The 121,896-nt window shown below is 38.0% G+C and overlaps 2 protein-coding genes across 4 annotated transcripts; both read right to left on the bottom strand.

Moving 5' to 3' along the window:
- Nucleotides 1-267: 267 nt before the first annotated feature.
- On the bottom strand, nt 268-24,066 carry DSG2 (desmoglein 2). 2 transcript variants are annotated; one of them, XM_068933779.1, is made up of 15 exons: nt 23,748-24,066; nt 17,411-17,446; nt 16,279-16,413; nt 14,781-14,939; nt 14,459-14,603; nt 13,005-13,165; nt 12,076-12,210; nt 11,754-11,939; nt 10,584-10,843; nt 9,541-9,683; nt 8,372-8,596; nt 6,779-7,006; nt 5,600-5,724; nt 4,071-4,400; nt 268-2,305 (listed from the first exon to the last, which is right to left on the bottom strand). In XM_068933779.1, exons 1-15 carry the CDS (start codon nt 23,790-23,792, stop codon nt 1,283-1,285), a joined length of 3,336 nt encoding a protein of 1,111 aa, XP_068789880.1. In that variant the 5' UTR covers nt 23,793-24,066; the 3' UTR covers nt 268-1,282. The 2 variants fall into 2 exon arrangements, with proteins under 2 accessions (XP_068789880.1, XP_068789882.1); XM_068933781.1 differs by having other exon boundaries at nt 4,071-4,396; nt 5,596-5,724; nt 23,748-23,906.
- Nucleotides 24,067-36,695: 12,629 nt separating this feature from the next.
- LOC104153504 (desmoglein-4-like) lies at nt 36,696-60,629 on the bottom strand. Of its 2 annotated transcripts, none has more exons than XM_068933777.1 (16): nt 60,539-60,629; nt 53,716-53,751; nt 53,209-53,337; nt 52,356-52,511; nt 52,056-52,203; nt 51,042-51,205; nt 50,666-50,800; nt 49,985-50,170; nt 49,541-49,800; nt 48,398-48,540; nt 48,026-48,244; nt 46,204-46,782; nt 44,094-44,242; nt 43,531-43,591; nt 41,678-41,886; nt 36,696-40,115 (listed from the first exon to the last, which is right to left on the bottom strand). In XM_068933777.1, exons 1-16 carry the CDS (start codon nt 60,584-60,586, stop codon nt 39,159-39,161), a joined length of 3,579 nt encoding a protein of 1,192 aa, XP_068789878.1. In that variant the 5' UTR covers nt 60,587-60,629; the 3' UTR covers nt 36,696-39,158. The 2 variants fall into 2 exon arrangements, with proteins under 2 accessions (XP_068789878.1, XP_068789879.1); XM_068933778.1 differs by having other exon boundaries at nt 46,633-46,782.
- Between the last annotated feature and the right edge of the window lie 61,267 nt (nt 60,630-121,896).

Raw genomic sequence — 121,896 nt, 5'->3', positions numbered from 1 at the left:
ATATATTTTTATAAAAAACTCACTTTAAATGTTTCAACTGCATAAAAATAAATATTTACATGTGCATATATACATAGTGCCAAATATTACAGTACTCTTTTCCCCTTTTACCACATAAGTTTCAAGGAAAAAAAAATTCTAAGTTGTTGCAGAACTATAGTGAGATTTCTATTTTCTTGTCAGAGCTAATAGAGGCTACCATTACACAACGCTAGACAGGCCACAGGACTTCTGATAATGGAGTCAGCAGAGCTTCAAAAATGCGTGTTAGGCTGCACTGTCATTTCTGTGCTTGACAGTTCACAGATGTAAATAAAATCACTTAACTGCCCTTGTAAATCAGACCCAATAGACATCTAAGGACCATAAACTTTGCTAACAGAAGCCACCGAACCCCTGGTTCTAACGCTAAAGTAAGTTTTGGCTGTTTCTCATGCATTATTAAATGATGAATTAGCAGTGAGCTAAAACCTGTATGATACAAATGCTTATTTTTCTATATTCTGTCAGTCTAGACCTAGGCCAAACAAAGAAATTTTTTATCTCAGGAGGCAGTGAACAATTTAAGTTCTCTGCATTTTTGCTACTCGCTCTCTACGAGTGGGTGCTACTCACCCATGTGCCAGCATGCAGTTGATGACTCAGAAGACACAAATGCTGACAACCTGAAGTTGTGCCATCCCGCCAGGAGAGGGGCACACTGCTGCCCTAAGGACACAAGAACTTTGGGGAGCGGCCTTCTCAGGAAGGAGAGACTTCATTGTAAATTCACTAAAGCCTGGAGCTATGGAGCTGCAGCTGCAGGGTGGAGCTGCCCTGGCCCACAAGGGAAAAAATGGGAAATCACCCAATGAGAAACTGATGCCTCTTTTGGGGAGACCTTATCAGGCAGACTAAGCCACAGTTCAGAAACTTACCTTCTGCTTTGTACCCTACTATCTGTCACGAGTTTTAGATTTTTTTCTGCTTTTCCATGATTACACAGCTGTAGTTATGTGTTATTATGCTAACTGAATAATAAAAGCAATTACAAACCTAACAAACAAGGAAAAAATATTTCGTGCACCTTTCCACTTTGAAAGCACCATCCCAAGTGTTACATAACAACATCAGATTTCTTTTTTAGCCTCTTGGTCATAATCCTTATTTATAGAAACTACCACAAGACAGTCCGTGCCATTTTTAAAGCTTCAAAAAAGTACAGAGCTCAAGAAAGAGCTCAAAAGCAAAGTGTGTACTGAAATAAAGGAAGCCAAACACAGCCGCCTGGGAGAGGCCCTGTTTATGAGCGACTGTACTGTACAGTGTTGTATTTTGTGACTCGCGAAGACTTGCTCAGAGTGGACCCAGCAAGAGGAGTCCCCTCTGAGGCTGGGCCTGGCTGGTTGAGCAGGGAGTCTGTGATTAATACCTGCTCTTGCCTTCCAGGTCCAGCATCTGCTGTCTGCTCGCTTCTGCTTTGCATCCCCGAGATCTGGGCTGGTGTGACTACCCGCTCAGTCACCACCATGTTCTGCCCTTCAGATAAACGGGGGAAGCTCAGTGAGCCCTGATTGGAAGTGGGCACAAGCACCCTCTCCCGCTCTCTCACGACAACGTACTGCGAGTCTGGGAGATCTTGGGCTGTTAAGACCCCTGGCCTGGTGCCCTCTGCTTTAATCATCCTTTCTGTAACCACCACATTATTTCCACTTGGCAAATCGGGAATTTCCACCATGTCCTGCAAGCCTGAAGCAGGTGCAAACACTCTCTCTGTCACCACTACGTTCTCCTTAAACTGGGGATCTACAAAAACAGCGGCAGGGGGGTCCACAGAATAGGACGTTTCTGTCACAGTAACATTGCTGTCAGAGTACGGTTTGGCAACAGGCCTGGCCTCATGCTGCCCAGACCTTGACACAAAGGTGGTTTCCGTGACCACCTCCTGAGACACAGTGTTTGTTCCTACAGCATTATCCCTGAGCGCTGCCAGGGCTGGCTGCGAGCAGCTGCCTGAGGCAGAGGCTTGTTCGGAAATGAAAGTACCTGGCTTATCCAAGAACCGCGGCTTTGCATCATTATGACTGAAACCGGATTCACTTCTGGAGTTACTGTCTTTCATGTCTATATGCCTACCCATGCATATTTCTGCTAGAGTCTTAAATTTATCTCCTAAATCATCAAGGAAACGGTCATCAAGATCACTCTCAATAAAGCTGCAGCAGCCGACGGACCCATGGGGAGAGCTTGACTCTCCCTGAGAATAAACCAGGAGACAATCCTTTGCAGCTTGGGCTTCATCTTCATCCGCGAAAGAGACAGCTTTCTAAAGACAAAAAACAAAAGCAAGCATGAAGTTCATTAATGGCAGTTCCAGACATTATCAACTTTGAAGATCAGGAATGCTTTGTCAAAAAAAGGTTAAAATAAGAATTTAACTGACTCCAAAAAAACTGCCAACCAACCAAGGGTAGTGTCTAGCACTGCTTTTCACCTACCTGAAATTAATCTGAACTTGACAGTGCGCTAAATGAGAGAAAAAAAAGCATAATTCACTCTGAGATTAAACGACAAACCTTAAGTACTATCACCATCTGCTGTTAAAATTGCCAGATGCTCTATCCTCACAAACATGCCAATATCGCTTTTGTTTTGGTTCAGTGAATGTTACTTCACATGTAAGCCTCTGTGGGAGAGTGTCAAAACCATACCTGAGAGTATCCTAATTCTTAAACATATGTTTAATGAGTACAGGCTGACATGTCATCACCTGCCATGGCCCCTTGCACCAGCATAGTCTGCAGAATCTGGCCAAAGGCGCAAGAGAGTGAACAAACTGCAAAGTTAAATACCTAGGTTTCCATATGCATTAAACGATTTAAGTCCAACATGTAAGTTGGTGCTAAACAAGCCATTTTGGAAGAAGCAGGGCTCATGGGTCATGAATACACTGCTTCCAGGACCAGCTCAGTCTGGAAACAACATCTACAACAAAATTAGCTGCCAGTACTAGATTGAATATCCTTGTACGTGCTTGTACCAGCTTTGCTTCCATGAGCAAAGACAGCCAAATATCCTGGGCCTGCTGAACCAGCTTTACCTAATGTGTTTGTTGGCTTGTGTTCAGAGCCACTCTGCTGCCATATTCAAGGTTTTGGAGTCCATGTTAGCTTAGGCACCTGGACAACATGGTATATATTCAGATCCAAATTCCCTCTATATGTTGATCTGTGTTTGATCCTGTAAGTAGGCACATTCTCCGAGATGCTTCTACACACACATACCAAAAAAACAAAAACAAAAAAAACCCACCAAACCACCACAGCATACATCTGAAACTACCTGGATTGGTTATTTGTCTGTTTGTTGTTGTTGTTTTTGTTTGTTTGTCTCATTTCCCCCCCATAATCTGAGATATTTTAGCCTCCCAAAAGTTGTAAAGTTGACTGTAGTCACTTCACTAAGCCCTCCTGCAGGACCTGAGCAGCTAGTTATGCTCAGATTATGTACAACGCTACAAAGCACAATGTGCTGAGGAACATCTGCTGTGTTGGGCAAAAAGACAACACCAGCACCACTTTGTCAGCTGTTTTGACTAAACAGACCTCACCCTCTACCCTTTGCCATCTATAGCTTATCTTCCAAGCACTTGCTCCACGATAAAGTTCTTAGCTGTGACTCATGAAGAGTCATGAAGGTACCTCCCTACAGACTAGCGCAAAGTGTTTAAGCCCCTGAGGTTTATATCACATCATCTCCCTCACGACTTCTCCTCGTGAACAAGGGGCTCCTTGGTTGCTGCCAAATATCCTGGATTCCATTCCCCAGTCTCTCTCAAGGAGGGTCTCATCAGGGTCATCTTGTAAATACTCAGTGTTTACAAGACCAAGCATTGTCATGCTTTAAGTCCCACATGTGAACCTGAACCCATAAGCTGCCCCCACCGCATATACACACAGCATAGAACACTGTATCCAGGTCAAGATCTGTAATAACATGAATGGCATTTCACCACTCGCTTTCCCGAGAATCACATACTAGTATCTCTAAGCATCAATATCAAGACACTATTACTCAGGTCATATGCTTACATCACTAAAGTAGTCTCTTAGAAATTCTTCATTCATGGCTCCTCCAGCTCCCACCATCACACCTCCTCCGGCCACCAGTGTCTTGCCTTCTCCAGCTGTCACACCTTCAGCCCCTCCAGCTGCCATGGCTCCATAATCAGCACCAGAAAAGAGAGGCTTTTGCTCTTCCCATCTTTCACTGGTCCTGGTCACAGTGTTGTAATGCTCTCTTACATTAGATGCAGAATTGCTGCCTCCTGCTGCAGCTTCCTCTGCACTCATTGCTCCTGCTCTGCTGTCTGCTTCTCTTGACTTCCCCGCTGCAGTGGATGCGATGAGGTTTAGCACTGGCTACATAAAACAACACAAATTAAGATTTGACATGAAAGCTGCGTTGTCAAGCACACTGAACTCACCAAACCAGCAGTAGGGTTGGGTGGGACCTGGAAGGGTGCCATTTGATGACTTGTTCAAATTTGCGCTTACAACATGTAGCTGCAAAGAGTAAAGTGCCTCATGAAATAGGGTGTAGCTTCCATGACTGTGTTCTCAAGAAAGATAGGAGTGTTTCTGTTGATGCATTGTTTTCTTAAAACTCAAAGAGTTGGGAATCAAAAAGAGGGGAAGAGGAGGAAAAAAAAAAAGGAAAAAGAGAGAGAGAAACTTGTGAAACTCTAAAGAGCTCAACCGTTCCAAGAAAATTTTGGTAGTCCCTTCAGCCAGAGAGGCATCATGTGATACTGCCCAGCTTTCCCCAAGCAAAAAAGTGGAGAGCATATACTACCTACTGTCTCTTCCGTGGTAACACCTGGACCTTTCCTCTTTCCAGGAAGTCTGGCTTCCCTATTAAGTTTACTGTCTTTCGTTAACAACTAGTGGGGGTATTGGCCCCCCAAAAAAAAATCAAAGTTTATTACCTTACTCCTGCTTCTTTGTTAGTACCCAAAAGCGTGCCAATGTCATGCCCATTTTTTGAAAATTGGGTTTTGTAAGACAACAAGAAAGAGCAAACTTCTCTTGAACTCACTGTTATTCTTTCCCTTTACATATTTCAAGTAATTTCTGCTCTTTTTTTTTTTTTTTTTAGAATTTCTTCTGTTCAAGAAGGAAGAATATGAGGAAGTCAATTATAATGCAACCTGAAACTTTAAATTAGTGATGGGAAGCTAAGCTTTATAACCCATTCTTTTGCTGCTTTAACATGCTCCCAAATGATCACAGAACACTCCAGGCTTGCAAATGCAAATACTTTACAGCATCAATGCTTTTCCCACATTATCTTCTGCTGAGATACTATCAACACTTGCTTGATTACTTTCCCTTTACTCTGGAATTTAATCATCATGGTTGGTATTCCCAGAGCTGTTGATGGAATTCATGCTTCACATATCTTCCACTGAGCCTAACAGAGTTAATTTTAATTAATGTTCATGTGTGGTTTAGCTGCTCTGCAGCTTTGAAACACCAACCCATAACGTGGAAGAGATGACAAGTGTGAAACTGAAATACTTGGATGAAAATCAAAGTGAAATGTTATTAGGTAAACATGCCTTCTCTTCGGGAGCTGCTCCCTCACTGTTCCATTTACGTAACATCTCCTCACTGTAGTCTGGTATTGCAGCAAATCCCTTAGCTCTCGATCGACATGGACACAACAGCAATAATAGTGGAATAACTGCAAGGAAACACAGATTGTCATCAACTATGTGATGATTAGGGCCAAAGCATGGTAACAGCAAATACTGAAAAACCTGGGCAGCTCCTATACAGAAATGCATCTTTAATGAGTTAATGAATGATCAGCATAAGGACTGATAAGGGCTGCAGACAAGTTACTAAATATTCAAGATATTTCCAAGACCCATATGCCAGGATGGTTTCCTAGAGAGTAAACTGATCATTAACCTGTGTCAAGGTCTTAGTCTTACAAGTGATCGTGTATATATTTAGCTGCATTTCTACTGAAAATATCACATTGCAAAAATCAAGCCCCAAATACCACTCTACAACCTTAAAATTTAAGTCTGCCTGTTCTTTTACTACTAGACAAATAAATGACTTTATATAGATTACACCTCACCACACCTATGATATGTTTACAGTATTACTTGGGGAACTGAACAGTCTTGCTTCAGGAGCAGAACATACTTGCCTGGAAGGAACTCTGTTTTGCTACAGCTAGATTGACACTAGCATAAGCAATAAATTTTTTTCCGGTTTAAATATAGCATTGGTATACATGGCCATACCCTAACCCCAAGTGATGTTCTTTTTATCTTTTTATCCTTTGACTTTCCATTTTGTCTTACTAAAGATCATCATCACGTGCTATTCGCAACAGTAACCATATCCAAGCTGTCCGTGACTGAGAAGAGCATGGAGAGCAACCACAGCACTGTGGCTTGAGTGGGAAGAGCTAGGATTCACATAGGGAAGTGTGGGAAATGCTGAGAAGATTTCTTATTGCTTCTCCACATGGTATTTATGGCAAGATAAACACATATGCAAGCCACACATATTAATTTTAAAATGTACAGCTTGAATTTTTTGAGGGTGAAATGCTGATGTTACCAAATTAGCTGGAAATTTTCCATGACGTCATAAAGACTAGGAATTTATTCACAAAGTAAATAGAGATGATAAGCTCTGAGAGCAGGGACTGTTTCTTCTCAGGTGCCTTGCAGACCCTACTCTTAGCGCTTCTGAGATAATATAAAACAATTACTTACGCAGCAAAAGTAAAAATGCCAAGATGATTAGTGCAACTGCTCCAGGTCCCAGACCTGCTGACTGACTTTCGGCGCATGCGGGTATAGAGCTGTCACGTGGACACGTACAAACAGTCAACTGCAGAGACTGTTTCTGGGTACAGCTGAACCCTTGGTAATCTTGTATTAAGATTGGAACTTCAGTTTTACCAACTTTTAGGTTCTGTGGGATCAGCTGTATGCTAGTGTCTGAGGCAGAAGGGTGGGGTTAAAGAAAAGGAAAATAACAAGTGAGTGAAGAGAAAGTTAGCTCCTGTAAACTAAAGGATATTAAGTTTTCCCAGCCTCCCATCCCAGCCCCCAGTTAAGTCACACCAGTGCAGTGGAATTAACTTCAATTAGCTGCTGCTACAGCTTATACACTGCTATTTTTATCAAATCATTCATGCTGGTAACAAAGCAGCTGTCCTCATTTGCAGTCTTAGATAATTGTGGAAGAGTTTCAAGCTAGCAGAGACTATTACATAATACAGTCTGATCACCTGTCTAGCCCTAACCTTTACGTCATCCCAATAACTAAAGGCTGAATTCACAAAAACAGTTTCAGCCTGTAGGAGAATAATCCTGCAGGCCACAGGCAGAGACCAGGGGAGTTAAAATACCACCTATTTTTGTGGCCGTGTGATGTCAAAGACACAGTTAGGTGAGAGATACCCAAATGATCCCAGGTGGGAAACACCACCCTATTCTGAAAAGCAATAATCCCTACAATTACTGCTAGCCTAACTTCTGTACAATTACTGCTAGACTGACCTCTAGTCTCTGGGGTGAGAAAAAGAAAGAATTCTTTCTTGGTCCTAAACCTGGTGATCAGGATGACTGTCTTCTGCTTTGTAGTGTTATCCTGTCATGTTACAGATGACAAAATAAGGATTTTGGGAAGAAAAAGTATTTTCTGGTGCCTTCCAATTACCTGAAGCATTTATTTTAAGTACTTCCTAGATGTGTATGAACGTGAATGTGAAAAGAAAATGCTTATCTCATTTCACCGCACTCATTCAAATGATTTAAGAAAGAGTGCCGCAATTGCGGAGGCCTGCAGTTGCCTGCAGTTCCCCTAGTGTATCTAGGGGAAGTAGAATCTTGGACAGGTTGCACAGCATTTTCCTTTTTCAGGGCCCACACTATGAAGACTTTTTTTTTTTTTCCTCTTTCTCTTTTTTAAAGACTAAAGCAACCGCAGCCCAGTAACACAGTCAAGCTTAGTTTTAATAGATAGCATCTTGCATCCCTTTGCTTGCTTTCAGTGGCAAGATGGGATGCGGTTTAATCCCAGTGTCATCCACAAACTCCTGGATGCCACATAGAGGTCGTCAAGCTAGACAAAGATGGTCCATCTGAGGGAAGGGGGTAGGTCTCAGAATACGTAATTGTGCTTTTACATGCACTAGAGAGAAGGGAGTAGGATGCAAATGATGTGTCTTCATGCATGACTCCATATATGTGGGAATTTTTTGTCTGGATTGGTTAAGCTATCAGTTTGACCAGAATTAAAATGCAACACCCTTGCAGAACTCTAAAGAACTGAAAGTAACTTACAATATATTTTCTTACCATTTCTGGATCCAATCATCCAATTTTTTGTTGTCCCCTCTGGCTCAAGGAGAGTAAAGCTGAAGGGAGCACTGTTTGGGTAACTATCCAAATCAACAGCTGTAACATCAATTAATTTTGTATCTGAACACACAGTCCGTACAGGGTCCACAATAACCGGACAGTTATCATTCACATCCTCAACTTGAATAAGGATTGTGCCGGTGACTGTTTTCTTTGGGAAATCTAAGAATATAGAATTTGATAAGTTATATTCATTAAATATGTACAAAAGTCTTACCTAAAACAGTTTAATACTTTAATAATCTTTGCTTTAGAAAGAGCAAGTTGAAAGAGTAATGTTGATGTCACTGAACTTGATGGGTGCAATATTTCATCCCTAGTATTTATAAACATATTGAGAAGGTTCTTTTGAAGAAAAGTTCTTTCACTATTTTAATTTTAAAAAGCATTTCCTACATACAGTTGTACAGTAGCACGCAGACTACAAAACGAGAATTCTAATTATATGCACCAGAAGTTTCAAATGCCTCTCTTGCTTAGCATTCAAAAAAACTTAGGACTCTGAAACCTGCTGATTATCGAGAGATTGACCCAGTTTCCGTCTTTATAAGGGACGTTCTTGTCCAGCTTCACAAAAACTTTCATAATTTCGTTTCAGTAGGTAATACCCCTGCAGCAAAACAGATTCCACCTTCTCACCAAGACTTCTCAGTAAGAGTGTGTATCATTTTTAACAGCTTCAGTGCCAAGACAGTTAAGGCAAAGCAGTCCCCCCTCACTGAAAAGAGGAAGACATGCAACACTTACTTAGCAGCTGTTTTATACCTGTAGGTGTTGTTAAAAGTAGCATCAGAAAAACATTCAGGTGTGTTTTCAGAATGCAGTAAGAGACAGCTATAGCCTAAAGAGGTGTTACAAAAAGTATCTCTACTTCCAGAAATAGAGGAGTTGGCCTTCAATCATCTGTTTAGTTGAACGTCTGCACTGACTTTGACGGCAGCTTTCACGTGAGAAAGTGCTTGTCAGTAGCATAGCCGAGCGTTGGCAGTTTCTCTTAGAGCGCGTTAACTTTACCATCTGAATATTACACACATTTTAACCATGTGTTTAACTTTGTCTAGTCAAAGAAGAGAGAAATGGACACCTCAGAAACCCTTTCAATTTACCTTTAGTTACGCCCAACACGGTGATAGTGTAGGTGCCGTTTACTACATGAGCCGATTCATAATCAAGGTCTTTTGCAAGTTTGATTTCACCTGTAACTGCGTCTATTGTAATCCAGTTTGCAGAATCTCTTCCTTTGATGTACCTGATAAAAAGTGCATATAAAAGTACACATATTTATAACGCACAAAGTCTTCAGTGGAAAAGGCAGCTTACTCCTCACGCAAAGCTGAGACCAGATGCCCAGGTATGAAGCCCGACTCTCCTGCTGTTGTAACTGGTTTCAACTATAAGCCTAAGATTATAAACATACCCCAAGTTTGAAACTTCCTTCTCCCTCTCTAGCGTCAGCCAGGATTTGAGCGTAGAGGCATTATAAAAAGGTAGACTGAGGGCAAGAAAAGAACAGGAGAGTGAACTCTGCTTCTGGCTGTGGTTCCCTTCTTCCCTTCTATCCTTATCCCCCCCAAAATCTGAGCAGCAGCAACAGAGACCATATTACAGGAGCGGAAGACAGGGCTCCACAGCTGGTTGCAACTGTGTCTGCGAACGCCATGGCAATGCTTCAATCAAAATTCGGCTGGAAAACAGTGAGACACACACACACAAAAACGAATGCAGCCACATATATGCACATGCAAACTTATCTATCTTACACCCTTTTGTCCGATTTCTATAAATGTCTGTATATTTCTTCCTAATATTTCCACAGACAAAGTCAAATGAGTAAGCTTACTCTGAAAAGTGTAGAGGCATGACAAATAGCATACAAGCACAGACAGTTTCAGCAGAAACACTCAGCTCTTGCCATATACATCAAAACAAGTAGGATTTTTGAGCCAGCAGTTTTCTACATAACAGAATATTGATGGTTATGATGTTTTCTTTTTAGGTCTCAATTACACATAGTAGCAAACAGATTGCCTTTGAAGTTATTTCAGTCCACTATATATATATATATATATATATATTTTTTTTTTTAAGGAAAATTTAATTTGACATACTCTATAAATAGTTAGGATGGTTATAAAAAGAAGATTCTTACATAATACGCTCTGCTACTTTTCCAGTGTCTTCATCATAGGCTTGATATTGTCCAATAATCTGGTTTTTCCGCATGGTCTCACTCGCTTCAATAATTTTTATGCCAGCTGGGAATTTAGGGCCTTCTTGGACATTAATCACATTAATTTTGATTGGAATTGCTTGTGCTTTATAGCTCTTTCTAATGGACTCATGGAATTCTGCTTTATTTGTAACAACAATGCCCAAGTTTAGACTTTGCATTTCTTCATAATTTAGTTCCTAGAGCAATCACAGAAAAAGAGAGATCACTCAGAATTTGATATCTAGACAACAGTCATTCAGTTAGTATTTAAATAACATTGGTGAAAGATACTATAGTGTGAAGAACTGTCAGCTAACATGTTACTCTCAATATATAATGCTTTGCCTCTTAAGAGTGTATAATAGATTTTCTTTTTATTTTCCCATGGTTGGCATCATAGTTATATCTTTTATGTTACTGAACTTAAACTAATTCAAGGATAGCTGCAATGAGTCTTACCCGTATATTCCATCTTTACTTTCAATGCATCAGTACTCAGTATAACTTGGCTCTTCAAATATTTCTTACCAAATCCTTAGTGCTTACCAATTTTTACAATTAGTCAAGGAAACCAGAAGGCATGCATGCGCGCACACACAGACACACACAAACAAAAACCAAAAAATGGAGTTCTTAGGGTACTATGTATCTTCAGTTCTTATGGTCTGAAAGGGAGTGGAAGCTAAATGGAAGCTTACAAAAATAAATAGTCTGTAGCCTATGGCTCATGGAGCAAGCATTGCCTGCAATGTTATCTTTGGCCACGGGAAATAAAAATTAAACTGAGACCACCAAGGAGAGCAAAAATAAGGTAAAGGTTAGAGTGTACATGTTCATCTTGCTGACAAATAGAAAAGTTTGGGGACTTCTGCCCATAGAGATACATCTGAGTTTCACATAGAATGCAAATGGAAATGCTGGACAAAATAGTTACTTTGCATGATATTGTTTTATATATTAAGGAACATTGAAAAGGAGCAATGTTCACCAGAAAAGTTATTTACAGTTTACAAACCAACTGAATGTAAATAATCTATATGTCAGTTTATACTAAAAAGACTAAATTATTCTGATATTTAAAGGAGATTCTGTAAAGAATATACTAACCTTCACAAGAGTCAAAATCCCTTCATTTGTTTGGGTATCTGTCTCTATATGAAAATAGCCACCTTCATTACCAGAAGCAAATGCAAATTTTGCCAGCCAGTTATCGGAAAACTCTTCATCTTTGTCAAATACTTTTATTCGCATAATTTCCACATTTGCTCTATTTTCTTCAATGCTTCCTTCAAGCTGCAATCAAACAATACTCTTTAAAAAGATGTGATGATTTACCTCATTTCTTCAGTACAGGAAAGTCTGCATAACGAAGCTGCAAACAATGTGATACTGGCAGGTATGAGAATAAGAATATTGTAAGCATACTTACCATACTGCTTTCCACAACAGGAAAATTGTCATTGACATCTAAAATCTTGATTTCTAAAGAACATTTTGCAGTATTCCCACCTGATTCACCACCTCTGTCTTTTGCTTCTACCGTCAAAGAATAGCTACTGTGTGTCTGTCACAATAAAAAGAATTAAACATTTAAAAGCAAAGCAAAGTTTTTTAGCATAGATTATTATCCTTATTATATTTTGTAGCTCTCTCTCATGGAAAGGACAGTTATAACACCCCCTCTCTCTAACTAGTATTAAATCTCACATACAACTACCTTGATTGCCTCCGCTGGAGTCCTGGACTTAGGAAAGGATTTGGATTTTTACATTTCCCTACAAAGAGTTAGACTTCATCTAAAAAGAACGGAAGGTCAGTGGACATGAGCAGGGACAGAAGCAGAGACACCTGCATGCTATGACAAGGGTAGATGCAGAGACACTGCCAACCATCACCATCTGCTGGCTAGCAAAAATACATGCAAGCAGAGGTGAAGCTGCTGACAACACACAGCTTTCAAAACTGTCTCATAGCAGTAGGTGTCATAACTCTTTGCACCCTGCTTTACATAACAGGCTACAAAAACCACAGTACAGCCAGCAGCTCTGCAGAGGGTGACGCTGGCCATCCTTGCTGTTTGCTCTGCAGCAGGGCAAAGCGACCCCTCGCTCCGTGCGATTGCGGCTTGGGCTGCAGTAAGCTGGCAGCACAGGAGGTGACCAGGCAACACAAACTTTATCCCGTCTCCCCCCTCCCAGTCCCTGAAAAAAATATGCATCAAGCAGGCAAGGGATCATCCTTTAATCCCAAAAGGGGCAAAGGAAGAAGAGAGCACCAGCTCTCTGCCTGGGCAGGTGGTGCCAAAGCAAGAGGCATTAGAAGCATGCTGTTACGAGATACCAGTGGGAGTTATTTTACCTCTCTGTCAAGGTTTATTGCTGCTACTTGAACTTCACCAGTATCCTTACTTATATGGAACGCAGAACTAGGATTTTGGGAAACGATTCTGAAAGCAATTTTGGAATTTAGATTATTTGGTTCATCTGCATCTGTTGCATTTATCCTCATTACAATTGTACCTGAAAAAGCAAACAAAACATAGTATTGGTTTACACTGCCATGCATTGGCAAGTATTTTTACTGCAGCATTCCAGGTAAGGGAGTGCTGTCAGACGTGCTGCACAATTTTCTGTTGTTCTTGCCTTTACTTATTTAATGAATTGAGCTGAAGAAGTGATCCTAAGATCCAAGTAATACTTGCTAAGAGTATAGCCTCTAATAAACAAAAACAAATTATCAACACACATCTCCAATTTACAGAATTCAGTGCCCCAGAGTTATTTGATAGATTAAGTAATGAGAACTCTGATAAAAATTCTGACAGAAAATTCCAGATATAAACAAAAGAAAACTAGAAAGCTATGTTAGACACAACCTGTATTCCACCACACATCACACTAAAGGGAGCAGTACTAACTTTTCTATCTGAACATTAACAAAATAATTGCTCTTTGCTAATATCCTCCAACAGCTTAACTCAAAATACATGGTAGACCCCAGGATGCAATGCTCTTCTAAGCCATGCCACAGGATCCTGCCCTCTTGGCAAGGGCATACCTTCATTTCTAGTACCCATATTGAGTTTAAACATTAGCTGGGATGCAGGTGACTACAGGTGACTACCATATGGCTCCTACTGACTTCAGAGAGGAAGGAGAGAACTCAATACCTCACAGAACTGGATCTTCAATAATTTATTTCTTCAGATTACTGTAACATTGAAACAGACACCATGAAGGATTTATCAACTTGCTTTACCCAAGCTTTCCTTTTCTTACCTCCTGGGAAACTATGTGTTGCCCCAAGATCTGATCGAATGACCCCGATATGTTGCCGCCTGCTAATAGGAAAACTACTGCTAACTTCTCTGTTGGAGTTTGGGTCAAGGTCAAACGCTCTAACAGCCAAGTACTTGTCCAGCCCACAGGAAAATTAGGGCTTCTCCTCAGCATGGCAGGCTGGAATCGACTCCCACAGAGAGCAGGATTGCTAGCCCAGAAAGTGGACCACATTTCCCACACGGTTCTTAAGGACTCTGGTCCTTGGAATTGTGGTAGCTTTGACATCAAGTTACCGTACAAGAAAGTGTTGCTCTGGTCTGCTGCCTCTGTGTGGATGGATACTTTCTCTTCATCACATCGGACAGCTTAGCCATGAATGGAAAATTTGCATGCAAACTCAGACAAATAATCTCCACACAAGTAAGAGAACCATGTTACTGCAAATATGTTATAGCAAAGATTATGTTCATTTGCATCCTTGCGTGGGTTGGGAAAAGATAAGCAAATAAACAATTGTAAAAATACTGTTACCTGCTTTACTTAATTCTTCAATTGAACCAACAAAAAATTCATGTGAAAAAACTGGGGAGTTGTCATTTATATCCACAATTTTAATTGGGAGGTCTATTGGCTCTTCCAGTTTTGCTCCATTTTTATCCAGCGCATGACCTCTGACCTGAAATACAGAAAGCAAATAACTTGAATATATATGCCTATACCTTACTTTGTCATGGAGATTAAAAATCCAGAAACATTAAAAGTAACTGAAGTCAACACATTCGAACAAAAAATAAAAATAAAAAAAATCCCATAGAATGACATTTGCAAGAAAAAACATAGCTATTCAACTTACAAGCAGCATTGGAGTCTTTTCTCGGTCAACCTTTCCTGTTATGTTCAGGTCCCCAGTCTTTCCATTGATAATAAACAATCCATAAGGGGGTTCTGTTACTCCTTGACCAGATATAGTATAAGTTACCACTATCCCTGTCTCTTCAAGATCAGAATGTATCTAGCAGGAATACAACAGATTAAATTGCATTTAGTAAATAAAAACACATTACGAACGCAGAGAAAATGTTTCTGGTCTTTTTGTAATCAACAACAAAAACATTAAACAACACTTTCCTGGGCTTGTTTGGGTATGGAGATCTTGAGGAGATTGCCGTAAGTGTTACATGCTCATTTGAGGATGCAGTGCAGGGAGATAAGGAACATGATGGGACAGTGCAACAGTTGGGATGGGGAACCAGCCCTCAAAACCAGAATGGAGAGGTCTGTGTGAGAAGGAAGTTGGAACTGCTTGGACAAAGAGTGCAACAGGATGCAAGCACAAGCAAGAGCCTGACTGGAAGGGTTGGAAAAGCACTGGAATGAGATGAAAAGCTAGAGTCAGAGGGAGGATACTGGCTACTTGAATGGACAGGAACAAATAAAACGGGAAGAAAGATCAAGGAGGGGGATAAAAGAAGAAAAGAAAAGAAAAAGTCTGGAACAGTGAGTGGAGCAGAGGAGATTAAATCTACTCAAGCAAAACTTGAAACTAAGTTGTAGCATCTTTTTTAACGGAGACTAGACCTAAGCTAGTGAGGGGGACCAGGAACGAGGAAATGCTAAAACGGAGGGAAAAGGTCAGACCTGGGAGGAATAGGTAGAAGGGGTTGCACAGACTAGAGATTACTCCCTGACAGATCCACTGTAATCACACCCTTCCTCTGCTGTCAGCAATTATCTGAAATTCCCTGGAAAAGTAGGTGTCCCACTGCACAAGCATCACCACCAGGGTGATCCTGATCAAGCCCAAGCAGGGCATAACAGCCTACCACTATAAAAAGTTACTTTATAAGCTGAAGCAACAGATGTGACGAGTTCACGTTTCAGCAGTGGGGCTGAACTATATGCATATCAATCTTTCATGACAGGATAACACCTTGGTTATTTTCAACTTAATTTCCTAAAAAAAAAAAAAAAAATAGACATACATAATCATGTTTCAGGCACATCTTACTGTCCAATCACTGTTGTTAATTTTTGAACACACTTGCTAAGTTCAACTACACCTGAGTTGGGGCAGGAGAGTGAAAAAACCCTCAAACGTATTGCAGTCCCACAAATTTTATGAAAATTGGTGGCTGGAAAAAGATGAGACACCCAAATCAGGTTGCAAGAGTAACTCATTTACTGAAGGAAGGAAACAGAAGGCAAGTGTGTCAATCTTTTACTGACATTCAATAGATCTTTAAAATTCAAGAAACAGTTGTACATATGATTAAGGCAGCCACACCCTTATTTTACATTTTCATCTCTCTATTTTTATGTATATTCTATATTTATCTATTTTCCGGGCTTACTTTAGCAATTGGATTCTTGTAAGAGTTGTCCTCCTCCTCCCGTATGAAAGCAGGGGGGACCGTCCATTCACGCTTCTGTCTGAGCAGACTGTGGTTATGAGACACCATATCAGTCCTGTACTTTCGACCGTAAACCTGTGGAAAAATAAGTTTAAATTTCAGCATTACATTCGGCCATTTAAGATGAATGTTTCTTTGCTGTTGTAGCCCAAACTTCTGAATACCCTTTGCTGTAACCTGGGCTTTCTGGCTGCCCAAACTGCATGCTGATCTCTCCATTCATTTTCCTCCAGGGAAAATACGGACTCTTAATGGCTAATGACTTTAGAAACCATGTAGCAGCAGTGGCCTTCTGAGCCACAATTTGAGCGCTGTATATTCCTCAAAACTTGTCTGAGGAGAAAAACACCACTGATCTCTATCAGGATGGAAGTATGCAGGCGCTAAATACATAAATACACGAGGAAGTTACCATGACTCGGGGCTGGTGAAAGTCAACCAAAATAGTTGCATTTAAGTGATTGTCATCAGATGTGGGAAGAAATCTGACATTACAGGCTGTTTTTTAAACCCTAATTTCAGACCTTGTTATCCTGTTCACCCTCTCCTCCATATTCCCTAATACTCACCCTCCTCTCTGATACAGGACCTGTCCTAGAAGTGAAAGACCTCTACTTAACCCACCCACTGCCTTAGCTATCCCTGCTCAACTGCATGACACCTTTCTCTTTCCCCTCTGCCCAGCATAGTCCTACTGTGGCTCTGGGTTTCCAGATTCAGAATTAACATCTTCTAGAAAATTACGGTCTACTTCGTTTATGGAGAGCAGTTCAAAGAAAACAGCAACAAACTTAATGTTTTAGGGAATATTTCCCAAAGTTGAATGCCACTCAGTTTGATGGATGTAGCACTGATCCTATTCACTTCCATGCCTGCTTACATCTCACCATCCATTGCATAGTTTCAAATTTCACAAAATAGTACAACTCAAGCTATTTATCAGCTGAAGAAAAGCATGCCTTTGCCCCATGCTTTGTGCTCAGAGAACCCCTCTTCAGGCACTGATAAAAACAAACAAACAAACCCCCTACACAAAACACACAACAACAAGCAATTTTCCATCATTTCCTACCTCCAGATGGAGTCCATTTCCATAATTCAAACAGATCTGTAAAGCAAATTATATGATTATTAATCCTATGTCACTTGAGCAGTACTAAAACTAAACTTATATAACTTCCCATGTAAGAGCTGCAAAAACATGCAGAAGAAGGAATCTTACATATATAAGTTAATATTTACTACTTAATATTTACTGTTGAATAATTTACTGAAACCACATTAAAAATATGTTATAATTGTAACATTCAGCACAACGAAAGGTTTACACTTCCTTTTTCTAGCAGGGCAGGAAGCAGATAAGAAACAATTCATCTTTTCTCAGTAAATACTAACTTTACAGCTGTTTTAACAAATGATGAGAAATTGCCATTACTAGGAATAGGTGTTGATTGCCAGCAGCACCCTGGAGCTGCTCACTCTCTTCTGGGCAAATCATGGATTTTGCATGTTGTGGTGGTTTACTGACCACTTACGAGAACAAAAGGTTTTAAACAATACCCAAGAGCAAGAATACACCAAAAAAAGCTTCTGCTGAAGTATGAATGGAAAAAGTAGATGTTTACCTTGAATTTGTCTTACTGTCATGCTCTGTATTCTAAAGCACGTTATGCAGTTTTTTTGCACATGTAGCTATGTTACAAAGATCAAGAAACAAGATATGTCTGAGAGACGCTTTCTTCTTTCTCAGCTATACAACTGGTTGCACACTCTCCCAAGAGTATGACTCCAGCAGCGGTATAACGTAGTTCCTAACCAAGTTTTAAGTTCCTCTGTTTGCCTGGAAGCTCTGTATAAAATATCGCAGCAGGATGCACACTTTGCAACCACATTGAAACAGCTAGAACAGAGCAGTGGCTTGGCTTTACTCCCTCTTGCTCTGCTCGTTTCAGCTTACTGATTGCCTCAGAGTCCACTGAAAGGGAGAGAACAAGAGAATTTCTGGTGGCTGGTGAGCAGAAGTTAGATCTTCACCACCCCTCTTGTATCCTCTTTCTTTTCACATCTGAAAGCTGATCATTCTTCCAGTGATAACTTCCCTGATAAGATTGTGGTCTAGATTCATCCCACTTACCTTTAAGCACCTAACTTAGTAGGATAAATGACATGCATTCCTCACAGAAATAAGATAGGGAAAGATGGATGCTAGGAAACAAATCATCCTTGTCCTAACGTGTCAAAATTCAGTATCAGAAATGCCCAGTTCATCATGCATTCAGAGCCTACGATAACTATGTCCTTTGCTTAAACACTTTAGCTAGGTATCTTGTGCTAGCTGTAACAAAGTGGAGCCTTGGCAAATTATCATAGAGCCTGTGTTTCTGCAGGCAGCAAAAACAAACAAATAAATAAACAAACAGTGCAAAAACACAGGCATTTAGCAACAAAAAAGTAGGTTATTATAACCTGTAAAATCAACAAGTGAAGCTTTGTATAGGCAGATAAGAGAATACTTTTATTGTTCCCAGCACTTTTATATCTCCTTACATTTTGCACCTTACATGATTTTTACTCATATTAATGCCTAAGACAAAAGCAGGCTCAGAAGAAGTGATTTCCGCCTGAAATAATTAGTCAATAGTTCTTTACATTCGCTTTGGCTTGTTATCTAAATTGTGGACTGGGCTCTCCCTGTTCACTCCTTCCTCTGACTCAGTCTTAATTGCTTCATCTTACGATAGTCTTTTTTTCGGTCTTTTCTTTTCAGAAGACCTTATTTCTCCCACACAATACAGTGGATAGAGTTGGGAAATGCAGCAGACTGTTTCAACTTGCACAGCAAAACCCTGTTTTTCAAGTGGCAATTTTCCCAATGTATGAACCCTGAAGACAGAAATCCGTGAGCAATAAGTTCCCTGTAAAGGCTAGGCACTGTAAGAGCTACAGGATCTTGGACTGCATATCAAGTTGTTTTCATAAAAATTCTCAGTCTCATTAATTGTTTGTATTAGCTTTAAGAATTTTTATTTCTTTAATAAAAATTTTGTATTGTACCAATGAGACATTAATGAGTGCATGAGATAAGCGCCAGGAAAATTGTTTGATAGTCAGTTTTTCAGCAGGGGCTGCAACTCTTTTGGAAGGTGAAGAGGTGCCAAGAGCTCATCTTGACCATCCTTGCTTGTCCTTACTGGTAAACTGAAGGGAAAAATATTTCTGTCCAAATGTTTAATGGAGATGAGAGGCACAAAACAAGAAGTTTCCTGGGAACCACAGGATAAACAAAAATATCTGAAGTCTGTGAATGGGCAGGTCTTCTACCGAGATGAACTCAAGCATATCAAGAAAGGAGGGAAGCATCCCATTGGTAATTATAAATAGAAAGTGAAATATGATGGTATGATGGAAGTGCAAGGTGAAACAGTTGAATCAATCTGAGAGTGATTTGTCTGTCTAGTAACAAAATAACCTCAAAATTTTCTGTTTTATTGATAAGATAATAAAAAACACTGCTGCCTCTGTAGGTTTCAATTTATATTCTACGGTTCACAGGGGATCTCAGAAGGGACTTCTAAAAGATCTACAAAAAGTGTTCAATAACAGCAATTTCATTTACAACATGCCTAAATCCACGTGGAAGAAACATATAAAGGGGTCCCGCATCTTCATTGAACATTTTTAAGAATCACAAATTTAAAAATGTGGAAAGATCTCTTCAGTTAAACTTTTTGGAAGCAAAAGTGAAAAGTCACGTATCCAACAGGTGTTGGATTCTGAGTTCCCTCTTTATGTAATATAGAGCTGCTTTTTATTAAATGGCTCAGTATAAGAGCCTATCATGTGGTGTAGATTAAAGCCTTGGCACAAAAAAAAGGCACCTATGATGAAATCTACTGATGACTCAAAGCTGGGAGGCATTGTCAGAAGACACTTGGATTGTTACAGAAAAGAGCTGGAAAATCTGAGGCTTGAAGAAAATGCTTCCTGAAGACGGCTGGAATAGGTGAGAGGCCAAGAAAAGGAGGGAGTGACATGTACAGGGACAAGCAGGCTCTTCTAGCACAAATGAGAGTTCATGCGATAATCAGGAAGCGACTAAATGGATAGACTTTGAACATAGCTAAATTTTATACTGTAAAGATGCAGGCTGAGTAAGAAAGAAGGTGTGTGTGTCTACATTCGCTTCATTATAAAGCAAGATGCCCTAAAAATGTGGTCCTCTCATGCACAGGCAAAGAGAGCAGCGAGCAGTTCAAGGCACCCTAAAGGCAGCTCACAGTTGCTGTTTCTGTCTGGCTGCCACCGACTGTGGCTGTATCTACTTTGCAAAGCCCAGTGCAAGAGAATTTGTACAGCAAAACACTTACTGCCAAGAACCAGCACCGCACTACACACTCTGTGGTTTTTACTTCAGACTAGAATGAGTTTGATCCCATGGACCAGACACCCATGAGTGGATGAATGCATCTTTCAATTTACTTTCATCCAGAAAGAATCACGCACTCTAGAGGTTTGCTTCAAAAGCGCAATTTCATCCAAACTAAAACACTAGCATAGGTGACCTCTGTATCAACTACATCTCCATCTACCATAATAGAAACTCAAACACTTAAGTTTAGAGATCCTAAACATAATCTCACTCTTTGTCATGCAAACGGGCTCAGCAAACAGTATAATCCCTCTTTCTTCACAACTACCTTTTATTAATATTACCAGGTGTCTTATCTACTTTATTTTCTCTAGATTAAATAATCCTAATTCTCTAAGCTCACTCCAAGAATCACAGAATATGATTCTTAAACTTAGATTTAGGAAGCCTGATTCAGAAAGGCATTTTTTTTTGCTTTCCTGTAGTCTCTCCTGAACTGATCTACTTTCTTCTGGAGCATGGTGCCTAAAATAATATATTCATTGAGTTCAGTAGGATGGATAAAATACTAGACCTTAGAATTTCACACCTGCTTTCATAATCTCATCATAATGCCTTATTTTTAAATTTTTGGAATAGTATTAGATTATTAAATCACTGCATAGATGCTTGGAAATTTTTACCATATTTCAGCATGTTATTGGGAATACAAGCTGAGATGCTTAAATTTTCCTCACCTTCGATCTTTTTAAAGTTAAGTATTATATTTGTTGCCCTCCCCCCGCCGCCACACACGCATACAGTTTTCTATGTATTTTAAAAGGTAATAACTACTGGCTCTGAAATTACAGTAGTAATCTGATGTATACTGGACTGCATTTCATCATACCTAGACTAAGCAGAGTTAGGGATCACCGATATCAAGGAAATACAGTCTGAGAAGATGTTTAAAGAAAAAAGAAATTTTGCTACTCGCATAATAAAATCCATACATTTCTCAGCTCTTCTTTGACTCAACTACGGATAGTGTTTCCAAGATCTTCTCTTCTAAAAAGCATGACATCGACCTGCCTAAGAAATCATAAGAAAAATCCCGTTCTAATTCTCAGTACCTGTGCCTGCGCCGCAGGTCCGCGGCTCTGGGCGTGCACCCTGGACACGCGCCAGGCCAGGACCCAACCTAGGCGCACACTCTACCATCCTGCAGGCGCCAGTCTGTTACAGGAAAAGCTGGAGGCAGGGACACAGGCATGAACAAAGCTGCAGGGAGCTCCACGAGGTGCCCAGGCCCAACCCTAAGGGGACCCAGACTGCAGAGCAGCGTGCAAACCGCCACCAGACACTTCTAGAAAAAATAAGAAAAGGAAGAATTTGATATTTTTGATGCTTCTACAGTAGAAGACAAGTTGGGAAGACTTTTTTTTATGGCTTTTGCTTTTTTAGTAGTTTCTTACTGGTTTTGAAGTTTTCAGTGCCTTCTTTGCATACCATGAAATACAAACAACCCTATTCTGATACTGTTAAGTAAGCCACTAGATTTTCACCCAGGTTAATGGCTTTGTCCAGATTAGCAAAAAAGAGCTAAAAAAACCTGCACCACTCTTATCTTAATATCAATGAACTAAGGTAGCTCTTTGCTATAATATTCAATCTAAGGCACACTAAGGTGTTTAGCAACCAAACTTTGTTCAATTTTATTATTTGGCACCTTGCACAGGTTTTAACTGAAGGGACTGAGAACATAATTTTCCTCTTTTCTTCAGGCAAAGCCAATGGAATCCCGAGCAAGTACAAGCTCACTAAAATGGATGCTGGCACTGGTTCAGGAATTACAGAAAGAATTAGTGAAAAATTTTGTACAAGCAGCACATTTCTCATTGTGCTTTTGGATAAAAACAGAATAATATATTTTTTCAACCAAAGCACAACTCCCAGCCTGATTCTACGAATACTGTTAACTGTTACTGGCTGACTCTTAGCCAACTATAAATCCACATTACAGCTACCAAACAAGTTTCCAGTTAAGAAAGCTGATTTTGCTGGATCTCAAGCTCGGGAAACAAAGCCGCTGTCTATACCTCCTGACCCTGGCAGCCCTGCAATCTGTCCAAAAGCCTAACACGGCCCAGCTCTTTGGCTCTCCGACATTACGTACAGCCTGGCTTCCCCGCTCAGGTCCACCAGGTGAACTGCTGCCCAACTTCCGAAGGCATTTGCCAGCCTGGGAAGGTGAACAGCTAAGGAACAAGGCGTTAGACAGGAGGGAACGCTTCCTGGGTAGCTAGAGAACATCTGTCCAACTCAAACAACTCAAACTTTTTTTATTTTGGTCTCAGTTCTCTGTGAAACACCGCTTTAAGACTAAAAAGACTATCTCATAGAATGGAAGATCTAAAAGTTGATAGCTAAGAGTGAGGGCAGAGGAGGAAAAAACCTGAAAAGTATTTTGGATTTTTTAAGAAACCTGTATGATTTATACAGGGCAATAAAGATTGCCACTAGATATTTTATTATCCATTTTCCCTCCTGACACTCCTCCTTCAACAAGATAGCTCAGAAACACAGAAAACATTTCAAATAAGAAAAGGAAACGCGTTCTTCCCCACCTTCCAGTTCCTACTAGACTCGGGGGGGGGGGGGGGGCGGAGGAACGAAGCCATTTGAGATGCAGCGCTCATTTTTATCAACTTTTTCTACCTTTACCTACTTTCACACAGAAAACAGTGGTTACTTTTACCTACTTTCCAGCTGCAAGAACGACAGCAAAAACGCGTTTTAAAGGCGCCAGCGGGGGCCGGGAGAAGAGCTCCTCCCGCCGCCGGAGGCGCCGCTGCACAGCAGCGCCGGCGGTGCCACCCGCCGCGCCGCTCCGCGGGGCGCAGCCCGGGCTTTCCCCTCATCGCCGCGCGGCGGAAAGCGGTCCGGCCGCCGCTCCCCTCCCTGGGGGGGAGCCTTTCCCCCCTTTACCCAGATAGCAGGGCAGGGTGGAAAACAGCCCTTTTCCTGCTCTGCGTCGCTGGGATTCCCCTCCTCGACTCACCAGCAGCGCCAGGAGCCGCAGCGCCGCAGCGGAGCTCCGTGCCATGACCGCCGGCCCCGCGCAGCGCACCCGGGAAGGGGGGCAGCTCCACCGCCCGCTGCACCACCCCGCCTGGATACTTAGCCTCTGCGGAGGGGGTCGCCCAAGTAGGCGACGGTGGGTGGAGTGTCCGGGCTGGCTGGGAGGCGCATCGGCCTTGGGCAGGTGAGGTCCGCCCTCCCCCGAGGCTGGGGGCACGGCACGGCCCAGCACGGGAATGGGGAGGGAGCGCCGCCACCCCGGCTCGCTCTCGCCCGCGGGCGCCGGCTCGGGGCGGCCGCGCCCTGGCGCACACGCGCGGCGGTGGCGGCGGCCCGGGGCCGCTCCGTGCGGTCGCGGCCGCCCGGCGCAGGCTCCGCGCTCGGGAGCCGGCGGAGTTTGCTCGTCGGCAGCCGGAGCGCCTTTAATGCTGGCTGGCTGGGACGCGGCCGCGCTTCCTGTGTGGCTTTCAAATTTGGGGGGATTTTCCTCCCCCTTTCCTCTCCTCCCCCGCCCCCCCCCCCGCCAAAAAGAGCGAGTCGGAGCACGTCGCAGGTGTGCAAAGTAACTGTAAGAACAAACGAGAAATTAATGAGTAGTTTATACGGAGAAAATAACTGGCTCGCGGGAAAATAAGTTGAAGAGCTGCTTTAGCATAGCTACTTTTTAGAATGCTTCAAACCATATCCTTCAACTCTTACCTAGCAGAGATCTTTCCTCCACGCACCTGATGAATTAAGGCTTGACAAGGGCAGAACGGATTCTCTGTGGTGACCAAACAGTCAGAGGTACTTCCCGTACCTCCTCTGTTTTCCTAGGCGCTTACGTAGTTAATGTGCTTAAGATCACGCTCAAATGTTGCAGTTTCTAAAGTAACCAGTTTTAATATCGTGTATGATTATGTTAGGGCTCTACCAGAGAATCAGCCTCATGGGAGTCTTTCCTATTACAAGGTGTAACAGTGTGCAATAAGTAATTTCACATTGTCTTTTATGTCAGTTGCAAAGATTGTAATTTATGTGGAGTTTACGGTAAGGACAGGGAAGCCGCTTTACCACACAAACAAAGCAGTCGATATGCACAAAATCTACAGTATTAAGGGTTTCTATATTCTTTCGTGGTTCTGTCACTGAGTCACTGCACCGGACTGATCACTTTGTAGCACAACAGAAATGTATAAATTTGTACCAGCACCCTAAGATCCACTGATCTTCAAGATGTCAAGAGGAGGAATGTGGTTTTGTACAGATTAAACGGCAAATGTAGCTAGTGCAGCTACTGTTAGTAAAAGTACTGCAAAATTCTGTTTTAGTAATACTTTTTTGAGAGAAATGAGGTAGAGCATGTCTTGGAGAGACTTAGTATAACAGTATTTTTAATATGATGCTTTATAAGTGGATTACAATTCTAGCTGTATGTTATATTTGCTAACCTGATGATTAAACATTACTTGAAAGTATTTCATTGCATCAAAAGGTTATAAAAGAAGAGCACTGATTTGCAATTTTTTTCTTGATCTGGAAATTAGCTCTACGGAATTCTGATGCAGTTTTTTGGTTGCTTATCCAATGAGATGTTAATGAGATGTTAATAAAAATATATATTTACAATTTCTTGCAGAAGTTTTTATGCTAATGTAAATGATATAGTAAAAAGCTCATTTAATTTCTTTCAAAAAATTTCCTTCAAAAATTCCTTAGCATTGATTTCTCTTCCTGTGTTTACAGGATAAATTAAGTAGAATCATCTTCTCTTCACAGTGCTCAATAGCCACAGAGACCAGAAGCTCTTCTACAAATTACTTTCCTGATGCTTAGAAGAGCTATTCTTATGATGTTTATAACTTTCATATGGGTCAGCTACATGTCCCACAAAGGCCTTCAGTCATCATAAAAAGGTTTTGACTTTTTTTTTTTTTTTTTGGCTTCTTGTTTAACATCTGTGTTGGCATTGAGTGACATTCATAGTGGGAACAATTTAAAAATTATGGAGTTTTCCTTGTAGGGAAAAATACTATAATTCATATTTTGCAGAACTAATTTGTCCACATTTATGTCTGTCAAATGTCTGTCAAATACAGAATCAATTTGTTTCTAATGCAGCTTCTAGCTGTGTCACCGTCCACTGAAGTCTAATTTCCTTCTGCCTTTTCTCCATTTTAAACTGGCAGTTGGTAAACACTTCTCCTCCCACAGCTGATCTGCAGTTCTGACCCTAAAATCGGTTTACACAGGAGGATCCAGGGAGTATTACGTCTTTGTTTTCCCTCTGGAGATAGCAGCGGTTCAAAGTTCACTAACACTACAGAACAAAGAGGAATTTCATCTTTGTTTTTAAAATTTTAAAAGCAGTTGAGCCCTTCTTCAGTGCCTGGTGAGGAAAGAGGCTTTTGAAGGCTTGCAGCATATGTCAGATTGTTATTTTTTCAAAGTGCAAACATCTGTCTAAACTCCCATGGTAAGCATTTAACAGCAAGTAAATTAGCTTCTAAAACAGCACGACTTTTATCTGGAGGGAGAGCATTTATCCTAGTGAGTTACGAAGCAACAGTGTGGCCTCCAGGTGAGGGGACATTACTTGGCCCGTGATACTTGCTCTGAAGCACCGTGTGTTCCCGGCTGAGCCCCGCTGCTCCTTGCGGTGCTGAGTAATGCTCGGCAGCAGCGCGAGGCAACGGCAGTGTGCTGCGGGATGCAGAGCAGGGCACGCTCTCGAGTCGGGTGGTAGAATCCAATCCACCCACTCCTTGCCAAAGCAAAGGTAACTTTACCATAATTGTGTGTGTGTGTGTGTGTGTGTGTTTGTTTGCTACAAAAATACCATTGCTTTCTTTAGTCAAGTGATTCAATCTGACAAGGCAGGGGCACTATTTATAGCAAATGGTGTCAAGATGGAAAATCCGTATATATTCTTTCTAATGAAAGGCTAGAATCTCATTGTGATTCATATTAGGCTGTAGTGCAAATATTTTTCATTGTTTGAAATTCATTAATCTCTTCCGCTTTGTTTCAAGGTTCTTGCTGCACAGTAGCTCCAACTGTCACTCAGCTCTTTGGAAACAGCAATTAAAGGGTCCTGTACAGATGCCAGAGCTTTGCACAGGAATATGCTCTGAGTATTTCCTCTGAATATATGATTCAAAGTACAGGAATGTTGTCTTGAAACATGTTATCCTACATGTATCACAAGAGTAACAATACTCAATATCTGGAGTAACGATTCTCAAATATCAGCCTCCATTTTACTCCAGAGACACCCGTAGAAAGTAAGATACGCACGCTACGCGTAAATTAATCAGAATTGCATTTAGTTACCCAAAATACGTAACATGTACATTTTTTCACAGAATCTACACTACGGACCACGTTCCCAAACCCATGGACCTTTCTTATCAGATGAGTAATTCCATTAGTTAACAGTTGTCTGCTTTTAAGCGCTTGCAGGACCAGGGCCCCTGAGAAAGAAAATACTGGCTAAGAAGGGAAATGTGTTTGTGATGGGGCTTGCTACATGTAGTAAATGGTTCATGTTCCTAGGGTATGCACTTTGTTTTATCTGTATGCATTAACTGTGTTTTTGACCCTCCGTGCCTTCTGTCCGGCTCTTTAAACAAATTGAAGCTGTTTATCCCCTTGTAATCATCAGGAATAATCCCACCCTTTCTTTTGTTTTGCCTCCTTTCTCTCACTCAGCTGCTTTGTCTCTCTTCATTCCCCTATTTTCTGCCACCCTGTTGCTTATTCTCTTTTACAAGAAAGCTGTTTAACTTTCTAGGTAGGAGTCCCAGCTGTAGCAAGGGGTGAGCCTGTTGAACTAGGAGCTGTTTGATTAGCAGAGATGTAGGAGCCAGGCCAGATTCTTGCCTTTTAACACAGGCTTTTTGTTACTGTCTGACAGCACGAAATACAAAGTCCTCTCCCTGTGTGAAACAAGGAGTGGCAGAACAATCCTGTGTTGTTGTTTCCAGCCGTGTAGCAACGGCGGCTGCTCTGGAGCAGCCTGTAGTCTGGCATTTTCAGGGGAGTGCAGCTATGTGTCTGAGCAAACCTGGGTAACAGAAAGAGTTCAGCTAGGTAAAACCTCGTGCTCGAGATTCTGCAGTACAGCTAGTAGGAATATCGGCCTTTTGGGGGAGTTCATGAATGTTCTTTAACGCTTTATTAAGGACAGGAAGATTATTTTGTAAAGTTGCATCCTGGGCGATGAAAGCAATCTCTGCTGTTCTTGCTGTAATTCACTAGGTCCAGTGTCAGCTGCAACACTGCGGTGCTGTGCGAGTTTTCAGGGACCTTAGATACAGAAATGTGACATTCCCTATCTCAGGAAAAAGGAGTATTAATCAGTGGAATTTTTCTGTCATGATTCAGGAACATGAGCTGGTATACTTTAAAGCTCTTGTATATACCTTTATACTATACTAGGTCAGCAAATAACCTCAGAAGCTGTTGACTTAGCAAAAAATCTTTTTTTTTTTTAAAGACGTGTTTTTAAAGTGAAGAACAACAGAAGTACAAAACCAAATATAAATTGATCTGCAGTTTAGGCTGCAAATTAGAACAACAGTGCACTGTCAAAATAGCAGGGTTTGGGGTGACTTTCAGTTGGATCTATAGTCTAGAAAACAAGAACTCAGCTGATTTTGAACTTGCAGAATTCTGTCCAAAAAATTTGATTCTGTTATGTGGTTGCCTTTTAACAAGAACTGCATGTGATAACAGAGGAAGTTCCTTTGAATTTTACTTCTTAAAGACAAAGTTATACTATTGTGTAATACACATCAGAATGCTAACTAAAATTTCACCTGTAGTTGTGTCATCAAAGTACTTTGCACTTTTACTTTGTGAAAATACACTCTTTGCAAGTGTTTCTAGCTTTCTGGAGAATATATGGCTGTCAAATCCATAAGCCTGGGAGCTGGCTGATCTCTTAAGATATATTCACTACATTGTATTTCACTACATTGAACTTTGGATCTTAGTTGGGAGTCACCACAGTATCCATCCATGTATGAAAAGCTCTCATTAAATTATGTTAATGATTATGTAGTAGAGAGGATAGCTTTAACTTCTGACTGCTTTTATTTGGCCTAGTAATTTATCTGCATTGCGTTGAGGTAACAGGCTAAATTGTTCGGTGCTGGTAGTCTTCCAATGCCTACCCTAAATCTGTGACATGAGTCCAAAAACCACCACACAGCTAACCAAGGAAAAAAAGTCATTCAGCAATTCAGCTCATGTCAGCTGCAAAGAGCTGTCTAAGATCACCTGAGAAACTCTGAAGCAAAAATAATTGCTCTCACCTTACACATGAACATTACCTCACATAGGTGTATAGTGTGGGTCACCAAAGTTAATTTGGTGGGGTATTTACTGAAGTGTTTCCCGCTGGAGATGAGGAAGTGCCAAAGCCTGTGCCTGTGGACTGGCCGTATTTCGTAGTATGAAAGAACCGGCCTTAAAGTCCACCTTTCATTTTTCTGTTCTTGTTTGAAGACAGTCCTTAAATAACACAATCCTCTACTCTTTGGATAAATATGATTTGAAGAGATGAAAGGACAATGGACTTGATCTTTATATATATATGTTGTATTACTTGGCATTATATTTCTATAATAGCTGAGATTTCACTGATGAGAAATAAATTACAACATTGGTTCATGCCAAAATATTGGAATAAGTATTTGTGTTTAAACTCTAAAAACTGCTTGAACATCTCCTGGTATTTCCACATCAGAAGGAAAACAAGAAGTAAGGACATCATTGCATCAGTGCCTTTGAACATAAGGAAAAGAGTAGTAGTATTCGGTATTGTGCCCTCAGCTCAAAAATTCCTCCTTCCTCATCTTTCATACTTTCTTTTGAGGGTCTCAGAGTGCAGATGGGCAAGAGAGTCAGTAGACGTGAGAAATTCATTATTATTCAGCCAGGGAAAATATAACCATAATAAGAATTTTGCCACAGAAAATTGGGAGTTATGAATCCGAATCACTGGAAAATACGTACTTTGAGATGGAGAATATGTAGGCTGGGGAAGCACACACATCTCTCCTTCAGCCCTATAAACATTTCCTGAGAGAGGGAATACAGCTAAGTCTGCCTTCCTTTTTTGGCTGATAGGCCTTAGGGAAGAACCTTTGGTCTTGTGGAGTGACTTTTTTCTGAAAACATCTGATTATGGGGCATTGCTGGGAGCTAGACAGAGCCACCAAGAGGCAGTATAGAGGAATAGAGTCAGCCAGGGTGTAGTAGGTGTGTGTCGGCCTCCTGTGGATCCTCAAGACACATGCAGCCCTTTGGGAACCATCCTCTTGCTGGAACAGTGGGAATGCCTTTCCCTGGTGGAGAGATGTGGGAGGCACACAGTCTCTTTTAGGAAGGGGAGAATGAGATGATACAGCCATTGAACTTTTTAAGATAACTAAATTACACTGAAATGTGAATGACAAAAGCAGCGTGACCAATAATTTTGCTTACTTTCTTACTAAACTCAAAGTGCAACAAACTGCACCTCTAAAGGCATGGATGGCACTTCAGGTCTTTTTGTCCCTTTTGGAGAATGAAGAGAACGAAACCATTGCTGTTTCAATTGAACAGAGACGGTAATATGGAAACGTTAGATGGGAAATCCATCATTTCTCTGCAAAATATTTTCTCTTGTACAGACTTCGCTTATTGGAGAACCAAAACTTTGTCCGTCCTTTACTAAGGACTTACTGTTAAGTTTCAGCTGTAAAGTTTCAGCATTCATCTTGTAAAAGCGATATAATACAGCCACAGCTGAAAACACATGTATAGAATTGAAGTTCACAGCAATGCTGTGAAGAACGCTCATGGCTGTCATCTAATGTGTCAAAGGCCTGTCAAGACCTGAAAACTGTGAATTCAGCCTGAAGGAAGTTCAGCAGTGTTGACTGTCCTTGAGGACAATAAACAGGTGAGTATAAGCCAAAGTATTTTTGTCAAGAACAAGCCATATCTAACCAGTCTAATTTTGTTATGTGAAAGCGTACTAGAATTTGTGGGTAGGGAATTATATAACATACAATGTTAGTAAAGCTTTTTATACAGTATTAATGGATATACATTTATCCAATGTACAGACAAGCATGAACAAACTAGGAAACTGTGGAAACTAATTTTAGGTCAGCGCGTATTTTACTATCAGACTGGACAGTTGACACAGAGTTTGATGAATTGGTATGCTTCCAATATAATAGAAAAGGTTAAGGAGAGAGCACATGATAATTGTCTCAGATATGTAAGAGCACATGATAATTGTCTCAGATATGTAAGCAGTATGTAAAAAATGGCTTATGTGCTCTCTGTGTCCACAGAGATCGGATGAGGGTGATAGATATAAACAGCAGAAAGGGAGATTTAAGTAAGTTATCAGGAAAACTTTCTAGTAGTAAGTGAATCACTCAGATTAGCCGGGTGACTTGAATCTTCATTGCTGGAAGTTTTAAGTAACAGGATGCCCCTCTGACGAAAAAGATACTAGTAGAGCTGATCCTGTGTTGAATCTTTTCCCTTCCTATTTTTGTTAATAGCAGACAATTAGACTCTAAATAAAACATAAACAAGTTAAATTGAACCAAAAGATTTGTGCTCCCATCTTTTAATCCTGTTTGATTTCCTGTGTAGTGTATCCCACTGATCTCAGAGGGGCTTGGATGTAGTGAAGTGCTCTTCATTTGTGAGCCAATCCTATAACTCTGGGTGCAACTGGATTTTTCTTGCAATAACTTCAGTGTGAGGTGCTGACGTCTAAAGTACTTCCCAGGATTAGACTTTCCTTCTTTTTCTCTTTGTCTTTCCCTGCCCCACCCCTCCCACACCCTGGTGCTTTTTCACTCTCTGCTTCTCTTTTCATCTACAAATCAGAACCGGCATACATGTTTCCATGAATAGTGATTACCTAATGTTAGATCAACTTTGCACCTCAGTACCTGTTCTTCTGAATATTGCTTGTGGGTTTTACTATGAAGGTTGGCTTCACTCTTCAGTCCCTTATGCTAATACGTAGGGGTTCTACATAGCTGACCCTGTTTAAAAGTAGTCACTGATAACAAAAGAGGAAAAAGTAATGATATGAAGGAGTCATCTAATGTGTCAAAGGCTTGTCACAGGTCAAAATGATGGTTAAAAGTGTTTCTATTTTACACACTTTAACCTTAGCTAAATTTGATCAAGATAATTATTTTAAGGATAAATGAGGAAGAAACTTAAGCTATAGTTTTAGGAGTTTAATATCGGTTGAATCTGGTCTAGTCACAGATGGTCTCACCAGAGAGCTCAGTTGTATGCCAGGTTAAAAATTCAGCAATAGTTTGCCTTTATGGGAGAAAGATCTGCTCTCTACATAGTTAACATTCTTTAGTATCTCCACTTAATAAAACAATATATTTCAGGAAAGTCAAAGGCATATTGTATTCAGATATTTCATTATATATACTACTTTTGTCCTGTATTCATGGCATATATAATGAAGCCAATGGAACTTTTGAGCTGAAACATTTACTGTTTATTTTGTCCGTGACATTTATGATATGTGATATGGCACAGCTTGTGATACATTACAGCTGAAAAGCACACATATGACATACTGTAAAATGCTGCAAATGCGTCACGTGTTGGACCGCTTACTTTTATTCCTCAGTGGGCCTATGCTATTAAAGATCAATCATTCTACATTGGCTTTTCTTAGAGAAATGGAATGTTAGGGATGATACCAAAGTAGTTTTCATAAAGTTTCCTTGGGTCTGTCTAATGATATTTTATATGTTAAGTGTGAATATCAATAAAAATAATTACAGAATTATTTTGTGAATCACAGGTGGTGATAGAACATAATAGCAGCTGACTCTGATAGAGTTCTGTCATGACAGCTCAGCATGAAAATTTGTATTTCTGCGTGGAATGTCTGTAAGATGTGTATCCTACCAATTTGATGCCACTGATATTCTGTTGGCTTAAAATACACTGATTTTGATGGCAAAAGGAAAAAGGCACAAAAAAAAATATAAGGACTTTTTTTTTTCCTAGTGATTACACAGCTGTGAATGTAAGAAAGGATAAGCTGTATTGGTTAACATCAATGTTAAGACTGACAGCTTTCCATTAAGAGATGCACACTACAGATGCATTGATGTATCATTTCTCTGTAAGAAAAGCAAATCCCAGACAATCTCTTAGCACAGAGGCTAATGAACTTTTCCAATGTGATAGAAAGCTAATTGCAATCACTGGCAGCCCTCCTACTGAATTTTTGGATTACACGCTACATGTGGGCATAGTAAAATCTATGTCATCCACTGCATGACAGATGAGCATAACTGATCAGGGCTTGCAAAAAAAAAAAAAAAAAAAGGATATATTTCTTGGTAGCACAGTTATTACTGTAAGAGCATCAGAAACTCCCTACTGAGTTAAACAGCCGATCCATTACCCCAGTATTCTGTCTCTGACAATGCTGGCAGTAGATGCTCTTCAGAAAGTGCATGCATGCCAGGCATGGTTACTGCCCTGCACAGACAGACCCAGGTAAGAGAAAGGGTTCAGTGTGTACTAAAGCATGCTACACTCTCTGATGGGCTTGGAAACATGGCTGAGGAAAAGAGACTGGCCCTGTTTGGATATTGCTTCCATTCAGCATTAGAGCAAAGACTATGACAAGGTTACTGCTGATTTAGCTCAGGATACATTGCTTATAAATAGTTCTGTTACCTTCTGTGCATCCACATGTTTTTTTTCTGTACTTAGATGTTTAGACTTGACTGCTCTTAAATACTGTCTTTCTTACTAAAAACATTTATCCATGGAGTCATCCACCCATTTATGCATTTTCTATGCCCCAACACTGATCTAAGCATTGCAATTTGCTCGTTCATTGGTCAGAGCTTACCAAGCTATACCCTGGTACTCACCCAGCCCAGTTTTTTTAGTTTATGTTTATAGACCTGTTGCACATGAATTCATTGCTTTCTGAACCTGCACGTACTACAGTCACAACTTCCTGTTGTCATTTTGATTGAATGGTATATTACCTAAGGAAATCAAAGAGATAAAAGCCAGACTTACATACCTACAAAGGACATATGAAAAGCATTACTTACCTGCTATTATTAGTAACTTTTGAATGTACAATTTTGCAAGCAAATTGCATTCATTTCTGTAGGCACTCAGCCTCAGAAACTGAAGAAACGTTCTCTGTATTTGTGTTACAAGCACGTTGCTGGCAACCTATTTAAATATTTAATTGAGTATCATAACTCCTGGACATCTTGCAAAAGTGAATGAATTTTTCATAATACTCTTAAGGGGACGAGACTCAGTTACTATTCCCCTTTTCAAAGACAGTTTATTGAAAATTCAGAAAAAAATAATTAAAGAACTTACCAAGGTCCTATAAGGAGTCCTAGCCAGATTTTAGTCTCTTGAGTTTCAATCCAATGTCACAAACTGGTTCACCTCCCTAACAACCTGATCCTGCATTGACTGGCATGTAGACAGACCTTTGCCCAGGTCTTTGGTGCTGGCTCATTGCAAGATCAAAGCTGGCAGGTGTAAAATTACTGTTTATTTTACCTAGAGATTTACTGGCTTAAAATGAATTGAAATTTAATGAATGAGCTGGAGAGGAAAAAAAATCCAGCCACTAATATCATATGTATTTGATATTACTTTATTAGAGCTTTTCAAAAAAATAAAAAGGGCTAAACAGTAGTTACACAATCAGCTAACTAATTTTGCAAGTAACCTTGATAGTGTTTGATGAATATCAAAAGTCAGGATACAAGATGGATGTCAATGAAACACCTTTCTTGTCCTATATTAGCTTTCCGTGACTGTTCCATTTCACAGCTTATTGTGCTGTATCCTGAATTACAAGATGATATTTAACTGCTTATGTGAACAAGAAAATATGACACATTTAGAAAAGTGTATCCAAAACTATCACAAATTGTACTTTTATCACTGTTCTCCTTTTTGTAAAATTTCTGTGCTCTTGGAATTTGAAATAACTTTATTGAGCCATTTTTGACTTGCATGTGCAGCTCCCATAAACTCGACTCCATAAAGGTTGCTTGGGCATAACAAATAGTTTCATTTAACAGACTTTTACTTTAGCTCTACATCAAGAAGCATCTGAATACATGAAAAGTAAGTGATAGTTCATCTTCATTGTAATGCAATGTATTGGCAATGTTACCAGACTATGTTATCATTGCTTTGCAATGGAAGATGGACAATGATTTCTACTAACTGAACTTCCTGTCAAGATCTTTAAATTGTTATTTGAGGTTATGTGCGAGTGCTAAAAGTCATGCTATATGAAGTATGGATGGAAAGGATGTCAAAATATTAAGGCCAAATAAAATGATAAAATAGACTTAGAATATATAGATATATATATTTTAAAAAGCAGTATTATACCGAGTTCAAATAAACTCTTTTGAAAAATCTCCATACAAAATTCATTATTATCATAAATTGTAGCCTGGGAGGTTAGACAGAAATTTGATTCGGAGATGTCAAAATATACGGTTTTTATGTTTAGAAACAAATGCCTTGTTCTCCTGGGTTAAACTATAGCTCCTGTGAAGCACTGTTTCAGAGTGGAAAAAGGACAGAAGTACATCATAGAAAAGGCAGTCTAGTGAGAGAACAGTACAGAGAAGAATGATAACTTGAGGAAATTGTACTGTAACTATCATAAGACCTGACACAAATTATTGCTGCATTTAACTGCAGCACTATGTCTTGAATCATTTTGACACATGAAGTAATTTCAGCCTGGGATGTCCTGACCTTTTAGATCGACACATTTTATTTCAATTTTTTTTCTGAAAGAAAAGTAAAGCTAGAATTTTCCTGCACAAACTTGCGGTTTTAAGAAAACTAAGTATAAAATAAATAATGATAAATTAATGATAAATAATGATAAATGAAAAAAAAAAGTACTGAGCCATTCTACTCAAAACATGATGCTCCAAATGATCGTTTATTGTATTGTTTCAATGCCATTCAGAAATTATTACAAGCAAAATTCTAATATTTCTATTTAGGAAAATACTAATAAAACTGTAATATTAATTATATTTTAAATAGAATGAAAATGATGCATTCGGTTACTCAGTAGTGAGGAGCATTTGAATTCTATAGCTATATTAATTCAAGCAAAACCATGGACTATTTTGGATTTTTGCTTAAATTGTGTGTTCTGTTCATATTACAAGTAGTGGGTCCCGCTCACGACAGTTAAAATTTTATTCCTAACATATTTATTACCACAAAACGAGATCTGAGTAAAAAGAATAAAAACCTGCAGTTCAAATTCAAACACTGCTCCCAAGATAATAATCTAAAAGATGCTCAGGTTGTGGTATATTTATTTCAATGGCAATAGACTTTTTATGCTACAAAGATCTGGATAAGCCTGTGTAAAACTGTAGGATCCTGCTCTACAAAACCCATGTTAAAAAAAAAACAAAAACAAAAAAAACCCATAGACTTGATGCTGCAAGCTGTCCACACTTTAGTAGGGTTTTTTTGCTTGAATGGTTATAGAAGAATTGACATCACTATTCAAAATTCTCTCTCTCTCCTGAATATTATTCATGCTTCATTATTAAACAACAATTAAAGCTAGACAGCAAATGGGCTTCTAAATCACAAATGAAGAAAAAGAAAATAAACTAGTATCTGTTAGTCAGGATTAAACTATATGCTACTTTTTAATAATAAAGCTAGAAAAAGAATTTGCACAGCATTGGTAATAACTGAGTATTTGTTCACATCTTCAGATATATTTTTGTTCTGCAATTTGTAGTAACATAGAAATGTGCTTAACTCACTAACAAAACAAATTTAAGAAAGTTTATATCAATTACAAAACAATTGAAATTATTATTCACAAATGCACTGGAAATGCACTGAGCAATAATGTTTTGATTCCTATTTGACAAATGAGAAACAAATATTTGAAAAATGCTAGAATTCTTTCAAGACTTTTCATTAAATAACAAGCTATTGTTCTTTAAAAAGAGCTGGAAAAAGTCGTAACAGAGTAGACAACCCCTGCATAAAAAAAGTAGTTCTACTTTTGAAAAATATTTTTTTATGTTATTCACTCTCCTTTCTACTTCTAGACATGCAAGAAAACAGAGTCAGTTCAAACACTCATACATCACAAAATTTGTTCAAGAGGGTAACAAAGAATTTAGCATGTACTCCTAAAGTCCACTTTTATAACCTAGGAGTACAGCAAGGAACAGTATTTTTGATTTGCCTAAGGTGATTATGGAAATATTTACACAGAACTTCATTTTCATTTTTTAACATTCAAAAAAATCTCTCATGGGCTTTGGCTGTATTGCAGAGGCTTTCTAAATCTACAGCGAGCCATAAATATTTCAAATATTTACTTTTTTGTGTAGATAGGTGGTTAGTAAAATGAAAGGGAGCTTGTCAGTATTTACCAAATTTCAGCATATATTACCCAGACTTAAAATAATTCACCTTTATATATTAGTACCTATTTTCCTTCCTTAAAGAATGATTCCAGAAACCATACTTACAGTTGTATATAACAAATAGAAGAGAATAATTCCACTGAAATCAACAAAATTTAAGGGATACTTAAGATCACCAAGGCTACAGGACGAAATAAAAAGTAGCAGGGCTTCACTATTACAGCGACAGTATCTAGCACTCTTAATTGTTTCATAAAAGGCTTGAGGCCGTGAAAGGACCCTTTTTTGAGGTAGCCTTGGATAACTTCTAGGGAGCACTGATGTCAATGACTGTAATAACAGTGACTCAAAAGGCATTGCGAACTGTCTTTGGCAGTGGATCTAGTCACATTTCTGAAATCCTATGTTAAAAAAAAGTAGGCTTTTCCTGACATCAGACTCAGAAACTTGTCATTCAGTTCTTCGGAATGATTTAATCTGGATATGCAACTAGAAGTTTCTTTTTCATTTTATCAAGTGGGAAGTCCACAAACAACTCTTAAAGGTAAGGGAAAAGAAGTACTGATTTTGTGATCTAGCAAAAAAAAGCTAGTCCCTCTATATAACTCTATTGTATTTACACTGCAGCAGTGTTTTGTATACTATACATATAGTACAGAAATAAAAGGAGATAGATACTATATTTCAGTATTTTGTTCCTTCAGGTTGTATTCTAAAGCATATTAAGGTATTACAAGAATGACAGAGTCCAGTAAAGCTGTTCTTGTGGGAAAATAAATGCCAGATTTAATTAAGATTATAGAATCATAATGACTTTTTCAATTAACACATTAAAATAAACTTTCAAAATATCAATGCAAAATACGTTGACATATGAAATAACAATTCTCCACATTGTGCATTAGCAAATTTGTATCATTGCCACGTATTTTTTTATTTTCACGAAGGAGTTCAGCTACCAATATCACTATTATATTCGCTATTGCCTCCCCACAGCACAAAGCATCTAAGACATTATTTTCTTGCCACTATTGGAAAATAAAACCAATATGGTATATTATAGTCCTTATAATACACCCAGATATTGGAGACTTGAATGATAGTTATAGTTTGGCAAAAAAATCTGCTTTTCACTGCAGTCCTTTTAGAGTAGCTATGGTAGTGACAGCAATGGAGAAAAGACGAGGCAAACAGCTTCATGGGTAACAGGTTCAATTCTACTGCACCAGCTGCAGTGAATTACTAGTCAAACTTCACTGGGGTAGTAACAACATGGCAATTCTGATGAAGTACTTACTTTACTGAGAACTTTTTACTGAGAAAGCTATGAAAATGTACTGTGTTTGTATGACTATTATTTATAACTATTGCTGGTGGCAGCAGAAATGATTTAAAGTACCGTTTTGTAGAGCACATTTAATTGCAAGCGAAGTAGAAGGATGCATTTAAAAGTGCTTATTTAGTCATGGGTTGACTAAGTATTAACTATGTTCCTTTCCTATCTGGTCGGTAAGGAGCCATTAACCTAAATCTGATTCTCATGGGAGATCACTCAGCAATACAGCGTTTTAACACTGTTTCATGTGATGCTCATTCATGCTGTCCAAGGATCCCCTCTCACTGCGTTGTCTGGTAATCAGATCTTTCTCCAAAAACAGAATTATCTGTTTACACACTCTTGCTGCTACCTGAAGAGAAAAAAGATATTTAAAGCTAGCCTGAATTTTCCCCTCCCTGACCAAGTTCTGAGTATGACTTTGAAACTGAGTACCCTCATGAGAATCCTCCTTGAGTAAGAATCCCTGAAATTTTGCCGTTATTTGCTAGTTCTAAATATAACAATATCCTCGGTTGGCAACGGGCAACAGGTGCCATGGCGAGCCGCGTTTTGGGCCAGAGCAAGGGCCCGTGGGGGCGGCTCACTGGCTGGAGTACTGCACGGTGCTGTACTTGGTCACCCTCTGCCGCGAGGTGCCGGGGGAGGCCGTGCCCACGGGCTGGCTGAGGTGGCAGTCGGCATTCAAAATCTGGGCCACGCTATTCATCCCACCTAGGCTGGCCCCACCCAGGCCGCTCATTGGAGCCCCCGACACTACTCTTTCTGTGACCACCATGTTGTGGGTGCTGGACAGCTCGGCAGGGATGTTGATTAAGCTGCCGGGCATCCCAGTGGCTGGTCGGATCACCCTTTCTGTTACCACCACGTTCGACCCGTCTACGAGGTCGGGAATGCTCAGGGAGGCTGGGAGCCGCGAGTTGGGCGCGATCACTCTTTCCGTGACAATGACATTGGACCCCTCCGTGAGATCAGGGATGTCTAGCATGCCACGCAAATCGGAGGCAGATGCCGGCCCGACAACTCTTTCGGTTACGACGACGTTTGACGCGTGCAGAGGGTCAACGCTAAGGGACGGTGGGCCGGATGTGTAGGTCTCAGTCGCCATCACATTGCCGTGGAGCAAAGGATCAGATGTCAGCCTTGGGGGCTGCAAGGTAGACCCGGATGTATAGGTGTTTTCGGTAACAATTGTTGTAGTACCAGCTGGCGGAGGCATTGGTGCACTTCCGTTGACAATGATGGTGGTTCCAGGTGGTGGAAGATTTAGATCGCTTTCAGGGTTGGGAAAGGTAGCACTACCAGATGGCCATGGCAGGTTAACTTCAGGAAAAGTTTCAATTTCTTTGCCCAGACAGATCTCTGCCAGGGTCTTAAATTTTGGTCCTAATGTATCCAAATACGTTTCATCTGTATCTTCTCCAATAAAGCTGCAGCAACCCACAGAGCCAACAGGAGTATCTACTCCTTCATGATCATATATTAATAGACAGTCATTTGCTGGACGACCTTCATCTTCATCTGCATACACAAATGCTTTCTGTAATTTAGAAAAAAACGGGTTAAAAAAAGAGAATTACTTCTCTTCAGGTTTTTAACTCTAACCATATTGAGGTTTCTCTAATCATGGCCAGGCCTAGTGGACTTGAAAAACAACATCACCTAAAAGAATAAAAAAAAAAAAATCAGCAACATCTTTGTGACCTTGAAATAAGTCCTATTCAAATGTTACTGATGTTTTGTTCTTGCTTCTGCAAACACTTAGCATCTCAAATTTAGTTAAAACAAGCACTGCTAAGACATGAGTTTTTATTTAACATTTGGGCAATAATTTTCCTAGAGATTTCCTACTTTTCTGCCTTCAGGATCTCCAAACGGAGATTTTGATAAAATGGAACCTTTGCTGAGGTTTGGAAATTGCCATCAGAGCAGGGGCCTAGAGGGTGGCCTGGGGACGGCATGAAGTCAGCCAGCCAAGTCAGCCAAGGAATGGCATAGTATCTGTCTGTCAATAGCAGGTGTGACTATGGGGTAAAGGGAGAGAGTGGAAGGGAAAGGGGGAATGCAAGCTTTGGGCAGCAATATCTGGACATAGTGGTAGGAAGAGGAACAAAGCTGGGAGGTGAAGGGAACAGCTAAGAGCCCAGGATGGAAAAGATGGGACTGAGGGTTGGGCACAGTGGGGAAGGCTTGGCGAACTGAGACACTCAGAGGGGAATTATTAGTTTAGAGCAGGACTGGGGTCGCTGATTTGGGATGGGTGGATTTGGGCAGGTGATTAACATATAGTGCTCCCAGCCCTGGCAGGGAGATCCCAGTCTGGAGGAAATCTATGTTAAGGACCGCTCTGTGTCCTCCACCACTGCACCTTTTTTAGATTTTGAAGTGCAGTGGTCCTTAAAATAGTAATCGATGTTTTGATGACATATGCAGTTATAGTATTTATGCCTCATTCTTCTTGCTAATCATGAAAATGTATCCCATTAATCCATTAATCATGCAAATGCCATAGCAATTTTTTATCCTCTGTGTAAAAGCTAATTAATCTTTTGACAATTACAGAACTGAGTATTTGTGTCATTTGCAGTTCACACATTTTTCTGGACAAAAAGTAATGAAAAACCAGAAGAAAGGGAACCGATATTCACAGTTCCTTGAAGGTTAAAGTCCCTTCATTAAGCAATCTCTAGAGAGTTCAATTTGTGAACAATTTTAGGTAAGGAATATATTCTCAATGTTATTATCTTTTTATATACTGAAAAACGTGGTAAACATAATTTTCATGGTCACTTATTAAGCTGAAATAATTTGCTTGCTACCAAACAGGCTACCAACTTTGCTTATATCTTCAACGTGTCTATCAATTTTATCAAAAAATGAATGTTATCAAGCAATCAAATTTATTATGCCAGCATCTCAAAAGTAGTATTATTACTAACCATTTTTTTTCCTATTAATACAATCTGTTTTTCTCTCACAACAGTTCTATGTCATATAAGTTTCAATTTCAGTGGAATTATTTTGGATATTCACCATGTAACTTGGAAAGGAGAATCTACCAGTAGGCTCACAGATACATTACAAAGAGGATGTGCTAGTTACCTCAGAGAAGTAGTTGTCTAGGAAGGCCATATTCACCCCTCCTTCTCGATACTCTTTTATCGTTCCTCCGCATGACCCCTTTGCTTCTCCTGTTCCAGAAATTCCTCCAGCTGTTCCGTAACCAGTGCCAGTACCATAGCCAACCGCTGTAGTGTCTTCAACACCAGAAGGTACTCCTCCTCCTCCTCCATATGTGTTTGTATATATGTCTGAAAATGGAGGAGAAAAAAAAATAGTTGTCCCGCCTATATTTTGTGAAATTTACAAAGAATTTGCCAGTTGTTTTTACAAGTATTATAATGACCTCACTGAGCTTCTGAAGATATTTTAGACTAATTCCGGTCACAGATTCATGCACGTGTGCTAAACATTGAAACTGCAACTAACATTAAGTGTGTATTTGTAGAGATTTAAGACCTTGATTTTATGCATGAGGCTAGGTGGGTACTTGCATATATGCTTTAGAAAATCAATGATTTGCTGTGTAGTTGGCTGGAGACGTTCCTCTGTCTGGTTATATGCCATCATGGCATTTGTATTAGAACATCAGATAATGTTTATGGATATTTATGCAAATACTAAAATGTATATTTACAATCACACTGTGGTTAAGAGTGTTGCCTTAAACTCTTCAGCAAAAGAAACAGCTTTGTTATCCTTTTCAGATTTCCCAGTTGTTAAGAAGCTAGGGGATGTGGAGGAACAGCAGCTGATCGTAATAACCTCCAAGTTTACAATACAGAATGAAAATATCTTTTACAATAAATTATAAAATTATACTCATAGGATTTTATCTTCTCTAGAATTTTTCCGATATGATAATAATGAATGAGTGGTCTTAAATATCAACATGTAATGTAATAAAATAATTGCATACTGTAGTCTTGAATATGATTACATTAAGAACTGTAGGTTAGATTCTATCACTTTTTCTCATTTAACCTTGTTAGTCTCAGCTAATAGAATCTCAACCAGAGGCTCTCACCACAGTAGTAGAGATGAAAAAAAAAAAAAAAGAAAGTGGAAATAGAGTAAATCAATCAAAGATGTCAGTGTGAAACTTTTCATTTAGTCATGCCAGCAGCGCTTCCCTGACAACAAAGACTCTTAATTCACTTTTATGACCCTAAATGTTTTATTATCTTTTGATTTTATCTTAAAGACAAGAGCATTTTTGTATATGCAAAAATCGTCAGAGAAATTGTCTTGCAGTGTGACATTTCTTCCTGTCATAAGCTTAGTGAAAATGGATTCTGAGCCAGCATCTTTGCCTCCTATTGTGATGTAAAAATGGGGAAAAGAGAAAGTGGCACTGTAGCCATTTCTGTGGTCATTCAGTTCCTGGGAGGATCTTATATCAGGAGCATAAATTTGTTATAGTGTATGCCAACTTTCTGTCTAGGCTGGTGCAGAACTGAGGAGTAATTACCCGGCTCCTTGTTCTCCCTTGTGCTAAGCAGAGCTTTGAAACTGGAAAGAACTGAACCTTTCGTCACTGAGTTACGAAAGGATTTTTTTTTTTTTGGCCTTGAAATTGATTTCTGCTTAAGCTGGTGTCTTGAAAAGAACCTTAATTTGCTAGCTGGAACAATAAAGTAAAATTGCCTGAGATTTGAAAGCTTTGGCAAATGTTTCTAAATAAATACAGTTAGCAAAGATGAATCTGTCCATATTCAAGGTTCACACCTCAGACCTTTATTCAGTCCAATTAACCTCAGTTTGACTATCTGCACAGATGAGATCAGAAGGGTTGGGTTCTAGCTTAGAAACTGAAGTACTCCATGAACCAGAAGACATTAAGTGCTGGAAGAGCTTTATTATAGTGAACAAAGAAAATCTTAGGATCTGCTTACCAGAGGGTTCACCAAATTCACCTCCAGCAGCAGTTGTTGGGGCAAGAATGTGTGAGACATCCTGGAAAACAACATTTTCACTCCTTGGATGTTGAACTTTGCAGTTCCCAAATGAAAACCAAAACTTTGTGAGTCGTGTTAAGGAATTACCACTAACCCATTAACTATTGCTCTGGTCTGCTGTTGATGACCACCCCCGTAAGAAGAATCTATCCAAGTCTGTTTCATTGTCAAGATAAAAGGTGATCAGTGAAGATAGTTTGTATTATCTTGTCCTGTCTTTCATTGAAAAAGCTTTCTAGTTGTTGTGTTTCAGCTCAGGGAGCAGTAATTCCAAATGAACAGTTGAGTCAAAATAACTGAGCATAACTTAAATCACACAAACTCCGTCTGCAAACGTTAATTAAGAATCACCTTTCATACCTACTTGGCAATGCTAGACAATGCCAGGCTTCTTTTTGAAATGACACAGTGCTAAAATTATTGTCTTGCTTCTAGACAAGATGCAGTCTATCCTGTAAATATAAACAAATGTGAGTTTTAGAAATAGGGGATGTACTGACCCTGTCTTCAGGCTGTGCACCTTCTATTCCCCATGGATGAATTGCCCCTTCTGTGCATTCAGGTACAGGTTCAAATCCAGTTCCAACTCCACCTGCAGCTCCAGGTCCACAGCCGCAACAGTCGCTCATTGACATCAAAATTGGAATCACTTAGCAGAAAAGAAATGGGAAACAGGGATTTAGGTCATCTCTTCTTCACAGGAATAGATGCTTTTCCTAGATGGTAGATACTCAAGAATTTTTAAAAATATGTCTTAAAGTGTTTCAAAACAAGCAACCTACAAGTCTGACTTTCAGAATCATTAGTTGCCTTTGAAAAAGTATGTATTTGGATAATTTGAATAATTTCTACCTTTAGTTGTAGCAGAGCAAATGTGGGGTGGGGTAGGGACGTTACTCCGAATTTATGTCTGTACAGCTGGGAACAGACTTTGATCTGTCTCAGCTGAGTAAGTTTAAGTTGCAGATATATGAAAATGAAACAAACAGAACCAGTCTCGTGATATACAGCATCCAGTCATATTTGTTCTTGATATATAAGGATACACTTTTCTTTTATTGTAAAATGAAAAAAAAAAACCATGTTAATGATAGTAAACTTATGAGAATCAATGCAAAGATTTTCATCTGCCTCCAGTGATCTTTGACTTAGACTCCAGTTGCATTTTTCACATCACATATAGTTGTTGTGAAAAACAATAGTGTTAAAGCCCAAATCTCTGTTTTAATAAATGATTAAATAAAGTGAGTCAAGTTTCCCAGTGTGCTATATTATACTTAGTTCTTTGAAAAGTTCAGTGCTTGGAATTGCTGAATACTTTACTTTAAGTGCTAACACCAAAATCATTGCTCGTTTTAGGAAGGAGGTGATATATTCATTCTGGCTGTCTTTACACCCTTAGCCTAGATGACTAATTTAATAACTTAGTATCACTGCAGAGTGAGTGGAGAGAGACAGTTGCCTGCAAGAGACTAGCCAGACATAGTGAACTCAGGAGAAGAGGGGAAAGGCTATAAAGTGCACAAAGTACTTCCTCACACTGCAAAAGTAAGAATATATTTATGTTATGAGCTACTGACTGGGAGAGGAGATTTCCAAAGGCCAAAAGGTGGTCTGTCCTGTAACATTCAACAGAGTGAGAAGAAGAGAGAAAACAGCTTGAAAATTTGCAACCTCAAAATTTTGTCTTTGCTGCTTCTCATAAAAAGAAAAAAAAATCCCAAACCCCTTCCTTCAAATTAGGGGAGAAAACATGTTCCTCTGATTGTTAGGGTCAATATTTCTGCGTTGGGCAGTTTCAGATGTTGGTGGCTGGTTGCCCTGCTCGTGAAAGACAAACGATCTGCGAAGTAATTGCTGAAGTTCATATGCTGCATGCACCAGTGCTCAGCATAAAGTCTGACTTGATTCATTCTTCTCCCTGAAACTCGTGTTTCTTAAGAAACAATAGGACATGAGAGTAAATGATCAGTTCTAATCCTGTTCTAACCCTACTCATGTTTAGTTGATTTAATGGTTGGCAAAAGCTGCTGGAAGATTTAAAATTTAAAAGCTTTATTTTTGTACCATTGAAATTTGCCTTTGACTTCAAAGGAATCTTATTCTTTTTATTTCTTCTTGTACCCAACTTGAAGCTGATAATTGTCCCATTTCTTTTAAGTAATGTAACATGTACAGCAAATTGCTAAATGGAGGTTATAGAGTCAATAGTGCCAGCTCTTACTCAGATTCTTCTGAGTCTTCTACTTAACTTTTGACTCTGCCTGAATTATCACTGATGCTTATGAGAAATGGATAACACTTTGAGAAAAAAATCATAAGTCTTAGAAAGGAAATAATTGTTTCTGAATGAAGTATGTGTAATTTTATACACACACACAAACGTATTTTATATATATATATATATATATATATATATATATATATATATATATATATATACTTTATATATATGGATATGTATTCTTTTAATTTAAAAAGCATTTCCTTCTCTGCAAAGTGCCCATAAGAGTCGTAGTTGAACAAACTGACAAGTCTACTTATTTTAAAAGAGTAAAAAGTATATATAGTTTAAAAATTTAATGAAAGTTTTCCTAATTTTGTACTTACGAACAAATATTAATCCACCAAGAAACATCAGGCCGATGGCAGCACCGCTAAGTGTGGTAGAAGATTGGGACTCTCTGCCTCCCAGTCCATCATAAGTTTGACCACCGTCTCCAGTAATTCCATCATCATAACCTTCGCTGTATCCACCATTGTAATCCTCCCCGTCTGTGCTGCTCCCAGCATCACTTCCGTCACCCACACTGCCACCACTCTGTTGGTCTGTTCCTTTCCCTGTTTCTCCTGCCTGGCTTCCTCCACCAGTACCACCACCAGCACTACCATCACCACCAGCGCTACCACTGGTACCACCACCAGCGCTACCACCGGTACCACCACCAGCACCACCACTAGAACCACCACCAGCACCACCACTAGTACCACCACCAGCACCACCACCACCGCCAATGATGGTTATTTTTGTAGCCTCACGGGTGCAGTAATTGCGACTATCACACTGGCAGGCTTGCACCGGAATTACATGTGGTCGTAGGCAGCTTCGACCTTGGTTATCTCTAATGTTGACATGGATCTTATAAAATGAAAAGTCAATATTCTGACCCACTAGCTCTGCAGAGGAAGCTGTGGGAGAAAACAGGAAAGAATTAGATTAAGATGTTGACTTTAAATACTGTACAAGACTGTAGTTTTTGTGAATAATGTTCATAGTGTAGAATGAAGAGCAAGTCTTCTCGTTTTAAGATCTCCAGTTACTAGAAGTAAGTTTCAGCCATAGGGCTGAAATTTATTGTCTTGGTCCATGACGCTTTTTTTCTTTTGGAAAACATGAGCCAGATAAGTTTAGTTATCAGTTTTTAATCTGAGAAATATAAAGGGACACATGCACTTTTTTATATGTATGGCAGCATTTCCTGATTTTTATTCCCACAGTGGGGAACATTAAAATTGCAAGTTACACACATTTCCTTTTCTCTCACAGGGAAGTTGCGATAGCTGTGCTAGCTACATTACATGACTGCATGTTTATGTTTCTTTCAAAAGGTTTTTCAATAGTTTAAAAATATTTAAATATATATATTTGCATCTATTTAGGACAAATGGGACATGCAAGAGTAATTATAGTTGCAATAATTACCATGCAATCTAGTCTTCTGGGCATATAGTAATTTATGCAAATTCTGATATTTACTAATGTATGAGATTTGATTAATTCATTTAGTTAATTACTTCTTATCAGAGCAAATTAGAAAAGCTCCACTAGGCACGGGCTAAACCTTTTTTCTTAGAATTGCAAGAAAGTACATAAATTATAAAAGTTGTAATCTTTATTTGACATATTTATATCTTTCTCTCATAAAAAGGAAAGCTCTGCAGACTAAGAACTTAGTGGATATTTTTACCCGAATAAATAAATTTGAGAGTTTTGTCACATGGTTAGAATGTTTTAGATAGCATATAAGGAAAACATATCAAATTATTTCTTTTGAATTACCTCAATAGCTTTAGAGCAGGGCTTATTGTAGTTACACCCTAGTGAAATGAAGTTCTACTGCTCTATTTTTATCAGCATATGCTTAGTTTCCTTTAAGAGATGAGAACTAGACATAATACATCTAATGATTCTGATTCTAATATGATTAATATATAAGTAAAAATCCAGAACAGTTCCATTTTATTCCTTGGATTCATATGAGTGTAAAATCACATTTAGGTGAGGTTGGTATAGATCCCAGTAACTGCTTTGGTTTTTGTGTTATTTGTTTTGTTTTGGGTTGTTTGTTATGCGACGGTTATCCTAACTGGTTATCTTAGATAAAAGTTTATTGCTATGATTTACTCTATTACAAAACATAGTTTAATTTACCATTTATTGATCTGATAATCCATGTAGTCTGAGGTTCACCATGTATGCTGAATGCAAAGGGGGAGCCAAACCGGTTACTATCCATATCCTTTGCTGTGATAATCACTGATGGAGAATGCATACATACTTTTCTTGTTTCTGTACTAGTAGTTGGACAATTATCATTAATATCTTGTACTAAAAGTACAATGGTACCAGTAGCAGTATGTTGAGGAAGCCCTGTAAAAGGAAGATACCTGTGATCAGGAGGGAGTATAGATATTATAAACAATGCAGTTCTAGTAGGAAAACTAGAAAAGGAGAAAACAGAAGTTTAGAGAAATCTGAATTAAAGACAGCTTTGTTTCTGAAAAAGTCAATCTATTTTCTTACCTCTGGTAATAGCCCGAACCTCTGCTCTGTATTCCCCATTGACTACATAGGATGATTCCCGGTCAATAACTTTGTTCAGTGTGATTTCACCAGTGTTTGGATTGATTCTGAACCAAGCACCTGGATCACGTCCTATACTATATCTGCATTTGGTGAATTAAAAATACACAGAATTATATTTAATACAAAATAGCTCAAATCTTGCAGACCTGGTTATTTGAATTGAATAAATTAGTCCAATTAACTTTAACTCCATAGGCTGCAGTGTTCTGCTACATACTCATTTGGTAAATATTTGTCACTTTGGAGCATTTTTCTTATCCTGTGCTAAATCCTATTGCCATTTCCCTCTTCAAGCAAAATTCCTGTAGACCTCAGAAGATGCACACCAGAATAATAAAGCAACTGTTTAGAATTATATTTTGAAAGTGACATCATAGTCTAAAAGTAAAATATAGCCTGACCCTTTAAACCTTACTAGAACCCTTGCTAATGTCAGTAGCTACATTCACAGCTCCTCCTATAATAGTCTAAAGTTGTATTTGCTAATATTTTTCTCTGTCTTAGGAAAACTTTTCAAAACTTTGTAAATTTTATGCATTTATTTTTATATACATTATGGAACACATAACGATCCCATTAACCAGCTATCATTAATTTCAGCAAAAAGAATTGTCATATCATATTTTTTTAAATATAGAATGAGCTGGTAGTGACCTCATTGTGCTGATTACACAAAATTGCCCGTTATTGGGGTTTTCTGCTTGCTTCTTTAAATTTGCTAACAAATTCACTATTTGTAACAAAACTTTTCCAAATTTATGAAAAGGTTTAGAAATGTTTTGTTTTAATTTACTTAAATTACAGCCCATTAGAAAAATGGCATCACCTTTCTCATGTGCATAAGCCTGAGAAAAGCATGGTCAGCCATCTAAAACTGTCATAACATAAAAATGTATGGATGATTGTATTTTTCTATTGCTACGGTATTAGCAATTTTTCTGTAGTTTTTAAAGTATCCTTCATAACCTTATTTTCCACTTCCTTGACTGGAACAAAGAATACCTTTTTCTCATCTGACTGAAATTTCAGTTAAAAGAATTATTAAATCTGGAGACTTAAGCAGAGAAAATACAGCCTTACATGACATTAGATGCCACAGTCCCAGTGTCCTCGTCAATGGCTGTGTATGTTCCAACAACGTGATTCTGTCTTGAACTTTCTGATATAGAAAAGCTAATAGAAGATGGATGAAATCTTGGTGGTTCAACCACATTTTTTACTTCTACTGTGAGAGGTGTTCCAACAACTTGATACTGAGATGAAACAGAGTGGTGGAAGGCAGCTTTGTTTTTGACACCAATACTCAGTGAATGACTTTGGAGGTGTTCATAATTCAGTTCCTAAAAGATTAAATACAGATAACTAGAAAATACATACTATTTCCTGGACTTGAATTTTATTAAATACACAGTTTTAAATAGTTGAGTCACAGCACTTTTATCAATCATTTTAAAATTATTTTTAATGATTTAAATTATTTTAAGATGATTGTTTAAGCAATTGAATCACAATGTTTATCCATACCTTAATGACTCTAAGGATTCCTTGATTTGTAACTGGATCTGTAACAATTTCAAAGCAGTTATCTTCATTACCAGATATAAAGAAAAACTCTGCTAACCAGTTATCTGTAAACTCTTCATCAGCATCCAGAGCTTGTATTCGTAGCAGTTCTGAGCTAAGTGAATTTTCTGAAATACTTGCTGAAAACTGGAATGACAGAAAAATGCCTATTAACAAATACTGCAATATATAATGTAGAGAAAACATAGCTGAATGTAGAGACTCTTTTGAAGGACATCCTGTCCACAGTCAATACCATTTTAAGAATAATTGTATGTTCTGTGTAAATTGTAATTCTGGTCGCAGATGTGAAGAACTAGGTTGCCTCATGTGTTTGCAGATACAAAAGACTGAATAAAGATGGATTAATCTTCATAAATAGGCCACGTTGCACAGATCTGGACACATGAATGCCAGGATTTGACTTCTCTGAATACAAAAATAATCTAAGTGCTTGTTATCAGAATTGTGTGTGCAAACTATAGATACGATTTTGAGCACGCTTCAAGGAAACAATCCCTTTAATTCAGTGGAGCATTCAAATGAGAAAGTGTTCAACAGGTTAGTAAGGGCTTTGTTATCTATTGGATTTTTGAAAAGGGTTTTAAAACACTGATGTTGATTTTGATATTAAAAACTTACAGAGCTTTGAGCAAGAGTTGGGAAGTTGTCATTGACATCAATAACTTTAACATTGCAGCTACAAAAAGAAGAAATTCCATCTGCAGCTCCATCCCGGTCTGATGCCTTCACGACAAGAGTGTAGCTACCATGTTGCTAATACAGAAAGAGAATTCCGTGTGTTACAATGATTTATTCATCTTAGACATTATAAATAGTTATATCTTGCTACTATTTCCACATTCATTTATTTCCCTTAGACTTTTTATTGCAACATATAGAAAAGAAACATACTTTTTTTTTAAAAGTACTCCCTTTTTGTTTTATTTTTGTCAATGTCACGACCCATATGCAGTCACAACATCATGCTATTTAATTTTGGAAATGGAAATTTTACCTCTCTGTCAAGATAATTTGCTAGATGAAGTTCTCCAGTATGTCTGTTCATGATGAACATTGGTGGACCTGAAGGTTCCTGACTCTCTATCTTGAAGGCAATTTTAGAATTCAAGTTATTAGGTTCATCTGCATCTGTTGCAATTATTTTCATCACCAGTGTGTCTAAGAATAATAGTAATAATAAAGATCAGAAAATCTGTTTTGTTCCTGTAAACGACTCTTCAAGACAATGATAAACTCATGGTGCATCAGTATGACAGAATTCTATCTATTCAGTAACGTCTACAAAGAAAAAAAAACATTTAAGTTTGTAGTACTGGTTATGAGTGAACTTTAATGACTTTAAAATGCATTACAAGTTGAGGTCAGGCAGAGAAATGAAGATTTTGATTGAACCTCTTTAAGTCACCACAGGGGCAATGTAAAAACATTAAGTTCTGAGCCTGTAGATACTCACATGAGAAATCTTCACAGTATTAGATGGAGATTTCTGGAGGCAGGGCTGTAAGGGGACGACCTGCTTTTGTGTATCTGTATGGCAGGATGAGTTTGCGGCAGTATGGCAGGGCGGTTCCCTGCCTTTCTGTTCAGGACACGAGGTGTCCCCCACCATTCCCTTACCGACCTCAGTGTTACTCGCATATCTAGCACAGATTGCATGCTTTTGGTGCTAATAAGGTTTTTTTTTTTTTTAAGTGAGAAGACATGAACCAATTTGTTTAAAGTTTTCACATCTAAAAGAATTTGCATGATGATAACTTTAGGAACTGGAACATTAAGCATTTGTGCGTGGGAGAAAAGGGGGAAGAATGCATCGCTGCCTAATTTTAGGCAGTAACTGTGGATCCGTGCTGTAATGGCATTCTGAGAAACACCTCCCTCTGCAGTAGCTCTGGGAAACACATGTCATTGCCGAAGAGGAAGTAGACGAACACCCTAGGTTTGTATTAACTGTATTATACCAGCTCCCCTGACTATACTACACTGTAACAGGCATAAAATAGTTACTTACTGTCCATACTGCATTCTTCAATAGATCCTGTAAATACTTCTTGTACAAATTTAGGAGGGTTATCATTTATATCCAGAACTCTCACTCGAAGTTCAAGAGGTGGTTCCAAGTCTACACCCGTCACTGAGTGTTTAGCAAAGCAACGTATCTAGATAAAGAAATTTACTCATTTTAAAACCAAAAAAGAAGGAAATAAAGCAATAGTCTGAAACAAATGATCTAGAGTATTTGTCTAATTCTGCTCCCCTGCCCTGCCCTGCCTCCTGCACCCATCATTATAACAAAAAAAGTAATACTTACAACAAATACTGGGATCTCTTCCCTATCCACTATCGATGTTATATTAATCTCTCCAGTTTGTGGGTTAATAACAAATACTCCGTAGGGGGCACGATCGACTCCAGCTCCGGAGATGCTGTATGTGATTGTGTGTTTTTCTGCACAGTCTGACGAGATCTACAATAACAGGTAATAATAGTTTATGCCAGCTCACTTAGAACATCTGCAAATTTTTTCCTATTATTATTGCCCTTAAAGTTTTCTGTATAATTTTCAGTTTCCCTCCCAACCACATATCACAAGGCTATTGGCAGAATAAACTGAAGGCTGTGCCGCAAGCCAGTCAATCTACTGCTACATATCCCCTGAATATTTCTTTCCAGTCTTCTGGCAGTGAACTGGCGATATTATGGGAGAGAAGTCTTCCAAATCTTCAGATCTTCAAGTCTTACCCTGTGACTGGACCTCCGTAAGGATACAGCTCCGGGGAAAGGATAGGAGGACATCCTGTGTGCTCCATCGCCTCACAAGAGTCAAGCCCCTGGAGCTCAGGCTCAGAGATTTCTCAGAGTGAAAGATAAAATTAAAATACAAAGAACTAACATGCAGAGGCTGCACATGAACAGAATATGTGTTAGAGCTTTCCAGAAAGTAGATGGATTTCAAAATTCTAGGGAGCCTTTGGTCACTTCTCAGCAGCTGCACGGGTTCATCTTATGAGAATGTCTCATTTGACCTGGAAATATTACATCTTCTTTTGTCTATTCTATGTTCCTTGCTTTGACTAGTCTAAGCAAATGTACTCTTTATCAGCCTGTCTTTACAAAATGCTTCCTTGTCCATGAACAACACCTCTACTTTGCTTTCTACTTACTTTGGCAATTGGATTCCTCTTAGAATTATCTTCTCCTTCTCTACAAGCTGCAGCAAATTTGATCCATTCACGTTTTTGTCTTCGGAAGGTTTTCCATTTTGCCACTCCATTTTCATCCCATTCTTTTACCTTTGACATAGAGTTCCAGCATCACTATAACCAGCAACTTCAATATATTTTAAATTTATACAGATGTTTAGAATTTCCAACATTAAAAAGTAGAAAAAAGATTTTCATAGATTATATTTTTTACATGAATCTAAGTCCCAAGCTTGAGATTATACATGTATACTTTTAAATTATCCCTGAGTATTACATATTCATTGAGGTTCTGGAGAACTCTCGAGAGAATGCACAGGTTATTATATTACCTGCAACTATTTAATATTTAAATATATTTTCAATCATCAAGTTAAAAAAAGTCTTAGTTCAATATTTTCCATTTCATTTTATGTTGATTACATTTCATTTTATCAGAAAATCAGTTTCTAAGGAATTATGTATTACCTTTACATGAAATCCTGTGCTGAAATCCAAGAGTACCTGCAAGAACAATAAGACCAACATATAAAAATGCAAGGCAAAATGCAGTAAGCAAAACCCAGCTGCCCCGCATCATTGCTATATTGCAGGACTGGAGCAGTATTTTTCCCTCAAGTTCATTGCAACAAACTAACTAGGTTGCAGTTGCAGGATTTCCATAAACAATGTTGTGTCATTATTTCCCCCCTATATCTATCACTGTTTAATTCCTTGATAGTTAATTCTTTCAGAATTAATTCTGTCTTTCAAGGCACCTTGAGTTTGAAAGCATGTGCAAATTTAATGCTATATCTAAATAAAAAAAAACATTTTTCACGTAGATTTTTAGGAAGTAGCGTCTCAGCTGATTCAGCTGAAGAGAGAAGTGATTTCAAGATTTATTAAAAAAATATGTCTAGGAAACTAAACAAGATGCATTTGCTTTATTCTTTAGAGGTTTATTTAGAAAATCTATAGTAGACCTGGAGAATTTTAAAATACTTCAGTATACAGTTTAAGTAAAAGGAATAAAAACATTCTCTTGTAACTTCCCACTGAGGTTAAAGACATTAAATGTATGATGGAAAGCCAACTGCAGCCAATAAACAGATTTCTTTCAAGTTCAATGGGCTTTTTCTGGAGGTCTAACTCTGCGAGCAAAAGCTCAGCTAAATAAATATTGCAGGATCAGATGCAGCCTGTAATTATTTTCAAATTAAAATTGTAGAGAATTATCAATGTCTTGATTACTTCAATTTAAAAGAAAGTGCAGTTTCATTTACCTTATTCCGAAATAACACATGAAGATGAAGTTCACTTGGTAAATGTATCACAACTTCATAGCATCACTTTTGGGTTTATGACCTGCCTTTACCCACTTCAAACAATAAAGGGTGAAAAATATACGATTTGCAGGACTCGATGTTTGCTTGATTTATCATTGAAAAAAACAAAATGTGCAGGTGACCCAGAAAGTTTTGCAGTGTTTCTCCTTTCTCAGCAATGGTGCTAACAGCTGTAGTTATCAGTTTTCCACATCCCTATCATTTCCCAGTATTATTCAGTGACTCACACTGATTTATCTGATATGTTTTCTCTGATGGATTTTAGGTTGGATGTAACAACATGGATAAGTTCTGTGACAATTTTTTTTCTCTGTGAGAAATTATCTCATGGAACTTCCTTCACTTCAGATTCATTACCTGGTTGTTATATCAAGACTGGAAGATGGGCATAGCCTTTCCATACAAAAGGTTAATGAACAGCAGCTTCACTCTCCTCCTTTCCTCTTGCCTTTCCCCTATTTACTTACATGCCGTAAGATGTCCACTGTCTGTCATTTGCAAAACCATTTCTCTGATGATCTGTTCTTGCCAACAAAATTCACTGAGATCTCAGTCAGTGAGGCTTGCTCTAATTAATTAGTGAATAAGAGAGTTTCAGCTGTGGATGTAGTATCTTGACTGTATGTAATATCTTGAAATGTATGGGACTATTCATGGATTAACTTTTTTTTTCTTTTTTCTTTGAGCAAGTTATTGACATAAAGTGTTAAGAAGAGTATTTCTTGGGAAAATCATTACAAAATTGTGTTAGGTCTTTAGATAAAAAAAAGATATGTACAGGTTGTGCTAAAAATATCATTATAGCTTTTAATCTGAGTGCATGTGTTAGTGACTGCATAAATCTTCAGCTGCAGAATGGGGTTCAAGCTTATGTGCAGTCATGACTCATCTCTGCAACATCAGACTCAATTTCAACTGGGGAGTTGTTTCGCCTCAGCGGGACTTCAAGCCTCTCCTTTTACGGTCCATCTTGGAGATTGGGGAAACATAGGAGAGCACAATATGCAGATTGTTCTCTCGCGAGGGAGTCTGAGTGATGAAGCCAATCAGAAATTGCATTGATTCAACGTCTCTTATCAGTTGATCCCACCAGCAGAACACAGGTTCCTTGGGCAAGTACAGTGCAATCCTCTTCGCCCTTAGCCTGAATTCCCTTCTGGCATGCAAGCTTTTGTGTTGACACAGAAAAGTGTGGTATATACCTCCTAACGCAGTGTTAATGAATCTTGCCTGCTGTCTGCATCTTATGACCCATTCCAGTATCTAACAGTGAAACTGATAGCTCGCTTCCAGCCATGTTACTCTCACAGTTAACATGCATAACTGAAATATTGTATTGAGGAACAGTGGCACTCCTGGGAAAGAGGAATTACACCTGTAAAGAATTCTTGAATTCTGTTCTTTAGGATAGGAATATTCATAAAAAGAACTTGATTTCAATCTTTACTGATGACCAGTGGGGAACTCTGTGTGTCTGAAAGCTTGCCTTGTAATTATACAGAGTCTGAACCCTGTATCTAAAATGAGCAGTTTGAACGGCTTTCAAACTATGAAGAATATCCATTGTACACTGATATTTCATCCTTTGTCTTTGAGCACCACTAACAGGAATATTAGGATGCTTTGTTCATCAGTTTTACTGAGAATCAGAAATTACGGCCCAGTATTTCCACGCTTGTCCTCTACCAGCTAAGGAAAAATCCCTTTTTCTGTGTGTTGCTGATGGAAGATCTTTAAAGAAATTTTGATAGTTTTGAATCGAGAATCCTCAGTACTATTTGTGATACTACTTGAGAATGTTGATTTCCTGAATTTGATGTCTGCATTCTGTATGTCTATCTCAGTTACTGCTATGTTATAGAAAGCAAGGCAGACAAACACTAGAAGAGGCCATCTGGTTCACCAGCTAAACCTAAACAATTCTGGAGAGACAGCTGTTTAACATGGCTAGGGACAGGGTTTCCGTTACTGCCCCAACTAATATTTTCCAGTTCTTCGCTAGCATCAGCAGGAAACAAAAAGCTCTCCCCTCTCCTTCCAGCTGTCAATTTCAAATACCTCACTACCTTGTAAACCTGTATTTCTAATGCTCTTTCCAGTGGAGAATAACATTTTACCATCTATCGCCTAGCAGCTAATTCTGGCATAATTGAAGAAAATGTACGAATTTCCCTTCTAAACTAGTATCTGAGCATGTTATGTACTGTTTTCCATAGAATCAGTGATTAAGCACAATTAAAACAATAGGAGCTGAAAGCGTTGGATGCAGCTTGAGGACCCTGGGGTAGGCAGGCTGATTAGAATGACATCAAGATTTGCTGTCCTGCTAGTCTCTAAGGGACCCTGAAAAAATGTGAACTCTGCAGAGGAGCTAAAAGCTACTTGCACATGCTCTTTCAGATAGGGTTTGGGAGATGTCCAGACAGAAAATATGTTTGTCATGACCATCAGTAGCACAGCAGTGTGTCTGAAAGCTTGCCCTGTAATTATACAGAGCTTGAACCCTGTATCCAAAATGAGATTTTAACGTCACACTGGAGTTACTCTGGACTTGTTCTGATGTAACTGGGAACAGAATTAAGCCCATAGGATGTGTATGGTTCTTTGCATCTTCAAAGTAATTTGCAAATAAGAATTAACTAATCATTAATTGACTGTCAAGCAATATTATATGCAATTATGGAATCCTCCCTCCTCCACCTACTCATAGCTGAATGACTGAACACGCCTTTAATATCTTCCCAGCATTATTCATATTGGATCTGATTCTTTCTCTTTGAAGTCAACAGCAGTATTGTTATTGACCTTAACAGGAGGAGTGCTGAGAACTCACACATATTATATTAGTCATCATGGCGCCACGGTAGCTCTGGTTGTGTCAGCATTTTGGGACCTGCATGTCTTACTCAGCCAAAACTCTGACTAGTAATGCGTTGAAATAATGAACCCTTCCTTTTATGCATTCCTCACCTCATTAAAAAATGATAAATCAGTGGATATGAAATAATGAGAAGCAGGGTTGAAACATAAGACACAACCTCATATTTTAAAAAGAATCCCTTTAGTAATTTTTTAAATCAAAACAAGAATACACTTTTACCTGTACTTTTCATTTTTGCATCCATTAATGAATGTTATTCTTTTGATTTTAAGGGGAAATTTTGCAGGATGATTTTTCTTGCTGTTTCTTTGCTAACTCCGTAAAAATCAGGTGTTTCTGGCTTCTTATATTAGCAACAGAAGTCAATATTTTGTATTGTACCCATGATGGAGAAGCTATTACTATTTTGACAGAAGTGAATGAAAGATATGATGCTCGTGTCACTCAGAAGAATAAATTCCAAAGTTTTATTTATTTTAAAATACTCTTATTAAAAGAATTGACCACTTCAGGAAAAGTTTTCACTGTGATTGTTTCTGCTCAGCTGAGCTAAATAAGGACATAGAACATGTCATACAGGAATAATGAATTTATAGTATAGTAGCTGAGCTTACCAATTAGAAAAATGAACAGAAAAGTAATTTCAATACACGATGTAAGCCATTGTCATCCAAGCTGGAGTTTTTCAAGTTAGTTATGCTAAGTTTCCTAAATAAATCTCCCAAATAAAAAAAACTAACATGTCTTAGAATGCTCTAGCTGCAAAAGCACATTTGCTTAGCCATTTTTATTTAGGAATATGCTACAGACTTAAGAACCTATTTTTGGAGAGAATTTGACTCCTTAATATTTTTATGTCCAACCAAGTTATGAGTAGGAGGCGTAACCATAGCCTAGCAACTAGAGAAAAAAAAAGGTGTAGATAAGATATGGGAAAAAGTAGCCAGACAAAAGTGCATATAAGGGATGTGGTGAATTTAAAATTATTCACTGTCACATGATAGCTGGCAAGAGAAGAGTTATACCTGATCAAACAGGTTATTTCCATAAAACGTGTCTGTGCAAGTACCACAAACAGAACTCTTACTCATGAGAATGACACCTTTGTAGTTATGTGAGTGAGGGTTACAGAATCAGACCCATCAATGGTGAAATATATATAGAAAATTAGTAGTTTCAGACCATGCTCTCTGGTAGTTTAATACTTCATCTTTGGAAAGTGTACTAAAATATCTATAATTCCACAGCAATTTTATTTGATACAGCTTATTAACATTATACTAACCAGATGCACCAAATAAGTGATTTTCATGAAAGAATAATTAAGCCCCAAATCGAGACTGTTCCTTAGAATGCAATAAAATTGTATCCGTAATCTATAATTTGTTTAATCCCTATAGTTTGTTCATCACCTTTCTAAAAAGCACTAAAACATGCTATGAGACTGTACAAGCCACCGTGAACATTGTTATGCAGAAAAACACTTAGAAGAACAACAGTTGATTCCTCTAGGTAGTAAAAGTTAAAAAAAACCCTGATACTCATCAAAATATAATTGTAGTTTTCACTACCTCTCTTTTTCCTGACCGCATAGGCATTCTGAATCACGATTGTGATTCAGACACAACAATATTTGTATTGTTTATTGACAACAATAAACTGAAAGAATGAGAATTGTTAACAAGATTAAGCAGTAAAATTTCTTTTGAATGGACAAATCTTGAATACAGAACTTTTTTTTTTTTATATTCAGCTTTTTTTCTAACTTTCAAAACATCAGGAGTATGCATCACCAGGTAGCTGAATAAAGCTAGTAGTTATATTGTTATACAAAAATCCAGAACTGTTAGCATGACAAATAACATACCAATTTCAGCAGAGACCAGTGTGCTGCATTAAACAAGCAGAAACTCATCTGAACTATGCCTTGCTTTTGCCAAGTTTTATCATTATTTGTCTGGCAGCCGCCCTATGTTGATTAATTCTACTTTACTGACTGCAAAACTGTGACCTAAATTCGTGCATTATCACTTCAAAATAAATCTCAGGATTTCATATTCTATAATTGCATACCCTATTTCCCTGACTATAAACATTGCTAGCAATATCAGTAACAGGAAGTTAACAGACTTTTACACTTACTAATATTCTGTGTAAATCAAAAGCCATGAAAGAAATAGCTATAAAATAAATTCTGCTCTTTTCAGTCTTCATGGCCTTGAACCTCTACGTAGTTTGAGAGGAGTAGCAAAGACAAGTGAAAATAATCCATGCAATAAAATAGAATGCAACAGTGGAAGGGTCTCCCTAGTTCTTTTAAGTTCCTTTTCGGTAATTTCCCAACACTGAAGAACACATTGCACAATTATTCTGCTTGACCATAGACACAACTTCCCTTTTATCCTAAATACAACAAACTCAAAGAACGACACTTTCATTATAGTGGTTGAAGTATTCACTTCCTTAATACATGGCAGCTCAGACACTAATGCACAATGAGATGTGGATTCTTTATAGTGTGAAGTAATGGGTGAAGTCCTGATTTTTGCTCAGCTAAAATCTTCACTAAATTTCATGTTTTTCCCTTGAGTAAAGTCATAGGATTTAATCAACTCTGAGGCACTCTTACTAAACACATTTCAGAAAAAGATGTTTCCTCTCATCTTCCTTGTATTGAGCAAAAGAATAAAGACACAGAATCAAGTTATACCCAGTCAAGTTATTAGAATTGTTTATAAATGATAACGTTATTATTGTTAAGAATGACTAATTAAGTAATACATATAGACAACATTTGCCTGGAAGGTCACATATTAAACATAGAAGGCCATATATTGAACATCAAAAGATTTCAGAAAGCTATAATCAAAAGAAGCAATTGTCAGCGTTCAACGAAAAACTAAATTCTTTGTGTAGAATCTTCTGAAATACAATTTAAAATAAGCACAAGTTTATTTCTTATGCATATTTTCACAGGATTTTTTTGCAGGGGGTGGTTTACACTGTGAAATATGGTGGTCTGCTGAGGATTCAACAGACATAAACACAGAGTTTACAAATATTGTATTAAAAGTGGACTTACCAATAAAAGGAACAGAAAAGCAGTTGTTCGGTGAGGGAGCCAATCCATTGCATCTGATTTCTTAGATACAAGTCCAACTGAGTTACGGTTACAAGTCTGTTCCTTTTCCCTCCCCCCCCCCCCCAACTATGGTGTCTATTTAAAAAGACACTCAGTAGATGTCCTTATACTCAGCCTTTCAAGGTGTTTCTGTCTCCCTCTGAGAGAAGCACTGAAGATGCTGTATAACAGTGTGTCTTTCCCCACCCAAAAAACCTGGGCTGGCCTCACCTGGAGCGCTTGACAACATCATTATTGCTTGCAGGTAAAAGCTAAAAGACACACCTTAATTCTTATTGCACTGAAACCCTTTGTTGGATACGAAAGAGTACATTTTAAAAACAGAAGGCAAGTTTTGCTGGGAAGATACCAAGCAAATTATAAATTACTCACAACATAAGGAATCATTAAAATGATAACTTATCATTATTTTGAATGCAATTACCAGTTTTCTTTTTACACTGAATATGATAGAAGAGCTTAATGAATAATATTGTAAAGAATATGCACTTTAAAAAATTATTAGTTTGAATGAAAATGTATGTCCATTTGTTTCTTTTCAGGCTAGAAGAAGTCAGTTCTGCACGCACTGTTTATAGAAGTATCGTACTCAGAACAGAACATGTTGTCATTGAAAAGATAACATATCAACTGGGGAGAAAAAGAGTATTTTATCCATTAGACCACAAGAACATCAGAAGCAGAGGAAGGTAACTTTTCACTTTCATCAAATGCGAAGCTTGCTAGTGCCCTACCTTACTCTTCCTGGCAGCCGCGCTCTCACTGACGCAGCAGAGAGGGTGCTGTGTGCAGCATACCCTGTGCCATAGGAACCCTGCTGAACTGCCCAAAACTACAGGTAGCGGCATGAAGGGAGGAAGTGCTGCACAGCTCACTTTTGGCCTGGTTTTGGATGGCATAAGCACAAGTACTTGAGGGATGGAGAAGACAAAGCGTGTGTGCCGCTGTGCTCAGCAGTGAGCACCTGGATCTTGCAGCGGAGGCATTACACCCTCCCTGCATCCTTGGGACTCATGAGCCACCCCACCGAGGGCAAGAAAAGGAAGGAGAAAGCGTCTGCTGTACCGCTAAGCCTGCAAGGAGAGAATACTTTCCACCCCACAAAGTGCCTTACAGGTGCCTGAGCCCACCACAGTGCTGGGCATCTCCCAAAGCTGACTGCAAACATGGAAAAAGGAGTGCTCAGCACCACGAGGATTACTCAGCGCCTAGCAGGACTGCGCCCCACGCTCCTACTGGGTAAGCAGCTTCGCAGCGCACCTCCCCGTCACGCTGCTGCTTTGCATCGACTCTTCGCTGCCTTGCAACAAACACACTTGGGCTGCTGCAGGGAGTCGCGTTCCTCCGGGCTGTCGCCCAGCTTCTGCCATGGAGCACAGCACACCCAGCAGGGAGCCAGCAAGGGGCCACTGTCAAATGCATCGTATCCAGATTTTCCCTCTTCTGGGAAACTCTGGATGATGTGAAATTTGCTTTTGGGCCAGGTCAAAAATAAAAATAGGCGTTTTCAGACTTGTTGCTGAAGCAAATGTTCCAAAAGATGCCAGTTTAAAGCATTTTTCTGTTTAGATTTTTCAGCTGTTTGGTGTGGACTTCTATTTTGTTTTATGGATTTTTAAAATTTTTTTTGTACTTTTAAAATATTTCATACCATGTTGATATTATCATTATTGCATTAAAACATAAAATACTCTGTATTACTAATGCAATAGTCAGTAGCTGAAGTGAACCAGTATTCTGACATTTCAGCGTTAGGTAGGTATTTTCTCTGCTGTGGAAATATATATAATGGCAAACAAGACTTCAAAATCAGTAGTTTTAAAATTATTTTCAATAGACCTTTGAAAGGTTGGGTCAGTGGACGATTTTTGGAGTATCCTTGAAAGAAGACTGATAAAAACAATTTTATTTACATTATCCAGAAATCACTGTATGTGATAGCTATATATGTACATATTCTCTTACAGACCACAGTATTTCAGTTTTTTGTGTCAATTCTCTTTTAATTACAGCAGAATAGAGGTTAATTTTATCTACAAAAGATAAAAAAAAATTAAACAATAATAATAGTCCCAGGAAAACCGTAAACAACCCCTCTCAGCTATTATACTATATCTCTCGGTGACATATCTCATTATAAAGAACAGTATGCATGAGCTCATCATTAAGCATAAATAAGAACACTAATTCAACATGAAAATTTGTTACATGCAATTTGAAATGCAATTTCAAAACAAATTTTCAAACTTCCTAAAATATAGTTTACACATCAATATTTTAAAAAAATATTTTAGTCTGAACAAAAATGATCAAAAAAGTTACAATAGTTTGATCTAGCTTGAAGAAGAAATCTTGAACTACTGACCTTTGGGAACACTGTGGTTAATTGGGCAGAATTGGTGGCATCCACTTAGCTGTCATTTTGTACCCTTGGAGTTTGTTCTGTTCTTCTTTCTATTTTACATGAAGGTTTTTATGTTTTTTCTCTTAAACCTTTTAGCACCTTACAGAATGGTGCTAAAGGGTGCAATTATCCAAAGGGCCTTGGATAACTGTGTAACCTGAGCTGTATAATTTGAAATATAATTGGCATACAACGCAGTAAATAAAAATTTCTTTTTTCTTCTTACGGAAAGATTTTCAAACCTATTTTGGTGTCTAAAAATTCTTTTAGTCACTAACTAATATTGCAAAGCCTGTTAAAAGTCCAGTTCCTATTCATTTCCATTTGAGGGAAGTAACTAATCTGTTTGTGTGCTTTAGAAAATCCCCAGCAAGGATGCTTTGGCCACTGTACTGGTCTCAATGCTTTTAAAAGACTGTTCCTGAGTCATTTTTGAAAATCATCCTTAAGCTCTTAAATTGCTAAGATTGCATCATTTGCACTAAGCCTGCAACAGAATTCAAACCTACTTCACCTATATTTGGTATGGATGTGATTAGATGTGGTCTACTCTCACATATACATACCTGTCCCAGGAAGAAGTTTGGTCCTGCATCCCCTCTTGGCACAGTCCCCGACATGACTTACTGGTGTGCCTGGCTTGAGGCCGCCTGTCTCGGCTGCGGAGCTGCTCCGAGAGGGCCTCTGTGCCAGGCCAACGGCGACTCAGGATCCCCAGTTGGTCAGCCACTGTCCTCGCTTCTTTAGCACGTACCCAACATCTTTCTGAATTTCAGAACAAACAAATCTACACTCAGAGTGTCTGCTCTACTTCCTGTTCATAAATACAATTTATCTTATTACTTAAAGACATTGGGGAGCCATCATTTTTTAAATTTTCCACGATGCACAATGCAGGAGCAAGACAGAGCTTCACAGGCCCTAGTAAATAAGAATTGGAAATAACAAATAATGACATGATGAAATAATAATAAATACATTTATCAGGGCAAAGCTAGGGGCATTTTTTTATTCAGAGAAAATGTTGATAATCTGAAAGTTTTGATATTCTGAGAAAAATCTTAATAATGCACTAGGGTATCCCTTCTGTAAACTGGCCACGTCTCACTAACTCAAAGGTTGATTTTTTCTCAGAATCTGTTAGATGTTCAGTGAAAGGGAGACACATACAAAAAATTAGTGGCATAAGAAACATATAATGGCAGCAATCATAATAATGATAATAAGATACTGCTCTATACCTGTACATTTCTCTTCAGCATAAACTTTCTTAATTTTTAGGATGATTAAGTGCAATTGCTTGTTTCTCATATGTGTGGCAAAATGTGATGAAAATTTTCTCTTGATAAAAATTCTGGCGGTACTGTGTGATGATTAATTGCATCTCTAAACTAGTGCTCTTCATTGAAGAAAATGGATCAAATAATAGCTTTCATTTATAAAATGCATGAAGATTAAATCAATATGATTTTAGGCTCCTCTTAAGGTTATTCATAAGCCTATTCTCCCTATACCTGGACTGAAGAATCAGTATTATCCTACAGTGTGATATGACTATAATAAAAAAAGGCTATTAGATACATATTTTTTGCTTGTTTGCCTCACAGTACACAGACGAAACAGGAAGTAATCCCTGATGATGAAGAGAGAACTGAATTGCATATGAAAAATTACTGATAACACAACGCCAGTGCCACTGTTTACCTCGCGTTGGAGGCTGGCGAGCAGAGAAGCCTTGCTCATGGAGAGGTGATCACCAAGTCCAGGGGCTCCTTCAATTCAGGCAGGCTGTTGAGGTTACCAGGTGGAAATGCTAAAGATCTCAGAGAAATGGGGTTTCAGACTGAGCATAGTAGCCCAGCTAGTGAATTTCCAATGTTTTCTTTTTGTAGAGCACTCAGTTAAGACAAAAATTTTCACAAAATATCACAAAATATTTATTTCTGTTTATTATCAGATATGGTCAGACACTTACAAGTCTCAATCAGATGCATGTTGTTAGTGTTTTCACACATGGCTAACACTAATGTATCTGTGTTTTTAGGCCAAAAGCTCACAATAGCTCAGAAGTGCTATTATAAGGGGAAAACATATAAAAGTAGCTAAATGCATTTTTAAAAGGAAGTGTAGAAAAGTGTAGGTTGACAAACCATGAACTGGCTTCGTTATAAATTCATGATTGTATTAGACTGTTACAGAGCAGACTGATGTAGATGCCTTAATTGAATTTTTAACGTAAAACGCTGATATTTCTTTAACTGTAATGGTCACTTTTAAGTTATCCCATTTAATTCCTCAGTTTCATAATATTGATTATATCTTATAAAGTTTTTCTTTTTTATTTCTATTTTTCAATTTAACTCTTTTTTGTTTTTGTTTTGTTGTTATTGTTGTTATTTTACTTTACTTTGCTTCAGTCTGATTTCTTTGCAGAGTTTCCTTCTGTGGTTTTGGGGTTTCTTTTTTTTTGGTCTAGAAGTTTATATTAAATATTTTCACAATTTTTCTTTCTGAACTAAGCATAATTATTTATACAATTTTATATTATTATTTTATATTATTTATATATATTATTTATATACATTTTATTATGTAAAAAGTGGGCATGTATTTACTTGTGAGAGAGGCGCATATGATTTTTTAGATTTCATAAATGGTTTAAGAACCTGCACTTTTTCAAAGATACTGAGAGTCCAGAACAGATGATAGCAGGAAGGAAGAGCTCAGGGTGCTAAACCAGGTGCGGAGGGTGGGTAGGACAGACCCTTTGGGCTGTAGCATGAGCCTGGAACTGCATGAGATAACCATGAAAATAAACCTTAATATTGCAATTTGAAGCAATTTCTCAGACTTAGTCTTGAGTGAAAGTCTTCTGTGTGGGAAGTAAAAACACTTTAATAATTAAACTTTTTTGCCGTAGCCTTACCTTCTTGATGAAAAGAAGCATGTTTCTCCAGCAGTTACCAGTCAATTGCTCTTTCCAAAATCAATACATTCTGAGAGATCAAGCCAGCCACAGACTTTCTTAAACTGTCTTCTGGGAGACATTCAGGAACACAGATTTAAATTATTTTATCACTGCTATATTCAGACTTCAGTGGAAAGTCAAAGAAGAGTTTTCCTAGTAGCACATGCATGCCCAACACGAGGTAAATGAGAAATATCACTAGCTCTATCAAAGCAGTGTACAAGGAAGTCAGCACCATTATCCCTGCTTTAACATGAGGAACCTGAGGCACAGGAAGATGAAGCGACTCGTCTGAAATAAATCAGCAAACCAGGGACAAGGCTTTCTCTCTCACCTGCTGCATTTTAAAGTATGTGATAAATGGCATATACTAGTGTACTTGCCTCTAATATATCTTATTTTACATTTTTGGAGTTGGTGCTCTTGCTAATTACTTGACAGGTAAAGCACACGGACATGCTTTGCAACACTTATGATATACAGGCTTGTGCTTCATCATATATGTTTTATGTTTTGGTATGTTTTGGGAATCTCATTTGTATATCAGCAGAACCAGTGTGGTTGATGATTAAATTTTTTTAGAGCACAGACTTATCCTGTTAGCATTATTTCAGACCACTAAACATCCATTTAAGTCCAAAAGAAGTTCTGTCTAGCAAAAAGAGTTGCTAGGATAAGGAAGTCTGTTCATACTGGTCTGATTAACAACACTATACATTAAATTATCGACCCATCTGTTTGGATATGAAATTGGATGTTAAAATCTGAATTAGCCAGGATCATGTCAGAGGCAATTTTTAAACTTCCTCAGAATAGAAGATGTTTGCAGCCTATTCATTTCAGCTTACTGCTGTTCTTAATAACTGTTGATATTAATAATCATAATGATAACATTGTCATTTCTGAGTTTCTGAAGATATGCTGGGAAAACCTATGAAGATAATAAAAAAGATAGCTTTGCACCAAAAATAGAAAAATTAAACATGACACAGGGAGTAGGAGGTGAGGAAGAGTAATGAGGTGTGCGGAAATGAGAATGGTTAAAGCAATACAGTCCCAGAATTACTCACTCTTAGATGATCTCTGCCTTCTCTGTCAAACCTTTGAAGTGAACAGCCATTGAAAAGTTTTCTGATTCATAGGTGGAAACACTGGGAAACAGTGACCTGCTACTTTTGCAACTGGTTAGCAACTCCTGAGGGCTTTCTTATTTTCCCTGTCTAGGGTACAATTTTCCTTTTATCTATAATATACAACTACTGATTTTTTCTTTTGGTGAAGCCAAATTCATTGACCCTAGGGTGTGCAGTGGGTCTAGGTTTAGAGGCAAGTTAGTGTAGCCAGCATGAGTTCCCCCCAAGACTCTGGATGATAAGTCCCACCACTGAAGTCAGTGGTAATGCTCTTGCTGTCTATCTACTGCAACGAACACAGGAGCATATCCCAGCTCCTGGGCCTGGCTGCCTACCCTAGTCACACTCTGAAATCCATGTGCAACCATGCCACTCCCTTCTATTTTGTGTGTCAGGCAGTCTTTCCTCTAGGTTTGAAGCCACAGAGCACATATTTCTAGTATAAGATAGAAAATTCACTGGAAAATCCCCATGGTGGGAGCAGATGGGAAATGATATCAGAAAGCATATCTAGTGCTGGCCAATGTAGTCCTTCAGACTTACTCAAGTAAAGTGCTGGATAGTCAAGAAAGTCTTAGAAGCAAATAACTTATTTTGCAAATCCAGAAGTTATTTCCTGTTATCTCCTGAGGAAGCATTAATTCCAGATGCAGAATTAATCCAGCCCTCAGACCCCCAAGAGAAAATGGTTGGTCAATATGGGTATGAGTGCAAGATTTATGGAGAGCTTACATATTATACGGTCTGTGGATATGCATTTAGACTCGAATACTACTGAACCATCACAAGCTTCGTCATTTTCTGCCACTATACGTGGCAGAGAGTCATGGACTGTTTTCTCTCACTGAGTTTACTTAGACTATCTTTGGTATCTAAAAGGAAGGAACCAAAAATAGGGAAATAAATATAAAATGAGCTATAGAAAGCTAACAGCAGCAAGGCAGGAGCGGGAAACTATCTACATAAGAAGTAAGATAGTATGTACATGAGAAGTAAGTAGGAAGCAGTGCAGGGAAGGGATGGCTTCTCAGGGATCACAGAATCACCGAATCACAGAATGGTTTAGGTTGGAAAGGACCTCTGGAGATCATCTAGTCCAACCTCCCTGCTCAAGCAGGGTCACCTAGAGCATATTGCCCAGGATCACATCCAGATGGGTTTTGAGTATCTCCAGGGAAGGAGACTCCACCACCTCTCTGGGCAATCTGTTCCAATGCTCTGTCACCCTCACAGTGAAGAAGTTTTTTCTCAGGTTTAGGTGGAACTTCCTGTGGTTCAGTTTCTGCCCGTTGCCTCTTTTCCTGTTGCTGGGCACCACGGAGAAGAGACTGGCCTCATCCTCTTGACACTCCCCCCTCAGATACTTACAGACGTTGATCAGATCGCCTCTTAGTTTTCTCTTCTGTCCCTTTGTTTCCTCCTCAGGCCTCAGAGGCCATGTAGTATTCTCCAATATTTTAAGAAGGCATTGACCTTATCTCTAAAATGAAGTGTCTGTACATGTTTGGTGCCAGACATCTTGCAGCCATTATAGCTCATTAGATGAAAAAAAGCTATTATTTATATTAAATTGAAAATGTTTTTAGATTATTAGTTCTTCAATTATTTATTTCAGTTTCTTGAATCAGTAGGGTTATGTGAAAGATAATTAGTGATGATTAGATCCACTGTGGTTATTTAAATAACGCCAAAGGCTTGTATTATATCCACAGAAGCTGAAAAAGGAGGGATATTTGTGTGTGAGGGAAATTAAAGACTGGGGTTTTGGGGATAGTAGGGCTGGCAAAGTCAGTATGGACAAACAAAATTCAGTCCTGATTTTTGAAATATGTCCTACATTTCATATTTTGGATTAGGCTTTTCACTGCCTAAGAGTGAAGCATTAATACACATTTAGAAAATCTATTTTTACTGTATGTTTTGATCAATGACACTGCATTCAAAATCTCATGAGTTATCCACTTTATAGATAAAGAAGAGAACCTCTATGCAGGGGCATAGAACAACTATAATACTACACTTAAGAGAACAAAAAAGTCAAAACTCTCTAGAAGCTCCAGAAGCAATCTGGAGCTACCAGAAACTAATTCTGTGACAAGTGAAGCCTTAGCTTTGACCAATGTTTCTAACATCCTTTGCCAAATGTGTGGCCTATAAGGTCATATCCAAGCATCTAGGTAAGTGGCATGACTTTCAAGCATGTCAAGCATCACCAGACCAGTGCTGTTATTAGGCCTGCTAACTAGAAAACTGAGTTAGTTAAAAGCACCACTTAAAAAAATTAACACAATTTTAAGAGTCTAACTTCAGCAGCCACCAAAAAAAAAAAAATTAGAAAATCTTGGCCTGTCAATCTAAAACATGAACTCCTACATTTACTTGATTTAAAGGAGGATCTGCCTTATATGCTGCAAACTGTCGCTTTCAACAGGTTTGACTTCAGATAAGCCAGTGTAAGGTTTATGTGAGAGCAGAAGCATGCCTTAGCAAAAGGAACAAAGGCACATAGTAACAATTTCTGGAGCCTTTTCTCCACTGTCTTTTGGTGTGCATCCCTCAGCTTGCTAATTTTTTGCACTTGGTAAGGAAAATTTTTTCTAGGTTATAGGAATAAGATCGCAAACTCTCTGGGCTACAAAAATGTGAGGTACTCTGTTGAGACAATAAATAGCAAAATTTAACAACAGCAACAACAACAAAAAAAACAAACCACATTTCACATCTCTGCAGTATTGACGCTACTAAGACTCAAAAGTACGTGCATTTGGCCTACTGATACCAGTTGCAGCTAAAAATTCCCAACTTACCTCAAGCTGAGTTATTTTCTGGATGGCAGTGCTACCTCACACTCCTTGCTGAAGTTCTTCTTTCACAGGCAGAGAGCATGCAAGGACACATACCTTTTAAGAACTGGTGAAGTAAACAGCAAAGCTTAAGTCTGTGAATAAGCTTGGAAAGCTGAACAATCATAACAGGATAGTTTGGGTTTTATGTATATAAATATACATGTATATTTGTGTGTGTGTGTGTGTGTGTATTTATATATTCTCAAGCCCATGATCAGCCTCAAACGGGCCTGGAATGTATGTTTAAATTCACACACTCAACCTCTACTATCTTAATCTAAGTATAGATATTGTACTGAAACATCCATACCTTCTAAACACTGAGCTGTATTACATTGCTATCCAGTCTTACTGCTTTCAGTATCCAAAGGCAGATAAACTAGTGGAGCATATCGTTCCCATCCTAGTTTTACCTTTAACTTTTTTCTGCTCTTGTCAGAAAGAATGTAATTGAAAGTCACATTTCCATCTTGGCTTAAGTAAAATTCTTCTTTTTTTTTTTTTTTTGGTGGATGAACATGCTATGTCACACATTCTGTAGAAGTTTTGCATTTGTATTCTTCCTCTCAAAAGCTGCTGCTGAGGATGGGCAGACGACGGTGCTGAAGGCAGGAACTGATGAAAACAATGAATATGAGGAGAGCTTTGTGGTAGGGGTGGCACTAAAAGCCAGATACCCACAATGGCACTGTCGTGCTTTGCCTCACAGGAGGGTTAACTCCGGATAACAGCTTAGAGGAGATATCTCAAGGTTTTTCACCTGCAGGTTTTAAAAAGCGTGGCATTTTAACTAGCTTCTCGTATTCTAATGTCCGCTGCTTGGCATCAGACATATCTTAGAACAGATTTGTTGTTAAACTTAGCACTTCCTGCATATACACTGACCTGTTTATGATTTTGGTTAGCAATGAAATTCCTGGTAAGGCTATCTGGAGCAACGACTTTCTTGTTCTGCCTCTCTCTCCAGCATCGTTTGAGAATATCTCCTCCTCACAGTCTCTACACTACTCTAGTTATCTGTTTCCAGAGGCCAGCCAGGTGTGCACAGAGATAGAGAGAGCCTCTGGCCTTCCAGCTCCCTTCACAGTGGACCTGGAGGAGAGACAGCAGGAAGTTTCATTAGGCAAATGCTCCTCATAGTGCCTTTGTATATGGTGGGAGGAGAGTTAATCCCTTTACCTGGGAAAGAGAAAGGAAGGCTGGATTAGAGAAAGGAATCCAGTGTGTTTCCTTCTAGCCCTTAGAGCCTGTACTCTAATTAATGCACTCTAATAACTCTAATAGCATGCCAGTGTTGGAGGTGATTACAGAAATCTCAATGCAGGCATTTGGTAGCAATGACTAGATTCGTGTACACTGCTGCAGGGAAGGGTCAGTGGTCTTCATCTGCTGTCTTTGCTGAGGTTCAGTAAGCATTTACATTTCCAAACCACTAACAAACTTGGCTGTTACAGTACTACGGGGAATATGATCCCTTCTTTCGAGCTGACCGTACAGAGCAGGTACGTGAACAACAAACAAAGCACGCAGTTTCTTGTCTAATCTCACTGCTCAGCCAGTGATTGCTGTGTGAATTGCATGACTAATGGCACGGAGGCATTCTAAATCTAGTCTTATTCAAGTATGAACTGTGTCCTTTGAAGACGTAGCTGTTTATTTGGATTTTTTTGCTGTCTTAGTCATTGTTCCAGTTAGAATGACTTGAGGGTCTGCCCTGCCCCTCCAAATTCTTTTGTCACAGATGGATACACCTTCATTTTTTTCTAAGTAGATCTTCATGGTTTAGTTTGCATCTGAATGTGAGGCAGTGAGAAAGTGGAAGTCATATGGTTCAGCAAACAGCATTAAAATATTACCATCGGCAACAGTAACTAGTAAAGTCAAAAGCATCCCTCTAATACAATGCTTAATTTAAAATTAGTAATGAGACATGGAAATGACTAAGTTTATTTAACTAAGTTTATTTTCTTTTGCTTTTGAAGAGGGAGTAACTATGGTATTTCAATATTCTGTGACCAATGGCAAATACTGAATTTCTAGGTAGTAACCCTCTATTCTTGCCATTTCAATAACTAGCTTTTGTGAAATTATCATAAATTTCCATGTTACCCACTAGAAAGTATTTTAAGATGTCAGCGATTTCTTATTTAATTTCTTGGAGAAAAAGCCAATGCCCAGGCTTGAGCCTAAAATGTATATTTTAGTGTTTTCCATTATGTAATATATTTTACATTTTATTTAGATAATGTATTATCATCATCTTAATGCACTGTCATCCTTATTTTCTGTTTTTACATGATCATTAGTAATGTAGACATCTGAACTGTTCTTATATCTCAGACAAGACCTATAAAGCATTTTATCTGGTCATAGGCCTTTGCATATTCTAAGCTTATATACTGAATTTGTGGGAAAATACTTTAATAAAAATATTAAGTGAATGTAATGACATAAGCATATATCGTATTACTAGCCTCAGATATCAGACCAAAGTTTCCTCTAGTCTAACTAATAGCCTGCGTTTGAAAGTGGCCAACAGCAGTTACTTAGTATAATAGTCAAATCTAGAAAGGATCTTCCAGAAAAGGGTCATTGGTGGTTAGGGACTTCATGAGCTGGAAATTGCATCCATATTGCTATGCCTAATAGTATTTGATCTACCTTTCTTCCATTAATTTGTCCTAACACTTTTATACCACGAAAACATCCTCTGGCAATGAGTGTGACAGATTTAGTTATACACAATATGAAAAAGTTCTTCCTTCTGTTGTTTTAAACGTGAAGACTGGTTATTTCGCTGAATGCACTCTGTTATGAGAAACAGCAGGTTTCATTCATTAGTCACCTTCTCCAGGTCATTCACTGGCACCCTACTGAATGATAGGGACTTACACAACAAAATAAAGTGCATTCCTTCTAAGAACGACTACTAAACGTCTATTTTAATCAAGATTCAGCCTTCTCGGCAAATGACAGCGTCATTATGTGCCATTAAGGATGAATATGGTGAGTCGCTGGAAATAAAGACTGGCTGGTTTTGTCTCCCCAGTCATTCTGGGTTCTGCCTTTCATCTCTGAGAAGTGACTGACCAAGAGCATGTTGAATACACAGGAAAGGACATCTTTGAGTTAGCTGAACTTTGAACAGGTATCATAAAAGGAAGTCTGCTTCTGTAGGTGAAATGAGTTTCCCTAATACATCTAATCAAAGAGAGCAAGAAGGGCCTCTACAGGAGGTATGAAGACAGAGTCCCAAATTATGTGAATCATGCTTTTAATTTATTCTCCTGGGTTGCCTCAGGTGCATTTGAACACTGTACCAGAAGACCTGAAACAGTCACCAATGCTAGGCCTTGCTGTTGAAAAAGAAAAGGTGGAGATTTCTCACAGCCCTAAATCCAAGAAATAAATCCCTATAGGGCCTGACATGGATCACCACAGGCCAAGTAGCATTTAGTATGTTTGGTTTGTCTTCCTGCTTTTGGTATGATGCAGCCTGCTTCCCACAGTCTATCAGGCCTGCTCTGTGGATCAGCTTTCTTTCTATCCCCTCAAAGCCCATATTAGTTTCACGTGCCCAATTTAATCATCACAAATATATAAGTCTACTCAGTAGAGTGTCACCTGCTCAAGACAACTCAAAGATGAGCCTCCAGGGATGGCTCTTTCTGACTATTTAGAAAGTTGATGCATCTGTGCTTCTAACTTGGTGCTTCCTACTTTGGTGCCTTTTTTGGGTGGGTGCTTAGTTAGGCAGGTGAAGTTAATTTCAGCCTGAATTCCAAACTGAGCACAAACTGAAAATGAGGCAGGCCCCTGTATTGGTCACATAATTATGGCCAGGCTTACTGCGTGTTGCTCCATTGTTCCTGTGTCAGCTTCTGTTGCAATCTGGCCCACAGACATCTGAGACAAGTTACTGAAGAACATCTAGACTGGGTTGGGTACCTATTACAAGTCTAATTAGAAGGAAGCAATTGCTGGGATTACATGTGCAATTGTGATTCCATGCAGGCAAATAGCTGCTTTGGCATTTATTGCAGCTTCGCTTTTGAAGTACTTCCTACATACACATTTGTCTATCAGTTTCTATAAACTGCATACACAGTGCAGAGGTTTAGGTTTGTCATAAATTTCTGTTTTGTATGTGGGCATTTCTTGCATTTTAAAATCAATTTTTTTTTTATTTCTTTGTACTTGGATCTCAAGTCTAATATTTTTCTAATTTTGGTCACCATATGGAAGAAAGGCATTGTCTCTCTGCAAAGTTTCTGCTCCTGTTGCTCTATAGTTTAATTAATACATCTTTACTATGCCTCTTAAAAATTCATTGGTCTTTGTTATCTACTTTCAGTTTTCCCAGGTAACACCATCCGCAGCAGCCGCACCTTCAAATGTTCTCAGTGACAGTAGGTTGCACACGAGATGTTTGTCTCACCTCACTTTCTTCGCTCACAAGCGTCAAGGAACTGAAAGCATTCTCACCTCTTGGGCTCAGATTCTGGGTCATAGAACAATAGGGACTGCCACTGCAGGCTTCTGTTGATTTAGAAGCCATCCCTGATCACCCTGGATCCATGAAACTTTCTCTCCCCTTAGAGACTCACAGTGCTGAACAGCTGGAAGTGAGGGCAGAACTGTCCCCTTTCATAGTACCTCAGGGAATCCCTCAGCTGCATTTACCCAGCCTAGAGCCCCAGAGCTGTGCTCTGGTCCGCAAGAATGGACAAATTCAGCAGAACCTGCTGCAACAGATATCCTTGTGACCCCTTCCTAGAAAATGGGCAGCAGCTGCCTGTGGTTGCTCTTTGGGTCACCTAATGCTTTGAATCATGAGTAATAACTATTTTCCCACATGTTCTCCTGAAGTTTTTCAATTTCACAACTTTATTCATTCCAGTTGTCTAATAATTTGTTCATCAGGTAAAATCTATCTACTGTATTTTAACTTCATTTTCCAATATTTCATTTATTGCCACTTCTGCGTACGTTGCACTTCTGCACTTTTAAAGAGACTTTCATTCACAATAAAACCGGTGATTTTCCCTCAACATGATAAAAAAAAGAAATTGCTTTTTTCCCTCTGTCATTTTCTCCCTTGGAAGATTTCAGCGTATGTAGTATTACAGTGGAAACATGCAGACATTAATCTGCAGATTACATTCTATTATGAAGAAATAAATGCATCTTTTTGTGTAAATCTGAACTACAAACTCATAGAAGACAGAGGCAGCAAAGAGCCAACCCTGTCAGCACAGAAATGCCTTTAATATTCTATGAAAAATCATAGTAGTAGAGCAATATTGCTCTAATGAAGGGGCTATACAATTTGTAGTCAGTGGGACTACTAAAATTGATCACTTGTCATCCTGTGGATGTTATTTAAAGGATAAATTACATGTTTTAAGTCATGCTTACTTTCAACCAGTTCAATATTCATTCCAGATATCCTACCAAATCTACAAGAACGTATTCTCCATGTCTACTAGTTTCTCTTTTGGTATTTTCCCTTTTCTGGAGGTTTATATGGAAAAATTACCTCTAGAAAACCCTTTTAAGCAGCAGATATATATCATACTCTAATTTTATTTGCAGGAAATTTTGGTTAAAATGGTTCAGACTTGAGCCATAAAAATCCAAAATTGACCCTTTTTTATTACTGCCTGCCCTGCTACTTACCTGCAGTGGTAGTATGCACTTGCAGGGACCAGTGCTGAGCCCCATAGTGCCTCAGGAGCCTCCCTCAGGGGGCAGACCTTGTTATCATGTCATCTGGTCATCAGCCTTCCCTGATACACACAATGGGGGATCTTCACCTCTCAGACCTCCATAGCCCTGGGACGCCCTTCTAGGGTCCTCTCTGATGACAGCTTCCTCACGGCTATGGAAGATATACAAGTTATTTTCAGTTGCTAGTCCCAATCATTTTATACACCTAATGCATGCCTGAAATATGAGAGAATATTTGAATATACAATCATGAATTAATGAATACAGTTGGAAGGTATAAACACCTTGTGTCTGCCAAATGTTGGTGAGACACCTGTATAACTTCAGAAAATATTTCATTGTCTGCTATTTGACTGAGTTCATATGAAGTCATTTCCTCCCTATCTCCACACACACATCCCTCAGCTAGGGATGTACTGAACTTGGACCTTGAGGGAAAACTGCCTTTCTTAGTAAATTTAAAAAAGTATCACTGACCCACAGATTTCTATCCTTGTATGCAAGAAACCTAAATAATTTAAAAGCAATTTAGAAGCTCAAAGACAAAAGGTGAGAAAGTGGAGCCAACAAATTAAAAAACAGATATTAAAAGCAAGGATAATTTTTCAAAAATTGTGTTCCACATTAGTAGTTTGTTCTGAAAAAATAAATCATTTCTGACAGTTAATGACTTTGGGACTATGATGAATAAGGGATGTTGTCAGAAGAAGCAAAGATCAAAAACGTAAATGTCTTAGTCATTGCTATATGTAAAATTGATGCGTCAAACAACAACAACAACAAATTGTCACGATATCAGTAAGTTATCCACTTGGTTTCTCAAGAGTATGACAGTGCACATATAATTACAAGAAGCATGAGAGTGGTGAGAACGGAGAGGTGTGTCTTTACAGCACACTGTGTATAGGCACACACCTAAGAAAACAACCAGTCACTCAAAAAACTGATAAAACAGTTTCTGTACCTCACATCCAAGGTGATAAGCAGAACTCCAGGCTAATCAGAATGTTTCTTCCACTATTTCAGTTGCATATCTGCAAAATGCAAGTCTGCCAAACCAGCTTTAGAAAGATATATGAACCATAAGCACACTTCAATGAAGCACTGACTTCAGATCCATTGGAAGAGTACAACTCCAGGAAGGTATGCAAGGCATACTGCATATCCCTTATGCAAGACCATGCCACTCTGTTAACAATACACATTCTCTTTACCCTCTCTCCTTTGGACTTTGGTCTGAGTTCAATTGCGCTCATATTTTTGTTACTTAAATAGTAAGTTCCTTGGGAAAGAGAATTTGGTTTTACTCATATTTATAAAAATTACAGTGCCATATAAATGTTTTATATTACTAGTAAAGATATTAATAATACTAGTAACAACAGTGAAAAGAAGAAAATTTTCGTGAGATGTGCCACAAAGACTTTCTTAAAAAAGAATTTTTTTTTTTTTCCCTCTTAGTGATTGCTCAGTCATTTCAGACTTAAAAGGAACAACAGATAAAATGAGAAATCTAAAGAATATATAAGAAGTAAAAAAAGAAAAACTATTTTAAAATAAAGCGGATGCTGAAGATTTTGGATAATGGGATTAAGTGTCTCAAACAAGCTTATAGGAGAGCTTTGGATGTTATGAATTTTATTGGTTCTTGGTGTGTAAAATATATGAAACTTTTAAAATAACCTACTATCATTTTTCATAACAGCTGTCAGGAAAAAGCTAAAAAAAGGCTAATAAATGAACCTTAGCCTACTGGTACAACTGGATTTAGGAAACTACTGAGAAAGATAATGACACAGCCAGTAGTTTGGTAGAAAAATTGCTAAGAAATCAAAAAGCAGGGAGCCAGTCTCTCCAGTGAACACAGGTCTTTTGGCTTACACCAAATGCTCAGGAGCTCAGGAGCTGAAACGCTTTCTCTATGAATATTTTTTCTAAGAAGCCTATTAAAATTCAGCCATGATTTATCATGAATAAAACACCAGTCCTTCAAAAACAAAAATCTAGCCCCCATGACGGACACTATTTCTGGTCTACTTTGTTGCTGATCACTAGAAATGGCTGGAAAACAGTATCTGATATATTTATACCTGTTAGCACAGTCTTGGGATTTCTGATTTGCTGGAAATTGACGTTTTACAATAAATTGGAAATGGTTTGATGAAAGGTCATCAATATCTTTCACATTCTTCTAAATGGTTTCAGATTTGATTATTTGTCTCAGAAAGGTATGCATTGCAGATTCAGCCAGTTTTTGTACATCAGGAGACCATCTGGAAAAGTTTGAAGAATCTGCCAATAAACAATTTGTGGTGGCTGTGGATAGCTGAGTTTGCACTTGCAAGCTTCTTTTTCATTTGACGTTTTTCTGGACCTTCCGAGAATGGTGACTAGTGCCTCTGCACAGACATATCAAACAAAATAAAGGACTGGATCGTCATTATCGATGGAAGAGCATTCCTAAGTCCTGGTTTTCATCCTCAGCTATTATTGCCCAGATGCTTCTCCTTGTCCTCCTGCTACTGGCTACTAGTATAGATGGCAGTATAGATGAATCCTCTATTTATTTTTATAGGTCACTGTTGTCTTTCATTAACCTACTGCATCAATTTCCTCTCAATTGCCTTTCCTTTGGGATGTGGTTTTATATACAGCAGTGCTAGCTGGTGCAATAAACTCTTTCTCCCCTCAGCCTGCTGTGTTAAGTTGCTGCGCAAGAGCAAGTGATTCATAGATTTTAAGGCTAGAGGGGACCATTATAATAATTATATTTACCATCCATTAGAAATGGAGTACATAATTCAGAAACATATTTTGTCTTGTTTTAAAGCCTTTGAGTTGCTGAAGACTCATTATGTCCACTAGTCATTTGTTTAATATTTATTATGCTTCCTCCTGACAGTTTGTGTTTCTCTAGAATACAGATTCCGGATTCCGAGTTTTGTTGTGCCTTTGTTTACCAAAGTTAAAGTAAAGTTAGAGAGTCCTCTAATATCAAAATCTTCTTCTCGTGTACATAATTATGGCACATGTAAAATAGCTGTGAACCTCTCTGCTCCCCATTACCATGGCAGCACCAAAAACTCTTCATCAGTTACAGCTGTTTTTTTCTCCTACAACAAGATGTCCCCAACTGCAAGAGCTTTTCCTCAGTCTCTGCGTACAAGAGCGATTGCCATCAAGAGCTCCTTGTTTTCCTTCTCTTTGCATCTGAACTACTCAAATAGCTTTAAATGTATAGATGGCTGATTACATATTATCATGGTCAGATTTTGAAAGGAGAGAAGAGATAGATAGGCAACATCCATTTAAAAACCCCCACTTGATGATAGTCTTTGTAAGTGTGCTTGGAGAGGGGATGTTAGACTCTGTATCTGAGCCCTGAGCCATTTCCTCTCTACCCATCCACACTTCCCCCCACACACCACATCACAACCTGCTTTGCTCTCCCTTCACTGATCTTCCTCATGCAATCTTGTGCCAGGAGAACAACTTTTAGGAGTACTGGGACTGCTTAGTATTTACTCCTCTCAGAAGAAAGCAGCCAGAAAGGCAACAAGGATATGTGAGGAGGAGGAGGGTTTTCATCTCCTTCCACCCTCTAAACTTGATCCATCTGTAAGGCCAGAAACTCTTTCACCAAGATTCTGGCTGCTTGAGGCAAGGACCTGGGTGGCACCGAACCATTCCCAACACATTTAGGGTGAAGGCTTGATGCAGTTCATGAGAATAATAATAAAAAAAAAATATTATTTTTATGAGGAAAGGATATTAACCCCAGCTTGTATCTGCCTTTGTCATATGCAGAAGGGAACACAAGTATTTTAAATACAAATGTTACCCAACTTATTTTCCAGGAGAAAAGAGGAAATAAAAAGAAAAAAAATATGCTGGAAGTCTTGCAGCTAATCTGGAAGGATCTTTAGCTTATCTAACTTTAGGCACCTAGCTTAGGTAAATAAAATAGGAGCACAGTCTCCCTAGGCTTTCTGTACAGCTAGTAGAGAAGTCACCTGCAGAAGATGAATCAGAGTCCAAGATCTCAGCTGCTCCCTGGAGAGTAACTGATCCCTGGAGTTGCTTTCTCTCTTTTCAGCAACTACACAGGGAACACAGGATGATACTGCTTAACAGTTTAGAGCATCAGTTAGAGGCCTACAGTGAGTTAGCTTTCCATCCTAAGTTACTTCCCCTCTTTTTTCATCATTCTGCCTGAAGAAAAACACTGTACTGATATTTCTCCTTAGTTATAGTTTCTAACTACAAAAATTATTCCACAGAGTCTGATAATAGAAATAGTGCTGTATGGCTTAGGCAACCTGCATGGCAGGTCCAGCTCTAAACTTTGTCTTTAGGATGTTAAAATAAATTCTTCAGCAGTGACATATAAATACAGATGCACACACAGATAAAAGAATATACCACACTATGATTTTGGATAGAATGAAAACAAACAAACAAACAAATAAATGGCTCTGAACTCTTAAATAATGTGCAATAAAAGCCATTTACATAGAGTATTAGTTGCAAATTAGTCATTCCTGTTTTCTGTATGCAGAGCTATAGATCTTTGTGAACACTTAATGCATAGATAAAGCTGACTCCTAAAAAGAGAGAAAAATGGATCTATGGTTAGGTTAGTTGTACCTGTGGCTCAGATCCCTCTTCTGTCTTACCTCCCTATGACACAGGGTCAGTCGTCTAATCAAATTTCTGCTTCAGTGCTCAACCTACACACTGAAGAGAAACTACTATCCTTTTCTACAGTGATTAGTATAAATAATTCTAGAGTCAAGCACCATGAGGATGCGGTCTGGTGATGTACAAGATAAATTGTTCATCCCTGAAAGTATGTTTAATGAAAGACCAAAGTTTTGCTTGGTGCACTCAAGAATTCAAGCAGCTTGCATAACTGCAAAGTCCCTTACTCCTTTTCAGCTTCTTTAATCCTTCATAGGAGTCTAGGACTTCACTTTGTAACAGTGTTTTGTCAAGAAGCACATGTAAACTTCCAGATAAATGAATACCACACATTCCACCAGACTTGTGCTCCCCAATCTTTTCAGTGTCTTAAACATATAATAGTTTCAAAGCTTTAATAGTTGGCTGGAAAAGAAGCCTCAAGGCTTATACTGTGTTTTGATATATTAACAGCCCATTTCTGCACAGCTTGTAAAACAAGCTATAGCATCTGCACTGCAGCTGAATAGAGGACATATTTCACAGAGGTATGAGAAGACAAAAGAAAATGCATCCTATCATTTGCACATTACAAATTCAGCTCACAAAGAAGCACTCATGCCTCTTAAACTTGGAAATTAATCATATAATTCACAACAATGGTATCTGAACCTTTTTTGGTCTAGAAAACATATAAGTTAAAATATGCTGACTTTGAGCTTGCTTGGAGATAATGGGCAGAAGAAGGAGGAGTCGTCTCTGAGAGCCGGCATAATTCAGACTGCACTAGCCAGTGCTGGCAGTAGTCTCAGTGCCTCAGTGATAGCTGAGCTCCTGAGAGAGCAGCAGGAATCACTACATCTACAGAGCAATTTTGCAGTGATAAGCAAGGCAAAGGAAGTTTTTGACAGAATCACAGAATCACAGAATCGTTTAGGTTGGAAGGGACCTCTGGAGATCATCTCGTCCAACCTCCCTGCTCAAGCAGGGTCACCTAGAGCATATTGCCCAGGATCACATCCAGACGGGTTTTGAATATCTCCAGCGAAGGAGACTCCACCACCCCTCTGGGCAACCTGTTCCAATGCTCTGTCACCCTCACAGTGAAGAAGTTTTTTCTCAGGTTCAGACAGCTGTGCCTGCAACTCTTGCATGTCCTATTGTCACAGCTACACCTCTTACAAGGTTATGCCAGTTGTCTGCAGACACCCTAATATATGTGAGGCTGAGAGCACCACATTGCGCTGGACTCCTCTGCTAGGAGGGTTATCTTTGCTAGGGACCATAGACACCTCCAGAGCAGACTTCCTCCAGGCTGCATTCTGGTTTAATAAGGCAAGAATTAAGCAAGTCTCCCTCTGCAAAACCAAATATTGCTTTCTTCCTCGTATAAGCAGTCTCCCCATGTCAGAGGAACAAGCTGGGCTTGCAGATTGTCTGAGTATCACAGTCTGGACTAACTTCAACCTTCAGTTATACTTCAGTGAACTGGAATAAGTGTTTGACTTTAGTGAAACTAGTCAAAAATGTTTCATTGCTAATATAGAGGGGAGATGCTTGCTCTAGACCTTTTTGTTCATTTTAAAATTCCAAGGGCATTTTCTTAGTACACCAGCAAAGGATAAAATGAAATATATGATTATTACTATAATCATTTGATCATCCTTGCCTTCTGAAGACAATTCTGTCCCCAAAGATAAACATTTCTGACTAGCTAGGTAGCTCTTCAAAACTGCGCTACAGCTTTAAATAATCCTGAAATTTTCTGTTCAAAAGTCTAAGGAAGCTTGCAAACCATTTACCATATACACTGACTACGTGCAAATGCTTCACTGAAAAAAAGGTAGCAGACATTTTCTGCAGGAGAGGTACATTTTTTTCCAATTAAGCGAAATATAAAATAACACCACCAAGAAGACAAGCCCATGAGGCAAATAAGTCTGCCGTGAAAATTGTGAACATTTTGCTTGCATTCCCTAAAGCAAAGGATTTTAGTACAATTTCTGAAATAAACATTTTTTAAAAATATTTCACAGAGAAAGATACATTGACAATCATTTTGGCTGAAAAGAATAGAGGAAATCTGAGAAGTAAGAAACAACAATTCAAGCAGAAACTTAGTTTTAATAAGATCAGGTTTTGCCCTGTGATGTTTTGAAACTATCTGGAAGAGCCTGTTGCCTTCCACAAAGAACAAACACATCTAAAATTACTAACGCAATGGCTCTACTCAACAAACAGCTTAATAACTGCAGACTTTCTAACTGGGTGTGGAGTTGTAATTTGCTCTTTTGGATTTTTCTGCTTGGACAGAAGCCAAAGTAAACTCCCAAGCCAAGTCACACTGATTTAAAAATCATTTGCTGAAGCTCTTGATTCCCATGAAAGAGTCATATCGATTTCCTAATTTGAGATTCAGATACAATTGAAATGCACCATTTGGAGGATTTTGCTGAGAAAAATCCATAAAAACAGAAATTCCAGCATGCTTTAGAACACATTAATCCCTATTTAACACACATTGGTCTTTCTAGGTTAATAAAATTAAATATTTACAAATTGAAAATACCTATTTACATGCATTAGATCATCAAGCACAGACATACCGTACATTAAAAAGATTTTCAATATGATGGCTGCATTATACTTCTAATGTCTTTGCACATCAGGCATTGTTCATAATTTTTAACTAGAGAAAATCTCTGTGATGAATTCCAGCCACTTTCCTGCTGTCTGAAAAATATTGTGAATATTTTCTGGACACACAGCAACCCGATGTAACGGTAAAACTGTTTACTCTTAACTAAAAGTTCTTGAAAATTTCTATTTACATTTTTAAAAAAACACTCCTGGATGTCTTTAACCTAAGGATGCTGGCAAGGCTCCAAGGCTCTCACTATACGTTGCATTGGCTTTTTTTTTTCTTCCCAATTACAGATTCATTTCCATTCATCAAAATATGTGATATACTTTCATCTGGCACATTAAAAAGAGGGAAAACTTTTTAATTTAAAAATATAAGGTTTGAAATCAATCACTAGAGAAACTTTAGTGCAGCAGGGAATGAGATGGCCCTTTCTTATCATTCAGCTAGATCTGAATGTCCTGCAAAGTATTCCTGGTTATATATCATAGTTTGGGTCACAGTGAGAGGTAGTAACTGGACAAACAGATTTCTGACAGTATTATTCTTTAGAGAAAAAGGAGTAGAAGGAGGAATAAAGAGCCGGGATTCCTGCCTTCTTTGACAGTCTCCGGAGATGGCTGGACATAGAGATGGAAAGAGATGTAAAGACAAACTGCTCTTGCAAGAAGGATGTGTAGGCAGAACTATATTTTAGAGAGAAGTCTCCATGTGACCTTGCCTTAGGTGGAAATGATTCCGTTTATACACTCTTTATAGGCAGGGCTCTTCTAAAAGGCTAAATTTGTTTCAAAAATAGTAGGGAGACACAGGCCTCATTTCTACCCAGTCTATCTTTCATCCTTTGTAACATATATATTTTTAAATCTTGTTATTTTGTAGGTAATTCAGAATGGCAGGTAAAATAATACTTTCCTTTACTTGAGGTAGTGCCACTCAGCCATTCCAGGTTTTTTTGCAATACACTCTGACATGTTGTCTTCTTGTCTCAGTCTCAATCTATAAGCAAGTTTGGAGTGCAAGTGGCCCAGGTGAAAAGGAAGCCACAGCTATAATACTGACTATAGTGCAACCACATCAATGATGAGTTATTCTTCCTTGGGGGCAGTGGGGCCAGAGGCAATGCAGTAGATCTCTTACATCTGCATTTTTGCCAGTCAACTGATGAAAATATTTTTGGAGTGAAATTCTAGAGAAGCTGCATCAGGAACTCCCCAATAAAAATAACAGACTGTCAGAACCAGTGTCGCTTCAACTTTGCTAATTCTGCAGCTATTGTAGGAGTACAGAATAATCAAAAGTGACTGTCCTGACTTCACTGAGGTTATATACACATTTTTACAGAGTCATTAGTTAAAGTCTTCCTGGCTTATCAGGTAAAAGAAGGAATACTTACTGTAGGAACTAAAAACAATCAGGGTAAATCCTAATACTAAAATTAAGCAGAAAAAAAGCCTCTTGAAGTATTGCCCCATGGAACTAGCTTGGACTAGTTTGGTCAGGTTTAGGAAGCTTTAGAAGACAGAGGATTTGAAAATGCGGAGAGTCTCTGTTCTGACGTGGAAGAAAAGGCATTTTACCTGCCTGATCACTGACAGATGTAAGACTGAGCAAGACAGAAGCAAACCTTCTAAAGGATTTCGATGTGTAAATCACGTGACAAGCAGGTAAGTTAAGCATTATTCAGGCTATTTCAACATTTTAAAACAATTTTTCTCTCAGATGCTTTTTCTGATTAAATAGCATGTGTTTTGTGGAGCTGGCCAGTTACTAGGTACCTCTGAGAAGGCAGACTGCAGGGAGAGAGATCCAGGGAAGCCCGGCCACTCTTGTGAGCTGAACAAGTCTAAAATGTGAAATACTGGTCTGGAGGTTTCTGCTCCAGGAACCTGACAACCGGAGGCCTGCGCTACAGTGGGGAGACAGTCCTCTTGGGCTGGAAAATGTGCTACATGTACTAGATAATAGGTAGGAAAAAATAAGGGCTAGTTTGCAACATTTATGTGTAGGCATTATTAAGGAATGATGCAAATTCTCTGTTCCAGAAGGAAGCACTGAGAAACGTGCCTATGAAGTGCTTTATCTTTCTGTAGCTATGCTACACCCTACACCTACGTGGTGGTTCACCCTGCTTCCCCAAGTGTGAAAGGCTGGGCTTACCCCCTCTGAAAAGCTTGCTTTCTCCAAGGAGATAGGGGAGGAGAAAGGTTACATTCCTCTGGGGGCAGAGTGAGATTCTTCCTGGCTGTCCCAGGGACTTTGCAGGCGTGGCCTGTACCTCTTCTTCACTTTCTCTTTTTTCATTGTAGGCAAATTAAAGGTTTATCCCACAATAATTAACCTTAATGGAACTCCTCCCCACCCCCGATTCCAGTATTGTCTTGGTTATTTGCTGCCATAGATATGTTTTTAAAACTTTGCTTATGTAGAAACATCAGATTTTAGAAAGATCTCTCAAGTTAATTTATGTGTAAGTGGGTATCCCTAAATGGCATATGGACAGGTGAAAAAAAGCACCTCTCATCCTCCTCTTTTCTGCAACCAGCCTACACAGACACAGCTAGCAACTACGAAAAGTACAATAAAATAAATAACACTTGTAGCCAAATTGGGACTGCTTACACTTTGGGACATGAGGGATGAAATGTCCCTAACATTGTTCAGCTAGCACTCTGAAAAGGGCTTTAGCATGGATAGAGTTGATAATACATCTATGTTGTGACTCTTTTAATAATGCCAGTGTTATATAAAATGACCTTTGTGAAACAAAGAATCAAGCTAAAAATTATTCAAAATTTACCAGTTTTGGTATGTAATGCTTATAATAATTTATGAGAATCAATAGCATGAAATGCTAAAAGGCATTTAAGGGAAAGGATGTTCTTTTTAAATTTTATAACTCATGAAAAATCTCTAACCAAATGCCAATACAGAAATTATTCTCAGCTATCCATGCTCGTAAGTCATATGTGACACTACCGTTAAATTAACACTTATAATAGCATGGTTATGTTTGGGGTTTTTGCATGCACTGAAGGCTATATATAGATTTACTTATGATGCTGCCACCTTCAGGAATTAAGTTTTATGTAAATTTATAATAACTGTAGTTGTGAGATGAAATAACTCCAGACATAATCTAAGTTTATCTAATTCACCAGGCGTGTTAAAACACCTTAGATCCACACTGAATTCCCTGTTCATCTGACAGACCATCTCTGAATTTAGCTTTCATGGTCTAAGGCTAAGAAATTCTAAGGTAATTTAAGGCTGGGTCAGTTAATGTGCCAAGGTACCAAACAAGGGTGTGCTATGTTAAGGAGACAGCAAAAAGCTATTGGAAGTGTAAACTAAAATAGGTCAACTCACCTTTTAAATTACACCTGCTCTCTCTTTATATTCTACCAGATGGATCAAAAGTGTTAAGTGTTGGCCTATAGCAAAAAAAAAAAAAAAAAAAAAAAAAAAGGAAAAGGAACATATATGAGCAAAAGATGTTTTTTTCATCACTTTAAAATATTTGGAATAAATCCTGTAGCGCTGGAATGAAAAGGGGATCTTCCAGAGGTTTAAACAACATTCACATCAGCACAGTGAGTAGCCCCACAGTTAAAATACTTTGATAGCATGTAATATCCCGTCTTCAGTCCTTTCTCTGAATAAATAAGAACAGAGATTTGTCACAAAGTTTTTCTTATTCCTGGGAAGTAACCTAATCAGTTGGCTATTTTAGACTATGCTTTTTTATTAGATCTGATTAACATATGAATGGAAATAGAATAAATGCAATCAGTGCCATACAGGACACAATTTATCTGACCATGTATAGCATCTAGTTTAGGATGAGACATATTCATCAAATATTGGCTAGATCTCTATTGACTACACAAGGACACACACACACACACGTACACATAAGCCCTAAGTTTAGATTTTTTTTGTCTGTATTATAAACACATATTTAGTTAGATGAATCTCATACAACTCGCCACGTTAAATAATCCCGTGAATTGGTTATGGTACTTAGCACAGATGTTTGGGAACGAAAGTTAAACGTTTCCTTTACTAGTTTTCTCACATCTTTCTAACCTATCAGACCTAGCACACATTGTAAAAATGATTAAATACTTACTGGTCAGCTAGCCTGACTCTGTGATCTAATTTTTTGGGGTATAGCTTCGACTTGGGTTTATAATACCATACTAAAGACCTTGATAAACACGCTAGCTGCTGGCCTGCAAACTTTATTTTAATGAGAAATTCCCTGCTAATGAATGATTTTCTGAAGGAAGAAAAACTTTGTTGGATATTAAAATTGGCATTTAGATTCCAGTTCCTGCCCAGGGTTTCAGAGCTGACAAATCAGCCTTTTTTGCCAGTAAACCTTAGTCAAAAAGTTCTTGGCAACTTTAATGTGAAACTCTGTCTCCTAAGAGATATAATAGTAAATACTTATTATTCTAGTTACGTAGGAGATAAAGCCTGCATTCCTCATATAGCTGATGTGGAGGCAGAGAGCCTGGAGACACACTAAGGTCAGTGAGTCAAGCCGTTGTATCCCTTCACTTCCCAGGGCGCAGAGAGAGCACACCTCTTCTTCTAAACACTCAGGGACTACCGTGCTTCATCCTTTCACAGCTCGCTCATAAAGTTCAGGTTTGTGTGTGAGGCACCTTTCATGACCTATATATGCAGAGGAGAGACATTCAAAAACTGTTACTAAATTATTGGTTTCTAGTTTGCTCAGGGTGCAAAGATGCACTTAACTGTAAGGATGAAAATGCTGTCTTAAGAAGCAGGTTAAGCTTGTATTTACATGCTCTGTTAAAGCACAGACAAAATGGCCTTGCAGTTCTGAATGTGAGAAAGTCTAATTTACTGCTTATTTTTTATATTTTACCTACTGTCCTTATCTGATGAATAATAAATGAAACTTCCTTCAGTGTGCCATTAGGGACTGTGCATATTGACTTAGAAAATCATGTGGAATTTTTTCTTAAATTTTCAAAATATATTTCCGAGCAAAATTTCCCAGTTCTTTTGCTATCCTTTAAACTATGTTTCATTTGAAATAAAAACATGTATATATACATTTTATTGTGCAGTTTTCACATAAGTTTACTTAGAAAACAGAAAATTTTCTGCCTAAAAATGAGTATATGACAAAAAAACCCTTTTGGATTATGAAAGCTATTTTTTCTTATATTAGAAATAGAATCCATCCTTCCTTACTTTTACTTTTTCAGATAAAATAGTATTATGACATCAGTGTATCATAACTTTAAAGTTACTACCATAAGGGAAAAACTGTATAAAATAACATGAAAATATCATGAAAATAATAATAATTGCTCTTTGTTAGAAAGTCCCCATCTTATGCAGTCTATATTCCAGATAATACATTAAACAGAAAGTCAATTATCTAATAGAAAAAAAAAAAAACAGTTCTGTAATATTCTTGTGCACCGTATAGATTTTATCCACTTCTAACATCTGATGGTCTCATTTTATAATTACATATAGCTAGCTAAAATATGATTTTCTTTGAACTACCTGAAATACAACATAAAAGAATTGCACACTAAATGCAGTATTAGCTTAGCTTGCTATAATACTGTAAGGTAGCACACAGATAAATCAATTATGGGACACAGGGCCTGTGTCTCACCCAGGGTTATACCACAGACCCAAGAGAGCCCAGTTTAACTTCCTGCTCAAGCCAGAGGGATTTTTTTCTAACAACTTCAGTAGGAATTGGACTGGATCCAGGAAGGTAAGAGAGAATGCAATCAGACATCAACCACTTTCCCTTGAGAGTAAACAGAGAGATGTCTGTTTGCAGAGTTAGTTTCAACAGTGAATGAATAGTCTTACTGAAGTAAATACACGCATGCAGCCTTACTATCAAATACCTACCCTTTGGAACCTGAAGCAAAAGGGTTGCATTATAAGTTTTCACATATTACCCTTTCCTTTATCATTTGACCTCAACTTCTGGTACGGCTGTGCTATGTCTCAGGTATAATATCATTTTTCTTTCCTTTTGCCAGTAAAAAATAAAGAAAAGTAGTGTGAATGAGGGTGGAAATGGCAGAGAAATTCAGATCAGTTGTAAGGCCTGTGGAATAATAACAATTTTCATTTCATCATCTTCTAAAAGGATGAAAGATTTTTTGACTACAGGTGAATGTTTTTGCCTACATCAAACCAAAATAAAATTTTGATTGATTTTACTTTTCTAAGTCACTGTATTTTACATGATAATTCACAGGAAGAGTGTGATAATGACAAAAGTGACCAGGCAATCCAGAAAAACTCCAAAACCAAAAGTGCATTTATGTGCATTTTTATAAATGAGAATTTTTACTTATTTCTATTAAGAATTTGAAAGGTGTGCTAATAAGCTTGAATAGGAGCTGCTTCATTGAATAGGCCCTCTGGTTTCACAGTTACATGCAACAATAATAATTTTATTGTGGGGAGGGCTAATCTCTATGTCCAATAGAGAGTACAGGATACACGCAAGGTACTCTCCAAATCAGAACCGAATCGAAAGAACAGTTTTAATATATTTCCCCTTAAAAATATTTATATTCTAATCCAGCCACTCTACTGGGTTTGTATAGATAAATATCTAAGTTAAAAAAAAATGTGAAACCTCAAAATTCCCTAAGTTATATGCAGATAAAGAATTTATTTGTGTTTCTACTTTCAATACCATTTGGATGAATAAAGAGTACATCCAAGCTGAGATACATTTAGAGCTAATTCATAAAATGACTAATATCCTGAGACAAAAAAGAAAAGGCAGAAAGAAGCAGAATTTAAGCCAGGCTACTTGCTATAAATACCTTGCTAATCAATTTGTAATCAAATCAGAGACTATTACTAATTTCATTAATATCCACTAAAAACCGGGGAAAGGCATTGGACCTACAGTATCTATCTTGTCCTATAGAGTACAATCTATTATCTGGAGAACATGATTTCACAGTCCTAATATTGTCAACATATGCAATATCTCGTGCATCAAGGGGTCCCTGGTGCAATGGCATCTCCAGTCCATCATCTTTGAGATACAAATATTTATTGTTTTTTAATTCCTTCTCTCTCCCTTCGCAAGAACAGGAACAATCACTTTCACTCTAAATAAGAACATTAGAATGAAGAATAAAGAATTCTTTCAGAGGAGGTTTCATTCTGTATGGCACTTCAAGTTTAAAGTTTAGATATTTGCAATCGTAACTGAAACGCGTATTTTAAAGGTGGGGTAATATTAATTCTTGCATCCATCAGAAAACCACATTTTGCATGCTTTTGCTTTCTAGACACAATATGTCTCTTAGAAAGCTAACAAAATGCATTCCAATCGCAGTGCAAAATTCAATCAAATTCTATAGTTTGGTAAGCAGGTCTTGCTAGTTAAGCCAATGCTAAATATACGAAAGGATATAACAGGAAAGTGAAATGGTACATTAAATTTATGAATATCAGAGTGTTTGTGAATGAACTGCAATTCAACAAGCATCTGATAACAGAGAAACATGGAACCTATTTTTGACTATTTAAAAAAAAGTAAATGATAAGTTCAAAAAATAAAGGATGAAATTGCATTTTTCTGTAGGGACAAAATAATTTATGGTGAATAGATAACCTCGATATAGACAGAGGAAACAGTTAACCCTGAAGTCATTTCAAATGTAGATGTGCTTTAAATAAATCTTTTTTTTATATGATTTTCAGGTCTGCTTTCAAATTTATAAAAGTATGGACTGAGTGTAAGTCTACCAAATAAGAAAATATTTCTTTTTTATAGACAGATGAATTTCCTGTCATCAGGTTAGAGTCCATGGCTGAAGACCAAGGCCCAGGAGTGCTAAAGTTTTATTCTGTCCCTTGATGTCGATTACTTCTGTGATCAAAGAAGTGTGGCAAGACACACCACTTCACAGTATCTGTTTTTCCTTCTAAAAACTGAACTGACTGTATAAGCGTATTCAAAAAGCTGTGGTGAGTGCTAAATTAATTAGTGTTTCTATAATACTTTAAGCTTCCCCTAAAACATACTTGCAGGTTACAGTGTCCTATGGGTAACATAGAACTTCATTATTTGTCTGTCATGAAGTCCTTGAGGGCCTTCACACAGAGATAGTTCAGGGCTTTTTGGAAATACATGCTTAATGTAACGTGGTGGTGGTGGCTGCGCCAGGTGCAGGAACTGGGATAATGAAAGGGACAGGCGGTGGGAAGGGCCGTGGGGGTCTTGATTGTTCCTGGGTCAGAGGGCTGAGCGCAGTAAAGGGAGCTGCAAGGGGTCAGCTCTGTTTTGGGAGGGCTCTGCCTGGGAGAGGTGGTCTGGGATGGTGAAAGCAAGGAAAGAAAGCTAGGCAGGCACACTGACACTCTTTGAGGGGCTGTGAGATGTTCTTAAATGACATTGGAAAAGGTCTCCCTCTGTTTTGTCTCAGATCATCCATCTCACCTCTATACAGGAAGCTTCCCACAGATCCTTTTATTTACCTTAAAACTACCTTCCACCCTACTCCTGTCTTCCTGCAGTAACTTTGAACATGGTTATGGAGCCTTCTTTAAGTCTTCTCTTCTTTAGGCTAAGCAATACCAAGTTTCTTAAGCCTTTAATCATTGTTGAAGCTCTCCTATAGGCATCTTACTAATAACTCACTTCAAATAAAGCCTTACCAGAGATTAGGAGGTCAGAAAACTGAATTGCATGTGTTAGAGACAGTTCTTCTATTTATATGTCAGGATTATCAAGATAATGATATTTTTGTTGTTCCTGTTGGCTGTTTTTCTGCAGTAGTTGAAAACATTGGATGCAAATCAACTTGTGATCCTCAAGAACTACTAGGGCCTATTTTGCAGGCATAGTCAGTCATTCTCAATCTTGTATTTACAAAGCTAAGTATTTTTATCTAGAAGCAGTACATTTTGATATAATAATGCCCCCAGGTTTCCACCTTGCTCCTTACTTGCTCTTTTAAATTTTAAAGACTACGAATATTACTGAATAATATTGAACTGAACCTACTATTAGACTGAATAGAATTTGTACCCACAGATACAAGTTTTCTAGAAATAAAAATAAATATGTTTTTTGTGTTTGCATATGTTAATGTGGGTAGAATGAAGTACTCGAGTATGTGGAAACCATGTTGATAAATCACTACCAACATTTGTATATTACAATGTTTGTCACAGCTTGGTTTTCACTGCATTTTACTCATGGGGATCAGAGCATTTTTCAGTCTTTTCAGTAACTGTTAGCTTTGTTTGGGAAAATGACACAGCTACATGTTGCTGAAAATGAAGGAGAAAGAATGAAAGGAAAGCTTAAACTGGTAAGAAAGCTTTTGCTCCCTGCAGTTCTCTGAAGGTGGAATACACTTACTTTTTAACATTATTCATTTACAAAATATTATTTTTCATTTGGCTTTTCACAAAAACAGAGATAAGTAAGGACTGTCGAAACTGGCTGAAGGTAGTTTTGATTTGCTAAATCATTCCTCCTGGATTTCATTGTACTGCACAATCTGAGTTGGATTTTACACGAACTTTGAGAGATTGATTATCAGGAAAGTGATAAACACATCAGGAAAATGTAAACAGTGAAAAAGGGCAAGCTATCTTCTTCAGGTTTGACGTGATTTTAGACAGAGTAATATATGGTAAAATATGGAGAAATGTATCAGTGAGTTCTAGAGAACTTCTGAGGCTGCATATACCCCTCTGGCCTGCAGACTAAACAGAACAAGATACTGCCTGTTGTTCACCTTTGAATAAAGTAGTCCTAGAAAATACCAGAAAATAGTCTTGGCAAGTTACTCTCTACTTAATTGGAATGCAATGCAATACGTTTCACCATGCATATTAATGTTTTTGAAAAATAGTTGGTAGGCTTGTTTCTCAATTCACTTCATTTTTATCAATGCTATCAAGAGCTGTTTCAATAAAATCAGTACTATTATGCAGATGTAAAAAGGTGCAATGATTAGGAAATGAGGCCCACTGTGCTTGCAGTTGCTCACAAATGATGCCATTAAGTAGTAATTCTTTACTACATCTTTTCCTGCACAGTCATTTATAAGATGAGAAGTAGCAATTATATATTTCATATTACAAGTTTTTATAACTGTACCATTTTCTGCACACTTTCCACAGGCAAAAATGACTATATAAGCTAGGATTCTTGATTTTAAAGAGACTGAGAAAGCACTGTAGCATTTGACTGTCCATCAAAATATTTTTGAAAATTGCCAATGGAGTTAATTGTTTTGGGGACATCTTCCTTTTTCACTCTTCAAAGCATTTCCTATCTGAAAGATTATTATGGACAATGACATACAATATGATCAGGCTTATAAAGTAGATGTGAACAGCAGTGCTCTGTTTGGCTAAAAATTGTTTGACAGGCATTTGGTCAGCAAATTGTACTGAAATAAGGACAAAAATAACTAATATTTCTTATATGAAATGCTACTGAAATTTTAGATGTAATTTACTCTTTCCCAGGAGTGATTTTTTAAATAAAGATAAAACATCTTCTTTGACCATAAACAGAGTTAAATGAAGAATTATATTTATGATACAACCTTTTTGACAGTGTATTATTTCCTAAGATTAGTCACGCCTTTTAAAGTTTCTTCGTTAGTAATGTTTGTGCCATCAGCCATTTTTGGCTTCAGCTTGTAGAGAATGTCCTGTGAAACTTGGAGAATAATGTTTTGTTTATTAGTATGATTTGAGCTAAAAGAGATGCTACCTTGAGTCACAGAACTATCCCATCAGACCAAGCTGAGAAACATCTGTCCTTAAAGACGGACAAGAAATACACAAACAACAGATAAACACTGAAATAGTGTTGGGTGGTGACTAGACAAACACTAAAATCAGATTTAGACAAATATATCGTATTTTTTAAATATCTGACAGGAAGTAAATATTAGACATAAAGAGGCTGAGATTTCCTGCAGTAAATGCAGGTTTTACCACTCAATTCAATATTTTAAAGGTTTTATATAAAAAAGTTGACCACTTAATCTCTTATATAGCAGAAAAAAATGGATTTGAAAAGTAGTGCAGATAAAAAGAGGAGATAGCCACTCTAAATGATCAAAGATTAGTGTTACTATACCTTAAAATAGTGTATGAAGTACTGAAAAAGCTGTACAAAGCACTGCAGTTGTGACTCCATTTTCAGGTGTTATTACCTATTTAGGTAGTATAAATATATTTTTTGTCAGATTTTTTTATGACTGACAGTAAATTGAAGTCACATTCCATTTATTTTGGAAGAAGAAAAAGCCAGAGAATCTGATGGTTACATTAGATCAATCACGAAAAAAACACGCTTGTAAATTACATGCACAATCCAAAGTGCCACAAAGAGTCACAATACTATCAACTTTGCATTTGTAGAAACACTGTACTTCCATTTGCTACCTGAATGACTATGCTCATATTGCTTTACAAAATAGTATTCAAAAATAGTTAAATGCTTTGATTATTATTCATGTGAATTTCAATTTTTGCCAAAGTTGCTGTAGTACTGACAAGAGAAACATCCTGTCTCCTCAGCGTATTTTGCCAAGTGCTCTACTTTTTGATAGCTGTTGCTCCAGAATACCTAACCCTCTACATATTTTATGTAGACTTTTAGGTGTCAAACGAGTAATAAAACCACTAGGTCACAAAAGTGCTAAAATGCTCTGAACCCTGTTGTTCGCACCTCCTGTGGGCTAGCATACATCTGGTGCTGCTGAAAGCCAGACGTGGAAGCTATATACTTCCTTAGTGAAAACACGAAGATTGTGTCTACCCTGGGGAATGGGGTGGGAGGAGTATTAATAGATATTCTACTCGCATTATCAGTTGTAGTAAAATGGTATTAACAGCAAAGATCTTTAGTTTTCCTGACTGCACAGAAATACTTCCAGAAGAAAAAAAGATCCTTACTCAGTAGCAACAGCAGTATTTTTTCGATGGGCACATGATGACCAGTGCAGGAGTCCTTACGCTTATAGTAATAATTGTTTTTATATTTATACACATATATATTGCATACATGTTGTACACATGCATAGAAAATCCAAAAATACAGAAGATGCATTTTCAAAAAAATCAAACAAAAGTTATTTCTTACTTCAACTATCTTAGGTGAATGGCACAGTTACTGTCTGAAGGTTACACCACATAAGGAAAACAATATTACATGAACCTAAAATCTTTCACCCTGGCATGCTTGATCTGTTTTTAATGCCACACACGTGTAATCTGAGCCCCTTGTGAATCTTAAGAAACCCGCGTCTTGAGCACAGCCTGGAAATCAACTGTGTATACTCGCTTAAAAAACTGATCTTAACAGTGAGCAAAGAAAAAGGTGTAAAGAAGAGCTGTGAAGTGTAACCTAGTTAACCACAGCAAATTATGAGCAATTACAGCTTTCTAAAGTGAATCTTATTTCAAATGTTGTGGACAGACAAACCAGCTGGGACAAAGAGACACTTTAACTAATTCCATTTTATTTGTAATGAAAAGTAAAGTTTACACTGACATTTGAAAGCTTAATATTCTTTCCCTGTGTTTTCTCAACCCTGTTATGCTTTCTAGTATTTGATAGTTCTATAATTGCAAGAATCTAATACTAAAAAAATGATAAGACATTTTAAAAAGATAGCACTAGGGAGGTCTGCCCCAGCTTTTTGCTAGTAGTTGCCTCCACACAGCCAGGCTGCGCAAGCAAATGGGAACCAGTTACTCGACCACTGCTGTTCACAACCCAGCATATTAACTTAAATCAAAATGAATGTTGGTTTAAGTCAATGCTCTCAGTTGTGAATTACAGTAGCTGAATGCTGGCCCATTTCTGCTGACTATACGGGAAATCTGAGGGGGAAGAGATTCTGATGTGGTCTGTTGTCTTGTTCTTGTGTTCTGATTAGAGAAGTTTCTCATCTCTTCTCCCTTTTTTTTTTTTTTTTTTTTTTTTGCTGACAGACCAGTAAATAACTGTGAATTGTGTTTTGTTCAGGGTTCATGTCAAAGCACGTTGTCATTCTAACACATAACTTCACAGGCTGGCGGTTTAGCAGGGTAAATGAGGAAGAGAGAAAAAAAAGTTGTTACTCATGACCATACAAGTGAAAAATTAATCATAGAATAACAGCTTTTAAAAGCCATCGCTGACATACAGGGAAGCGCACTGTACCCACAGAGTGAGTAGACGAATTTCTTAAAAGTGTAGTTTGAGCAGAAATAGGGCTGTTAGGGGACTAACTAGTACGCTAGCTCTAATTTATATATTGACAACTTAGCCAGGCCTCTGATTCTGTTGCCACCAACTCAGTTAACAAAACGTTAGAGTGCTTGAATATATTGATCCCAAAGTAAAAAGCTAACTGAAGTGGATTTTAGCACTCTAAAAGCTTACCAAAAGTATTTTGCATAGGTTTTAAAAAGAAATCATATACTGAGCTTGTTATTTGGTACCTCAGCGTGAAAGACCGCATGTAGCCAGACACAAACCACATTCTCCTACTTTTTAAGACTCTTAAAAAATTTATTGCCCATTAAACATTTGTTTTCTCAGTCTTCAATGGAAACGACAGCGTTGTAAACATTGCTGGTAAAAAATGCTATGTGAAGTTCTGACAAAAACTTCACTCAGGTATGAGATTCAGCAGTCTTTCTCAGAGAACCAGCTATGAGTTTGGTCATAAAAACCAAGACCAGGTAATGAGATACTAAAAGTATCAGGCTGCTGGAGCGGTAAAACTGCACAGGTCAAGTCCATCTAACATGGTAATGTTGATTCTCCCACATTTTTATCTTCTACCCACTGGAAGAGGTGAAAAAAATAATTAGACTGTATTTCACTGAACAGTCTCATGGGCTAAATTAGCACAGATCTGAGCTTGAGCTTGAGGGCTTGGACATTCAGCCAGGTATGGGGTGGAAGTGACTGATTTCTCACCTGCAGCATGTACGGCCTCCATAATTAGCCACAAGGCAAAAAACTGCCAGCTCAGCCTTCAGGCAGAGGGAGATGGGGATATGCCCAAACCAGGAGTGTCTGCAGTTCAGGAGGGCTGCAATAAGACTGATTCATAACTTTTTGTGCTTTGAAAACAGGGAAAGTCTAGAAAATAGGGAAATTCAGGACCTCTCTGCATCCATGGGATCAGAAGACCAGTTTCATCCTTAGAAAAGTGCTTTCTTTTTTTTGAGCTACAAATAGACAAAATGATTGAGTTCACCTAAAAATGATCCATTAAATAAAGGTGAAGTCTGTTAAATAAATCTATTGAATAAAACAGAAACTTAACAAGTTAAAAGAGTGTTATCTCTTCACTACCTATTTTGGTAGCGAAATATGTCATTCCCTAGAGCTGACATCAAAAAATGAACCAAGCTGTGTTTCTGGTACAGCTTCATAAAAACTTAAGTGAATATACACACATAAATAAAGCATAATCATGGTGTATGTATATATATATATATTTATATATATATATATGTATGGAAATAGGAGTATATTACTCTTTAATTATGCTTGTAAGGGAAAATAAATTTATATTTTTATCAGATGTATTATAATATGGTCATTATAAAATGATCCAGAAATGTAGCTAAAAAGCTATTTCTATCTGCTTATAAAGCTTTTATTTATTTTGCTAAAACTTCAAATAATATAGGAAGATAGTGATATTTCCTATCCTAAATTATTCTAACTCTTATATATTTTATTTTAAAACATAATAAAATAATAATTTAATTTCAAAAATATATAAGAATACGTAAAAAATCTTGTTCTTTGAATATACCAATGTTGAAAGTAAACTGAGATAAAAGTGTCTTCCTCCTGAACTTCTCTTTAGGTATGCAAGTAAGGTTGACTCCTTCAACCCTCTAAAAGATATGAAAGAATTGCATTTCACAGGTATTTGGCTACTGATTTAACCACTAATGAGATGATAACTTCTTATTGATCTTAACTGCATCAGTTCAGTAAATCTGAATATTCATGTGAGGAGTATGACTGAAGTAGGTTCAACAGCCCACAGTGGCATACAGATATATATTGATGCCATTGAAGAGTTATGGATAGTAAAAATTTAGCACTAGCAACAGCGTTTCCACAAAAATTGACCCATTTTGTTAGCTGAATGCACAACGATCTGGTGAACATCTGTTTTGTGGGCAAGGAGACCAAGTTTCTAATAATTTTGTATGATGGCCAGAATAATTTTTCTAATTGTTTTACAGTTTTGATAGGTAGTTAGCATTTAATTGTTTTTATTTTTAAATAGCAGAAGTAATTATTGATACACAGGATGGAGGAAGCAAAGTTTTTTATTCTTGCCAATTTTCCTAACAACATGGGCATTTCCAAGTGTATTTGCAGAACTTAATGATGTAAGGGGTCTACTGCAACTTTAAATATGAGGGTAGAAACAAGTTAGGAGGAACTGGGTTTGATTTTCTCTAAATTACATAGCCACAAATTCATTCAATTGAGGTATTGCACTGGTGTAAATAAGACAAGAATCGGGTGAATAATATGCAAAATGACAAACATATAACAAATTAATTCTATATTATTATAATTCTTTTTGTGTGTATGAGATAGACAGAGAAATTCAGGGATTTGTCCTAGGCCACAGGTAGCTCTGGAAATGCTTCAGGAATTAAAACACAGGGGAAACTGATTATCATTCAGTTCATGCTTCTTATAGACTGTCCGGTGAAGACCATATGTGGCCGCATTCGATACATGAGGGTATTTGACCCTTTTCCTTATTTAGCAAGATGTATTTAAAAAGGGTATGATGAGCGAAAATCAAACTAACATATAAATGTTGTAAATAATAAATTAACCTGTACTACATTTTAAAGTCTTTGATAAGTGTACCTACTAAATAGGTCGTGCAAGGTTTTGCGTTGTCAGCACACTGATTATTGTGCGTGTTCTTATAACTGATATTATCAAGAAATAATGTGTCATTGAGTTTCATCTTTTAGCTGGAACAACGAAAAAATAACAAATCGAAAAAGTGATTAAACCACACTAAAATGAACAATGGACAAACATTACGTTTTCAACATAATTAAATGGTGAGCTTTAACATGTATTGTTAAGGTGCATATATATGTGTGTTTTATATAAATATATAAATACACACACATATATATTTACTGCGGTATGTATGCAATAGTAAAGGTCTCATCACCTGCAACATCAGGATAATGCATAAAGCGTATAACATGGTTCTAGCTGTATAAAGGCAGATCAAAGATTCAAAGCAGGTGTGGCTCGGGAGTTTCATTGCTCAAGGCTAATTATTCACAAAAAGTCCCCACCTTAGAAAGTTGTCTAACAGGTTTACCTTTTGGCTTGTAGACATTTTATAGAAGACACTACAGCTCAGCTCAGCTATTTTGTATGACACACTACAGCATCCGAAACAATTTCACAGGTTTTATGAGATATTTGGCCAATTGCAGATTACACATGAATGTATAGTTTTCTTTCCCAGAAGCAGATAGGAGTTTCCATGAACTTTAGCTCACACTGAGGTCTCATTAAAGTTAATTTCTGTGAATGGGCAAAAAGTACACTACCACAGAGCCTCCTGAAACGCCTACCTTCATAAAAAACAAACCTACTAAATAACATATATTCTGAACATCATCAAAATATGTGAAGCATTACGCTACATACAACAACAACAACAACAGAGTTCCTTTAAGAATGCATCAACTGTCATTATGGTTTGAAAGGTATATCTTTTAGAGATCTTTTTTTAAGGAGAAGCTATATCCTTATTTGCTTATGACTCATTAGCTGTGATCAAGACTGCTCCCCTGTGTCTCATTAAAAAAAAAAAAATTGCCATCATCTATCCTTGTCACAGCTAAAAGGAGGATTAGCAAGGGAAAACAATGGCATTTTTATAGAGACAATAATTCCGTGTCGTCGACATCAACTTAAGACTAAAGTAGAAAAGACAGTCCTGCTTCCTGGTGCAGTGCTCTGGATCTGTCCAACGTTTTGTTATAGATTTTTTTAATTATATAGCTGGACCATGCAGGAGCCCTGCTCCATTATTTGAGCAAGAATTCTATGTAAAACACTAACCTTATTTCTCAGTTGTAGAAATCCACTTATTAAAATAGTTTCCAATAGTTTATTTAAATAGATTATTTTTTCCTAGTAATAGAGATTGTGGGGATACTGGTTCTGCCTGCCCCTGCTCATTTGAAGCACTGAATTTTTCCTCCTTGCTGCTCAGGTACTTTTATATCTAGCTCTTAGAAAGGTGTTGATAGTGTTGAAAAGTACTAGCTTCTGCAACATACAGAGTTTTCAAGAGATAAATGAACTAAACAGTCAATTTGAATGGATATTTGAATTTAACAGTGAAAGATGAGATTCTTACTTAGTAAAAATTCTCCTGGAAGATAACACAATTTCCATCTGACTCAGAAATGAGTAGCAATCTCACACAAGAGGGCATCTCTTTTCATCTTCAAATAATATTACAAACATCTACTAATTAATAAAATACCCTTGCGAGGAAGGTATTGCTGTGTTTGTTTCAGGATGCAGATACTTTATTAGAGGAAAGAGAAATATATATGAATGATTATAGGAGCCCTTATTGGGATCAGGAAGGCTGAGTTTTTGATGCTGTATCCAGTCCACAAACTACACGTGCCATAAAATACCGTGTTCACTTATTAAGGGCTATCCCTGCAAATGACAGACTAGATCACTGGACAGGATGCTCTTGTATGGCCACAGGCCACCAAAGACCGGCGTTCTCTTTAAGGTAGGCAGGCAAGGATCTCTTTCCCTCTGCAAAAACAATATTTTAGCCACTTAACTTTATTGGATGATTATAACATCCATGAACAGGAAAACAGAAACCATTTCAGTGTTATGTGGCTTCGCAGGATTCAGCGTTTTGGGAAGATAGAATCTATGTTGAAATGGTAATGCATTTAAGGCTTTTGACATCAATGAGAAAGCTTTGTATTTATTTTTAACAGAGTAAAAATAATGTCGTGATAAATTAAATTACACTTTTTCAGGTCATTCTGATTCGAGGCTTGATTTTCCCCTTTATGTTTGTATGAGATGAGAAGATCACAAAAATCCCTTTCTACCTACTGATAAATTCATTTTTTTCCAGATTCCCAAAGTTAGAGATCTATGCGTTGTATAATTGGAAAAATATCATATTACTGAACTTTGGATAGCACTTTCTATCAGTTTCTGAGAAGATCAATGTATCTTTATGTTCTTTTTCTTTCAGTTCAATTCTATCATGTTGAAGAATTCAAATATTAATCACAGAAGTAACTTAATCTCCCTCCCATTTTTACACATATGTTTATGGGCACACTCACTTCGACATGTTACAGTTGAGTTTTTGGTAAGATTACTATTTTGTTGAAGTCCTCTGGAAAACAAGTTCAAAAAAGCTCCTCATGATTTTGTCAAATTCTTTTTTTTTTTATTTTAAGTGACAGCAGCTTGGACAAAGAAGTTACCTGACATTTCAAGAAAAGATGCACGAGACTGGCTTGGTTCATCAGATCAGAGTTTCATTCAACCAAATACAGTCTTGGATTAGATAAATAATAATATTATTTGAAATAAACAAGAATTTTGAATACTTGATTGTGATATCGTTAACTTGTTTTTAACTATTTGGGTCTTATGAGTGATGTGAGACTTGTGACTGGTGGATGCTTAAGATGGGTTTAATCCCTGCTGTCAATGTGGGTTGTTACTATGGATTTTGATGACCACCTGCAATCTCCAATGATAAAAATACAAAGTCTTGCAAAGAAGTCATATGGATGGTGGTCTGACATTTGGTTACAGAATATTAGTTATTTCATGTTAATTAATAGTAATTTTTTATTCAATAAAACCTACTGGCTTAAAAACTGTGTAGAAGGACTTGCTGTCACTTGATGTCATAGCATCAGCGAAGCCTTTTTTGCCATTATCTAGTAGCATAAGGCTGGACTAATTTGTAGTGCATGCTAGGTAAGAAAGTTAGATACAAGCTACCTGACCTTGAGCTCACATACATGTGGAATATCGTAGCTTGTATCCCGGTAACCCCACTGAGATGGGTGGGGATTAAGTAAACACTAAACAAATAGTGTTTATAATAGCACATATATTATTTAGCATAAATAACTCTAAATAAACAACGTATAAAACAGCATAACAGTCTGACACAATTTGTTAGTGGTGCTGTCCACAGCACATACATCATTTCTTCCTCTAGGAAATGGGAAAAGATGGAGGGGAGGAGGCAGCAGAGAGCTCTCTCCAGCACACAATGCTTCCTGAGGGTACTTTCACATAAGCTGCAGCTCACTGGCCATCCCTGGCTCAGAGATCTGACCTGAAATGTTTGTCAAAGTAGTATGGAAATGCCAATAAGGAACTACTGATGTAATGCATAAACATCTGAGCATATATAACTCACCTGTGCCTACATGACATTAGAAACAGAAAATCAAACTGTGAGGAATTTTGAACATTAAAGTCTTCAAATGTAACTAGAGAGTTCTGATTTTCTTTTAAAATCATGCATTTGGAGAGGGAAAAACAGATGCAGAAAGAGAAACTATGGGCTGTATGAATACAAACTTCATGTTTTCAGGAACTTTGCAAATATTTAAAAAGTTAGAGCTGGTATATAAGAACCAGAATGTTAATTTTTCATGAGCTTCTGCAGATGACACACCCTATTTTACCTGATTATTATGCAGATCATGAACTGTGAAGATAATTGCTTTCCTGGCCAAATGACAAAGGGATTCTTATTTCCAGTGTATGCCTTGTTGAATGCCGAAGGCATTGTACATGCTAAGGCTAATGCTTTGTTGTATAATAGGGACCTACTGATTAGTAGTTCTCAAGCTTAATTTGGTTATGGTATGATAAATTAGGGAGTGTCTTTCTTAGTAAAACTCACATAATGCTTTTTTTTCCCACTGGAACTAAAATAAATTTGAATTTCCAATACAGAACCTCCAGAAAATTTAATTAGATTGAAATTAAATCACCTCTTGCATTCCATATACTTGACATTTTTCTAAACTGTTCTGATCTCGTGTTTCAATGCTGTGCCCATCTGACTGTTTTCCAAAGTTACATTAAGCAACACGGCTACCAGGCTCACACGTGGCTCCTTTGTCTATACCTTTCCTGAAGGTAAATTATATATATATTTCTTTACATTCTGCTGATGTTTTTATTAGCTTTTAATGATTTAGGTTCTGTATGGGTAAACGCATTTCTCTCGTTTGAACCCTAGCAAGGGGGAGGAAACTAAACAATTCCTTGGGGGAGGTTTCTGAGAAGGCTGAGGCAGGAGTGTCATTATAAACAGGATGGATTGTGCCTATCTTGATGGTGTCTCACTGAGACACTGAGAATGAGAGAGAGCACAATGTCTGCTGGTGGAGTGAGACAGGAGTCTGTGTTTCAGGAGAAAGGTCATAACAGAGGCAGAGGAAAGAGTTTTACATTGCTTTGGACCTCAGCCCAGTGGCTGCCCGGCAATTAAAGGGCACAGGCACATGCAGGTGGCTGTTGTTTTGTCTGCATATGTCTATCTTTCTTATGTTTGATAAAATAAAGATAGATGAGTTTTTAATCCTTATTAAAAACGTACCTGTTTGCTCCAAATCAAGTTTACCCTTTAAAAGGGGAGCTATACAGCCTTAAAGCCTTTGAGATTAAGACTCTGAGAACAAGCAAGAATTTGGGAACCAGGTCCAGTTTAATCTGGCTGGGCTAGGAAGTCCCATCTCTATAAATCTGTACAAGACAGGAGTCTGCTGGATAGGCTATCACAATAGGGACTCAAAGTCTGCTTAGCCGAGCAGATGCTGAGCAACCTGTTGGCCCCCATGACCACATACGGTGACTTGGTATAAAAAATGTTGAGATTAGTGGTTTGATCCATACCTGCATCTACCAGTTACCCCTGGACAGGGCTAAATAATTTGATATGTAATAATCTGCCTAGAGGACACTGGACAACTTTCTTAACTAAAATAAGCAGAAGGCATACTCAATTGTTACCGGACAGCTTTGTTTTGGTTGATCAAGCCCCATGGCTAGAGTTGTGATCTCCTGCCTCATTTCTGTGTCACTGCAGTAAAGAAAAAAACGATATCAATTTTCACTTGCTGTCATGCTGGTAGCTGTTTCTCAACCTTGCCCATCTTATGCTGCCCGCTTACCCAGTGGTATATCATATAGAGTCTGCAATCCCTGTTGTAAACAGCTTCAGGAGCAATCCCTGTTGTAAACAGCTTCAGGAGCAGAAAGCAATTTATTTCCTTTTCCTTGTGCTGGTGTGCTGGAGAGGCCCTAAATAAGCTCTGAATATCCTCACTAAGGTGTAGTGAAGTACAAGGAGCTAAATTGCAGCAGAAAATATGCAAAATATAGGTCAGAGCAAATGCATGTAACATGCCAAAAATATTTGTGCAGGCGAATAGGGGCTTTATAGGCATCAAAGCACTAGGAGGGAGAAATTTTACACCACCCTCTGTGACATGTTTGCACTATGGTGTTTATGCGGGGGTAGTTACCAAAGATCAAAGGTCACATTTCGACAGAGGAAAAAGATAATGTGTTCACACACAACCTTATTATTCCCACTTAGCTAAACGATAAACATAACTGTTTATATAAATAACGTTAGATTAGATTAGATTTTATAGAATCTGTCTTTATATTTCTAGGTCTCACACTCCAAACCCACAAGCATGAGATGACAGTCTTGGCCTTAACTTTAATATCCTGAGAGGAAAGTAAGGCTCCTATAATGGGTAGAAGGTGTTTATACTGTGTTCCTACCGTTGCTGTCCTAATATTACAAAAATATCAATATTAAATTGAGTCAATAAGTAAAGTGGTGATATTCCTGTAAAGGAGATTGTAAATCATACCCTAACATACGTATATGTCTATATATATTTCAGATTGGCTTCTTTAAAAGGCAAGCATTGGATCAGGGAAGATATCAAAGAATTTTTTGAACTATTTGTTAATTATTGATAGATAAGTCATTAAAAGTGTGAGTAATTAAGAAGAGAGAAGGAAAGAGACAAGTTCTTAATGCCCAAATAATAAATATATGAAAAGCAGAGTACTTCTCTAGTCTTATGCTGGTTACTTAACTTTATCAAGGATACATGATTTCCCCTTATATTCCCCATCTATTCAAAATTTGACTTAATTTCTTGTAAGACTAGAAACTATAGATGGATATTAGGAGGAATGTATTAACCATCCTCTCCAAGTACAAACTGAACACCTTCTGTTAGTCTTTCTAAACAAATGTTTTAAATCTTTAAAGTGTCATTACAAGTGCTCAGAGAATTATCCAGTTTTACCCATTAAGCAAGAAGATGCAGTTTCGACAGCTGATTTTCTGAAATCATCACGTGGCTGAAGGCCATGGGACACACACAGTGAAGCCTGAATAGCCAAGAGGCAGAAGAAGTCAGAAGTGCTGCTAACAAGCAGGATGTGACAATATGTCCCTGCTGTCCACAGTCCCATTTTGGGGCAGAGCTGGCAGGGACGGGCAGCTGAGCTGTGAGATCACCCGGAGGCCCCTGCTGACTTGATAACCTAAATCATCGTGCTGAGGTCAGCTCTTTCCCTCCTACCTCACTTTGGGGTACAATTGTAATGGAAGCCATTAAAGAATTACAGTAATTCAAATACTTATTACAGGCTGAAGAAAGAATGGTTAGATCCGGAAAGGCTGCAATGACAAAGGGCAGGGATAATTCATTATTTCAAACAGAGAGCTTGCATACAAAAAAAAAAAAAAAAAAAAAGAAAACCCAGCAGCAACAATAAACCCAACCCCAAACCCTCAAAACAACAATAACAAGAAACTTTGCAGGTCAATAATACCTGGACACCGAAGGTCTCCAAGTATTAAATGACTATTAACTGAGAAACATTTGCAGCATAATCTGAGTTTGATAAATTTATCTTCCTTGACAAATAAAGAAAGTAAACAGAACTCAAAACCTTGCTGCATTCAATGTTTAGACAAAAATATCAACAAATGTCTACCGTCTTATCATCACCATCATGCTTTCTTCATAAGCCACAAATAATTGTACAGTTCTTCTTCCACAAGAGCTAATTCTCACTTCTCAGCGTTGTCCTTAAGTGGTGAAGATAGGATATCTGAAATGTTGATCATCTTCCATCAGAAACAATTACTGATGCTATTTGTTTAAAGTGCATCTAAGGCACAGAGAAATGGATCAGTCCTGACAGAAATGAATATCTGATACTTTGTTTTATGTATCAGAATGTTGCACAGAGTCTATTCAGCACAAGAACAATGTATTGTTTTGTTTAAAATTTAGAAAACCTACCTGACAACACCTCTATGTGATGCAATACAGTGCTACCTGAGTACCTGAGCTACCTGAGTAGTGATACCTGAGCAAGCACGTGTTCATGTGCACATGACAGCACCATGAAGAAATATTAGATAAAGTTTTGAAACCACATAGCTGCTTTTCAGCTAATTAGTCTGAACGCAACGTGCTAGTGATACAGTTATCAGTGCTAGCTGAGCCATTACTAGTCCAGTATTTTCTGCTCTATTGCACTGTACAGACCTTCCCTAAATATGCAGCTAAATTATTTAAGTACTTTTACAAATTTTCCGGTTTCATATACAGTTGCATATAAGCTCAAGCAGATTCATGTTGAATAAATGTGAGAATACTCTCTGTATAAAGAAAATATGTAGAAGAAATAAGTAAACTATAGATCTGCTTCTGGGTCTAAGCAAGGTTGCTTGCAGAGACCAAGTTTTCAGAATGAGGTTATAACCCCAAGGCTGTACCGAGAGACTTTCTTGTGCCTCCTCCTTGCCCCTTCATTGGAAGGAGGGCTGGAAGATGGAAGGAATAAAAGAAAACAAGTTTCCCATTACCTTCCTTGGCTTAAGTGTAGTCAGGTTCTGCATAAAACCTGAACCAGGACCCTTGATGTCAAACATTTCTTACCCATTTGGCCCTCCTGTTAGAGGCCACTCCAGGGCACTCTCTGTGGCACTCCATCCACTCTACAGAAAAATAAATTTTAACAGTTGCTGAGATATAAATTACAGTCAAATTATTCAGCTTGAACTTATCTTTATCCAGTATTTTGAGAAATATGAGGGATGAAGGCTGGACTAGAATCCAGTTGACCTGACTCTTCCTCCTGGATCCTTCCAGCATGATCTACCTCCTTGGATAAGTGCTTTCACAGCTCTGTACTTTGGTTTCCCCCCGTGTAGGCTTGGCTACAGATATTTCTACCCCTTGTGAGGTAGTTCAAGGAAGTTTCAGGAGAAGGATGCTATGTATGAAAAAAGAGACATAAGACAGTAAAGTAACATTTTACCAAGATTATTAATGTATGCCCATCAATCAGCAGTTGTCAATGTGATTATATGAAGTAGATCCATCAGTGTCTGTCTTTATGACTGCTTTCACTCACCTTTTATGAAGAAATTCATTAACCTGGCATTTTTAACAGTTCTTTTTTGTTCAGAACAGTTGACCTCTTTATTTTGTCTGCTTGGATGCAAAAATGAAAGAAACAAATAAAAACAATTTAGTAATAATTCATTTGGGGTCTGGGAACAACAGAAGTGAGAAAATAAGCAGCATTTCTTGATGTTTGTCAGCAATTAGCCCTCTGCTTCTTTTCCAATAAAACCAGCTGTGGTATGCATATCTCTCACTGTACCTGCTCACCTCTTCTTTTGCTTATGCCATTCTTATCCCTATCTTCCCCTCCTATGTATATGTTATTATATAAATAGCTATGATTTAGCAACTTTTCTGTGATCTACCCATGTGCTTTAACAGTAAGCTCTTCAAGTTCAAAGGTAACTAACATGTTAGAAACAAGCAACAACGTTCTCCCAAAGAAAGAAATCCCAAACACTTAGAGAGTGGTCTCTGCAAGCAGTCTTAAGTATGGACTTTTTTGAGTATTTACATCCCTTCAAAAAGGAACTAGAACGCAAACCCACATGCTTCAAAGCTGTGTAATCTCTTACAAGGTTGCTGGGAAACATTAGCAAATTTATACTGTTAAATACCTGTGGAGAGACTGCAAAGCATTACATGAGAATAGACATTTTAGAGGGAGTGATGCCATATTGTCAGTGGTTACTAACCATAAAGACATCAGTAAAATAATCAATAACCGTGCTTTCTGTAAAAAAGCAGCTGAAGTAAACTTGCACAAATGAACACATGATGATCTTCCATAATAACCCTGCAAGGAATGTAGCAGCAGTGAATGAAACATAAAATGTGTAAAAATCAGCTATATGGAATGGAATTTTTCAGGGTATAACTCATGGCAACTGAATGAATTGAATTGCTATTGCTCTTTTTAAAGGTTACATTGAGAAAGACATGTTTGTTTTCTCATAAATACATTCCAGCATATGTGGTTTTGACTATCAGTCAAGTAGATTTGCCCAAGGGGAACTAACTGCAAATTGAACTGTTACTTGCAATTCAGTGGTACAATTTCGTTAACATTTTTATCTCAATTATTCATTTTAATTTGATTTATTTTAATAATTTATCTGAATTTTTTTATTTGAAGATATTTATTTTAATACATCTAGTGAGATCTCACATCAGATTTTTTTAAAAGCATTGCTTTAATCTATCGTACTATAAAAGGGACTGCTACCTTTCTGCGTAAGAAACAAATAAAGACTCATATTTCTTAATCATATTTCCTGAATATTAGTATCCAAACTATATTTACTTTTTCTAATTTTTTGCTTGCAGTGCAAATTTCTTGAAGGGCGTCGTTGTAATGTTTTCCACAACTCTGCACAAACGGAAGTCTTCTAGGAGTCAGATTTCATTCACCATTGAGGAAATGCTGAAAAAAACAATTAATTTTGTAGTATATGCTCTTCTAAATATTTTATATGAGTGCATACACTCAGAAATATGTATTGTCCACAGAAAAGGTGACAGAAAAAGATGGATGTTCTTTTTTTTTTAATTGCTGAGTAATGACAAAATAATGATTTTTGCCAAAAAAAGAGTAGTATTAGTCAAAACTAATTTTTGAAAATGACCACACTGTTGCTTATTCTATAAGAAGAAGTTTTTATTTGCTTAGGGCAATTTTTTCAGGCAAAATTCATTTAGGGTAAGGAGAAGAAAAAGATAGGTAGGACAAGTATATTTAACACTAGATACTTGGAATATGTAAAAACTTATTTTTTTCTTCATTATATATAGACCATACTTAGTAGAAAATGAACAACATAACATATATGAAATAAGGTATATCATTTGGTAATAAGAATATAAGATTGACTTTTCTACTGTTAAAATCTGTGAAAAAATAAAAACAAGGACTGTTTTTGATGGCATATTAACTTCTTTCCTCTATAAACAGGAGATGCTGGATGCTTTCCAACTTACCTCCCCACAAACCTCCTTCTGTGAAGGACATGTATTATTCAATGCTGTTAATAATCAAAAGCCCTTAGATCTCAGTACTATCTCCATCTTCTCTCCACGTGGCAATGCACTTGAAATGCATCATTTCTAGCTAATCTGTCTTTTGTTATCTCAGTCTCATACTCAAGGCATGTTAGTTGTCCCTTATCACAGAATCACAGAATCACAGAATCACAGAATGGCCAAGGTTGGAAGGGACCTCAGGATCATCAGGACTAGATCATCTAGTCCTACCCCCCTGCTCAAGCAGGGTCCTCTAGAGCGCATATTTCCCAGGATCACATCCAGACGGGTTTTGAATATCTCCAGGGAAGGAGACTCCGCTACCTCTCTGGGCAACCTGTGCCAGTGCTCAGTCACCCTCACAGGAAAGAATTTTTTGTGTTCAGATAGAACTTCATGTGTTTCAGTTTCTGCCCATTGCCTCTTGCCACCGACAGGACAAGTCTGACCCCCTCCTCTTGACACCCTCCCTTCTGATACTTGTACACATTTATGAGATCACCTCTCAGTCTTCTCTTCTCCAGGCTACACAGGCCCAGCTCCCTCAGCCTTTCTTCAGAGGAGAGATGCTCCCGTCCCCTCATCATCTTCGTAGCCCTCCACTGGACTCTCTCCAGTAGGGCCATGGCTCTCTTGTACTGGGGAGCCCAGAACTGGCCATGGTACTCCAGGGGAGGCCTCCCCAGGGCTGAGGAGAGGGGCAGGATCACCTCCCTCCACCTGCTGGCAACACTCTGCCTAATGCACCCCAGGATACCATTGGCCTTCTTGGCCACAAGGCCACACTGCTGGCTCATGCTCAACTTGTTGTCCACCAGCACTCCCAGGTCCTTCTCTGCAGAGCTGCTTTCCAGCCGGTCAACCCCCAGCCCGTCCTGGTGCATGGCATTATTCCGCCCTAGGTGCAGGACCCTGCCCTTGCCTTTGTGGAACTTCAGGAGGTTCCTCTCCGCTCAGCTCTCCAGCCTGTCCAGGTCCCTCTGAATGGCAGCACAGCCTTCTGGTGTGTCAGCCACTCCCCCCAGTTTAGTATCATCAGCAAACTTGCTGAGGGTGCACTCTGTCCCTTCCTCCAGGTCATTGATGAATGTATGGAACAAGTCTGGACCCTGTCCAGTCCTGGGGGGACCCAGTCTGACCCCTGGGGGACACCGCTAGCTACAGGCCTCCAACTAGACTCTGCACCACTGACCACAACCCTCTGAGCTCTGTCATCCAGCCAGTTCTCAATTCACCTCACTGTCCACTCAGTCAGCTCACACTTCCTGAGTTTACCTATGAGGATATAATGGGAGACAGTGTCAAAATATTAATATTTCTATCTGCTCCATCTTTTCTACCAACTCATGGTGAACTTGCCAGACTCTTGGCCTGCTGTTTGTAGTATAAAAATGATTATAAATAATTAGGATCCACATAATGCAAGCACTTTCCTAAAGTTTTCACATGCATAGTCTTCACCTTATGAGTTACTTCTGGACTTTCTTCTGCAGTTCTTATTATCATTCCTTTAAAGGTCTTTTGCTCATTACCCATATTCTTCATAAATATCACACAATCTTCTGACTCATTCTCAGTCACTACCTGACAGGATTTTTCAACGTTTCTGATATATCAGGGACTAGTATATTTTGGTGAGGTCTTCATGATGGATTTATCTCTCTTTTGCCAACAGAAAGCTGGGAAAGGATCCTGGAATGCAGGAACCAATACCCAATGACTACTGGTGAAGAGACAGATGATTGCTCTCTTTTTGAGCCATTCTTCAGTCAGGGCAGCTGACTGGTGACATGAGGTGATGCAAGCAAAAAGCAAGAATCAGCTGCTTGACCCATAACAGCTGCCAGAAAAATCAGTCTCCTTCAAGTCCACACAGAGTAGTTGATGGCAGTAGTGTGCCTCCCAGGAGTGTGATTACTTGTCAGTTTACTGACCTAGACAGTTTCCTGTTTCACCTAAGCCTAAAGTCATCCCTGGATCCAAATTCCCAGTTTGGCAGATGATGGGAGGCATAGATTCAGTGGCATGATAGGCAGGCCTAGAGTCAGACTTTTGGGTGACTATGGGTCTTTGCCCATAGTGTGGTAATTTAGTGGCAGAGGAATGTAGCTACCAACAGCACAGGCAGCAAGTAAGGGAGGGTTTGGGCATTCTATGTATATACATACAGTATCAACTATTTCCTACATCTTTCTGTGTCTATAGCTGTAACTTGTCGGTGTAACTGGAATGCAGCTTTCTTTATCTGAAAGGCCCAATATATTGATCCCAGATTTAGCTGAATGAAAACATAGTAAATAGCACCAAATATTTGTAAGTGTTTAAAATTATTGATAAATATTTGATCAACAGATAGGAGGAGCATACAGAAAATACATTCTTCCTAAGAAATTCCACATTTCATATGACCAGCAAAATGTAGTAACTCTTCTCATTGAAGTTCTGATCAGTACCCAAAGAAAGCGTGACCACATATCTATAGAAAGCAAAACAAAACAAAACAAAACAGAACAAAAATTATCAGCTTATTATTATTCCCTCTCACCCTAATAACCCTCCACTCTGAGCTTAGAAGCACCAATGAATTTTAGTGTCTGTTGTCAAGCCAACTTCCTTGGTCACTTGTAACTGGCAGGGCTCATGGAAATCATTTCAGTGACACACCTAAAACATACGAAAACTATCATATACAATTCTTCACTTTCTTTCCAAGTCATCACCTTCTCTTCTGCACATACACCTACTTCTATTTCTATTTTCCCTGAAAAACAAAATTGAGAAGAAGGAATGAAACTGCTAAGAGATAATAAAGGCAGTTCATGTGGCTTGGCCTTTCAGGACCGATCCCAAGTTTCAATGTAAACAAATCTATAGTCCTTCTTACAGCATCCATTACATTGTGCACCAGAGGACAACAAATTAAAAAAAAAAGTATTTCCATATTTCTTGTTTATATAACTTCCTTAAATCAGTCCTGAGTTTTCCTGTAGGTATAAGGACATATATTTGGAGAATCTTCTCTCCAGGGAAAGCTCCCCAGGATTTAGACAGTAATTTAAGACGTCCTGAACAGCGCTGCAGCTGATATATACGTATTTCATATGAACTATAATCAGTGCAGTCTTTTTCTCTAGGAGCAGCCTTACATGTTCATCAAGACATAACAGAAGAAAAATTTAGAGGTTTTAAATTGCTTATAGTTACTGGGTCATATTAAGCTACCACAAAACAACAACAGGAACATATTTCTATTGTTATTATTCTTCCCCTTCTCTTCTTTCGGTTATTTCATTCCCTTGGGCCCAAATGGACTAACTCTAACAGCAGGAACAGCATAGCTGTGCTATTGCTTTCTTTTACACAAACTATTTAGCTGTGCCATGCTTCAGATTACGCTGTATGTGCCCCTGCTGAGGGGCTGTGTTTATCTAACAGTTTGTGCAGCAGCAGTCCAAGAGCCTTAATATGCACAAGTGACTTGAGTTCACTTAGTGAAATAAATCTTCTTGCATAGGTCAATATTTTTTTTTTGAAGTATTCATCTACAGTGTTTCAAATCTAACAATACATATGATGAAAAGTTATTATGTCCCCCATCATTGCGACTGGGGATTGATGAAAGCTAGTCTGGGTAGGGAAAGATAAATTATTAGGACAGGATCCAGCCCTGAGAAAACTCTGAATCAGGTCCATGAGGTCCTATCTGAGGTCTCTGTAAGAGATTTCCTGGCACATAAAACCCAGATTTGGAGGAGGAGTGGGTAGTCTCCATTTACCAATAAACATTTAAATATTTTATATTGTGTTCTTTGGAGCAGGGATTCCAAGTTCAGTCTCCCAACTCCCTGTCTAGTGGGCAAAACAATGGTCTCATGGAAAGTCATTCTTAACCTTTCTTTGCAGATGGTTACTAATAACACTGGGCACTCTCATGAGAAGTGCAGAAACAAGGAAGAAGATGGATTGAAACGTGTATTCTCCATGACTGGAGTAAGTACCACAGCCAGTAGATGCCTGGATTAAACTCTACCTTCACGAGTTTTGTGAGAATGGACTGATTTAAGCATCAAACTTCAACAGGAAATTTAAATAGCAAATAGATGGCTTCCTAATCCTCTTTAGAGCCGTGGATTAATCTATAAACTTCTATCATAAATATTGCAGAGTAGTCAGTTTAGGCACCTCCCTGCTTCTAGTGTTGGTTCTTCAGGGTCCTCATGTAAGCTCTAATGCTTTGTCCATACACGCTATGGGAAGCTCAGGCATTGAATTTAAGGACCATGTATTCTATTGCTGATAAAATGGCTAAAAATGAAGACTCCTACGTTTTATGCAATTTATGTTACATTAGCACATTTCTTATATTTCTGATAGTTAGGAACTGTTGCTAACTTTGTTGAAGCCAGTGGCAGAACTGACGTTGATTTCAGTAGTGCAGGGTTGAGTCCCAGAGCCACATTTGCCTGAGTTCTCCAATGAAGCATGTTCTGAGGTGCGAGAAATTTCATGGAGATTTTGAATAAATGAGCACAACAGACTGCTTAGTGTCTATGGAGTCTATAGGGTTTAGCTCACACAAATCACAAAGTAAAGAAAGAGCAAACAAACCTCTCTCATCAAGTGCTCCTTTGTAATGAGACAGCTAATCGAGTCTCATTTGACTAAAAGTTTTATTATACATTGTATACTATCTGTATCAACAAGAAAGGTCTTCTATTTATGTGACTGTTTACTATAGGAATCTTTGCTGTTATCTACAGTAGTCCCTTCTTGAGGAAGTAATAGGAGAGTAGGACTGGTGATCAAAATTAACTGTAGTGTAATAATTAGAGGAAAACAAAAAATGACATCATAAAATATTTTATGGAGGAATATTTTAATTTATAATTAAAAAGCATCATTTAATCATTAACTCTTGATAAAAAAATCAGTTTTCTACATGAGGTAGAACAGTTCAGAGGCCTGAAGACATTGGGTTTAAGTCCAGCAGGCGTAGTACTGCTGTCACCCAGGCTGTGACACAGAACGGGGAGCTGTGAAGCCTGGGGGATCTACTGCAGTCTACATCCCCTTGAAGAAGCTTTTATTTTCCCATATTAGCATGTCTTATTCTTCTGTCATGGTCCTGGCACCACTTAACATTCCTGCTATTGAGTGACTGTAACCAGACTGCAAGAAACACAACTATGGTATTGAGCCCTAGGTATAATATCAGTATATCATATTACTACTGTGCATCTGCACTATGGATTTGCTTGTGGATATCATCATGGTGCTCATACTGTGCACAGCTGGGTAATATCAAGGGACAATGTCTAGCTATTCACTAGGTAAAACTGGGTGTGGTTAGCCGTTTCTTAAGCTACACTGCAGTGAGCTGATTATAAGAAAAAGATGTGTGATTTCAGTGTAATACATACAGTACATTCATTATCTTGTGCTCATTCCTTAACAAGGAAGTTACAGTTTCAGAGGATTTCACCTGCAACTTGTCCAGACCTGTCAAGTTACATACGCCGAGTAAAAGGCTCACTCACCCCTCTGGCCCCCGTCTCGGCCTGTCCCCGTGCAGAGACTGCACCTGGTTTTGGAACGCGCTCCCTGCATCACATGTGGCTGACAGCTGTTATCAGCTCTTCCCCTGGGAGCAGCCCACTGCACAGGTCCTGCCTTATCACAAGCTTCTCCAGCACAATTCCAGTTTCTTGCAAAATCCGCTTGCAACACATTCAACAGCTCCTCTTGCTGCAGTGTTATTTACCTTCCTCTAAATAGACAAAACTTGCACAGGAGTTGGGAAGTAAATATAATCCTGACTCCATTTATTCAACTTTATGTCTATCTTAGAAAGCCACTCATGCCTTAGAGGAGTGTAACGTGTTTATTAAACTTTGTAAAACATTAACCCCATCTTCAAAGCATATGGGGAAATTTAGTAGTTTTTTGGCTGATTCAAAGCAGAATATTTTCCGTCGTTCCCTCTGTGACTTTCTACCCCCAAAGCAAATTGGACTTAAATGATATATTCTTACTAATTTATTCCTAGCTTGTCTTTTCAATATATATATTTTTTTATTGCTAATCTTTCATATATGCATGGGTGGAGTACTCATGGCAGCACAGACCTGTTTAACAAGAAAGAATCTTCTGCACAGAAGTTGTATATATCTCCATTACCACATTTGAAAGCTATAAATTATAACATATTCTGGAGTTTTAGACTGGTTTCAACAACTTTTTGAAAAGTTTTCATTAAGCTCTTTCTTTATAAAAAACTTATTCATTGACACTAGCTATTTTTGAAGTATATCAATTTGCTAACATTTTCTCAGGCACAGTATATGATCTCTTATACTAAGATTGCTGTGTCAGATTAATTTATCGATCCAAAATAAGGAAATTCAACCTTTTCTTATATTGTTTAATTAATTTCTTCCCTGCTGAACATCCAGGTTGGGAGAAATATTGCAGTTGTCATAGCAATGTGATAAAAGACAGAGATAGTCCAAATAGAATTTCATATGATAGGAAATGCAAACTTTAAGGTTCTTTACTTTGCGTTGTTCAGATTTTCAGTCACAGTGTTAAACCGATAACTTTTTTCTCATTGTTTTCCTCTCCTGAATAGTGCATAGAATTAAATGAATACTCGTTGAAATATGTGCTCCCTGTGCACTTCCTGAATGAATTTTTAAACTTGCTATGGACTACAACTTTCATACAATTAACTAAAATAAGGAAAAATAGGAAAAAATGCATGCCATAGCTTTAATATTACAGAATAATTCAGCAATGAATCCAATAAACACAACAATGTCTGAATTAAAAACACACTTGTAAAATATATGCAACATTTGGTTTTATTAAAACAGGATGCACTTATCTTTGTTGAAAATTCTTTATAGAGTTGAGAAGACCATCATGAGATATTATGATCTAGAATTAATTGACTAAATTAACTAAAGCAATAACGTTTAGGACAAGCATATGAAATATTTAATTTAAGGGCAATATTGTACAAATCTCTGTTCCCTGAATAAAAACTGAAATAGAATTATGTTATAATTGTAGGACAAAAATAAGATAAACTATGTCTATCCATTATAATTCTAAGAGAATTTTAGAAAGCTTAATAAAAATGGAGTCAAATTCTTCCATCATTCTCTCCACATGAAGAACCAGTTCAAGCCAGTTTTTCCCCTACTGACATTTACAAATGGCCTGTCAGATATCTGAGGTGAAACTCCACTAATAACTTTTTGAATAACTGTCCCAAAATATGATGAAGGGGCATAGTCAGAGGCTTTTTTTCAGGAGGTGTTCTCTCAAGCCTTGCTCTGCTGTACCCCACACAGCACTCAGGCCCGTCTGAGCCACTACCAGAGCATGGTTTTCTCTAGGATGACACAACTCACTCATACAGCTTCTTGCAGTTGAACTATTCTGGTCTGTTAAGATCTATGACTCACTTGTGTCTATACTCCTGTTTAATATATTTTATAATGAATTCTTTAGTGAGCTGGAGTTGAACTGTTCTAGACAGCTTTCATTAACATGACTCATTATTATCTAAACATTCAAAGGTAGAACTAGATCTATGTTGTCTGGTTTCAGCATAGCCTAACTTAACTCGCAAGCGTACGTTTGCCTGGAGGTATATATCACTTAAAAACAAACCTGAATTTGCTATGCTAAAAGTAGTATTTGCTAATCAATACTGAATTTCACATCCTATATTATAATAGGAAATAGGAAGATAATAAATGTTTTAATAAGTTTAAACCCTAAATTTATTTGAGAAATATTTGTTTTCATTATCAGAGTTCTACTTTGTCCCCACCTAATGAATACTGTGTGTAGTCCTGTTCCTCCCACATCCGAAAAGGGATGTAGTAGAGCCGTAACAGATCCAGGGAGGAGCAATAAAGATGATCAAAGGTATGGAACAGCTTCCAGGGGAGGAATAATTACATGGACTAGGACTCTTCAGCTTGGAAAACAGACAGTTGAGGGGATATATGATAAAGTCCTAAAAAATGAGGAGTGGCCTGGGAAGGGTGAATAGGCAGCAGCCTATTCAAGAAGCAGTGACATCAGAGGAATTTGTAGGTGGTTGGTTCAAAAACAGTACGAGGTACTTCTTCATGGAACATGTATTAAGGTTAAGCTTCACTTGCCAAAGGGTTTTGCAAAATTGGAGAAGTTCATGGAAGAAAAATCCACAGGATTACAGAATACACAGAGCTCATGGAGTCCCTAAGTTGCAAATAATCAGTCTTATAATACTTGGGAAAATTATCACTACATGCTTGCCCTCTTTTTATATTTTTTCACTAGGTATCCAGTTTTGTCCACTATCTTGGTATGGTTCAGCATCGCTCTTCTCATGTTGTTTATTCATTGATTGACCATCATGAATATGTGTATGGTACATCTGTACTTTTTTGGTACATTTTGGTACATTCTCAAAAACTATAAACTCATCTCTCAAGATTTACTCCCAAAGACCGTTGCAGAAAATCTGATAGAGTGTAAGTAAAATATGGATGAATATCATGTGATCTGCATTTAAAACGAAATGGAACACAAAATATCAGTCAAAATATCTGTAGCTTAAATACACTCTAATATTTTTAGCAAGTCTTCCATTATAATGTAAAGCATTAATATTGTTATGGAAATACATTACAGGAGTATCTTTCACCATCAATGACATTACATGCTAAAACACATTTTTAAAAATGACTATCTACTATAGCCATGAATATGTCTATTTAAAACAAAAAGAAAATGCACATAATAAGGAATGAGATGGCAGATAGTTACGGACTGAATAATCTGACCTGTAATAGAGGTAGTATTGTTAATTTTTACGTGGATTTTAATGAGAAACTCTATGAGGAAATACTTATTTGGTTCTGGTGGATCTGCTTTACTTAGACTGCAAAATCAATAGTACTTTCTGACTCATAGTTAATTTCTTGTCTGTGGTCAGTTAACTTCATATTTCTTGGGAGATTTAGGACGCAGAGGGGACAGAATATATGGACATTTTCTGGGTAATATAAGTGAGTTATTGGTGTGGAATCACTGCCACAGTAAGCAGGACTCTGTGAACGAGTATGAACCCAGCCAGTAGAACATGCAGATGTCAAAGGAGAGGTTATGAGAGCCTTCCACGAATGAAAGTAAAGAGCCTATGCCTCTTTTGTACCTTACTTTCTTTGAGGAAGTGGGAAACACTTCTCTCAGTAACAGTAACTAAAACTCAACAGTAGCAAACAGATACAGTCAGATTTATTCAAACAAATTTATTCAATACAAATGGAATACTTGAAACAGGATGTTGGCTGTGCTTTTTCTGTACTTCACTAGGCAATTAATAGTGGTTTCTTTCCTGTCACTTACTTATTATACCATTGGGCCACATAGCACTGGGCTCCAGCTGATCCAGTCTGAAGTATCAAAGAAATCCTCCCTCTCTGGGAGGAGGTGGAGAGGAACAGCTGTTCACCTCTCAAAGTAACCGCACTTTAGTATGCAGTCACTTCCCTAACATGCCTTTTCTTCTCTAGTATTTTGCTTATAAGATGCAACTGTAAAGGAAGTATTAGTTGAAATGCAGCTTACTTACTACAGAATAAAACAAATTACTGTGAAAGAGAATCAAAAAGTCACAGCTAACTTCTGAGTACCTCTATTCTGCAGATACTGCGATACAGGTTGTAACTTACTTCAACTTCTATCTAGACTTGTACATCAGTTACTGTTATGATAGCATAAAATAGGAAAACACAGCAATGAATTTCTGAGGTACGAGTGGTTTGCTTTGTTATTTATACATGTATTTGGCAACATCTTCATGCTACATTCTGATTTTAGTCCTAGACTGAGTGTCCTGTGCAGCTCAGAAAATAACCTTTCTTTTAGCCTCATCGATACTATGTAAAAACTAATGCAGTGTGATGGGTTAGTGTACAGTTCTACTTGATGAGGATATTCCACTCTCTGTGACAAAGGAGTTTTTAAAAACAAATAACTAATTAATAACATTTTCTAATAAAATTATTTTTGCTATATCACTTCACCATTTTCTGTGGACTTTCATCATGTCTAAATTGAAGGAAATGAAACAAATGACCAGCTGTAATACAGCACATTGTCTCAAACTGGTCAACAGGACATACTGCTGTCATCAGATAACCCATCAACAAATGAATTGCATCCTCTATTGTGTTTTAAGAATATTGTTCATCAAAACAAACAAACAAACAAACAAACAAGCAAACAAACAAACAAAATTCCCCACAAATGCTATAGCGTTAAAATCTCTTTTTTCAAACCAGAAGGCTATTTCACTGTTCTAAGAAACTTGCAAGATAGACCGGTGAAAGTAACAGTTTATGAGGAATTAGTGAACTCTGAGGAGGGCGAAAAAGAAGGCGAAAGAGAAGTCCAAAGGCCTTCCTCTCTCCAGGGGAAGTTTGGTGGAAGAGGTAGGAGAGCTTTCCAAGAACAGGCAGCAAGAAGAGATGAAGTGATCAGTCAGGAGAGAGGTAATTAAGTGAAGGGGAGTAAGTGCGCAGGAGGGGGTGGGGGAGGAGGAAGAGGGGAATGGCACCAGGCATGCAAATGGATAGTAAGTTACATGAGCACTAGAGGAAGCTGGAGTATAATACAATACAGGAAAGGAAGCCATAGAAAGGTTTCAAGAGAAGGAAAAACATCAAGGATGGTTTAGGAAGAGGACTTCAGAAAGTTGGGAAATAGGCAATCAAACCTGCCTAAAAGTTTGAAAGGAGGAATAAAGGTGATGGAGTGTATATAAAGACAGTACTGGAATGGACAACCCCTGCTCCCTTCAGATTGAGCTAGAATTGAATAAGGAGAAAAGGAAGGGGGAAATACAAAACAAAGTGATATTGACTGGGAGACAAGCCAGATCATTGAATTTCTATTTTAGAAGGCCCTCTGCAAGCGTGCTGAATCATGGAAGCCAGAAGCGAGAATTCTTTGCTCTTGTCCTCACTTTGAGGCACCCCACAGTTGCCAAAATTTATGCCCTAACCATCACATAGTAGAAGTCTGCAAGTCTGCTACTCCAAGACAGTCAAGTCCTTGGGATATAAAACACTTATCTGGCCAGTCTAATTGAAATCAGAACCAATGTTTCTTTCCTTTAGGAGTGTCAAATTTCTTAAAGTCAAGCTATTATTTACCCTAACAGTCAGAAAATGCCTTTTTAGAGGAAAACAAATGGATGCAAAAGAATGCTTATGCATCCTAAATTTTACTTTTCACTGATGTGGGCCCTAGAGGACTAAAGTTCTTCAAGGATTGCTATGTGTATGTATGTGACAGAGATCCTCCGAGTAACACCTTCCTCCCTCCTGAAAAGGCAGTTTCCCTCTAAATCTGACTTTGATGTCTGGGGTCCAAGGGCACATTGCTAGACATTTCTCATAATAACTCACAGTAACTTGTGAAAAAAAAAAATCAATATATATATAAAGAATAAAAAGTGATTCTTTTGTCTTCTTGTTTGTATTCCTTTACAAAGGCCTATTACAATAAGCCAGCATCCTATTCCAGTAAATGTTCTAATTGCTGGTCATATGCTGTACCCACAAATTATAACAGAAATCCTACAGCCTTGTAACACATATGTTAACTATATCTTATTAAAGTAAGTACAATAACAAAAGGAGAGGAACGTGTGCAGGTCCGCCCAAATGCGTACTACCTTTCAGTGAATTAAAGCAATGCAAAGAAAGAAAGGATCAGTTTTCTGCAGTGTCGCTGAGGTTATAATTAAAAGACAGCGAGCAACACATCTAATTATCAGAAGATGTGAACTTGATGACTTTGTGGAAGGACATCTCTGACTTTTTTGCTTGCAACAACAAGGAGCTGGACTCAGTGACCCTGTCAAGGTCTTTCCTAGCCCTATATTATGAAAGTCAATCCTGAACTGATCATTTTATTGATGGTTAGTCAGACTGGAAAGAATGAGGGCAAAGATTTGCTTGAATGAATCAGCCTTTTGAATGGCAAGTAGATAACTGAGAGCTTATTAAATCCCTGGTACTTTTTTGCTCTTTCAACAAGATTTCAATAGTTTTACTGCGTTATTTAATCATCATTGCTAAAAATACATAGCTGCTACCCTGGGCTACCTTAACTCCGTTGTGATCTGCTTTTTCCCCCTTATTGTTCACTTCAAGGCTCATTAATACCTTTTCAAAACACAAGTTGGTAGTCAAGATTGTGTGGTCTTAAAATCATATTTAATATA

This window comes from Struthio camelus, chromosome 2, assembly GCF_040807025.1.
Source record: "Struthio camelus isolate bStrCam1 chromosome 2, bStrCam1.hap1, whole genome shotgun sequence".
Classification (NCBI taxonomy): domain Eukaryota; kingdom Metazoa; phylum Chordata; class Aves; order Struthioniformes; family Struthionidae; genus Struthio; species Struthio camelus.
Note: the sequence above shows the minus strand (reverse complement) of the source record. Positions and strands in the feature narration are given on the sequence as shown.

Excerpts from the sequence above, each read along its gene's own strand:
- DSG2 (XM_068933779.1), bottom strand. The coding sequence starts at position 23,792 with ATGGCACGGAGCTCCGCTGCGGCGCTGCGGCTCCTGGCGCTGCTG. Across the intron at positions 17,447-23,747 it reads TGCGGCTCCTGGCGCTGCTG|ATCTGTTTGAATTATGGAAA; the intron begins GTGAGTCGAGGA and ends TTTGCTTTACAG. Across the intron at positions 5,725-6,778 it reads GGCATTTTTACTTTTGCTGC|TTATTCCACTATTATTGCTG; the intron begins GTAAGTAATTGT and ends GTTTCCTTGCAG.
- LOC104153504 (XM_068933777.1), bottom strand. The coding sequence starts at position 60,586 with ATGGATTGGCTCCCTCACCGAACAACTGCTTTTCTGTTCCTTTTATTG. Across the intron at positions 50,171-50,665 it reads CAACTCTTGCTCAAAGCTCT|TTTTCAGCAAGTATTTCAGA; the intron begins GTAAGTTTTTAA and ends CTGTCATTCCAG. Across the intron at positions 43,592-44,093 it reads GTGCACAGCCTGAAGACAGG|GATGTCTCACACATTCTTGC; the intron begins GTCAGTACATCC and ends GTTGTTTTCCAG.